General features: G+C 35.3%; 7 protein-coding genes across 12 annotated transcripts; 4 read left to right on the top strand and 3 right to left on the bottom strand.

Moving 5' to 3' along the window:
* The first annotated feature begins 6,252 nt into the window (after positions 1-6,252).
* LOC126966382 (uncharacterized) lies at positions 6,253-14,147 on the top strand. Its single transcript, XM_050810375.1, has 3 exons — positions 6,253-6,406; positions 9,766-12,579; positions 13,997-14,147. Exons 1-3 carry the CDS (start codon positions 6,319-6,321, stop codon positions 14,002-14,004), a joined length of 2,910 nt encoding a protein of 969 aa, XP_050666332.1. The 5' UTR covers positions 6,253-6,318; the 3' UTR covers positions 14,005-14,147.
* A 19,245-nt stretch (positions 14,148-33,392) lies between these two features.
* On the top strand, positions 33,393-34,571 carry LOC126966399 (uncharacterized). Its single transcript, XM_050810402.1, has 2 exons — positions 33,393-33,533; positions 33,959-34,571. Exons 1-2 carry the CDS (start codon positions 33,494-33,496, stop codon positions 34,420-34,422), a joined length of 504 nt encoding a protein of 167 aa, XP_050666359.1. The 5' UTR covers positions 33,393-33,493; the 3' UTR covers positions 34,423-34,571.
* Positions 34,572-34,624: 53 nt separating this feature from the next.
* LOC126966400 (uncharacterized) lies at positions 34,625-48,579 on the bottom strand. The gene is made up of 4 exons (XM_050810404.1): positions 48,419-48,579; positions 45,899-46,057; positions 39,457-39,565; positions 34,625-34,898 (listed from the first exon to the last, which is right to left on the bottom strand). Exons 1-4 carry the CDS (start codon positions 48,471-48,473, stop codon positions 34,772-34,774), a joined length of 450 nt encoding a protein of 149 aa, XP_050666361.1. The 5' UTR covers positions 48,474-48,579; the 3' UTR covers positions 34,625-34,771.
* Positions 48,580-55,641: 7,062 nt separating this feature from the next.
* LOC126966397 (translocating chain-associated membrane protein 1) lies at positions 55,642-61,868 on the bottom strand. Of its 2 annotated transcripts, none has more exons than XM_050810399.1 (9): positions 61,715-61,868; positions 61,441-61,593; positions 61,024-61,212; positions 60,652-60,805; positions 60,315-60,492; positions 59,144-59,259; positions 58,614-58,759; positions 57,367-57,481; positions 55,642-56,861 (listed from the first exon to the last, which is right to left on the bottom strand). In XM_050810399.1, the coding sequence occupies exons 2-9, from the start codon at positions 61,570-61,572 to the stop codon at positions 56,764-56,766; spliced, it is 1,128 nt and encodes a 375-aa protein (XP_050666356.1). In that variant the 5' UTR covers positions 61,573-61,593; positions 61,715-61,868; the 3' UTR covers positions 55,642-56,763. The 2 variants fall into 2 exon arrangements, with proteins under 2 accessions (XP_050666356.1, XP_050666357.1); XM_050810400.1 differs by having other exon boundaries at positions 61,708-61,852.
* Positions 61,869-69,758: 7,890 nt separating this feature from the next.
* LOC126966386 (ATP-dependent 6-phosphofructokinase) lies at positions 69,759-104,158 on the bottom strand. Of its 3 annotated transcripts, none has more exons than XM_050810379.1 (15): positions 103,998-104,158; positions 103,605-103,909; positions 102,879-103,083; positions 102,620-102,774; positions 101,859-101,967; positions 99,332-99,520; positions 98,632-98,775; positions 97,167-97,301; positions 95,269-95,432; positions 92,979-93,120; positions 91,182-91,364; positions 88,657-88,726; positions 74,178-74,402; positions 72,117-72,318; positions 69,759-71,160 (listed from the first exon to the last, which is right to left on the bottom strand). In XM_050810379.1, the coding sequence occupies exons 2-15, from the start codon at positions 103,886-103,888 to the stop codon at positions 71,019-71,021; spliced, it is 2,349 nt and encodes a 782-aa protein (XP_050666336.1). In that variant the 5' UTR covers positions 103,889-103,909; positions 103,998-104,158; the 3' UTR covers positions 69,759-71,018. The 3 variants fall into 3 exon arrangements, with proteins under 3 accessions (XP_050666336.1, XP_050666338.1, XP_050666337.1); XM_050810381.1 differs by lacking the exon at positions 101,859-101,967 and adding an exon at positions 101,660-101,768; XM_050810380.1 differs by lacking the exon at positions 101,859-101,967 and adding an exon at positions 101,336-101,444.
* On the top strand, positions 76,169-81,120 carry LOC126966381 (uncharacterized). Of its 2 annotated transcripts, XM_050810373.1 has the most exons (3): positions 76,169-76,212; positions 76,319-76,773; positions 77,013-81,120. In XM_050810373.1, exons 1-3 carry the CDS (start codon positions 76,207-76,209, stop codon positions 80,701-80,703), a joined length of 4,152 nt encoding a protein of 1,383 aa, XP_050666330.1. In that variant the 5' UTR covers positions 76,169-76,206; the 3' UTR covers positions 80,704-81,120. The 2 variants fall into 2 exon arrangements, with proteins under 2 accessions (XP_050666330.1, XP_050666331.1); XM_050810374.1 differs by lacking the exons at positions 76,169-76,212; positions 76,319-76,773 and adding an exon at positions 76,793-76,934.
* An 893-nt stretch (positions 104,159-105,051) lies between the features above and the next one.
* On the top strand, positions 105,052-127,874 carry LOC126966389 (centrosomin). 2 transcript variants are annotated; one of them, XM_050810389.1, is made up of 12 exons: positions 105,052-105,211; positions 106,736-106,779; positions 116,781-116,833; positions 117,727-117,866; positions 118,817-118,936; positions 120,248-120,306; positions 121,295-121,331; positions 121,764-121,871; positions 123,603-123,754; positions 124,408-124,479; positions 124,707-125,776; positions 127,162-127,874. In XM_050810389.1, the coding sequence occupies exons 2-12, from the start codon at positions 106,748-106,750 to the stop codon at positions 127,356-127,358; spliced, it is 2,040 nt and encodes a 679-aa protein (XP_050666346.1). In that variant the 5' UTR covers positions 105,052-105,211; positions 106,736-106,747; the 3' UTR covers positions 127,359-127,874. The 2 variants fall into 2 exon arrangements, with proteins under 2 accessions (XP_050666346.1, XP_050666345.1); XM_050810388.1 differs by lacking the exons at positions 105,052-105,211; positions 106,736-106,779 and adding an exon at positions 109,432-109,766.
* The last annotated feature ends 5,871 nt before the right edge of the window (positions 127,875-133,745 follow it).

Here is a 133,745-nt window from a genome sequence, read left to right as displayed (position 1 = left end):
TCCTTTCAGCGGGAATCAAACTTAAACAATTCGTTATGTTTTTAAAGTGATAACCCTCACTTCTGGGATTAATTACACAAATAAAACTGAAAACAAAATTTTATGAATGATGTTTGAATTATAGGAAATTTGGAAGAGCGTCAATTTCCTAATATGCAAATATTGGGGTTGATCAGGTTATCAACTGTGAAGTGATCCTGTAGATGAAGCCACAACCTGAGAGTTGAACGAAGCATACAAGATTTTATCAACGATACGTCACGGACGGTTGCCTCAGTTGGAAAGAGCGCTCGCACCGTTCGAGTCTCGCGACGTTTATAAAATTTTGTTTTCAGTTTTATTTGTGTTCTTAGTTCTTACAAAAGTTGTTTCGCCAACGCTGACTGATATCTTTTCCTACTAATACAAATATGTTGTTTTGTGTCTGTGGCCGTTACGTTTCATAAATTTTAAAGCCAGAAACAGACTATCCCAGTGCATTACACAGATTGACAACTTTTTACTTGCTTACGATTTTCTTAATAGTAGCATTGGTTGCCCTTTACTTAGGTACTAGGTGGTATTTAAAGCTCTTTTCAAACTGAGGCAACTATCGCGCGGGACGCAGGACAGAAGTTGCTCGCGCTGATTGTGTCAGCTAACTGGACGTGTTCAAATTGACGCGAGTAGTCGCTCAAGTTGAAGCGAAACAAGAACGGGATGCCCGGCGGGATTGTTTAATCTCACAATGCATGATGTTACTCCACTGAAGAACCAAAACTTATACGCCGGAAGTCGCGTCAGCTTGAGAGGCTAAGCGAGCGAACGAATCGCTCTAAAATGCATCCCGCGTGTTATTCGCCTCAGTTTGAACAGAGCTTATGTCCTAGAAAAAGTAATAGTAGAAATGGGAAGCTTTAAGAAAAGTAAAAGATCCAAAATGGTTACGTATGCCTTTTTTGAAAGACAAGGTCTGATGGGAGATCAACCAATTGCGAGAATATGATTTAGTCTTGATTAATGGTTATTTATCAGTTAAAAACTATTAGCAATGAAAGTATATTTATTATTTAAGTAACAAGGTGTATGGTTATTTATTTAATTACGAGAGACCTGCATATATATTAGTAAATGTATAAGTAACAATATTTCTTATGAACTATATTAGTATTATTTCTTTATTAGTCAAATATATTTATAAACCTAGAGCTAACTGTATCCAGTGTTTCTGGAAGGAACAGTCAGCTCTGGCAGCAATCATCTTTAGGATGCTGTTACTGCTTACACGAAGACGCTGCAACATGGAGACCGCGTTTTCGCGCATTATGGCATGAAAACCATCCACAGACGCATCAGCAAACACTCCAGAAGCAGTACAACGCCACCATTGAGTCATCATTGCTTTGCCATGTAATTAGCAATATTCTTCACCTTTCGCCCTGCCGTACGCGCATGAGGGTAGGAGGGTAGGAGGCGATTGTGCCCCAAACAGATAGTACATTTTTTTTATGAAAATAAGGGACGAGACGAGCGGGACGTTCAGCTGATGGTAATTGATACGCCCTGCCCATGACAATGCAGTGCCGCTCAGGATTCTTGAAAAACCCAAAAATTCTACATTGCGCTCGTCACCTTGAGACGTTATGTTAAGTCTCATTTGCCCAGTAATTTCACTAGCTACGGCGCCCTTTAGACCGTAATGTCTACACATTACTGCTTCACGGCAGAAATAGGCGTAAAGAACATCTCAAACAGAAAAACAGGATAATAGCTATATTGTGAGGCGCGTCTATTTATATCAGACGGTCACAACCGCGGTCTCACGACTAGGAAGAAGTATTACTGTTGTAATGATATTATGTGAAATATCTTTAATATAATTTAGCTTCCTACCTAACCAGCCCGTTGTTGTTTAAAACCTTGATCTGTCTTTAATATAAAGATTCCTATAATAGTTGTTATTATAGATGATTTAGATGATAATTGTAAGTGTTGCCATAGACTATTTTCCAATTATAGCAACACTAAGTATTGTAAATGCATCGTTAAATTTAATTGGGTTTGAATAACGTTTGATATACCTACGTATAAGTGGCCGTAGTGAACATAAGTCGTGCAGATCTAACATTTCATCTTTTGTTTTCCTGGATGGTGGAAACTTAAACTGAAATCCAAAATTTAGCGCTTCCACACTGCTTAGCGCAAGACGAAAACGACGCCGCTTTGATGTATATCTAGCCAGCTTGGCTTTTGGGTTTGCCTCCCACAGGTGTGTCAGAATTGGAAGAACCACGTCCTCCTTTTGGGTACCGAAACTACGCGACTTATCTTCGAGCTTTCAGGATTTTTTTAATGACAATTAGGGACGAGACGAACAGTACGTTCAGGTGCTGGTAATTGATACAATGCAGTGCCGCTCAGGATTCTTGAAAAACCCAAAAATTTTGAGCGGCGCTACAATTGCGCTCGTCTCCTTGAGACATAAGATGTTAAGTCTCATTTGCCCAGTTATGTCACTAGCTATAGCGCCCTTCAGACCGAAACACAATAATGCTTACACATTACTGCTTCACGGCAGAAACTGGCGCCGTTGTGGTACCCATAATCTAGCCTACATCCTGTGCAAAGGAGCGTCCCACTGGTATTATGGCTTTCAGGGTACACAGATGCTCTAAGAACACGAGTTACAAATATGGCACAGTGACTCCTTAACACCAGCCAACAATTTATTTAAGGAACCTGCACATTGATTCGACTTAGGTGGAGTTAGCACACTCCGCACGTCTCTAAGCGATAAATTACTACCTGACATGAATATATTAAATGTTGTGGAGATAATTATTTTTTTTAGCAAATATTTTGGTTTTTTTGTCGTTATCATACAATAATTAGAAAAACAAACTTACCTACTCCAAACATTAGGTAAGTACTCAACGGGCAGGCCAACCGACTGTCAGAATCAATAAGGTAACATCATTTGTCCCTAAATAATGTAATATTAGTACCGGGTTAGCATTTGTTTAATGACAGATATAAATCAGCATCAGTCGCGGTTATTACACGGATTTATATTTATCTACCTCAAGGGCATCCTCATTTAAAGGAATATGAAACAATCTTTGCTTTTTAAACCAGTTTCATTCTAAGCAGTGAGCTACTAGTCTTTTGATCAAGAACAAATAAACAAAACCTACGGTTACGTGTGTACTTAAACATCCACTTGAAATTTACTATCTACAAACTAAACAATTTGTCATGATTTTAAAGTGATTGACACTTGAAAACAAAATTTTATGAACGATGCGGGACTTGAACCCATGAGTTTAGAGAATCGAGAGAGCAACCAATTGTTAGATTAGCAAGAGCGACATCTCAATTCAATTTCCTAATATGCCAATATTGGTCAGGTTATCAACTGTAAAGTAGACGGTTGGCTCAGTTGGGATAGCACTCGCACGGAACGCGAGAGGTCGTGGGTGTGAGTCCCGCATTGTTCATAAAATTTTGTTTTCAAATTTAATTTGTGTATCTACTAACTAGGTAGGCATACCTACTTACAAGTAGTTATGTAAACCTACCTAAGGCGAGATTCAAATATGTGTCTACATGCGTTAATAATGTAAACTCTTCATTCGTTTCCAATCAAACAAACAGGTCAGAAACAATTATTAAATTCCCACCTTGAATGATGTCATGGGTTTTAGCGATTACCAACTTGAATATCAAGTTGCCCTCGGCCTGTAGGTAGTTAGGTACCTTATAGAAACATAATATCTTAAAAGCTTTCAGATCCAAGGCAAAAATATTAAAAATAAAATCTCATATGCTTCAAATTTAAATATTTTTATTCAAAATAGAATTTAAAATCATTAATTGAACGTCAAAAATTACCACACATTCGAAAATATATGCTTCAGACCTTAGAACAGCGCGCATCCTCTCTTTTTTTGTAAAATTTCATCACAATATAATTTCGTTCAATAAAATTTATTTGCTAAATAGCCTTAGGGCAGTCCCTTCATTCCCAATCTGGGATATCATTTACGTTATGGTGAATACGTAAGTATCCATCCCTGTTCTGTGATTATAGTATCACCTTTACCACATTAACAAACGTTTCCAAAAATTACTGAGAATAACTGTGTTTTTACTTTTTTTCTATTCTTAAAAATTGACTGTAAAATTTAAGATCAAAGAACGCATTTGACATTAACGTAAAAAAACATCAAAACATACTCGGCAATCGAAAGCGTGATGATTTCATGATTTCCTCCCTCCCTCCAGGACAGGTTATCTTTTTGCTATATTTTCTTCATAATATAGCCAAAAGATAACCTAACTTTACCGCGAAGCAAATACTGCGAAGACTTCATACCGAACACCAGTTGCTAGTCAGTGATCAAACTGTTAGCATAAGATTGCATGAAGCAGGTCTTCATTCTCGCCGGCCACTAAGATTTCCGGCTATATGGCGTGGCAATCGTAGACGAAGATTTTTATGGGCTGTAGAACATTGAGAATAGACGAACATTCAATGGTCCAAATTCAAGATCTTCCATTTATTTTTGATGTTATGTTATGTAGCAAAAAATAAGTCTTATAATGAAGCCTTTCAATCTGTAGGATAAAGCTATATGATATTTTTATTCTCGTGTACCCATTCCCCGTTCCCAGATCAATCAGGCAATTATAAATCTATGAACGCACTTTAAATTATTTCTTAAATTAGAATAAAGACTTTCAGAAAAATGTTACATCTACAATATTTAAGCTACTTCCCCTCCATGTGGCCATGGAACGCCCTGTACATTTGTTTTTTTTTTGATTTTCAATTTGTATGCTGATCTTAATATTATGTTATTTTGTGAAAAAATAGTTTCACTTGGATTGTTTGTGGTTTCGTAAAACTACACAATGGCTGTTTTGATTAATTTATTGTTTTCTTTTTTTTTATATTAAGAGATGACGAGACCAGACTCGCCTAATGGCCTGTCCATTACAATGTTAGGCCGCAGAGGATTCTAAAAAAATCTTTAGACGTAGGTTGCTAAGCCCAGTAATTTCACAAGCTACGACGCCTTTCAAAGAGAAACAAATAATTCTTGCTTGTTGCTGCTGGAGAGCGGATAAAGGCGCCGATGTGGTACCCAACTAGTCGGGATACTGTTATAATAGCCTGAACACATGATCGGATTTGGTACGGCCCGACCATCGGACGCAGTCTGGTAGCGGACCATATTCGATGATATGTCGCATTGTCCATCGCACGAAATATTTATTACTTATTATTATAGTAATAAATATTTTATGTATATATACCGTCCGGACCTACCAAGTACGACGCCGGACCAATTAGTGCGACGCGCACACCGGACCGTCCGATGGTGTGACCAGGTGTTTAAGCTATATGAAGTGCACTCTTAAGTATGAAGGATGAAGGTTTCAATTGAATTGAGTTCTCGTTTTTTAACCTTAATATTAGATACGGATATATACAATAATCACAGGAAACAACTTGATTCAAATTCAAATCTATTTATTCAAAATAGGATGTAATTTCAGTTATTGAAAGTCAAAAACTACCACCACATTCCAAAAGGTATACCTCAGACCTGTGAAGAACGGGCGCAACAAACTCAGCGGGCTTGTTTTTTATAAAAATATGTTGACAATGTAAAATCGTACAATAAAATTTATTACCTTTAACACACAAACGTCTTTTAACAATTCTTTGGAATTTGGCAAAACATTTGTTTTGAATATTTTCTCGGATCTTGTTGTAGAAACATACATCGCCCCACAAAAGACTAACTAACTTGACTTAGCCGAGTACTAGGCATTATAATTTTATGTTTTGTTTCTGGTGTTAACATTGTGGTTATGACAGTTTCTAGCATATTCACTTATGTGCCTATGAACATACATAACATTATCAAGAATATATTATTGAGAAGCATCAGTCAACATGTTCATTTCTTTGAAATTTGCTCTCAATGATTCTTTAGGACCTATGTTATAAATAGCGTGAAAGCCCTCTTCTGCAGCACAAATTATATAGTAACATATTATAAAAAAATATATAATTCCAACATTGGATAACTGCGTGACTCATAAGTTTTGGAGTGTTCGGTAAAACACAATTAACATGCCTCCTATATGCAAACCGTTCTCTAAACAGCTCTATGCACGCCAAACAATGCCGTCACCGATACAATATAAGTTCAGATTCGCCGTAAACACTAACAGGTTTTGTTATATACGTGAATGATTATTTGTGTATCGCTTTATAAAGCCGGCCGCCATTATAACAACACACATAGGTGTTAAAGTTTCACGAGTATGGAGCTCTCGAGTGTTCTTGTGTTGTCCCTTGTGAGCTTAGTGACAGCATCTCCGCATGGCTATGGCGCTTCTAATGTAGCTAGAGGTACCTTTTATATTTTCTGATTGATACACCAAATATACATATTAGTTTATTATCTATATATATAATGTAAATGGTCTTTGTTTGAGGCTCAATCACGCCTAAAACACTTATCGTATCGACATGAAACTACCACCATTCGATGCGAAAATTATCCTAGATGGTTTATGGCTACTTATTTTTTCTTTCATTAATTTATTTCCTTTTAAAATTCGCCCAACGAAGCGGGCGGGAACGGCTAGCAGAATATACAGATTTAACAAAATCTCTAGTTTTTGTATATGTCACAAAATAATTTGTTTTTGATAATCATAATTAGATTTTTTGTTGAAATACGGACATAATAAGTAGAAATATCCTATCTTGAGGTATATTGTATGTTTTTGTTTAAGTTAAAGTATAAGTTAAAGTAAGTTATAACTAAAATAAAGTAATATATGCTTACATACCCTTACAAAAAATAGTTGATAACAGAGTTAGTTTATGAGTAGGTTACAGCTTTATGCGATATTCTGCCTAATCATGACATAATATCTGTAGATAATACGCCAAGACTAGCAGCCGTGTACCGGTGTGAAGGACAAAATTAAATGGTTTAGTTATATGATATACATTTTATAAAAACTATTATTTTTGTGGTCTTTCCTGTTCTGTATTATGTTTTTACGACTATGTTATAAGTAAAACAATTTTAATACTTAAAATATCATAGAATATTATATTCGTTCGCACCGACTTTATTGGATCGGGCTGGATTAGATTCCTAGTTAACGGGGTAAAATATAAAACGGCCTGCTCTTCTAACAGACGTGTGCATACAGTTTAAACTGGGGTATTTAAAAGTTGTAAAATGAAAAAAAAGCACATCTTGAATTTCTTGCCTTGCACATCCACTTTGTGGAATCAATTACCAGCTGCGGTTTTCCCGTACCGATACGACTGAATGAAGGTCCCTAACCTTCAAGAAAACACCCACCTTATTTTTTTTTAAATGAAAATAAGGGATGAGACGAGCAGTACGTTCAGCTGATGGTTCAGTGATTGATACGCCCTACCCATTACAATGCAGTGCCGCTCAGGATTCTTGAAAAACCCAAAACCCAGCGGCACTACAACTGCGCTCGTCACCTTGAGATATTTAAGATGTTAAGTCTCATTTGCCCAGTATTTTAACTAGCTACGGCGCCCTTCAGACTAAAACACAGTAATGTTTACACATTACTGCCTCACGGCAGAAATAGGCGCCGTTGTGGTACCCATAATCTAGCCGGCTTCCTGTGCAAAGGAGCCCCCAACTGGTGAACCTTAAAGGCCGGCAACGCATCTTTTGACACCAGTTGTTGCGGATGTCCATGGGCGTTTGCCTCACCTCTCTCCATACCGTGAGCCTCTTGCCCGTTTGCCCCCTTTTAAAAATCGAATTCAGGCTTATGGTGCCTTTCCACTGGTGGAACAAATGTTAAAAAAGATTAACGATCATACAAATATTTTCTCATTATATAGTTACCGTTATATAATGGACCCGTCATAAGTATCTATAAAAAAACAGTGTTACGGCATTTAATTGCGGGTTTCTGATTTTGGATTTAAATGAATTTATAATCCTAGAACTTTAGTACCTACTCGATGTTTGTTATGAATATGATAGAAACTTATTATTGTGTTGAGGTTATCACCGGTGTATCGGTAGTCGGTGTATTTATAGCTTTATCGGGACAATATTAACAAAAAACAATAACAGACGTCTAGATGATAATAGCCTTTAGTAGGTATTAAATAACTTAGGTTTAATAATTGACGAAAAAATGCGCTTCGAAAAGTATGTAAGCCGAGTTGTCCAATTGTTTTTATAGACTTACGGCCGTTCCCAATATACTATCTACAGATAGAGATAAATTACTACATTCTTATGTCAGTAATTAGCTGTCAATAATCTGAAGCTGTCCCAATATACCCGATAATTCATTCTTATCGTCTTATATTAGACGCGTGTATTGCAATTTCCATACAAATTTCTATCGCTGGTAAGCTATACGTCGTCCCATTGACAGACATCATGTACGGATAAGGTGAGTTACCGTAAATAAGTCAACGATAGTTACGATTTTTATTCCAAGTAAGAGATAGACTGAATATTGGGAACGGCCGTTAAAGCTTAGATATTTATTCTAGATAGAGCCTCTTGCTGTTAGACAACCAATGAAAACAGGCCAGGTTTATTACTTAGTGTGCATGACAAGCTACGTCTTACTCTCCCGATTTGTATGTCACTTTTTGTGAGTGTGCGTGAATTGCTCAAAATAGGGGCTAACTGTCAACCTCAATTTTTTCGACGTTTTCACAGCTGTCACATATGTCTATCTAGACCTTTATATGGTATTATAATACTTAAAGTATTAGTTCTACAAGTTTCGAAAATATCTAAGTACAGAACTACGGGTTAGATTATGTGAAGCACTTGTCCTATCAAAGCTTAATTACTCTGACGTAGTGTATGGTGTTACTGCACAAAACAAAATTTTCCATCCAACGAATGTAAAATGCGTGCACTCGATTCTGCTGGAATATTCTGTCCAGGCAAACCATTATACTCCATACTTCAAAGACGCCAATATTCTATAGAAGGTCGGAGGAGTCTGCATTTAGCAAAATTACTTTTTGGTATCGTACATAATAAAACACCTCTTTACTTGCATAATAAGTTGAGTGGCTAGGGCAAACCAATGCAAATATTACAAAAACTAGATCTGCCCCATAGATATTACCAGTGCCCCGGCATCAATCAACAGCGTTCAGGGGTAGTTTTGGATATAGTGCTACAAAGTGCTAGAATAAATTCACCAATTAGACAATTGCAATATATTCAAAATTTAAGATTAAATTATAGAAAAAAATATATTTATTTTAGATTAATTATATAATAACTATCCTGAAGACAATTTTGTATTTTTTACTAGATATGTAAAATACAAATTATATTATGATTTAATATTTATTAATTTTTTTGGTTTATAATTATATTTTATACATTTAGAAAATACAACAAAATCAACATACCTAATATTATATTCATTTATTTTCTTTGATACTATTTGATACACAATTTAATTACAATGTAAAAACTACAGTTACAAAAACAGTTAAACAACTGTCAACTCCAAGTGTCACGAGGGGCTCTGAAAGGCAGTGTTGTGTTGATGTCTTCTGCACTAACACAACAATGTACTGAGTCAGCTCCTTTTAGCATGGAATGACGCGCCGAACAGTTCACTTTTCATGAAATGCTAAATACACATTTAAGACATAATAAGGACACGGCTAACATTAGTAGTTTTTAAAATTATTTTGTATGTCATTTGCAGCTGAAGCAAGTGCGAGTGCATTTGGAAATGGGTTCTCCAAGTCTTCTTCATCGAGCTTTGCTTCATCCAGTGCGAGTGCAAGTTCAAGTTCGAGCACATACAGCTTCAGCGGGGCAGGAACGAATGGAATAACTCATTATGGACAAACTGGAGGTTGCCCTTCCGGACACTGTCAACCACATAGTCCGTCCTTGCCCTCTGATAATGCAAATAACAAAGGCTTTAGTCAAGCCAATGCTGCAGCTATTGCTGGGGCCGGAGCACATGCAGAATTTCTTGGTCCTGATGGATTATATAATCCAACACAGCCATGTTCTTCTGGGAAATGTGATACTGGACTTAATCCAAATTATTCTACTGGATGCAAATCAGGTTTGTGTGGACCTTCCGGCTCTGGGTCTTTAATTAATACGAACCAGGATCACCAAGTTGCTCCAGTAGTTCCGGAGGATTCGAAAAATTTTTTGAAAAAATCGGGGCAAGGAAACTCAAATCCAACAACGTTTCAACACAAAGATTCTGTGGTCTCTAATCAAGAAACGCAGCAGCCAACCACTACTAATAAGCAATTACCACCAGAAAATAAATTAAACCAAGCTGAATGTGACTCGCCGGACTGTGAGAAACCATCAGTACCTAATTCAGCTCCTGGGAAACCAGCCCTTCATTTGACGCCACCTTACGAGGAAACAATTTGTACAAGTCATAATTGTAATTTTGGGTATGATAAAAACGGCAAATTACCATCTAGCTACAATGTACCGATTTTGGCAAATCCAAACACTGACTCAGATTTGACAAAATCTCCATTATGCGAAGACGGAAAATGTAAAGATGCAAATAACTACAACAAAGGGAACTATGATTACAGTTCTTCCCAAGAATGTACTGATGGAAATTGTGACATTTATGTTATGCCCAAACCAACATCTCAAGAGACCTTAAGAACTCAATGTAAATATGGTAATTGTGAAAAACTGCCTGAGGGATCCATCGGGTCTGTCATCCCAGACCTACCTTCCGGATGTAGTTCAGGAAAGTGTGATATTATACAAATTTTGTCCACAAGTCAAAAACCTATTTCACCAACAACTGAAAAACCACGTTATACGGAAAATGAAAATTCACCTCCGAATTTTAATAATTTGCCTAAGGGACCAACAACACCTGAAAAACCATTTTATACGGAAAAGGAAAACTCATGCAATTCTCCTAACTGTGGCCAAAACTCAGGTCCCAATAATTATGAATCTATGCCCCACTACACCACATCTACTAATTACAATATACGTCCATTGGATTCTAAACACGAGCCCAATCCTCAAACTGGAAATAATGGAATACAAACAACATTAAATCCAAGTATTGAACAAGGTGTTTCTACAAACGAACCTTACAAGGGTAAATTCGACGGTGCGACACGTATTCTTAGTTACAGTAGTGGACCACCGGAACAATATTCTCATCAACCTGATTACAAAAACATGCCACATAATCCATCTTATAATACAGGTTCACAGCATGGCCTATTGAACTCACAAATAGGAGGAAACATATTTTCAGATTTATCGGAGGCAAACCCTAGTTCTCATACCTCAAATAATTATAAACCAGACTACCCAGGAGCCAATAACAAAAAACAAGAATCAGGATTTATATTTGGTTCTAGCGGAACATCTGCATATGCCAATAAACCATTTTTAGATCATAACCCTTCTTATGCCAATCCTGCTCTTGGCTCCATATCGCCAATTCCTTATACACCATCATACATAAAAGATACCGATGCAAAAAAACCTTTATATACTGGTGGATTTGGTGGCCCTACAGGCTTGTTACAGCCAAATGACGTTTCAATTCCATCGACAACAAGTCCTCATCATCAACTTCCGTGCGTTGGTGAGTCTTGTATCCCAAGCTCACATATTCCTTCAGTGAATGTTGCTTATAAACCTAATTGCGTCAGTGGAGGCTGTGTTTCAAGCTCTCAACCCCCTTCAACAGCTCACCAATCTGTACCTCATCAATCAAATTGCGTTGGTGGAACCTGTGGTTCGAAACCTGACATTCATTCAGTGAATCTTCCACATAATCCTGATTGCGTCGGTGGAAGTTGTGTTCCAAACCATCATATTCCTTCAACAAACGCTCCTCATCAACCTAACTGCTTAGGTGGAGCTTGTGCTCCAAACCCTCACAACCCAACCTCAACTTCGCTCCAACCAAATTGTGTCGGCGCAGGCTGTGCTACCTATTCTTATAATCCTTCAACGACTATACCCCAGCAAAGTAATTGTATTAGTGGAACTTGTGCCCCAACACCAACAGCAAACAGTGTTGCGAATGCTGCAGCTGACGCAAAAGCAGTACCTTACACCGGGGGCTTCGGTGGTCCGCCCGGCCTTTTAAAGCCTTATGATAGTGGCAAACTTGACGCCATCAACAATTTCGATGTTAAAAGCACCTATGCCAAAAACAATAATATAGCACCATTCGGGACAGGTGGATCAAATCTAGGACCTAAGAACGCTATCAATGGAATATACAATAGCGCACAGGCTGGCGCAGTAGCGTCGTCATCTGCTGTTGTTAACGGTGGTAACTACGGCCGCGATTCTAAAGGATGTAACAGTGGATGCTCGTCACATCCGTCAGACGACACCAAAAGTAAAACAGATCAAGGCAAGGAAGGAGAAAACATTGCGAATATCTCAGCTAAAAGCATTGCCGTAGCGAACTCAAATGCACAAGGCCATGGAGGAGCGGTAGCAACAGCGAGTGCCCACGCCTCTGCTGGAGTGTACGTAAATGGAGGTAACTGAATTTTATATAATAATTGAATTATAAATGAGATATAAGTAATACTAACCCATTCAATGCCACTTCTTTTTATAAGTTGACCACCAGGTGCCACCAGTTTTGATTATTATTTATGATTATAAATATATTCATGGTGTATAATTAACAAAAAAATGTGAAAAAGTGCGTGAGTTTTTCGGGAGATCCTGCAACGCACTGTTGAAAGTTTAAAGTGGATGGTGCTATGCATGATGCAGGTTAGGTATATAAATAAAACTCAAATAAATTGAAATTGGTTTTTCATAAAAAACAAATGAGAAATATTTATTCAGCATTCATAGAAAATATCTGTGTATGTAGTAGAAGATGGAAGGATTCTTTTTTTTATAGGTATGTACCATGTTGGTAAATACCATGTAGGTATGTAATACGTACACAAAAAATACTATACTAAATTATCTCAAGTAATCAAATTGAAGTAGGTAAGATTGTTGTATAACACCACCCACGAACGAAGTTGGTAAGTGGCATTGAACACATCATTACCGTTGTTGTTGTTATAAACTAAATTTAATATAATTATCATAGATTTACTTACCTACTTACTCGTTACTACTTACTACATATTCCCAACAAAAATCAAAAGTATAAAAACTGACAACTATTCAAATGTGACATTTATTTTAACTCCTCAATCCTAGGCACAATTCCGCCGCCAGACATTTATTTAAACTGTAACAGTGTTGCAATATGAGAAATATAATCTAAAGTGAGGTAAATTAAAAAACACGTAGAGTGGATCAATATTTTTTTTATTGATTTTGTTGAGAAAGACATACTGTTATTCAGGACTTATTTTCAAATGTACGAAGGTTCAAGTTAAGTTAAGGTTAGGTGAGATTTTTTGTAGCACATAGTAGTAAGTATTTACGAAGCACAAATAAAGCGGTTCGGGAGCGCTTTTTATTCAATCAATATTTAAGGGAAGCGGTAATGTGTAGACTAAATGCTTGACATCATAATATATACATAAATAATTTGTCTTAGCAGCATTATTAAGTATGTAATTTTCAAAAGATGAAACTTTAAAAGTTTCTTAATTACCATTACCTTTTAAAGATGTACTCATAATTTTATTTTTAATATCGTCCATATAATATGTAATACTTACTACCTATGGCTTAGAAAGGACTTAAGCTGATAGTATTTCGTAATTCTTTTGTCGTTTTAATTGAATACGAAAGATTGTTTCCATTTATTAATAGAAAATTTCTTTACACGTCTGTTCTAAAGAGAGGGTGGAGCTTAAAAGCCATATGTGATTAGAAAGCATATAATCACTATTTTGAATTAATATCCATGTATTTTGCATTATAGTGTTTTAAGTATTTTCAAATGTAACAAACAATAAATGTTTACTTCCTTTTTCTAGGTCGGTGATACTGACTGAACGTCTTGTCAATTGTGCTACGACTCTGAAGGACCGAATATTATTTAAGAGGAGTTTAGACGACAGATATTGTGATAATAATTATAGATAAACTTAAATATTTTGTATCGAATACATTACATATTTTATTAAACATCTAGTTTTATTTACAGTCCCTAAAGATTTTCCTTGAACCATTTGAAATATTACACGAAACAACAAATTAATAGACTGATAACAAGGAACAAGACTTTCCAAATGACTGTTCACGCAAAATACAATCTGTGTTCGTCTCGAGTGTAATTTATGCGCACTGTAAATAATATATTTAATACGTCTTTCATAATATAATTGTTAATATAAGTTACATAAAATTAAAATAAAGAACATATTAAAAAACCTTTTCATTGAATTTCTAAACTTCTGGCTTGCTAGTTGTTGTCTATTTCTTATTGAGTCAAGTTGATCTAGTTATATTTTATTATTCTATGCATTGTAGTTGGAATTGGAGTAAGTGTCCAGATTTTAACGTTATATATTAACCTCCTTATTCATAATTGCTAACTTAAAACAGCCGCTATGGAGTGTTTTTTCTCATTCTGACTTAGGTCAATAGAAGAAGACAGAGTAAGAATTAGCAATGCTTAAAGTTAGCAGACTATTATGAATAAGGGGGTAAGACTGCATTAGCCTAATATAGCCTTTCCCATTTGCCGGGTCGGGACCCAGTACTGGGCCATCAAAATAATAATACCAGGTCGCAACATTCACGCCTTGTTGTACAAATATTACCACTGTCGATAGGCGCAACGTATATATTCGTAAAGCGGTCACTTTAAACTTTACCTACTTACTGGTGGTTGGTGAACACACCGCTTTTTACTATTTTTTACCTTTTTACTATTAATAAATGTGTGTTATTATACCAAATGGAACAAGCTTGGGTTTAAAAAAAAAGTGGTCACCAAGGGGTAGTGTGAATCATTGCCCGCCCTACAGGATTATAGGCAGATGGGCTGCCTCAGGGTTCAATCGTAAGGCCATTTTTTTTTCCTCGAAAGAAAGAATATGAGATTGTTCTCTTCGCTGACGAAACTTCATTAGTTTATAATATTGACAGACAGATTAAAATCGTCTCATTCAAAAGGCCTACTTATATATCCTATATACTAATAATATTGTTAATTTTTACACAAATCCAAAATTCATGCCAGATATTTTAACTATCTTAGGCAATATTACGTTTCAGATTCAAAATTATTCAAAAAGGACTGTGGCACTTAGGTTGGCCATCGGTGGCTGGTACACTCGGACCGGGCATTGCTGACAATGTCCGAGAAGAAGGATTGTCATTATATATATCGGTCTCAATATACACCCAATTTCAGGCTAATATTCATCCAGAAATTCTGAATGACCCCACTTTTGAAGCTGAATGTATCTCAAGTTTTTGATTTAAAAAATATCTGTATTCGGTGTAGAATAAAACTTTTCAAAGTTCGAAGTTTTTCAAGTTTCAAAGTACTTCCTGTCCAGATTTGGTTCCCTTTAATACGAAAAATAATTATGAGTCAATATGATTTGGCCTCTTATTTAAAAATTAATTACATAACATAAGGGTTCACTTGCTCGGTTTACGTTCGCTAACTTTGGGATAATTATTTCCGTCATATGTTGCATATGAAACAACTTTCCTAGGAAAAATCTTAAAATTTAACCATTGAAACAAATGGAACCACGATGACACTCAGGCTTGGACGGCACTAAATTCTTGGTTTCAATAATCCTTCCTGTTCGTGGCGGAGGGTTAGGTATCCGTATTTTTTAAACATTCCAATCGTCTGTTAACCACACTCTAAACACCGATAGTTAATAAATTACTGACTAACATCGAGAAACATGACAACACTTCACTCCTACTTGAGTTTACTTATTAACTGTTCATTACAGTAAACAACACTAGAAACAGTTATTCTTCCAAACTATCTCTACATTATAACATTTGATTGACATGCCATTTCCATCTACACCCAACGGCATCAATTATTTAATATGTTATGCACATGAAAGCTATTTTCATTTATTCAAACAAAACAAATCTTATAACTGTATTTACAATACTATGATTACATAAAATTAAAACTATCATTACGGGGAAGGGTACCAAAAATACCGGCAACATTTCCGCGTTGGATAGCTAGGCTGATCCATTGACCGAAATAGCTGCCAGCGCTTGGGTTTCCAGTAGCCTTATTGAGGTAGGAAGACAGTACTTTGTACAGTCTCCGCGCCTCTGAGCTCCACGGGCTAAGTGTGGCGACACCAAATGGCACAATGATGTATGACTCACTGAGACCAACATATTTGGGAAGCTTGCTGTCTTCAAATTCAAATATTTTTATTCAAAATAGGATTCAAAATCACTTTTTGAACGTCGAAAACTACCACCCATTCAAAAGAGACTGCCTCAGACCTGAGAAGAATGGGCGCAACAAACTCATCGAGCTTTTTTTTTAAATATAAAAATATGGATTACATTGTGATATCGTACAATAAACATTTTTAATTAAAGAGCCTGAGGGTGTCCGCTTTATTCCTAGTCCGTGGTGTCACTAAGAAAATCGTTTATGCTATTGCATTATATGAAGCTGCAGCCGCAGCACCAACTGACGTAACTTGGACATGAGAAGGAGCCAGAGTGTCAACGCAAGTCGCGTCCCACACCAACGTCCTTCCCCGTGCCCGTGCTTGGAACGAACCTACTACCTTTCCGATAGTCTAAGCCATAATACCTTTTCACCCACCTTAAACTCTGTCCTTGTATTCCTCACGTCAAGTTTTATCTGTCTCTCTAACATATCTTTAGATTTTTCAATTACTGGTGAAGGTCTCAACAGCGAAAATCTAATATTTAGTATTTAGTACCTAGTATGAGTTTAGCTGTTGACATACCGGTTACACTATGTAATAAACTTCTATAGTCATAAAGAAACAAGTCTTTAGCTGACTAAAATGTACTACCACCTTCCCTTATTTTACTTACATGAGATTTAAATGTTTCAACAAACCGTTCAGTAACCCCATTGGTTGCTGCATAGTATAAAAAGGTATGCTTGGTATTTATATTTTTACAAAATATTCAAATTCTTTTCTTGTAAATGTTGATCTATTATCAGTAACCAAGGGTGCCGAATAACCAAAATGACAGAACAAAGCCTTAAAATTTTCAATTGTTTTTATTGCAACAATAATTCACATTTCAAAAACTTCTGGCTATTTGGAGTAATTGTCAAAGATCACCAGATACGTTTTATTGTAAAATGGACCTAGAAAATCAGTGTGTTGCCTGTACCATACTGCAGGTGGTGCAGGCCATGGTTTTATCTGACATTTTCGTGGGCTTTTATGAATTTTCAGACAAATTATACAATTATTAGTAACACTCTCATTATTTGTGTCACTTTGACCACCAGACAAATGAACGAGCTTACTGCCTCATGCGTGCTCTTGCAAAATGACTTCTGTGATGTTCTGATAAACTTGACTCTCATAATTCAGTGGGTATTGTTATTCTGAATTTTATTATACATATTTCTTCAATTGTTTAAATATCGTATTAAATTATAAATTAAAATTATTCCATTTCTTCAGTAAATTCCTTATAACTATTGAAATTTTTTTTCAAATCATGCTATTCCTTAACCAATAATACTAGTAATGGTTCTAGTTTGAACTTCAGCACTTGTTCGACTCGACTTAGCGCTCATTCTACTCTAAGAGTGCACTCACAGAGACAGGTTTGGTTTAGTAGTAGGATTACCGGTGGTTACCCTTGGGTACCCTAAAATGTAATGCAGTGTTTGACTTTCCCTATTTATATATCCATTTAAAAATAAATTAAATAGATCTGTTCTAAAATCACTTTCACTGCTATCAGTGGGCCTATGCCCAGGAGTCTGAAAAATAGCTTTGAAATTCGGCACGGTGAATTGGATTGTGTGTAAGAACACTTATGTTCTGTTTTTGCAGCCAAACATGTATGTCTCCAATCAGAATAATAATATTCATTATTCACAGAATAAACAGAATAAGAACCCTCACCAACCTCACCTAGAAGCTGTAAATCTGCGGCGATAGAGCATTCGTACCATGGAATGCGGATGTTTGAGTCTCTCGGCCTTTCGAAGTCTGGATGTATCAAACTGACAACTATACAGTCACTCGTCCTCGATCCATACACTTCCTCAAATAGCTTTATATCATTATTTATATTAAATACACTAATTGAATTGAAATATCAATCAATCAAAATCAGTTTATTCACGTAGGTCACGGAAATGACACTTATGAATGTCAAAAAAAAATCTTATTGAATCTACCGCTACTTCGTAAAGGGTTGAGCTAATGAGGAGAAGTAGCAAGAAACTCATTGCCACTCTTTTATATCAAGATTTACATTTAAGTCCATCGATTTATAAATAATTTCAAATTACAATATAATATGTAAAATGTAAAATGATGCAACAGACACACTCAAACGTCAAATAGTCAATGTCTTACACGAGTAAGTCAAAAAATTAAATGTAAATTAATACAAAAGTTATTGAGTACAGTAGCTGCATCATCCACATACACCATAAATAAATAAAGGTATTCTGTGAGCATTTTATAAGCGATTATAAATAAATAAATATGTACATATCCATACATATAGGTATATATACACACAATAACTTTTAAGAATCTGAAACCAAGTCTCCGGCAACAGGATCATCCAGCCACCACAAGCAGCGCCCGTTCACGAGCATGACGCATGAGCCAGCCATGGCCTCCCTCAACCATATTTTAGGGAAGACCCGTCCCATGTCACCGCCACAAGCAGTGACATTTAAGCGAGCAAAAATACAACGCCATCTTTAAAGATTTGTAGAAATCAGTTGCGGATCATTAGTTGTCTAAAATAAAGTTATCATTACGTTTTTGTAATATTATGTTACTTGTTACAATAGCTTCTTCCTAATAGTATTCTATTCCTACTATTTTTCGAGAACTAAAAAGATATATTCAAGGACGCTGATGGCTAAACAATAAGTATGATTAGTTCTATATGCAGCTAAATTTGATTTTGCTCAGACTTTACTTACGATAGCTAGGTAAGTTGTGCTGAGCAAGCCTAACGCAAAAGTCAATTCCTTGTTTCATTACACACAGTACATTTTCAATAATTTCTTTAACAAACTTTAATATTACACAATAACTTTAATCATAATAGTATGCAAGTTTTTGAATTGACATGCGACATTCTCATGAGTAGTTTATTTGATATGAATAACGGATTTTGGCGATATCGTACATATTTTATTAGTTACATGCACAGAAATTGTTGCAAATACATTATATATTCTAATATATTCAATATTACAGTTGATTAAAGGAACTCTTACATTTCTTTAAATCTAAACTCTGTTATTAGTGATAGAAAATATAAACCCATACGGAATTGAACTTATCTTCCAATCGTATTATCGGCCTTGTACTCTGATAAAAAAGGTGCGAAAAAACATATTGTATTACTTTTTCATTTTCATGGGATATTTATTTTTCTTGGAGTGTTAGGAACACTTCAAAAATTCAAGATGTCATCATCCCAGCTAAGACTGAGCAACTGCCCAACTGGAAACAAATGTTTTTATTGCCACTGTGATAAGTATGTTCTTTTTCTTCTTCGTCGGATTACTCTTGACAGAGCAGTCGTGGTCACATCGAACGACGAACGATACTACGCCAGTTAATCCTAGCTGTTGCTTCTCTGGCACATGTGTTGAGGGGAGTATAGGTTAGGCCTTTGATCTGGTCTGTCTCTTGACCTACTGCCGTTGACCCTTCCCTGAACAACAAGTCTCTCTATGGCATGCTCTCCACGTCGCGTGATATGTCCGAAGTATCTGAGGATACGGGTTCTGACTATAGATGAAATCCTTTCTTTCACCTTGAGCTCTTCAAGTATCGAGACTTTTGTGCAGCGTTGTTATGTATGTATTTACACTTAAAATAACCATTATTGCCATTATTTTGTGTAATTTAACGTAATTGTTTGCTTGTAGAATCGTGTAAAGACAACAAGAAATCAAGTAATGAACTAATAGGTCTTGTAAATCACTCAGGTCATAACATGTGCTGATACAATCACCGGTCCCAGGCATTGTTCACGATCGTCATGTTACGGATACTGTACATAGTATGAATAATTCATTACCGAGTGATGTAACCATCCACCCACGTAAGTTCTCATCACCTCTTCCTTAACCTTAAAGGTTTGTCATATCATTTTATATTTATATTGTACATAGATATACCTTGAAGAATGATTTGCAATTTACGTTTTCAGCTTCCGTACACGTAACCAAGTTAAGCTTACACAAACTATATTTGAAAGCAAATTTTTTCGTTCCGTTCGACTGTCGTATCATTGATAAATCTTGTATGTCTTGTACTTTACAGTTCATAACCTGCTCAGCCCTAATATTTGCATATTAGGAAATTGACATAAGATGTCGCTCTGATGAAAAGGAAGCTAGAAGTAGATAAGATGATGACAAGATTGATCAAGTCAAGGGTTGGAGTCCCGCATCGTTCATAAGTTTTGTTTTCAAATTTAATTTGTGTAATTAATCCCAGAAGTAAGGCTTATCACTTTAAAAAAATTACAAATTGTCAAATTAAGTATTTATTTTAAATTTATAATAAGTGGTATGGAAATACTTTTGATCTTGTGGTAAATGACGTCAGAAAACGTCAGTGAAACGCAAGTCATAAGGCACGGTGGCTTGTTACAAGCGAACTTTATTATTTATCATACTATTTTTTTCTCACACCACATCATCATCATCATTAATGACATCAACTATATTTTTAATAATGAATAACAATTATCAATCATTAAGATTATACAAAGTACGAAATGCTAAAAAATTAAATTAGATTGAACTTTATAAGTTGAAGTACCTGAAAAGAATTTGCTGAATCATTCCAAACAGTAAGTATGTGGTACGGGACCGTATAAATAACCTTCTTTCCTTCTTCCGGTCTAATCCAATATCACAGATTTGAGAATATACCTACAACATTTAGACGTGTTATTTAATTTGAGAGCTAATTTCTAAAACCCGGTTGGCAATCGTAGTATGGAATGGCCATGTTTTTACTTTACTCAATATATTCTTGATAATGTTATGTATGTTCATAGGCATATAAGTGAATTTTCTAGAAAGTGTCATAACCATAATGTTAGCACCAGGAACAAACATAAACTTATTATGCCTACTTACTCGGCTAAGTTGAGTTAGTAAGTCTTTTGTGGGGCGATTTATTAGTATTATATATATTATGATTATACAACATGATCCCAAATTCAAATAATCACTTATTGAAAGACAAAACTACCACCCGTTCCAAAAAGGTATACCTCAGACCTGAGAAGAACGGGCGCAACAAACTCAGCCGGCATTTTTTTTTAAATATGGTTACAATGTTTTTACATTTTGCGTACAATAAAATTTATTATTTTATTGCCTGTGGGCGGTCGCTCTATTCCCAATCAGTGGTATCATTAAGAAAGTCATTTATGTTAATTTATTATATTATTACAATTAATCAATAATAATGAAAAAAAAGGATATATATTTAATATAACACTAAATCATTATCCTTTTTACATTTATAAATATAACTATTTGATTAATTGTAATCCATATTTCTACGAAATATCAGGTTAATTCTCTATGAAATGCCCTTTGAAGGGCTAAAATTTTCCGAACATTTACAATTGTAATGTTTATTCTTTACACCATCGGAAAGTAGAGATCAACGAACAGAAATAACACCAACTTTTTAAAAAAGGCTGATATTTCGACGGGTGAATTTTCGATTGAAAATAAGGGTTCTTTTTCGATATTTGAGTAAAAATAAGATAAAAAAAAAATATTTCAATTCAAATAAACTATTTACATTATTAATTATTATCATAATTATTTATTTAGTGTATTTGGGACATAAAAGTGTAAGTTTTCAACAAATTTACTGAATTTTTTTTTGTAAAAAAACTAAAAACTTGGTTTTTTGATATTTTCTTCACATATATTTTGAGGTTATGTGAAAAAAGTGTGAAAACAAAAGTTGTAGATCTTTGTATTACCTGCAACTTGCAGCTTTGCCGAAAATCGAGATAAATCGTTTTTTACCCTAAAACACCCCCCCTTTTCCACTTCCCTACCTCAGATCGCCTCTAATTCGCTGGATTAATGGATCGCATCTTACTATTACTTTTTTTCACTTTTTATCACTTTCAAAGACTTCAGCACTGGTCTATTTGGGATAACATCGACAAACGAACCTGAGTACCTCATCATTTCAGTGGCACATCACCGTCACCTTCCTCACATTGAATAGGACATCGGTTTTTATAATATGTGATACGAGAACAAAGGAACTAATCGTAGGTCAGTAAACTAGCGTTTGTCAGTGCCTCGGTCATCAGGAATAAAATACAAATTAGACTCGAAGTAGTTATGATAAATAATGTCATGCACAATTTTTTGAGGAACGAAAAGAAAGTGTGTATAAAACAAAATATTCTACAAATTCGCGACAAGTTGGTTTGTTTCTGAAAAAACTATTGATCAGTTACAAATCAATCAAGATAAGTAAAAAATAAAATTAACAGGCTAAAAACATTTTTGTATGCATAACACATTATTCTATTTTTACACGCTTTTTATTAGCTTCACCTGTATGTATGTTTGTTTGTAACCGACTCATTTGGGCGCGATTTTGACCCAATTTAAACGGCCAGATTTCGTTCAAATTTAAAAGATTTATCGAGGACCGATGTACATTAATGTGATAAAATTATAAAATTTGCAAAATAAGATTTTTTGTTAATTTATATAATCGTTTCATTTATTGTCGATAAGGAAGGAATTGATGTCTATTTTAAATATCAACCAGTATCTATTCAACCAAAGCGTGTTTTATAGTTTTTTTCTTACTATTTTTTTTACTTTATTTCCATAACGCTTAGGAAAGGTTCTAACGTGGGCTTTAAGTAATCAATACTCAGTATCGCCCCCTCTAGCTCATCGAAGTGCTTATCTCCTTGGCACACTCCTAATCAAATTATCAATAAAACTTTGGCGGATTGCATTCCATTCTTCTTGTAACGCGTTTTTAAATTCTCTTTTACTAACGCGAGTGGAGTCAGGATTTCTTTTTTAATTTGTCTCCCAGCCATGCTCTATGGTGTTTAAGTCGCGCGAGCGTGCTGTTCACCTCATAACATTGATATCCACATCTCGAAGGTATTCAACAACTACGGCCGAAGTAAGGCGCGCATTATCATGCATAAAAACAAAACCATCTCCTATTAAAAAGGCTAATGGTACTACAATTTTTTTCTTAAATGTCAGTTACTTATCAATGGCGCAGAGTTCCGTACGTCTCTCCAAACAAATACCACAACTGACTGTTGTGTTGTGCAAAATATTGCACTGCTGGTACCTCTCTTCAGGGCGTCTCCATACCTACTTTATTCGTTCTATCACCTGGCTTTAAGCAAAACCTCGAATCAAATTCTACATCTCGGAGTCAAATTCTATCCAAAGACTCATCTGTGAATAGAACTTTACTCCAAGATATGTCGTTCCAATTTTTATGATTGCGAGCAAAATCAATTCGGCGAGAAGGAAGCCTCTGGCCGGAAAGTGTTAGTTTATTCCAGCTGATTTCAGTCCTCTTCTCACAGTTTTCGCGGTTATTAAAACGCTTCGAATTTCTTGGAGTTTCGTTCTTACCTTCAAGCCATGGTTCTGTTATTATTAATATGATAAAACGGTCATCTCTGACAGATTTCTGTTTACGTCCCTATTCTTCTTGTCACGTAAAATGACAAACCTCTTGACAACTTGTTGTATTTTGGTGGATTTAGATAGGTGTGCCCAGTTTCAATTATAGTAACAGCAACACAACCTAGTAACTGTGGCATTCAGATCTGTCATTCTCTGTGTATTTTGCCGTAATGATTCGCACTTAATACGATAAACAAGACAATCAAAGCAAAACCTAAATTTTTCTTTAACTCAAATTCATAAGTTGAGAAAATTTTCGCAGTAGATTTAGAAAAACACTACATACGAAATAATTACGTAAATAACAAATTAAAGTCGAAAAAAGATGTAGATCAATAAAATACTCAGGAGTATTTAAATCAAATTATTATTAGAGTATTTAATTAGTATTTAAACCAAATCAAATCAATCGTAGGTCAAGAAAATGACACCTATAAATGTCAAAAGTTTTATTTTTTTACATTTCCCACCACTTCGGAAAATTTTGAGCTTAATTGAGAAGAAGTGGCAAGAAAATCATCACCGCTTCCCATTGTTTCTAATAACACCAATCTCAATTGCAAACACGTTACCAGAAAATGCCCGTATGACCGTATCGAGTCTTATCTTGGTTTCAAATGATAACTTTAAACAAATAATTAGTCAAATTTGAGTAAACTCAAATGACATAATATTCCACACCTCTTATGAATCATTCATTTATTTATAGACATTTATTTTTTTCATTACAAAATATGACGGGTCCAGCAATTATTATAGGGCTATTCGCTATATTATTATATTATAACCTAGGTCCTAGAGAATCATTAAGAGCAAAATTTAATGAAATAAACATCTTGACTGTTGCTTCTCAATATATTCTTGATAATGTTATGTATGTACATAAGTGAATTTGATAGAAACTGTCATAACCATAATGTTAACACCATGAACAGACATAAACTTATAATGCCTACTACTCGGCTAAGTCGAGTTAGTAAGTCTTTTGTGGGGCGATGTATATGCTTTTACAACAAGATCCCAGAAAATGTTCAAAACAAAAGCCGAAATTCAAAAGAATTGCTAGAAAACGTTTGTGTGGTAAAAGTTACTGGAGCGACCGCCTTCAGGCTGTTAATTAATAAGCTTAATTGTACGATATTCCTTTGTAACAATACTTTTTATGAAAAAACAAAAAAAAAGCCACCCGAGTTTGTTGCGGCCGTTCTTCTTCGGTCTGAAGCATACTTTTTGGAATGTATGGTAGTTTTTGACTTTCAATAAGCTATTAAATATCTATCACATCCTATTTTGAATAAAAATATTTGAATTGGAATTTGATGGTCGAATCGGTAACCAAATCTCTAAAGTAGTGGGCAGCCGCGACTGGTAGCGGCCACTTGTCTTGGCCCACATCACATCCTAAAACCACATCAGAGACAGTCAGTACATGTGTCAGCGACGGAAGCTGCTGAAAATTTAAAACAGAAGAACCATGTGCCACATGGTGTGCGATACATTGGGGTTGGTATATTGAAAGAGCTCTCCAAGCCGCTAATAGATTTAGTAGGATATTAAACAACTATTAGTTGCCCGTTCTTTTACTTCCGATTACGCTTCTTTCTATGATGTTTTGACAAACAGCGTAATCGGAGGTAAAAGAAGAGATATAGTAAAATTGAAAGATATAAAAAGTATGACTAAATTCAAAGACGCAAAATGCAGAACACTGAAATGGCGATGGATAGGACATATGTTAAAAGAAAAACAAGAAAAATTGACTAAAATAATAACTGATATCCAAGAGATGGTAGTAGAAGAAAAGAGCGACAAACTAAACGCTGGGAAGATGAAGTAAAAAGAGTAGCTGGGCCTAAATGGATCCAAATAGCGAAAGACAGAGAGGCGTGGGAATCTTGAGGAGGCCTTTGTCGAAAGACAAGCTGTTTAACATAGCATAATTTAGATTTAAGTTTATATTTTGTTAAGTATCATTTATAATATTTGTGAACAGCAATGAAGGCTTATTTTATTCATAGTTGCCCGTTGCATTCGCAACTATTAAAGGTTTTATCCCAACAAAATGTTTAATATGAGAATAATCATTAACAAAGAGATTTGTCATACTGAAACATGCAGGGCAAGCCTGTCAGCCATTAAGTTGGCATAGCGACATCCCATTCTGCACGGACGCCCGCCAAGAAAGGGAATATATTAACAGGATTAGTAGGACTAAATGAGACAGAAACTATAAGTACGATGAAGTTTTTATCTAAAAGTACAGTGCCTGTGTATATTATACAAGCACGTTAGATACAAGCAATATTTGACCGCTCATACATAGGATAAATATATCTTAATATATATAAATCCAGTGTCCTGATGTTTGTTTCCAGTGAACTCCTAAACTAATGAACGGATTTTGATAGGGATTACTTCATGGAGTGCAGTTTAGTCCAACTTGAGAGATAGGATAGCTTTTTTTCGATTAATAATTCTGGATATTATGTAATATAATGGACAAATTAAAAAGAAACAGTTTGTTATTTATGTATACAGAACAACGTCTATCGGGTGAGTTAGTATAAGTATATAATCCGCATTCATTTGTGATTCTAGAACAGTAAACTAAAGTCAAAGAAGATCCAGTTTTATGTATTAGTCCAGGAACAAAACCGTCTTATACAATGCTGAAGGTACTAATATATACTTATTTGAATGGATAGATAAATGTAAGTGATTTTACAAAGGGCAAATAAATATGAAAAAGTCTAAATATATAAAAAAGCTAAACATAATGCATGATATTTAGGTATCACGACTTGAATAAATCTTAGTAATTCCAATTGTTCAATGAGAATAAGTTACTAACACAGTTCATACTAAAGCTTAAGAATTTTTTACTCAAACACATATTTTGTGTATTTTATTGTCACATCGTTAGCTGTGTCAAGGAGAACGAAACGCATAAATTCACATGTTTAATGTTACACTTACACGTATATGTATGATATTTATAAAATAGATACCTATTTGCTGACACATAAATATGCTTTTCTTCAGCTTTTATTTGTTTACCTTCGAGATCCTAGGTTGCCCGGATTGATTGTATTTAGATTAGGAAGAAAAATATTTTCATAACAATGCAATATAAATATTGCAAAAATATTAGTATTTTTAAGCTTTGATTTTTGTTTACACCGTAATACAAACACATATATATTATATATTTATCATCAACATCAGCCGGAAGACGTCCACTGCTAGACGTAAGTCTCACCCATAGATCTCCACTTCGATCAGTCCTGCGCTGCCCTCATTCAACGTATTCCGGCGACCTTGGCCAGGTCGGCGGTCCATCTTGTGGGGGCCTACCAACACTACGTCTTCCGTGGTCGCCATTCGAGGATCGCCCTAGTATAACATTCTTTTCTGTCCCATCGGCCATCTGTCCGTTGAACTATGTGCTGCCACTGCCACTTCAGTTTCGTAATCATTTGGGCTGTGTCGGTAACTTTAGTTCTCCAACGGATCTTCTCATTTCTGATTCGATCTCACAGGGAAACTCCGAGCATAGCCCCGTCTATTGCCCTCTGAGCGACCACGAGCTTTCTCACAGGTCCAAAGTTAGCGACCACTTGTGCGTACCATAAGTCACGTAAGTATTATTATATATTTATGTGTTAAGTGATCACCACCGCATACAATCTCCTGCTATACCAGGGGATCATTGCGGTCCTTATGAATTAAAATGATTCCACCCAGATATGAAAAGCCTGCAAGGTTTCTTGTTGTCATTTTCCACTAAATTAAACATAAGGCACTTCAACAGAATACATTAATAAAGTTAACGTCATTTATAATTCTAATATTGTACATATTATAATATATATATATTATAATATTCTAATATTGTAGATACTATATACGAGAAATGCACAGCATCGACCAATTATAATTTAAGGATAGTGTTTTAAGTACAAAGTACAAATTCAAGTTAATGTGAAAAATAATTAAAGACACTAACTAGGTTTATAGTTAATAGTTTGACTTGAAATTATGTGAGTATTTTATTTCGAAGCGACCCATTAGAACTGTTGAATATATCGATATTTGAGTGTTTTCTAACTGTTCACCAGCTCTAATAATTGTAGGGTTCAGTCCTAAATTTGTTATTAATTTATTAATTATTGTGAATACTTTTACGCGGATATCTAGAAGATACGTAAAGGTAGGTAAACTTATTATTAAACTGAATGTATGTTTAAGTTTAATTACGTCAAAATACGAAAATCCACCCGTATCATGTTGACGTCTGGCAATTTACAACAACTAAGAATAAGTATTACAGAAACCTCTACGTAGATTTTGCCTCATTAAATGAATAAATATTTATATAACACCAAACTACAAGAAATTTAGTATTTGTAGGCATTACGTATTCAACTACTTAGAATGTTAATGAAACGTTAAAAATATTACTACACATATGGTAATTAATGTGGTGATGAAATATTCATTTATTTACCTACTGCTTGTTAACAAAATATTAAAACATACCTAGGAACTTGCGACACCTAACTAAAACCAAAATATACACAACTTCTAATAATTTTACAGAAACCGGAAGACCGGATTCCCTACAGGTCGAGGTAGCCTAAACTTCAGCTGATTTGTTTCTGATCTCATCTTCATCATGATATAACAATTAGGAACTGGAGGTCTATTACCAAAATCGAATGCCGAAGTTTCGGTTTGAAACGAAAGAACGACGAAATTCAAATTAAATTATATTACCAAAGTACTTCGAATTCGAATAATGCTGACAGATTTCGTTTAGGAAACATAACCATAAAAAGTGAAGTTGTAGTTACAATCATAATAATGACAGACAACGAAAAAGTAAATGTGAAGTGAATTTAGGAATAAGGTAAATGAATTAGAAAATGTCTAATCGCGAACTTCGTATCGATCTTCGGATCCGAAATACTTTCGTAATAGGAAAATGTACGATCCGTCAACACAAACTTCGTATTTAGATTTTCGTAATAGGGTTCTCCTGTACTCGAAATTGTTGACGAGTACGTCTACCTTGGACAAGCAATTCAGGTAGGCAGGTCCAAATTCGTGAAAGAGGTCACTCGTCGAATCCAACTCGGATGGGCAGCGTTCCAGAAGTACCGTAAAATATTGTCATCCCAAGTACCACAGTGTCTGAAGACGAAGGTTTTCAACCAGTGTGTGTTGCACGTGATGACTTACGGGACGCAGACGTAGTCGCTAACTATCGGCCTGATGAGAAAAGTCATGGTCGCTCAGTTTCTCAGCGAGGCCTTTGTCCAGCAGTGGACGTCTTCCGGCTGATGATGAATGATGATGATGATGAAGTTCATACCTATATTTTAAAATGGTTTGGTAAATCCAAATGTGCATTCCTTAAGCGCTCACATTATATGTACGTATTTTTTAAAGTACTTTAAATACAGACAAGTTTTCACTAATATTTTATAACCTTATTACTTTACTTAAAATTTTCTGAAATAAAACAAAAGAAATAATTAACAAGCCAATGAGTTTGTTAAAAAATATAATTTATTTTTATACCAATTCAACGCCTTCATTGAACACAATCATCAAAAGAAACAATAGGGGACTGTATAACCAGTGGTCACCAGGGACGATTTAGTATATTTTGTATCAGCTCTCCTCCAGCTCTATTTACAAATAAAACCTTACATACGCCTGTTTAAAGACCGAATAGGCCCTAGTATAACATTCTTCTGATTCGCACTTTAATGAAGGCATGCAAAATGGCACAAGTCGAATACATAATAAAGAACATCATTGAAAAATTGATTGTAGAGATGCGTATGTAGAATGACTCTTATTGCACTATTTTCAAATATTGTTCACAAGAAGAGAACTTTTGAAAAGACCGCCACGTCTCTACAGAAACTCTACAATAATTTTGTAAGACCTTATTTATAATTAATGAACGAAACGGAAACTAATTGGTTCCCGTTATTCCCGAACCCGCTATTTCATTCTCAGACGATTCTTTCGCAGTCTTTTCCAGATTCCTCTCGAATCCGGATTTCTGTCAATTATTCAAAGATTAACATAATTTATGGCAAGTTTTGCAATTAAATAAAAACAATACGAACTGGTGGTCCAATGAAGTTTGTATTACATATTAAACGAAAAGCGTGAGCTTCCAACAAAAAGTCATCAATAAGTACGCCTGCGAAATACCTTAAACTTATTTGGAATTGTTGCCCAAACACAATTTATGGATTTTGGATGATTCCTTACGTAGACGTATGTATGTCGGGCTTAAGGGTCACATTAACAACGCTTACGAAATATTTAAGTACCTTCTTATTGTTCCATCATTTAACATTTCGATAATTCATATAATTAATGGAAGTACACATTGACACTTCTTTACACCAAGGCATTACATAATTACAACTTTAAACTTCAATTAATATGTTCCATGTGCCTGACTTTTAGTAACAATGAAATCATATTTCACACAACAAAACATAAAATAAATAGGCAGACAGTTTGATATTTCATACTTTATAAAGCGATTGTGATCAGCGAGCTGGAATAAATCAATGTCAATAAAGCACGCACTTTCAATATTAATATTAATGTTTGACCCAATGACCAAATTTACTTATGCTAATAACTGGATGAACTTTATGCTAGATCAACAGATAACGCACTTTGAAAGAAACTATACTTAGATACTATTTGCTATTAAATATAGACTTACTTTGGACCAACATTTATAATATTTCGTACTTTGGTAGATCTATTTAATATACGTACCCGAAGACGTAGTCTTGTTGGTAGCCCCCCACAAGATGGACCGACGATATGGTCAAGATCGCCGGAATACGTTGGATGAAAGCAGCACAGGACAGATCGTCGTGATCTTTGGGGGTGGCCTATGTCCATCAGTGGACGTCTTCCGGCTGATGATGATATAGATAGGTACGTTCCAGAGGTTGTCCCAATAGTAAATGAGCTCATAGAGAAAAGATAGGATAACGAACTAACTAGCACGATGACCTAAATTATTATCTAAAATAAACTTTGTTAAAAATTCTTAGAAAATCAGTGATACATATTACCAGGACTCACTCTGTCAATGTTTATCCAACACACATAGAAATGTGAAATACATAATTATGTGATATAACGTGATCGTGGGTAAATTAATATTGAGCAACACTACAGACGCTTCTGCGGTGTGGACGACAATACCGTGAAAACAATCGAAAACAAATACATGTTATCTTATGAATAATGCCGGCTATGTTAGTTGAACACACACGAACACCTTCAAGTGCATTTTTCACAAATCGTTATCAAACTATAGGGTGCTCTATTTCCTATCATTATTTCTAATGGGCGCTTAATAAACTGACTTTTCAATAGCATTATTTTATACTCAAAATCAACATTGTCCTCTGAATTACTAAAAAAAATAAAACATTGAGAGCAAAATTCAAAGAAATTAACATCTTGACTGTTGCTTCTCTATATATTCTTGATGATGTAATGTATGTTCATAGGCACATAAGTTAATTTGCTAGAAACTGTCATAACCATAATGGTAACATTAACCTGGTGGTAACACCAGGAACAGACATAAACTTATAATGTCTACTACTCGGCTAAGTCGAGTTAGTAAGTCTTTTGTGGGGCGACGTATATGCTTTTACAACAATAACCCAAAAAATGTACAAAACAAAAGTATTACGTAATTCAAAAGGATTGTTCAAAAACGTTTGTGTGGTAAAGGTTACTATAACATAAATGGATTTCTTAATGATACCACAGATTGGGAATGGAGCGACCGCCCTCAGGCTATTAAATAATAAGTTTAATTGTACAATATTATTTTGTAAACATAGTTTTTTGATAAAAAAAAGCCCGCTCAGGTCTGAGGCATTCGTTTTGGAATGGGTTGGACTTTTTGACTTTCAATAAGTGATATCACATCCTATTTTAAAAATAATTGAATTTGAATACTATCTTAGCCCTTATATATCTTCGGTGTACAGCATGCCAATTATTTTCATGCGTTTGGAAATTTGTTTTTAGAAATGCTGGTGCGTTGGCATCAACAGTCTCCAGTTCGGTACTGAAATAATTTATTATTATTACTTATAACTCCCCATTTCCAATTAAAAAGGAAAATTCAATTTTGTTAGAGAACATTAAAATGATTTTTAAGAGACTAATATTTCTTAAATATTTTTTAAATAATATTCAAAATTTCTTTAATATTTTTATAGTTTTTTATTGAATTACTTAAGTATAAGCTATTGAGGTTACGGTAGCCAATCTATAAGAGGAAGTCATATTATTACACCATAAGATGAACCTGTTAGCATATAAATATTTATAATTATCGGCAATATCAGTAATAACAATGTACTATACGCAACATTATAATGAATAACCTTATACGTGAAAAATGTATGCACTTAAATACATTACTTGAAGATTTATTCGCAACATGATGACACGCGGTCAAAAGTGAGAGCTTTACTTAAAATACCAAGCTTACGTACATTAATAAGGTTTATCTTTAAGTATTAACAATAAAGTGTGTAATGAACGAAATGGGTGTGTTGAATCCAGAAAGCTTTTGATCATCCTAAGGTGTCAATCATCATTGACACCTACACAAAAATACTTTTTTGATTATTATTATGAGTAAGATATACTGCACTGCTTACTAAATATATAATCACAGAATTAAAATCATTGGCCACTAATAAATCTTCACAATTAAGTATTATTAAGTATAATGATACCAGAGATTGGGAATGGAGGGACCGCCCTCAGGCTATTAAATAATAAGTTTAATTGTACAATATTACTTTGTAAACATGTTTTCAAAAAAATGACACTCACTAATGAAAATATAAAATATCTAAGAGGAACATTTTAAGGATGTTTTTTTAATACGATTGAGACTATTCAAAGTGATATTGTGCCAGAGCTCTCTTGCTGCCGTTAATCTATATTTATTTTTTTAACTTCATGTAGTTTTGAGAGAAAATATATGAAAAAAGAATCGTCTACTCCACCTAAATGAGATGTTTAGGAGTTGTTTGATTCCTGTCACCAAAATTCCAGCATTGCTGTAGTCGTATTATCTGCTGTTTTCTGTCACTTACCTCAATAAAAACAACAGATGGTCCGGAGCTCGTTGTATTTTCTACTCTATTAAAAAACCGCTTAAAATGTTAGGTTCTCGTGTATTTTATCACAGTTTTTTAACAATCTAAGTTGTTGGTATTAAAATAATATTTAAATCTCCAGTAGGTGGTAGTAAAATATAAATATTTAATAAAGCACCCTGTATACGGGCGCGCGGCGCGAGTCACCCAGTTGTCGTGCCTATTGTCCGCACACGGACCACGCCGTCCACCGCCGTGGCCGAGCCCCTACTTGCCATACATTACCTCATACTCACAATATTGGGTTACGAGAATTTTTCTTCAAGGCCTTCTTTTCGGAGTAAATAGTGCTGCTATAAAGGTAAAGACATGCAACAACAATACGCAGTTGTGTTCTGATTGTTCGAACGAAAATGAATTCGTCGATTGTATTTCTACTGTGTTTTTTTGCAGGTTTGTCATTCACATAATAGTTAAAATTATTTATTTTAAAATATCAATTAACATTTTAAAATCATTATAAGATTTCTTAATATCTCTATTTTTGGACAGGACTGTATTTTTTGTTATATTTATAGCATATATTGTAACTCACCAGTGGAAGGCTCCATTGCACAGGCAGCCAGCTAGATTATGGGTACCACAACGCAATTTCTGCGGTAAAGCAGTAATGTGTGAACAATATTGTGTTCCTGTCTGAAGGGCGCCGTAGCTAGTGAAATTACTAGGCAAATGAGACTTAACATCTTATGTCTCTAGGTGACGAGCGCAATTGTAGTGCCGATTGTAGTATAGTCAATTACCATCAGCTGAACGACCTGCTCGTCTCGTCCCTTATTTTCTTAAAAAAAACTCATAAGACAATATTTATTTTTCAGGTAGTGTTTACGGCTACTATGTACAACACCAAGCACCCTACAATATCGGGCCTAACGATCCCTATGCTTTACAAATTAACCCGTATCTGACTCACGAAACTTCACAAAGGATTTTATGGGGTGGTTCGGGAAGCAATCAAGTAGGTGGAAACGATTTGTGGGCAATGTTGACAAATAAATTTCCCTTCTTACGTAACATGTTTGGGAAAATGCAACTGCCGACACAATACGGCACTCCTTCCGCTGTCTATGGTCCACCGGACAGATTTGCGCCGCAGTTTTACTCGCAAAATGTTCAACAGTTCGTACCGTTTGGAAGAGATGTTGGATTCACAGATGACGCAGTAATTATAACACCACCGAACGTTCCAGTTCTCCAGCAACCAGTTCCTCAACCATCCCCGGAGCCAGCGGGATACCAGTACAACAAACCTGTAAACCGCTTAGAACTACCTCGCCTCTAAACAGTTTCATTTATTTATTATCTTTATAACTAGCTTTAATTTGAATACTTATGTTAAGGATTACGGGTAGAAGGTTCGCATAACAACTTTCTTGACAGTATTATGCCTGTAGGCTTATTAAAATAAAACATAAAGTTTTTTGTTTATTATTTATTGTATTACCATTGCCCTTACATTTACTATAGTTTCATTCATCCACTAAATCTTACTACAATATCACTTATAAGTATGTTAATGTTTTTATAATTATTAGCGTCGTTAAAATACAATGGAGCTTTAAGGGTGAAAATAGAGAATTGGCCAATGTATAAATTTTAGTAGGTACCGCATTGCATAAAACCTTTATTCTTTAATCAGTAACCGATGTGTATTGGTCGTAATATCCCTGACCAGTAGAGTCGATACCCACGGAGGAACCTGCGCTAATACCTCTGGCTCCGTAAATTGGTCCCGTTTGTCTTCGAGTTTGACCTGAGCTGGAAAATGAATTACAATATGGCTACTTCATGCTTTAAATTTTAATCGTAATTATTTTATACAACTGTTTAGAATTGCCTAAAATAAATTAGAAAAACTTATAAAAATATACATTTAAACAAAAATCTCTATTTTTTCGGAGCTCTCCAGCAACTAATTGAGTGGCAGTGGGGTGGTGCGTCTAGACTCCGTGGTCAATGAACGTTTGTAATCAAAACTTTTTATTCCTCTTCAGGGAATCAGGCGTAACTGAATACTGACGTATTTATTGTCTGGCGTTATTATTTAGATCGTTGCATCGTAACAACGTGTGGGTTACAGGTGAGAGTTTGACTAATGATTGGACAACTCTTATTAACTCTATAAAGTACAATATTGCTTTACATATTTTTTATCGTTACAAATTACGGATGTCTCCTCTTCCATAAAAATACTGATGCCAAACGAGCACCAGCTGATAGTCAACTATGATCATATATTGCACCATAATGTATTTCCCATTCTAAATTTTATATATACGCCTACATTTGGCACCATGAATAAATTTCTATTAAGATGACATGTAGGTATTATGTATAAATAGGAATTCTATATTTATCACAGCTGCTGAACATCTGCAGCACCAGGGGTGTTACTTTACGTTGTTTGAACAAATAATATTACTATAAACGTTTTACAGAATCTTTGCTATTATACTTATGCGTAACTCACATATACATAATTCATATTAAAATTTCAGTCAGTCAAACGCCTGATAAAATATTAAAAGCAAATACTATAAAACGAACTTATTATGATTGAATATGTTACTCCAACAGCCACAATTCTCTTATTTTGTCAAAAACAAAATCAAAAACTATTGCAAATGTGCAAGGAAAACGAATAATTAAAACCAAAAGAATAGTATATTTCTGAATGTTAAATATTAACGTTTTTATAGTGATTTAGAATTTCTAAATACGTAAAATTTTATAGCGCCTTTCGGTGGATGTAGCCAAGCTGCTGTTAAGAATTTCACTGGTATTATGTTACTAGCCTGGCCATTAATATTGCTACAGCTTAAAAACTACAAATTTTTTTTATTCAACTTTCGAATACGTTTATTATGTTAGAGCAGCGTTTCCCATTTGCCGGATAGCGATCCGGTACCGGGCCTTCAAAATAAAATGCGGAGTCATGGCATGGCAGGCATCATTCTCGCTTCGTTTTAAAAATATTACCTTCTATCGATCGAAATATTCATAAGGTATAAATAGATAAATAAACCACCCTTTATTACTATATATAACTTTCTTACTATTAATAGTCGTGTAGGTATTACTTAATGGAACCAGCTTGGGTTTAAAAGTATTAAGTGGGTCGCACATTGTCAGGGTGAATTACCGGGCAATGGCAGAACAATATTTGGGAAGCAATGTGTTAGAGACTTTGATAATATCCCGCCACATATATTTTTGGAGGTTAATATTCAATCACAATAATGGAAGGAGGTTGCACAAAGTGGATACGGAGCCGTCGATCATGTTCAGGACACTTTAAAAGCTAAGTATCAGTCGTATACATATAATATCGACTATCTATAGTTACCCCAACACATCCCAAATGTATGTAAATATGCCAAACGCTAGGAGTTTTTCACATAAAGAAGACCTGAAACTTAATGCTTATCGTTGATATACAGGATATGTCCTAAATCAATTCCTATAGTCAAAGAGAGTGACTCCATCAATCGACATGCTGTTTCGATAGTTGCGTGGAAAGTTCAGAAATATCCTTTTAAAGATCTTTCACAGTTGAAGAGCACTACTATAAGCAAAAATATTTGGAGCTACCAAAGAAGCTACAAGCTTGCGCCAGTGATGGTTTGGTGGGAGACTGTCTTAGATCGTGCTGTGAAACCTCTTTGCAATACGTTTGTTTTAATTTATCTTGTACTTTCCAGCAAAACTCAGCACGGTCTGCCCAATCTTGGCTGAATTTCAACGATCAGGACTTTATAAGAGCTGAAGACTAGACTTATCTAGCACAGATCTAAACCCCTTGGACTACAAATTTTGGTCAGTTTTAGAAGATGCCGATATAGAGTCGCTTAAGAAATCTCTAGAATCAACCAAGGTTTAAATTTCCCATGGATTCCGTGTTGAAAACCATTCATTCGTGATTCAGACAGATTAATTTCGAATAGAGTTATCTACTGCTGAGACTTCATTAATTAATACAAAAGGAACTGTAGGTTGTGATGTCCTGAATATACAACTTATGGACAGTTAGGACAAAGTGAATATCATAATAATAATAATAATAATAATAATATTGACACACATTTTACACAAATTATCTTGCCCCAAGTTAAGCATATATAGCCTGTGTTATGGGTTTGTAACCCGACAACGATATATTTAATACAATATACTTACTTAAACATACATAAATTCATATAAACATACATATTAACATACATAAATAAATATAAACATCCATGACTCGGAAACAAACATCCATATTCATCATATAAATGCTTGCACCTACCGGGATTCGAACCCGGGACCTCTAGCTTAGTAGGTAGGATCGCTAACCACTCGGCTATACAGGTCGTCATATATATATATCGTTTATCATAGATAAACCTACTTCATTAAAAATCTCTTTCATTTGCAAGCTTACATTACAATCTGATAAATTACTTAGAAATTCTTAAAGGATAAAACAAACAAACATTGATTTTATTTATATGAAATTAATAATAGGATTTAAACATCTATTAGCATATCTATATCATAAGTCTTGTTATTAAAAAATTACTTGGTTAGAGTGGCTTTTACTTTTAAGATAGTAATTTTGACTAAGTATTTAACAAAAGGCATAAAAATGCTTTTATTTTCTCAAAATTTATTCCTTCTCAGAATTCTTTTTGATGTCATTTCTAATATACTAGACACTACTACCGCTTCGGAAACAAATGGCATTCTGAGAGAGAAGAAGCGGCGCAAGAAACTCTCCCAGCATTTTTTTTTTGCGCTTTTTTTAATCAAATATACAATATTGTACTGTCATTGCTATTTCTAAAAAAATAATCATAATCTAATAAGGCTTGGAGACACCCAAGATGTTTAATCGACCTAGAAAAATTATGTAGATAACATGTATTTATTAAAAATAATATGTAAAATGTTATGTGCATAGTTTTCTTAATTATGTATAATACCTACGTACGCAATATGTAATGGGGTACGGCTTGTAAAACACAAGTTAATTCAGAGTTATTTATTAAGAACATATATTAAAATAATGGTAAAGATAATAAAAATAGATGTAATATCTTCCGGCAGTTACACGACAGTTTGATTAGTCTTGATCTGAAGACAGGCGACCACATGCAACTGGTGGAAAATTCTCGAAGCTACTTGATGAATGAGCCCACACCACCGGTTAGTTTGTACAATGTCGCGGGTTGGCAGTTAGTGCCTAAAACACACATAAAGATTCATTAGTATCAGTCAATTCAAAATGGCTTACCTAAGAAAGCGCTTTTCTTGTAAAAAAAAGATAGCCAGGAAATCGTCTTGTTATCAAATAACGGATGTTATAGATAACACTTACAATCAAATCAAAAATGGCTTACCCAAGAATAGCGCTTTTCTTGTGGAATTTTGATACTAAATTATCACAAACATGGATAGGATTTCACGCCCATTCAAATTAGGTTGTAGGTGTGTTACAGGGACGCACCAATTATTAAAGGAAAAATATTTAAGACTAAGAAGTGATGTAATTCTCGTAGCGATATTCTACTAGAAGAGAATAGCTTATACAAAAAGAAGAATTTCTTTGCTCTCTATGAATTATTATATTATTTTAAATCGTAATTTTTTAAACTTTTCTTATATAAGTACTGCGTGAATTAGATAGGGTATAACATCCCTTCAATGCTACGTTATTTAACTCATATGCAATAGTATGGATATGTTTAAGTTTTAATAAATAAATATAAAAAAAACCAAACCCCTACAAAATAAAAATATTATTTTTCAATTTTTTTTCTTAGACAAGCCTAACTTTTAAAAGAGACTGATTGACCTTTAACAGGAGCTATTGGAACTATAACTTTAGTTACAGAACTCGTAAAATGATTTCATAATTTTAATCTAATTTTATTAGGATATTTTATTAGTATTATACTATATTATGTATGCACCTCAATAGGGCTACTGGAAACCCAAGCGCTGGCATCTACTTCGGTCAACAGATAAGCCTAGCTATCTAACGTAGAAATGCTGCCAGTATTCTTGGTACACTGCCCGAAATTATTGTTTTAATTCAATATAATCCTAGTATTATATATATGTGTATATAAATGTATCTTCTGTTAGACCCCTGATGCTGCTTGTTCCAAAGATATTATATTATTTTGTGCCGGTATAGCTCACACCATTCTCTGTGTCTATTTTTTATGAAGGCATGGCATATGATTACAGAATATAGGACATGGTCCGCAAAGATGAGGAGAAGCAGGCGTAAAACGTTTATGGATTGTTTTAATAAGTCATTAGTACATACCTGAGGACTGTGGGGTGTACAGCTCCGTATGGCCCGCCAGGTCGTGACCAGCTACCGCCACCTCCGGCATTTGCGTTTGCATTGGCGTTAGCCCGAGCGTTGCCACCCCCTGCACAAATATAGTTTATATTAAATAAAACTCTATTCATGAATTTTCATACATCTTTGTGCCGTTTGGTGTCAAAACACTTGGCCCGTGGGGCCCAGAAGGCGCGGAGAATGTTCAAAATACCATCTTCGCGCTTCAATAAGGCTACTGGAAACCCAAGCGCGCGCTGGCAGCTATTTCGGTCAACGGATCAGCCTTGCTATCCAACGCGCAGTAATGCAGTATTCTTGGTAGGCATCCACGTAATGATAGTTTTAATTTTTTGTAGTGATAGTATTGTAAATATAGTTATAGGATTTGTTTTGTTTGAATAATAAATATGTTTTATTCATCAATACTTTTTAGTTTTACATTGGTCACCAACGAACGATAATTTGACAGAACACTCTCTTGTTATGTTTTTACATAATATAATCGTATATATAATTGAAATGAAAACTCCATTCATCAGTAGTTATTTATTATAATGATCATCAACGAGTGGACTGTATACTTAATACCTGCAGGTTGTTATCTAGAAAAGTGTACGCCCTTTTCTTGAAGGTTAAATACCCTTATCGTATCATTCTGGAAAAATGCACTAGGAAGCTCGTTCCATAATTGGGACGTAGGTGGTACGAAGTTTCTGGAAAAAAGAAGAGGAACGCCATGCATGGTGAGTGGTGGAACCAGGTGGTGAGTATAATATGCAAGATTGTGACGTATTGGGAGAAGGTGGAATCAGCTGGCATGAATCAGGTGATACACTACTCACTTGATAGATTAAAACTTACACTATTTTTATTGCATATAATATATGAATATTATTTATTTATTGAAGTATTAATTTAATAAAGATTGACAAAATTCTATTTTAAAATCAGCTGATTTGTTTTTAATAATGATGGTGTACTAAGTTAATATTCTATCAGCTGTTTAAACAAAGTTAATCAGTAACAGACACGTTGTGATTTTATTGAAGTATTGCTGCACTACTTCTCATCTACTGACCGCACATTACAAGCATTTAAACACGTGGCTCTGCTGGTCCGACCCGAGACCGATTGATTGAACGTGCTCAGCACGTTACATTCTACTCTACTGTTACATTGTTACACATTCTCCATAGCATGTTCCCATGCACTCAGATATTGACTGCATTCCAATGAACTGCACAAACATAACGTTCAGCATAAGTTATAATAATGATTACAAAGGGTCAGCTAGTTATGTATAAATTGTAATTATGCTGTAGTATATACTTGTTGTTGATATTTTCAGATGACATTAATAAATTTGATATTATTATTAATAGGGTAAAACTAATGTACAAAAAATCCGAATATCATTAACTTCTTAAATATATCTAATTATTTTAGCTAGGTGCCCGCGTTATATTTTCTCAATAATTCATTGTATCTCTATGAAATAGTCATGGTACACATTAGAGGTACAATTTATTTTAGGACAATTTTTAGAATAAAAAAAAATATGAAATGTTATTAACGTTATAAGAATGAATACGTTTCTACTTTGATAAAGCCAAATAATTAGGTGAATAAAGTTAATATATCATCAAATATTATCAAAAACAAAACGAATATCTTAAATATAAGCATTATTTACATACATTTATTTATGCAAATACTGGGGGGGAGGGGTTGAAATACAAATGAAATAACCATTTAATATTATAACAATACCACAGCTTGGACAAGGGGAAACTATTCTATATTCATTATACGCCATTTCTTTAATTACCAAAAAAGACGTGTATCACTTACCATCACACATATTGTATGAGAAAAAAAAATATGCCACGAAAATACTAACCCCCTTATTCATAATGGTCCGATAACTTAAAACAGCCGCTAAGGAGTGTTTTTTCTCATTCTGACTTAGGTCAATAGAAGAAGACAGAGTGAGTGAGCAATGCTTTAAGTTAGCAGACTATTATGAATAAGGGGGTATTAACGAATGCCGTTCAATTCACAATTCTATTCATAAATCGCACCCGCGCTTAATACACCAATAACCTTAATACCACCGCGACCGGTAGAACTCCTATAACTATTATCAGTATTAATTGTGTTCATGAATCATTTTTTTAATGCCAGTAAGGGACGAGACGAGCAGGAGGTTCAGCTGATGGTGATTGATACGGCCTACCCATTGCAATGCAGTGCCGCTCAGGATTCTTGGGAAACCCGAAAAAAAAAATTTGACTAGCACTACAATTGTGCTCGCAACCTTGAATCATAAGATGTTGAGTCTAATTTGCCCAGTAATTTCACTAGCTACGGTGCCCTTTAGTCCGAAACACAATAATGCTTACATTACTACTTCTCGGCAGAAATAGGCGCTGTTGTGGTACCCAAAATATAGCCGGCATCCTGTGCAAAGGAGCCTCCCACTTGTAAAAAAGGTGAAAAATTGTAAGCAGATAATGTAATATTAATAGATAGAGACAATCATGGCCGGACCATTTTTCGGTAATTTAAAAGTGGTACATTTTAATAATATATATTTTTTGTTGCACACAAAAAATATGTAAGTATTTTAAATGTCAATATTTTAAATTTAAAAAGACCGTTGAGTTTAACCCGTCCTTCATAGGTCTGTGGCATATATTGTAGAATGGTTGGTACATCTCTATTATACCCTCTTATTTTTGAATAAAAACATTATTTAAATTTGAAAGTCGTGAGCAATGAATTATTCATTAAAACTACTACAGCCTAGTAGAAAGGTCCAACTAATAAAATGAATTGAGTGAAATATATTTTAGTAGTAACAGCCAGCCTAGCGAAACTCTAAGAAAAAAGTGATTCAGTCGATTGTATGAAACGTGCAGTCATTGATAGATTGACAGATGACGGCTTTACGGCCGTTTTCAATTACGTATCACTAGTTACGGATACATTGCTGTCCCCGTTTAATTACAATATCTTATATATCCATAGTTATGTCCAATATAGTTGTAGTTCAATGCTATCTGTCAATGTAAGGCTGTTTTCAATAACAGATCTACCCTTAGTTTAACTTACGGATACATTGCTGTCACCGATTAATGACAAGATCTTATCTATCCATAGTTATGTCCAATATAGTTGTAGTCCAATGCTATGATAGGTTATTGAAATGTTAGTAAGCGTAAAAGGATAGATTTGTCTACCTCTAGTAAGTTAAACTAAGGATAGATAGGTTATTGAAAACGGCTGATCGTCCAATGATTTATGTCGATAGATTATTGAAATGTAAGTAAGCGTAAAAGGATAGCTTTGTCTACCTCTAGTAAGTTAAACTAAGGATAGATAGGTTATTGAAAACGGCCGTTACTCTTGTAAGCCTGATTGTACTTCGTCGCCTTAGTATTGTAATTACTATTCCAAACTTATTTCAAATCAGAGCACGATTCATTATAAACTAAATTTCAATTTTTACTTAGGCAGTACCGTCTCTTATTACGTAGTATTTACATCTTCTTTGGTATTAAATCAAATCAAAATAACTTTATTCATATAGGTTACGGAAATGACACATAATAAACGTCAGAAAAATATTTTTTCTAATTGAATCTACCGCTACTTCGTAAAGGGTTGAGCTAATGAGAAGAAGTAGCAAGAAACTCATTGCCACTCTTTAAAATCAATATTTACATTTTCATCGTTTTTTTTTTCTTATGGAATAGGAGGACAAACGAGCGTACGGGTCACCTGGTGTTAAGTGATCACCGCCGCCCACATTCTCTTGCAACACCATAGGAATCACAAGAGCGTTGCCGGCCTTTAAGGAAGATGTACGCGCTTTTTTTGAAGGTACCCATGTCGTATCGTCCCGGAAATACCGCACAAGGAAGCTCATTCCACAGCTTCGTAGTACGAGGAAGAAAGCTCCTTGAAAACCGCACTGTGGAGGACCGCCACACATCCAGACTGTGGGGATGATATACTAACTTGTGGCGTGTCGTGCAAAGGTGGAATTTTAGAATTGATTTCAATTATAATATAATATATAAAGTGGTGCAACAAAAATACTCAAACGTCAAATAGTCAATGCCTCAAAAAAGTAAATGTAAATTAATAGAAAACAATGCATCAGATGTAATGAGTCTCTCCGTATACTGCAGTATAATATAAGTAAAGGAGGAAAAGAGTTAAACGCGCACGACGTACGTTTACCATGTAATTGCAATTATACCTGTAAATAATTAATTTGGTGAGCGTGACGAAAACGGCATTCAATTTGAGAGAAACATGTGATTCATGTTGCAGGAAATTGAATCATTGAAGTGTAACTCACAATGAGAGAACAATGAAATCAATATTCTCAAAACCGCCGCGTCATCCTGGAGCATTCTGAGGTCATGTTGGGGATACTGTCAACATCAAACAGATGTTCCAAATGTTGCGAGTTTTCTTGAGTCTCAATTCCGCCAATATTTGTCTTTAAACAATTCGATGTCTCATGCCAGAGTTTGGCGAGTCATCATCTCCTGAGGATGACTCGTGTAGAGGTGAAACACGTGTCGAATTGTTTAACGACAAATACTGGCGGAATTAATACCTTAAAAAAACTCTTAACATGTGGATAATTATGGAAATTAAAATAAAGCCTACCTCAATATTTTTTTTTCAACAGATGCATTTTTGGTGGAAACCTCCCAGGCCACCGACTTAATGATATAATTTAGTGACCATTTTTTACTTCTCGATTCTTTTATTTGTTGCACAGTTCGTTGCACCTTTGGAGTGATTATAAGAAAAACGGCTCGCGAGTTTACCCGCGTATATTTTTTATGTCGGAATCTGACCACTTAAGATTCTTCAGAATATTCTTTAGTTTTTAAGTTTAACTTATAATAACTCTTTGTTATTACGCGTTAGCTTCCAGTAAAATAATTATTCCGGCCTATTCGTAGATTAGGAGGAACAAATACTAATCTAGTAGATATAAATATGTATTTAATACGTTTGCATTTCGTAAAAAGCCGCCATTTTGATATTAAAAACAGACTTTCAAATTTTTGTTCTAGAAAAACAAAACCGTTACACTTGGTATTCATAAGAAGCTCTGAATAGCTTTTACGATGTTATAATTAGATGATGTTATGACTCATACAAGCTGACTACACGGAGATTAATATGACGACATATAGAATACATTTAAAATTGTACAGTTATTGAAAGAACGGAATTGAGTCTACATTTTCTAAATATACGTCAAATATTTACCCATCGACTGTCCCAATAGATATATTGGGCAATAAGAAATAGCTTTTCCTATCGCATTTTAAGCTATTTCGTATTGCTTCAAATATTTTTTAAAGATAGTTTATGATGTGGTAAAATCCTATTCATTCAATACACCTTCGTATTTTGTGCACTGGAAGCCAGAAAATAACAAATTCAGACACACGAACAAATTATTTGATTACTACTTGGGTATAAGAAATACATAAAACTATATTTATATTTGAATATATTTTTTTTTATTCAGTTGTAGTATTTAAAAATAAAGTCTATAATTAAATCAATTGCTTTTAATTTATTTGTTTTTGAAAAATCATTGAATTTGAACGCTTGTATCTCAAAAATATAGGGATACATACTTTACTAGAAGTATTAAGTCAGTTGTTAACAGACTCAATACTTATAACTGCTAAATATTACGTTACTGCTCTTTGAGTTACAGTCACACCTGCTCTGCTGGTAGGCTTCCTAGCTTAACGACCGGCTTGTGATGGAATTCCGTCATCAGTCAGTTTTTGTTTTATATAATTTGTAGACCATTTAATAAAGCGATAGATAAATAGTAGTATAAATAGTTGGATATGAATCCATTACAATCTCAAACTGTCATCAACACACTTCTGTCACTGGCGATTAACGTAATCTCATTATTTTTACCGTCAAAGTGTAAGGGTAAGAGACAGTTCTTGATAACTAACTAGTCTAGCGAAATTCTCTAAGAAAAGATTCCCTTGATTGTATGAAACTCGCAGTCATTGATAGATTGACAGATGATGGCTATAATCTCGTAAAAAACGGAGATAGCCTAAATCCACTACGTTCTAAGCAACTGTTCGCTTTCAAACTTAGCCAGATTATACTGAGTCGCCTATCGCCATATCGTAATTACTTCTATTTCAGACTTATGACAAATAAGTGCACGTTTCATGCTCAACTAAATTTCAATTTTTACTTAGGCAGCCCCGCCGATTATTACGTAGTATTTACACCTTCTTTGACTAGCACTAGTGTAAGCTCGGACTAGAGCAGGAATGGAACATTTTTATTATTATTATTTTATTATCATTATTTTTATTAATACAGATAAAGACGTAGTACTCACATGAATTAGCTTCAGCATTTGCATTTGCGTTGGCCTCAGATTGGTAAGGGTACGGGTGAGGGTTGAAGGAGCGCCGCAGTCTGCGCAGAGGAATCGGAGCTGATTGGTGTCCGTCGGCGTCGATCGTGTAATACGAGCGCGGCACGTAGTACTGACCCCCTGGAAATAATAAAATACACTGCACATCGATCTACCACTAACATTATTAGTTTTATCTACACCCATGCCTTAAATCCTCTATTAAAGATTCTAAAACAGTTAGCTTATTGCCAACATTAAAACACCCAATGTCCTAATAATCATTACATGATCCAAACGAGTGTTGAAATTCAGTACAAGATCATCCGTGATCCATGATATTATGATTATATTATGGTTGGACTGGCGTTTTTTATGTTAGCAGTGAGCTGACTGTTTCAGAATCTTTTACAGAGGATTCATATTATGGGTGTAGATAAAGTCTTGTATGCAACTGTTGATAATTTGGTATTAAAACATTACTACTATTTTCGCTACAACAAAAACTAATAAATTAAATTGAATTTCGAATGTTAATATTTGAAAAGTATTTGAAAACTATAAATTATTAACTATACCATAATAAGTTCGGAACTGATAATTTGCGAGTACAACTAGCACTTGGCCAGTCATTGCGTGTATAACGGAGCGTGTTCCACTGAGCTGTTAGACATTAGGTATTCCCGAATTCAACCACCATAAATATCATCCTTCTACAACATCCATCAAGCAGGAAGAGCTTTACAACCTGATTCCTGACACGAAAGTCCAGCGTCGTACTGAATGCCAACGCATGGTGTTTTGACGTTTATTAATAGCGCGGTTCTATAGAAACTTTCCAAGTACACGCAAATTGTGGCAAAAATGCCATGTCATCAATTCCATTCAACATAGCTGTTATGTTATTTTTTAAAAACACGAACTTGACCCGTAATGCTCCTGTGTTTCTTTGAGTGAGCTCGTCTGGAGGTGATTATGAACAGGTAATTGTTTGTTCTCCAAATCCCATAGTCGCCAACTATATTAAGACTAAATGACTGTATACTAGTGTTTTTGTATCATGACGCATCACACACAACAAACTAAGACGTAGTGTACTGCACCACTGCGCTCGCTCGTCACCTTGACACTAAAGAGTGAACTAATCTCAGTGTGTGTTGTTATAATATTATTTACATATAAATACTCGTAGATAGGTTTTTATGTATTGTTTTTTATGAGAATCAGTTTTGTATATTTCCTGCATATTCTGTAGTAGTTTTAGCTTCCTACTCTAATAAGAAAACTCTGTTATATGGCGCTGTTGTCTAACCTTACTAAAATATAAATTTCAAACTTTCACGATATTAAATCCCTACTAATATTATAAATGTGAATGTAAGTTTGTTTGTAACGCTTTTACCCCGGAGCTACTCAAAATATTTTGATGAAATTTGGTACAGCGATAGACTAGAGCTGGGGAAAGGATATTTATATATACTGGCTACATTTTATCCCGGAAAAATCCATTGTTCCCATTGCGGGATTTGTGAAAAACTGAAATTCACGTCGATGAGCTATAACTATACCAAAAGTAGATTTAGTTTGCCATAGCCATCTTCCTCGAAATAAGATTCATATAATATGTTGGGAACGGGAGCGAAAACGGAAACCCGAACTGGAATAGGACATGAGATAATCTTCAATTCCAAACTTGGTCATAATTTTTAAAAACCCTTAATCTACGCGGACGAAGTCGAGGGCATCAGTTAGTACTTAATAAGTATTGAATACTTTAAAGCCATGAGGGATCACGGTTTACTCTTTAATTATATATTGTATGACATCATGAAGATGATTTCGTGATGACCGTTGATTGCGACCTTCCCCGTCGTGATGTTTTTTACACATACAATATTTTACTGAATCAATTAATAATATATAAATAGGAATGGTTTGATCATGAATTGTACAGAATGTATCGTATATTTTCTATCTCATCGTCAATGATAAATAGCTTTTGTTGGAATAATACAGATATTCAAGGTTTTAGATATTGAGGTATTATCCATCTGAACATTATTCTGTGCTTAAACCAAGTTTAAGATACACAGACGTTCCAAACATTATTGAAATATTTCGTGATACTGCTAAGGGCTGAAGTATGAGTTGAAAGTAGGGATTCAACCTTAATAAATCTTAGTTCTGATCAATAAAAAAGTGGGAGCAGAAAACCTAGTGATTTTTATAATTAAAGTAAACCAACATATTCTTTGATAATATTGAATTTAAGACATTCGTCTAACCGCCAATTGCAGAAAGCATTCAAAAAGTAAATGTTTTTTTAAATATAATACAGTCACTTTCTTGTTCATTTTGACAGTCAAAGATAGCGTGTGATATACCGAAACATCAACTTTAAATATGCTTTCTGCAACTGGCGAATTAGACGGCTGAGAAAAACACAAAAGCCAGGTTGGGACAACAATTCATCGCGTCCGGTAAAACATCGGGGGCACTAACCTGCCAGAGCCACGGTCACCAAGACCGCGAATAGAAATAATGTGACGCGCTGCATGATGCTGGGTCAGTCCGCTAGACCACGTCTACTCTCCACCAAAGTCGTGATAGAACTGGCCCACACAACCAGTCTCTACGATTTTATATGTATTTAGTGTCTTCTTATATTCAGGCGATCGTGCTTCGCGCATCTCCTGCACGTTCCGTAACGGTGCGGCGAGGCAAAAAGCTATCGACAACTTCAACTTGTAAAACTAATTTAAACGAAAAAACTGGGCCATCACTTCGACCGCTTGCTATCTATTTGCTGTTCAATAGAAGGCGAAATAATTAAGATTATAACGAGGTAGGTAAGTAATAGTCCACGTAAATACAGTTACTTACTTATAATTAACTCATTTATACTACTGATGTATTTATAGGAAATGAAAACATTATTTTAGTTGATTCACCGAATCCTTGCGACCGAAAAATCAGCCGGCAATAAGAAACTTGTTTATTACTGTAGTCATTATGTTAAAGAACTTTATTAAAATATAAAAAAATCTGATTAACTGATAACCGTTTAATAACACACTTAACAGAATCTTCGCTCGGCTAATCTGAAGGTTGCCTGAAATGTCATCAATATAACCCATGGATATTGTTTAGGTTCTATGATTCCATAATAAGAATGGAGGTCGACTTTTTATCCTCAATTATATTTATGCCTAGATACAAAGATGATAAGTGGTTATATGTTTAAATACATAATAATGCAAAAGATACATAATAGCTTTAAGGGTAAATGAACAGTGGCTGGAACTTTTGTAATAAAGTTCCAGCCACTGTTTTAGGATTATCTATAGATAAATTATAAATAAATTTAAATGTTTTAGTAAAAAATGGCTGTGTCGTAAATCCTAGTACTCCACAATTGAATATCTAAGTGATCGGACAGCCTGGGACTAGCTTATGATTTTATAGCAATGACAATGATAGTACAATATAATATATTTCATTAAAAAGAGCGCAAAAAATGAGTGCTGGGAGAGTTTCTTGCGCCGCTTCTTCTCTCTCAGAGCGCCATTAATTGTTTCCGAAGGGGTGGTACTGTTAGAAATGACATCAAAATTCTTAAGGAATCAATTTTGAGAAGGTAAAGGCCTTTATATTCCTTTATCAACATTTTATTTTAAATTAAGATTTGATAAAATAATATACGTGCACATAGGTAGTAAAATTTGAAAGTGACAAAAGAGATGACACAGATATGGTGATATTAGTAGTAAGGCTGATATCTATAGAGCTTACTTAGCCTTTGCTCTGACTTTACTTACGTAAAACTGCGAGTGTTGATTGATTGATTGATTGTTTGAGACTTGATGGATAGTGGGCATCATCATAGCTTAAGTTCAGTACATTTTAACTGACAAATGACTATAAAAGCGAATTCAAAGAATATGCTAAGCTTACACTCGGCTAAGTTTTACGTCAGTAAAGTCTGAGTGAAGTCTAAGTATGCTCTATAGGTCTCAGCCTTAGAGTTAAATATAAATTTCTACACAAAATATTTTTCAAAACCACGGAATAGAGATATTTAAAAAAAATAAGGACAAGTAAAGAATATAATATTATGGACTACATTTCACACGTCTAGGCTCTTCCGTTCAGCGTCCAGCAGTTCAGAAATACAGCAGTTCAGAAATACAGCAAAATATTAAAATTACAGGTTTATGGGTAATCTTGAATTTCGGCAATCATTGGCATAGAGAGATTGGATATTTTCCAAATGTTGGACCAACTTTTATGATACATCATGGGTTTCAACTATCAGAGTGCTCTAGTCCTCCTCCTGGATCCTGTTTGTAACGATGATTTAGCACATGCATCTGCACTCAAATTCATGGATCCCAGGTCATCCACGTATCCTAAAATTATATAAATATTGAGATAAAAGCACTCTTGTATTGTCTAGTTTATTTACTAGGTACCTACCTACTAATGAAGGAGTGATAGTGGAGATTTATTACGCTCAACTTGTATAGCTATCAGCGCCTAAGATTATGCGTCGCAAGCATTTTGCTTGTATTTTGTCTAAATGATATAAATACATGCACGTGCTACTGTCACCCTTTGTTGAATTAATCGTTATAAATTTATTTTACTCTGTCTGTCTGTCTGTCTTCTCCTTAGCACAAATTATTTATCTAATAATAAATATTGAGTCAGATTCCTGCAAGGGTGGCAGCAGGAGCTGAAATTATCTATATATTATATAAAACTTCTATTAAAACTCACTACACTTTCTAGCTCTTGTCACCTTGTTTGTCCGGGATGTACTCCCAAGATTTCTGAACCGATTTTAATCAAATTTTACACACAGTGTGAAATTTGATCCAACTTGGAACATATTATGATAGTTTTTATTTCGATTCGTCTAGATCCCTAATATTTTCAATTTCAAATTTGTATTATTTAGGTGCACCGTGTACATCCGATCATGTCTTCTTTTCACGTTTTCCGCATCTTCTACGATTCCAAACACCTTGCTGCTTGTTATACGTGTAATAAAATTGGAATTATATAAAATTGATTTCGCAAAATTATCTGTTTCGCAAAGGCGAACAATGCCGGCAAGTTGGTTTGCATAGGGTTGTCAAACCTTTTTGTTATATTTTCAAACTGAAGATACACTCGTTGCCCGCCTTCAAGGTGCACATTAAGATGGTTTATTGGTGGATGTCGTTCGTGTATTGGGAAACTTAAAATACGCCAAACTGCTTCCATAGAGCTATAGAGATATATCTTCCAGATACCTAGTGACTTCATCATATTCATTACGATTTCTCAGCGCCATCACAGCTTGGGCACTGCTCTTCGTGACAAATATAATATTTTATACACTCTACGCTATTGCACATTTCGACATTTATGTGTATGTACCCGTAATGCTTTTGATTAAACTGGCAAATACGGTACCACTCATCTATTGTCCAATACTATTTTCAACCCATCTATTCGAAAAGGACGACTTGGTTCGCCTTTAAGTGCACCCAAAGGTGGTGTTTTCTATAAGAAACTTTAAGCGGGCAGTAAGGAGTTTTTAATCCACTGAGTGCTGCGCAATTATCTTTGCCGCGCCCTTTTTGAATTTGGAACATCTTAGTGTTCAGCGCCAAATAATAATTAGAAATTATCAAAAAAATATTAATTCTAAATTTATTCAGAATTGTCAAGTTGTAGTTAGAGGTATTTGGTGAGTATTGCATATGTAGATCCTTTGTTTTGTTTGGTTGAGTTCTTGTAACAGGGAAGCATAACGCTTAAATGTCACTGCTTGTAACGGGGACATGGGACGTGTCGTCCACATTCCTAAAATATATATAGATAATAATGTTCGTGAACGGGCGCTACTTGTGGTGGCAGATTGATTCAGCTTCTTAAAAGTCTTTATATTTTTTATACTTAATTATAAAATACTCTACATATATTGTAATTGAAATTATTTGTAAAACGATGAAAATGTTTATGTTGATTTAAAAGAGTGATAATGAGTTTCTTGCTACTTCCACTCATTAGCTCAACCCTTTAGCGGTATAATAAAAAAGAATCAATTTCCATGACCTACATGAAGTTAAAGTGGTTTGATATCGAACGCAAATATTGTTTCAAAAAAGACTGGCTGGTACGATATATTTTCACGAATTGTTAGAAATTCTTGGTTTTGTCCACGGACGAGTAAAAAAAAAAGGACTCCGCGCCGTGATAGTAGCAAGTGAAGCACCGTTATGATAGTGTGTGTGCGGTTACGGGGGATACTAGTTACACGATTTTTTCTCTCTTAAATAATCATATATGGCCACAAATACTTATAAAGTATCGTTTTTACACTTTTATCTACACCCATGCCTTAAATCCTCTATTAAAGATTCTGAAACAGTTAGCTTATTGCCAACATTAAAACACCCAATGTTCTAATAACCATTACATCATCCAAACGAGTGTTGTAATGTTGTATTGAATTTCATAACAACACTCCTATTTTTTTTTCAATCCCTTCATGCTCAAAGAGTTTTAACAGACAGCCACATTCTTATTGCTCGATGCGTGGTATCTGTATGAATTTCAAAAAAAGAATATTTTCGTTTACGCGCGTTTCACACTACCAGAAAAAAAAGTAGACTACCGTAAAAAAAGTAGGTAATTCGAATGCCCGCCATTTTTCATCGATATTTTTATTGTTTTGTTTTCAAAGAATGGGCGATTCAATTTAAACGCTGCAAAAGAACATAATATTCAAGTGAATTTTAAATATTGCACTAAACAAAATGATAATTACTACTGAAATAAATAATTCTTATTTTATTTGTATATAATCAGGTAATGGATTATATAAGGCTACTAATAGGACTGGTTGTTTTAATGTTAGCAGTAAGCTAACTATTTCAGAATCTTTTAGAGGATTCATATTCTGGGTGTAGATAAAGTCTTGTATGCAACTGTTGATGATTAGGTATTAAAACACTCGTGTGATACTATTATCACACTCGGCTTCGCCTCGTGAGATAAATCCACATTTGTGTTTTAATACCCCTTATTACACAACAGTTGCATAAATAACTATTTTACAACGCACGACGGCATTTTAAAAATATTTTTTTGATACGCAAACTGATCTGTCACAGACGATGACAATTCTCATAATAGCCGCCTATCGGCCTGTAGTAGTGTAAGTGTGTGCGTGGGGCTATGTATTTATACGTTAATAATATACTGTTATGTAAGGTGACGCGGAGTCCTCATTATTTTACTAGTCCGTGGTTCAGTCTTGAAAAATGAATTCTTCAAGTGTCAATGAAAATATAGAATCAACTCTATGATGAACATATATGAATTAACTCTATATTTTCATTGTCACTAAGTATTAAAAGTGAGGCAAGTTTATAACGCAATCTTGATAAAAAAAAATATGAAAATTTCTGTGAAAAAATGACATAAGTATTATGTTTGTAATAAATAAAACATGCCTCTAATTCTGAATTAAAACTATATTTTGTACAGGAGAGGTAACCCAGCCCCGCTCGATTCCTCGAGGCCGTTGGCTCTATCCTCAGCCTTAACGGTCTTTTTTAATGTACCTACTTTTTTACAAGTAGACCGTAGTCATGACTCATTATAAACCGGTAAATATTGTCCAATAACCAAAATAGGATAATAACATCCAGTTATTCCTGTGACTACCTTTATCGGTTTTTCTGCCAACAAACAGCATCGAAGAACTAAACTAGTCAAGTTACATGTGGAACAAGTTATATTAAATCGTGTTAAAATAGTAATAAATAATGTCACTTCAAGGTTAGAGTGGACGTAACCATCAAAGTAAGTGATTAAATTGAACAATAATCACTCGGTTTAATAAGAATTTACTTAGCTGAATAAGTAAATTATTTTTTATAGATCTTTGTGTTCATTGCTTAACAACTGCAATGCTTAACAAAAACAATAAAAATAATTAGTTACCTATATCATCTCTATACATAATAGGTGATAAAATAAATTGTGACACCGAGTGTCTAGTACGAGTACATAATACGTTATTTAGTCAAATAACATTTTTTTAGTGCCAACATATGGAATGCACTTTTTAATTAAAGTCACGTCGAAATGATTTGGGCAGATCGAACCATATAAAAAGCCAGAACCATAAAAATAATTAAAAAAAAATTCAGTCCGTATTCTACGCGGCGTCTCAATACGAGCTAAAGTGTTGTCAATTTGATATACAGGTATGAAGACAGAGACAAAACATACTTCACACCTGAATACGAAGCTTACATAGTCTTTGATTTTATGTTTAATTATTACGCACCAAAACAAGTGATGAAACGTCATGTCACAGAAAGCAAAGCAGTAAATCGCGACTAAAGTGCTTATTATTTCTGAGCGCTGGAGAGCTGTCCCGTGGGGGTTCAAGGATTATCCATTCTTTCTGGGACATCCTGTATACCACTGGACTGGCGGCTGTCAAAGTGCTTTTATGCCTGTTTGATATTCGCCATTTTGACGCTGTTGGCCATAGGTAGCGACAGTCTGCCGACTAAAACTAGTGACGACAACCTAGTGGACAACATTGATGCAGGGAAACTATTTAAAAAAAAATTACGAAGTATAAATAACACGGAAAACGAACGAAATTAATTAAAAATGCAAAAATACTTCAGAGTATTGTACGTTCCTTCGTAGCCATTTGTATTATACGTCAAAATTAGTTCTCTGGGCGCTCGCGAGTGGCGCTTCAGATAGGCAAAAAAATTGCTGTCAAACGGAACAGCCTGTCCAGTGGTATACAGGTCAGTGTTTCTGACTGACTGAGTGAATCATTTAGAAGCCTAATTTAGAAACGCATTTAGGAAGGTGTAATCGCATTAAATTACTGATTTCTGTCACTCGTGGCTATTCATTCGTTGAGGACGTATCTAATTTTGTTTTGTGTTGCCGAATAGTATAGTAGCCCAACAAGTTTCAGGGATAAATTTCATTTGATCGCATACAACGAAGAGCGGCTCGAATCATCGATGATCAAGTCATCTCCGATCGGCTTGATTCCTTGGCGTTGCGTAGAGATGTGGGTTCCCTCTGCATCTTCTACCGCATTTATCACAGGGAGTGCTTAGAGCTGTTGGGGTTGATTCCACCAATGGACATTACGTGTAAAGAACCAGCCGCATCACGTAGACTTCTGGCATTCCACAACAGTGCGTTGTGCAAGAAATTTCTTGCCTTGCACAGCCACTGTATGGGATCAATTACCGGCTGCGGTTTTCCCGATCCCATACGACTTGGGGACCTTCAGGAAAAGAGCATACTCCCACCCTAAAGGCCGGCAACGCATCTGGTGACACCTGTTGTCCGGATGTTCATGGCACACGCGATGGGTGAGGCTTCTTGTCCCTCTTATATAAAAAAAGTTGCTTCTGAATTTAGATACTAAATTCAGTGAAGTGTAATAAGCGCTTAAGCCAGTTGCGGATCTCCGCATAAGTTACACTCGCGCGATAGCTGCGTGCCCTTCCCCTTGTATTGTTTATTATATGGGTAGGTGGTTGGGTAGCTATCAAATATTATGCTCAGGCCAGAGTGGTTTGAAATATTTTGTAGTTTTAATTACCAAAAATTATTTTTAACAGTCTGTAGGCATGTATGTCCCTTTGTCATGATGGCTAATGATTGCAATAAAATAGGTATATATTTCAAAAGTTTATTCAGAAATAAAATAACATCAAGCTTTAAAATTGACAATTCTTAATTAAATATTATTTTCATGAGCACGTTTCATTTTAGGAAGAACTGTTAATTAACAAAAATAATCATAACATAGGCTGAACACAAATAACAAAACTAACTATAGTTTTGCTTTATTTGATGATTTTATAAATCCAGCAAGTTTTCTTACAAGAGCACCCAAACAACCTTAAATACAACATCAAAGAGGTATTGTGTGTAGTTAGAAAAATATAGATAAAAACATCATTATAAAAATAAAATACTTATAAAAGTGTAGTAATTAAATATTGGAATAATAATAGTACTGCAAAATTATTATGGAATAGTTTTCCTGTGTTCAAACACAGATTAATAGGTACACTTACTTATATAATATTAAATACAACTGTTGATGCTAATCTAACATTTAGTTTTACTTTTAGGAGATATTTTACAACCCTGTATCCTCTATCCATTAACAGTAATGTTTAGTCAATAGATTGTAAGGTATAAAATATCAAAACATTCACACCTAAGAATGATTACTTTTACAATTGTCATGACTTATATATTATACAACAATTTAGGAATCTCATTCGCTAACACCTTTACAAACATAAGTTATCGTCTAAGTAATGCAAATTTGTGCTTTTTCCATACTGAATATTGTAAAAGAAACATGTTTGGAAGAGAAAGTCATAATGTAAAACAAAATCAGGCCTCATTCAAATGAAAATTAAAAGTATGTGGCATTGCACGAAACTCCACAAGAAACACATTCAACCCGATAGTTAGATGACAATGCTTAAATATATTACACAGCTATGAGTCATGTTTTAAGAGCAGTTCAATGAACATAAAATGAATGTAGACGCTAAGTAATACAATTACGTATTTAATATAATTGATGGTTTGGATGTAGAAACACAGAGCTCTCGTACAAATGAGGCCTAATGTTTGTTCGGTGACAAACAAAAAAGTTAATGATAAAATGTTTGAAAAGGTTTTCTTTGTACAATAAGAACAAATAATTATCAATGTAAGTTATAACTAGTGTGTTGATCAAGTGAACATCTCTTGTCACTCATTAATCTGATTGTCATTTACTTCTTAGCTGCAGCAGTCTGTCGTTGTCTCAGGGTCTTGTTTGTGTTTTGGTCAACTTCGGGCAGATCTGATTCCTCGTGATGTACTTTTTTCACTGTAATTTTTTTTTATTAAAATTAGAAAATACACAGTATATAAAATTTATTATTAGGTATGTCATGTAATGATTTTAAATGCTCAAGGTTAGTTCTAACCAATTTTTTTTCGACTTTCACAACTGTCTTGTTGTTTCTTCTTTGTTGTTTGTCTATCAAGACATATAAATGATCTTAGGTTTTCGTATAGGGAGGCTCCTTTGCACAGGGTACTGGCTATATGAGGGGTACCACAACGGTACCCATTTCTGCCGTGAAGCAGTAACGTGTAAAGATTACTGTGTGTCAGTTCGAAGGGCGCCGTAGCTAGTGAAATTACGGGGCACATGAGACTTAACATCTTATGCCTCTATGTTACGAGCGCAATTGTAGTGCCACTCAGAAATTTTGACTTTTCAAGAATCCTGAGCGGCACTGCATTGTTAATGAGCAGGGCGTATCAATTATCATCATATTAATGTCATAAGAAAAAACTTCTGTTTATCTTCAATAAATTTTACTTACCCTTTTCTTTCTTTGGCTTTTCTTTCTTCTCTTTCTTCGGTTTGGACTGGGCAAGCTGTAAGGCTTCCTGCCTTTGCTTCATTGTTTCAGATATAAAGTTGAACATGAGGTATACCTAGAATATTAATCAATATTATTTAACCATCTATGATATCAGGGTCTTATTTGAATGTGCATCAGCACTGTTAGTATTCGCAGTACCTACCTAAGTAACATAACATAACTATAAGCAACACTCAAATCTAATGTAATTTTACAGGCTGTGTCTATCCCACTTGATAAACTGTGTGAATGTGGGCTCATATTTATTATTTAATGTTTCTAATTATCATAATTATAGGTTATCAGATAGAAAACTATTAACCAAAAATTAGTAAAAAGATTTGGTTGTCCATAGAAATGAATGAAATTTTTTTTACGCATATCCCTACTAATCTTATAAATGTGAATGTAAACTTGTTTGTTAAGCTTTCACGCGTAAACCACCCAACCAATTTTGATAAAATTTAGTACAAAGATAGACTAGAGAAAACGGACATATACTACCTTTTATTGCAAGTATTATTTATAGTAATAAATGGAGGGGTTGAAATAGGGGATGGTAGTTTGTATGGAAATCGTCATGATAGAAGATAAAACTATGAAACTTTGCATTTAGGCACTTGATAAGAAATAATTTATTAACATTGCTTGAGCATTTTTGACACTTTGACCTACATGGGGATGAAATAGGAGATTAGAGTTCTCAGGGAAATACTAATAAAAAGACTGTCCTCACTAATAAGGAATGCGGAAAGAGTTGTTTGTATATTGTGTAGTATTTAAAGAAAATAATCCTTAAAAATAAAATAAATTGTCCAAATTAAGTATTCAACACAGACATAGACGCTGGTAAAAGCTAGTGAACTTATAAAAGCATTTATAAATTATTAAAACTAAGTATTTGCAATTAGTCATTAGGTTTAAAGATTATATATATATATATATATATATATATTATTTTTCATACATACATACACAGGTTACTGTCTTTTTACAAAATATATAATTGCCTTAAATCCATTAACACTGCTCAGTTTCATACATAATTCATAAAAACTTTGAAAGAATGTAATCTAATAACATTATATAACCTAAGTTTCCTTTTAAACATAAACTGTAATGTTTGCACTACAGAAACATTTTACTTATAAATCTATTGGTGTGTAAAAAGTCCACTGTAAATTGAAAAAATAAAACAAACATACTTGGAATGAGACAAGTAAGGATAATGCGGCAACCCTTATGGCCAAAGGAGCAGCACCGGCCAGGCCAAAGTAGAATGTGAGCACACCCAGAACCAGAGAGCATAAACGAACTGTTACAAATACTGTGCCATTCAACAGGGTCAAAACTGTAAAAATAATAAAGAAATATAGTCTACACTAGTATTATAAATATGAAAGTAACATGTTTGTGACTCAATTATAATTACTCAATACATGAATAGTGTTGCCAATGAAATTTAGCACAAAGATAAATAATAATGAGAAATATAGACAGAGAAAGAGTCAATATTTTTTTGTCAACACATCAAAAATATTACAAAATTTGCCTCAAATACTTTTTTCACTACTATCCTTTAAAAAGAGCATGTAATTTATCAGGTAAGGGATGAATAATCAAAGTACAAGTCTCCTATTTTTTATTACTTCAATATATGACCAGTTGTCTAATGCTTTGTTGGTATTATTCTTGACTTAATTAAATTATGTTATTGAATTAAGAAATAACTTACACTTGTCTAACATATCATCTTTTTCACCCCTGAGAATAGAATTGAGTCGGTAACTGTGAGCAACAAACTCGGCAAGAGAATGTAGAACAATCAATGCTACACCAACCCTTTGGAACCTATAACAAAGAAGGATAATATGAACATCAATTTAATCTATACATATAAAAAAAATTGGAGTGTCTGTTGTAATATTAAAAAAACCGTTTTTTACTGCATATATATAAATATATATACGGAACATACACCAAAACAAAAGTCTGTCTGTCTGTTTGTTCCGGCTAATCTCTGAAATGGCTGGATTGAACTTGACGGGACTTTTATTGGCAGGTAGCTGATGTAATAAGGAGTACCTTAGGCTAAGTTTATTTTGGAAAAAATCTTTTATTTTAGGAACATATAGTAATGTTGCAATGTCCAAGAAACGATCCGACTCTAAAAATAATTTATATGGCAAAACAATGTTTGCCAGGTTAGTTAGTCAATCAATACCTATGTCAATATTACTTGATAGCAAGGTATGACCACTACCTATTCTAAATTATAAACCTGAGGAATCAGCTCTGCTTTTATAAATACTAATAGTATGGTGGTGAAATCTTCAATTCAAATACAGACACAGCTAGCTCTATGGTTACTGTGACTGTGTCACTTTACGAAAAATATGTGTGTATGAACTAACTTGTCCCGAACTTCTTGAGCTTTTGCCATTCAATGTTCCTGCCAGGTCTTTACGCACACACAGAACTTAACACAGAAGATATTCGGTTTTGAGCACCTCTTCTCAGAATGTGTTATTTATTGGATTCTCATATTAATGTCGACCTGTTTTCACACTCCTCTACTGTGTCATTTAAGAACGAGTTAAAACAACAATTACTGTTCATAAAACTTAGCCCTTGTATCTTTATTCATTATTATATCCACTAGTATGTCTGTCGGTGTCTTGATTTATATAATATTGTGTAGTAGCCTAAATATTCTATTGTTTACTTACCTTAACATTCTTTTGCCTTGTCTGTATAATTTTATTCTTTTGTGTTCTCAGTTAAACTATTCTAGGATATATCCAATATTGTAATTTTTATATTTTTTTTAACTTCATTTTTTACTATAGTGATGTATCTGTTTGTCTCCTTAATAAATAAATAAATAATTTACAATATGAACTTACTTAAAGAAGTATGCCAATACAACAAATGTGAAAGCAACAGTTGCTTGACGGATGCGAGCAGCCCATTCATCTTTCTTAATACGTTGGAAATACAGCTCTGGAATAGTATGGACCCAGTAAGCAGCTTGAACAATCCACCAAAGTTTCAATAAGAAACTCATAGGATGGTTTGGATAGCCTAAAAAGGAAAAACAAATTAAGAAATAATTACACAATGTAATTGGTTGGACATAACACATGCTTCTTAGTCAAAATAATTAAATGAAAGAGGAAAATTTGAAGTAGAGAATTGCTTTGCTTTCTGTAATTATAATTTATTAATAATCAAAAAACTCACCATCCCACAACTGTGGAATATTGAAGAGGAAGCCTTCACGGAAAATGGCATCGCCACCCCAAGCAAATGTCATAAGTTGGAATACAATCAATTGGCCGGAGTCATTCAGTGCACTCAGTCTTGACTTTGACAAGTGGAATTTTTTGGATATTTTCTACAAGATGAACATAATATTACTACCTACTGTTAATTCAATTGGATTTTCTAATTTTGTTTTTATGAAGCCTAGTGAAATGGATATTCAAAACAAACACAATTTTAACAACATTCACAAATCCTATTTATGTTACTGTAAAATGTTTTAAAAAAATATACATGTTTAAAAAAATAACATTTTAGAATAATTAACTATTATAAGTACAACATACTCACATCTAAGAAGTACTCCTGTATTATAGCATGTATGACTATACAAACTAAAGAGTAAAAGAAGACTGCACATCCATCCTTCCATCCTGCTTCATAGAAGAAAGGTTCTCCTTTTGGTGTGTCTCTTGTTGCTTCCACTCCACTAACATTATGATGTAAACTTATAAATATACTTGCGATTGGACTTGTGGACTGAAAAAAATAACAACATAATAAAATTGATTTTATGTAAGTGAAACTCGACAATACTAAGATCACAGCTGTTTAGCTTTAGAATTTATAAAATCTAGGAACATTTAATACTACCATATTTTTATATATTTTTTTAAGTAAAATTTGATTTATTTAATTTAAATAAAAGCATACAAAGCGAAATATTATGTACCGCAAAGCCTACGTGGCAAATATATCAATACGTACCTGAACCATAAGTCCAACAAGGAATACCATAACAGCGCATGAAACAATATCTGCATGATTCTGAATAACGAATTCGTGACTGAAAAACGGTGGGTTTTTGTTAGTTTTCCTACCAATTACAGGTTTAACCATCTTCCCAGTTGTAACCTGATTCTGAAAGAAAAGTTTATTAATTCACACTTAAACAAATGAAACAGATTATTATAACATTGTTCCAAACATATTCCAATGCATTATTATTGATAAAAAATATTTTAAAACTTCTACCTAGTACCAAGAATTTCAGAAAAAACAGGACACCAAGAACACAAAATGTTTCTGTATTTTCTGACAGAAATAGGAAATTTGTCTGACGTGAAACTTTCACTTGGCTACGCGTCTACCGTCAACAAAACGTTGTTGTCTTCACAGAATATGTATAATTAGTACAAACCAATGATTAATTAAATCATGGATATGGTGAATGCAACAGAATGAATAATAATGACGTAGTAGTAATTTGCCAGTGACCAACGATTAAAATAGACTATCGAATTGTATCACACTACCGATTTTATACATCGAGGACTTGATTCCACGCGTTGTAATTTTATGAATACAATTTCATTGGTAAAGACAAAACAGCAAATTATGAAACGGCTAAACAAACCGATTTATATGAAATTTTGTGTGCATATCGGGTAGGCCTGAGGATGGAACAACATCTATTTATCATACCCCTAAATATTTTTTTCAACTTCAAATTTTTACCCTTCTACGATCAACAACTATTTTCGTATCGCGATTTTAATATTATTCTGTTCCATCCACAGATACGCAGCAGCAAGGCAATCGAATATAATGATTATTGTAGTACGATATATTTGGTGGTCTAGGTCTGAGAATTAGTCGTCATTTATTTTTTATACCCCATAAAAATTAAATATTGTTTTTTTTTATTACTTTATATGCCAATACAACGTTTGCTGAGTCAGAGAGTAATCTAATAATAAACAATACAGAAATTCAATCTGAGCAGGAAGTTGCTTCTACATTTGAGATTTTTTTTTGACATTCCAATTTCTATCACGATCACACTTGTCTCCTCCACCAGCGTTGCTACGTCACTTCTTCCGGAAAATGTTAGAGAATATAAATAATTCCTCCTTCTGTAAGTAAGTACCTAACTAATAGTACACCAATATTTAAGCCAAGACGCACTTCTGACATCGTTGGCGACCTTAAGTAAATTTATTGAAAAAAATATTTTAATCCAAAGGCTTACATACTTAAACTCTCAATAGTTACTTAATGTGTTTCATATGGTGTCCCCTAGGGACGTTCAACTACGGACGCTGGTGTTGAGCTAATCAAGAATATTTTTGAAGCCTGGGAGAAATGACAATATACACTTGGTATCTTCTATATTTTATCTCAGGCTTTTGATTGTGTTCAACATTCAGCGTTGTTCAGGAAGCTATGTCACTTTGCCATAAAATAAGGAACTGGGCTTGATTTTCTAATTTCATATATAAACAATGGAATTCAGAAGGTCGAAGTGGATAGCTGTAGGTTTCCTGGGACTCCTCTGAGTATGGGAGTACCACAAGGGTCTATTCTTCGACCCGTCCTTTTCCTTATTTACATAAATGATCTACCAAATCTTATAATTTATATTACATCTCTTATATCTCAAATATGTAGATGCGAGTGTTTTGTTAACAAATACAATACATACAGACAGACAAACAAACAAAAAAATCTTAACTACTTTTTGGCTTCAGTAAGTATTGTTGTTGTTGTAGAACACATAGCAAATATTTTGCCCTGTACTTTCCCCGGGGCGTAAAAAGAATAGGGGACTCCCAGGCCCATGGCTTTTTAGAAGTGGGAGAGTCACGCTGCCGTCTTTTGACGTCAGCACGATCTGGCCAGACTCGTCTACCACACTCGCACAGAATACCGGCTGAAGTAACGGCCTAGTGCCGCTATGTTTTGCATAGGTTAGTGTCGAGGATCGGAGGCCATTCCCCCTCTCCCCTCCATCGGAGGATCTTAAAAAGATTTTACCCCAGGACGGAACCGGCTCCACCAGAGTCGGAGAATCCCTCCCCGAGCACTCTCGCTCGGGCTGCCCGTCGTATTCTGGGGAGGGCACAGAACCGCGCATTTCCGAGGACAAACGAGGCAGTAACACCATCCCGCATCCCGCTACCGGCTCAACGTGGACTTTTGCAATATCAGGGGAATTTACTCCAATTTAAAAGCCGTCCACCACCACCTTGAGACGGCGCAGCCGGCCTTGTGTTTCCTTACGGAGACGCAGATATCTCGACCTAACGATACGTCATATTTAACGTACCCCGGGTACAAAATTGAGCATAATTTTTTGCCTCATGCCGGGGTATGTGTGTACGTTAGGGAGGATATCTGCTGTCGCCGTCTCGGCAATTTTGAGGGTAGGGACTTGTCTACTCTCTGGCTCCGTGTAGATTTTGAGGACCGTGTCCGTATCTACGCGTCTGTCTACAGGTCCCATAGTGGTAACGCAGAAACGGATCACCTCATGGGCTGCGTTCAAGCGGCAATTGACGACGTGCTTGCACAGATCTCCTCCGCTGAAATCGTAGTCTTGGGTGATTTTAACGGGCACAATACCGAATGGCTTGGATCACGTACCACAGACTACGCAGGGCGATCTGTGCATAATTTTGCATTGGCGTATGGTCTGTCCCATTTGGTTGACTCGCCAATGCGGCTTCCGGATGTGGATAGCCACATGCCGTCCTTATTATATCTTCTGTTGACTACACATCCCGATGGTTACCAGGTCTCTGTCGACGCCCCTCTCGGAACGTCCGACCATTACCTGGTCAGGAATGTAGTGCCTATCCGACGCCGACGTCGCAGGCCACCAGCTACCCGCCGCGTTTGGCACTACAAGTCAGCAGATTGGGATAGGATGCGTTACTTTTTTGCATCCTACCCTTGGGGCAAGGTTTGTTTGCCTTCGGGTGATCCTAGTGCCTGCGCCGTTGCATAGCCGATGTGATACTCTGTAGTATCACATCGGCTATGCAACGGCGCTATGCCCTGTGGCATGGATATTTTTATACCACGTTCTGTAGTACTGATTGGTGGCAGATCACAGCCCTGGTTCGATGCGTCAGTTAAAGCAGCATCTAACTGCAAAACAGGCGTATCGAACTTGGGTTGCGGCACTGGGCTCAAAGGATCCGAACTGCAAAGTTCTGAAGAGGAAAAATAACCGTGGCCCGTGCAAAATCGAAGCACGTCGTCAAAATCGGCGAGCAGCTTTCCAGTTATCCGAACGGAATACGCAAGTTCTGGTCGTTGTCGAAAGCTGCTCTTAAACTTCAACCAGCCGTCCCTTCCGCCGTTGCACATGAGGAATGATACCCTGGCACTTACGGCGAATGAGAAAGCCGATCTCCTGTGTGCTCTTTTTGCCTCCCACTCGACTCTTGACGACAACGAAAAAACACCGCCGACACATCTCCCGCGGTGTCAGAGCTCTATGGCTAAAGTACAGTTCAGACAGAAAAAAGGTTAGGCGAGCTTTGTTTTCGTTGGACTTCAGGAAGTCGAGCGGGCTGGATGGCATTTTGTTGTCGCCGGTGCTAACGCGTTTATTCCGGCACTCATAAAAAAAGGCGTAGTCCTTGACTCATGGAAGTCAGCCCTCATCCAACCGATCCAAAAAAAAGGTGACAGTTCGGATCCGGTAAACTACAGGCCTATAGCTATTACCTCCCTGCTCTCCAAAATCATAATTAACCGCCAGTTCTTGGTATACCTAGAGGGTCACCAATTGATCAACGAGCGACAGTACGGCTTTCGCCATGGTCGATCGGCAGGTGATCTTCTGGTATACCTAACACATAGATGAGCGGTGGCTATCGAAAGCATCGGGGAAGGCCTGGCAGTTAGCCTGGATATAGCGAAGGCCTTTGATCGTGTATGGCACAAGGCGCTTCTCGAAAAACTTCCATCATTTGGGCTTCCCGAGAGCTTATGCAAGTGGACCTCCAGCTTCCTCACTGGGCGCAGCATTCAGGTCGTTATCGATGGTCGCTCTAATCCCAAGCCCGGGAACGCTGGAGTGCCCCAAGGCTGTGTGCTATCTCCCACACTGTTTCTTCTGCATATCAATGATATGTTGGAAACCTCCAACATGCATTGCTATGCAGACGACAGCACGGGCGATGCCATATACACTGACCATACAGGTCTCTTTCGGGAAATCGTTGACCAGTGCAGGGAGAACCTTGTGTCTTCTATCGAGTCCTTTCTTGAGAAGGTCGCGGAATGGGGTAAATTGGTCCTTGTCCAATTTAACCCCCAGAAGACTCAAGTTTGTGCGTTTACCACAAAAAAACCCCATTTGTTTTTATCATGGGTGTTGTTTTCTTAAGGCTTAAAGGCTTAGCTTCCATACTGGTACATACGTCCGCTGTGACGGGATACATTGAGATTTTGCAATGGACAGGTATCTTTTTTTTATCGCATACGTGCAATGTTATACCACTAGTATCGCATAAATATAACATTGAATGTTATTAAAATTCTTATTATATTTCACTATGCTAGAATTATAGCAGCGATTATAAGCTCATTAACTTTATTTTTATTTTATTTCTTTAGAGTTACTGGGGTACATCAGCATAAACCTAGTTGCATATTATTTATTTTCTATTTTTTATTTTTACATTGGTAGTGAGGCCATCAATTCAAACTAAAAAATATATATTCAGACAGGAATATGTGGAAACAACATTAAATCACAACATCCGCGATTACTAGAATTAATCCCCTTTAAGTTGTTTCAGAAATGTTACTTGTAGCAGTTTTATTGCAGTGCATTAAACACTACTTCAACTAGATTTTTGAATCTCATCACATTCCTATTTTATCAACATTTCACACCAAAAGCTAAGTACACATGGCCTGGCTTATCAAATTACCCCTACTAATACATGTTATAAAATTATTGCGAAAATATTTGTCTATATCTTAGTTTTTCATGTAAAAACTGACTATAATGAAACTTGATTTAGCTGGAGATCCTGACTACCTTCACATTTTACCCCGAAATTAACTAGGGATGGATGAAACGATGTGGCACAGCATTAGGGTAGTATTTAAAGGTTTCAGGCGCCAATGCGATGCTTGCCTAGGGCGCTCTGGATATTAGATGTAGATGACAGGAGGGTACCGGCTCTACCAGAGCCGGAGAATCCCTCCCCGAGCATTCTCGCTCGGGCTGCCCCTCGTATTCTGGGGAGGGCACAGTACCGCGCATAACCGCACAAACAGGGCAGCAACACCACGGCACCCCGCTCCACGCTTAATGTGGACTTTTGTAACATCAGGGGAATTCACTCCAATTTAAACGCCTTCCACCACCACCTAGAGACGGCGCAGCCGGCCTTGTGTTTCCTTACGGAGACGCAAATATCTCGACCTAGCGATACGTCATATTTAACGTACCCCGGGTACAAAATTGAGCATAATATTTTGCCTCATGCCGGGGTATGTACGTTAGGGATGATATCTGCTGTCGCCGTCTCGGCAATTTTGAGGGTAGGGACCTGTCTACTCTTTGGCTCCGCGTAGAATTAGAAGACCGCGTCCGCATCTATGCGTACTACAGGTACCATAGCGGTAACGCAGAAACCGATCATCTCATGGGCTGCGTTCAAGCGGCAATTGACGACGTGCTTGCACAGATCCCCTCCGCTGAAATCGTAGTCTTGGGTGATTTCAACGGGCACAATGCCGAATGGCTTGGATCACGTACGCAGGGCGATCTGTGCATAGTTTCGCATTGGCGTATGGTCTGTCGCAATTGGTCGAATCGCCAACGCGGCTCCCGGATGTGGATAGCCACATGCCGTCCTTATCGGATCTTCTGCTGACTACACATCCCGATACCTACCAGGTCTCTGTCGACGCCCCTCTCGGAACGTCCGACCATTGCCTAGTCAGGAGTGTAGTGCCTATCCGACGCCAACGTCGCACACCACCAGCGACCAGCCGCGTTTGGCACTACAAGTCAGCAGATTGGGATAGGATACGTCCTACCATTGGGGCAAGGTTTGTTTCCCTTCGGATGATCCTAGTGCCTGCGCCGTTGAAGTAGCCGATGTGATACTGTAGGGTATGGATATTTGTATACCAAGCTCTATAGTACCGATTGGTGGCAAATCACAGCCCTGGTTCGATGCGTCAGTTAAAGCAGCATCTGACTTCAAAAAACAGGCGTATCGAACTTGGGTTGCGGCGTTGGGCTCAAAGGATCCGAACTGCAAAGTTCTGAAGAGGAAATATAACCGTGGCCCGTGCGACATCGAAGTACGTCGTTAAAATCGGCGAGCAGCTTTCCAGTTACCCGACCGGAATACGCAAGTTCTGGTCGTTGTCGAAAGCTGCTCTTGGTAACTTCAACCAGCCGTCCCTGCCGCCGTTGCACATGAGGAATGATACCCTGGCACATACAGCAAAAGAGAAAGCCGATCTCCTGTGTGCTCTTTTTACCTCCCACTCGACTCTTGACGACAACGGAAAAACACCGCCGACCATCCCGCGGTGTCAGAGCTCTATGCCTGAAGAACAGTTCAGACAGGAAACTGTTAGGCGAGCTCTGTTTTCGTTGGACGTCAGGAAGTCGAGCGGGCCGGATGGCATTTCTCCAATCGTGCTTAGAACGTGTGCCCCTGAGTTGACGCCGGTGCTAACGCGTTTATTCCGGCACTCTTATTCCAAAGGCGTAGTTCCTGAATAATGGAAGTCAGCCCTTGTCCATCCGATGCAAAACAAAGGAGACAGTTCGGATCCGGCAAACTACAGGCCTATTGCTATTACCTCCCTGCTCTCCAAAATCATGGAGAGCATAATTAGCCGCCAGCTCTTGGTATACCTAGAGGGTCACCATCTGATCAACGACCGACAGTACGGCTTTCGCCATGTGCGGTCGGCAGGTGATCCTCTGGTATACCTAACACATAGATGGGCGGCGGCTATTGAAAGCAAGAGGGAAGGCCTGGCAGGTAGCCTAGATATAGCGAAAGCCTTTGTCGTGTATGGCACAAGGTTGGCTCCTCTCAAAACTTCCATCGTTTGGGCTTCCCGAGAGCTTATGCAAGCGGACCTCCAGCTTTCTCACTGGGCGCAGCATACAGATCGTTGTCGACGGTTATTGCTCGAACCCGAAGCCCGTGAACGCTGGAGTGCCCCAAGGCTGTGTGCTATCTCCCACGCTGTTTCTTCTGCATATCAATGATATGTTGGACACCTCCAACATACATTGCTATGCAGACGACAGCACTGGTGATGCCGTATACACGGGCCATGCAGGTCTCTCTCGGGAAATCGTTAACCAGTGCCGGGAGAAAGTTATGTCTTCTATCGAGTCCTCTCTTGAGAAGGTTGCGGAATGGGGTAAATTGAACCTTATCCAATTTAATCCCCAGAAGACTCAAGTTTGCGCGTTTACCACTAAAAAACCCCATTTGTCGTATCACCGCTATTCGACAACACTTCCCTTAAAGCCTCGCCTTGCATCGGAATACTGGGTCTCGAAATCTCGATCGATTGCCAATTCCGTGGCCATCTGGAGGGCAAAGCCATATTGGCTTCGAAGAAGTTGGGCGTCATTAATAAAGCACGGTAATACTTCAAGCCGGCCCACATTCTAGCGCTCTACAGAGGCGCAGGTCCAGCCACACATGGAGTATTGCTGTCATCTCTGGTCTGGCGCACCCCAGTATAAGCTCGACCCATTTGACCGCGTGCAACGTAGAGCAGCCCGTATTGTTGGGACCCAGTGCTCTGTGAACGGCTGGATTACTTGGCGTTGCTTAGAGATGTCGCTTCATTGTGTGTCTTCTACCGCATTTATCACGGGGAGTGTTCCGAAGAGCTGTTTAACCTGATTCCTGCCGCCGAATTCTACCTTCGCACGACACGCCACAAGTTAGGATATCATCCCCCCCATCTGGATGTGTGGCGGTCCTCCACAGTGCGGTTTTCAAGGACCTTTCTTCCACGTACTACAAAGCTGTGGAATGAAGTTCCTTGTGCGGTGTTTCCGGGACGATACGACATGGGTACCTTCAAAAAAGCGCATACTCCTTCCTTAAAGACCGGCAACGCTTCTGTGATTCCTCTGGTGTTGCACGAGAATGTGGGCGGCGGTGATCACTTAACACCAGGTGACCCGTACGCTCGTTTGTCCTCCTATTCCATAAAAAAAAATAGATAAACCTCTGGACCTTTCTTTTAACATGACTATCGAGAAGGGATAATGAAAAACAAAGTTAACTTTAAATATTATATTTTTAAAACAAAGTTTAACAAATGATATAATATGTTAACAAAAAATTATTCAAAAGTGTGCTAAGGTCAGTAATAAGTCCAACTGGACCTATTAATAAATGGTATAAAAATCATTCAATATAATTCCTACTTGATTTTAACGATAATATTTAAGGAAGCATACAATATTCGGCAATAGTGTACATTTAAATAATCAAAACTCACAAATTAGGCCTCAAGAAAAATCCCTAAATATTTATTTTACCAGAACTGATGTTTGCATTTATTTATTACTTAGTGTGTCAATATTATTATTATTATTACGCACATTTAATTTGGATATTAAACATTACTATTCGATTTTAATTGTATTGGTAATAATAATTGGTAGCAGCATATCTTAATGTATATAGATCCAAAGTCCTGATGTTTGTTTCCAGTGAATTCCGAAATGAATGTTCAGATTTTAATGGGGATTACTTCATGGAGTGCAGTTTAGTTCAACTAAGAGATCGGATAATGTTTATTGCGACTTGGGACCCATAATTATTTTTAATTCCAATATTTATTTTGTATGGACATATTTTCTATGAGAGATTTATTGTACAGAACTACATCTGTCGGGTCAGCTAGTAGGTACATAAGTTATAGGACCCGGTAGTGATTAAAGCACTCAGCGAGGCTAATGCACAGGTAATTGACCTAATACTGACATATTCGCAATGCAAACAATTCTGTCAACCTACCATGGTGAGCGGGCGTACGGGGTACTGAACGGTCATTGGTCAGGTAATAACATGTCGTATATAATTGCTACTGACTACCTACTATAGATTTATATTGAGATCTATTTCCTTAATGTCGTGTGTGAATGTCGTTCGTCTTTGCATTGGCGTCTATGGGATATTATGTCTTGCATTAATATTGCACAGTGTGATGATTGATATTATATTAACGCAACACTGTTTTTACATTAAAAAAATATCTAAATATATCTTAAAGAAATACTATTAGAGTATTTAATAATTTCACATAAATATCTACCTTTACATAGCTAACAAGAATAATTTCTAAGCTACATAACACTGTGAGATGATTATGGCTGCAGTGAGTACTAAAAACTCACATTATACTACTAAAGCTACTGTTATATTATACTAAAAAATACATGGATTATGTCTTTTACTATAATAAATATCTAAATAAATTAGTAATACGAATACAGTGTAATACTACACTAATAGAGAACTGACTAGAACATTTTATATAACGTTCTCCGAATCTATTTCTCCTTGCTCCACGGTCATGTACATTCCCTCTTCTTCGTATGTCGAATCGTGTTTGGCTAAGATACGGAGTAACGGTCGCAGCTTCATCCACCATTGTTGTTTTGGAATACGTTGTCTGAAGAACAGTGAAATTATTACATTATTAGATTTTACGCTAAGTTTTCGCCTGCAAAAATTGTAATGTTTTTAAAATAATGTTTTTTTTTAATGAAAAAAAAAATCAAATTGTCATTTTCGAATTCAGTTAACCGCAACGTTCTTTTATTCTTGGCTAATATAAAAACACACGACCGTTAACTGAATTTGTATCCAAAGCATGTGAAAAATGCAAAACTTGCTGTATGGAATATTCTAGTATTTATTTTGCGGTATTTTTTACTGTTGCTGAAAGCTCTACCCAGAAACAGCTGACAATTAATGTTGCTAGTATAAAAAAGTAATTTGAAAGACTCGAATGGCAAAACAATAAGTCCTTTATTTGCTCCAGTAAATGGCCAAGTGAGCTCTAAAGGAATAAATTTTATGAAAATAATTGCCATTTGCAAATGGAAGGCTTTCAGTTCGAATCCAAAGATCAGGCATGATTATTATTGTTCTAGTAATGTAAGGGAGCAGCAGAGTTTACAATTTACAATGCTGTTCCATCGGTGGACTGATGAGTAATAAGCTGAAATTTAAGGGACTGCAGGTAACGGCCAACATCTGAGATATGAAACCATTAGTGGTGTGTACTAACTGTATTCCGCTGCATCATTTTGACCAGCCAATACTACAACTTGGTGACCTTAGCGTGTATCCTGTTATTTACATCAATTCTATTTTAGGATTCTTCAAAAACCCAAAAATTCTGAGTGGCACTACAATTGCGCTCGTCACCTTAAGACATATAAGATGTTAAGACTCATATGCCCAGTCATTTCACTAGCTACGGCACCCTTTAGACCGAAACTCAATAATGTTTACACATTACTGCTTCACGGCAGAAAAAGGCAATATTGTAGTACCCATCATCTAGCCCGCATCTTGTGCAAAGGAGGTGGGAGGCCAAATGAAAGTGAACTTCATCCTTACGCGAAATTAGTCTGGGTCTTGAGTTCCTCCAGTGGTGTAAATTTATACTGTCGCTTGACGATACCGAGGAGGCACGCGGAGTCCGGAGCGGCTCCCTTTCCCTGCTGTATCATCTCTACCAGCCAATGAAGACACTTGGCGGCCATCTTGGTGCCCATGTTGCGGTCGAACGGAGTGGGGGAGCCTCCTTGTTGCATGTGACCTGTTCAGTAAAACCCAAATGTGTTTGAAAAATATCATCACCTAGTCCGTGAAATCACTTGAAACTTTATGAGTGTGTATTGAAAAACACTAGTTTAAAAGGCATAAAAGACATTTATTTTCTCAAAATTGATTCATTTAGAATTATTTTTGATGTCATTTCTAATATTCTAGACACTACTACCGCTTCGGAAACAAATGGCGCTCTGAGAGAGAAGAAGCGGCGCAAGAAACTCTCCCAGCACTCTTAATTTTGGGCTCATTTCAATAAAAATATACAATATTGTACAGTCATATCTATCGCTATAAAATAATCATAATCTTGTTTGAGCTCGTCACTCAGTGTGAAGTACGACAAACCTAGCTCAATTTATATTATAGTAAATTCTTAGATCATTAATACGTCTAGATAGACTATGACATCTGTGCAAAACGTCGAGAAAAATTAAGTTTAAAATTAACCTCTATTTTGAGCAATGCACGCATACTAACACAAAGTGTCATACAAATTGCGAGTGTAAGACGTAGCGTGTGTTTATAATTAAAACAAAACTTAAACTTCTAGATTTATATTAACAAGATTATTAGGTACAGATTAAATATAATGTTAAAGAAGGACGTCTCTCATTACGGCCGGGCGATGGCGGTCTCTCGTATGTGTCGGCGCAGGCTATAAAACTGGTCGCTTCCCCTCTCCCCAGCCGTCTCCTCCTCTCAGCTGTTATAGGCGTTAACAGCGTGTGCGCACACTAAAGTATTACACTTGGCCTGTTTTTTTCGGTTGTATTGTTATACAACATATATTGCTGTTGCAAGAGACTAGACTAGACTAGTAGTCATCTAGACGTATACATTATCTTAGCGTAAATAACTGATATCCTGCTTACTAATTGAAGCTGATTTTGATATCTTAAGAAGTAAAAAATGGAAGAGCTCTTTTTAACAGCAAATCATCGCAAACCAACATTACATGTTTAATAGTTATTTATGCAACTGTTGTATAATAAAGGGTATTAAAACATGAATGTGGGTTTATCACATGATTGTTTTAATACCTAATTATCAATAGTTGCACACAAGACTTTATCTACACTCATAATATGAATCCTCTATAAAAGATTCTGAAACAGTTAGCACTTTTTTTACTTCCTGCTAACATTTAAAAAGGCAGTCCTAGTAACCATTACATCATCCAAACGAGTGTTGTAATGTTGTACTGAATTTCATTACAACACTCGTTTGGATGATGTAATGGTTATTGGGTGTTTTAATGTTGACAATAAGCTAACTGTTTTAGAATCTTAAATATAGGATTTAAAGCATGAGTGTAGATAAATGTTTTTATATTACTGAATGCAGTAATGTAAACACATTTATCAAAAAACGATACCGAACCACCATTAATGATGGAGGAATCTCATTTCCATATTACAGAAGGTATTCCGATATCAAGTATCAATTACATCACGTCGCGGCTTTTCAATAAGTAATCAACAGATTATATTACTCTAAATTTAAAAAAAAATACAGTCCATTCTCATTGGGTACATGTCACCCAATGAGAATATGATACTGGTAAACAATTTTAAAATAGCACAAGTAGTTTAGAGTTTATTCATTACAAACAAAAATAAAATTAGTCCTACAATCTATACTATAATTGTTTGATGCTCTTTCACGCCTAAACCACTGATCCTATCGACATGAAACTACCACCATTCGATGCGAAATTTATCCTAGATGGTGTATGTATTTGTAATAAGACCAATAATTAGATTTAATTTATTTCTATTTAAATTCGCCCAGCAAAGCGGGCGGGAACAGCTTATTATCATAACTGAATCTGATATAAACACTCACCCAAAACATTCATGCGCGCTGTGAACAGCCCCTTCCCTTCTTCAGAGTAGAGTCGGTAGATGAAGTCCGTGTTGTAGTTCTCGTTCGCTTTCTCGTTACGCAGGATGAGACCACGTTGGATGCCGCCCGTCATCTTGGACGCCATGTGGTACACGTCTTGCTGGAGATCCTTTATGGAGAACTTCTCCTCGTAGATATACGCTGCATCAGCACCGCCCGCCAAACCTGTTAATTAAAGTACGCATTCAGGTCAAATAAACTTTATTCAAATAGGCTTCCACTAAGCGCTTTTGAATCGTCACTACAAATATTTCTTTTAAATTACTGAATTTACCATATGTTCGTAAAAAGAACATACAAGAAACTCGATGGCCACTCTTTTCAATCACATATGGTATTCTGCAATGGCTGTAATATACATAATAAATTATTTTGTAAGGTACTACAGCCAATATATGAGTCGTGTTTAAATAATATAAATTATTTAATGAAAAATAATTATCAAAATCCGTTCATTCAGTCGAATGTTTGTAGGGATACCTAGGTAATAAAAAAAACATACCGACGAATTGAGAACCTCCTCCTTTTTTGAAGTCGGTTAAAAAGTAATAAAGAATTAAATGTATGAGCTCGAACTCATTGTTTGTGTAAGGATGCATCGTGAACATGATGGTCGTGATCACTGTCACAATTAGTAATTGCATCCAACAAATACAATGATTTAAGTAGTAGGGATTCGCCGGTTCTGGCTCACAGTAGTAGGGATTCGCCGGTTCTGGCTCCTCGATTCTGGCTCACTTGCTCGTGATGCCTACTAAAAAAAAAAAAAAGAAGTTTGGTGTCAAACTGGGGGTTTTGATGTATTTCCGAGTGATTGCGCTGATCCGTTTTTCGATATCTCTTATAGTTTCAAAGTTAGCTTTTTAAATTAAACAGATCCATAATCATTAATAATCACTGGTCATTTAGCTAATGATTGGTGAGCGACTCAATGTCTAAATTTCCATGAACGTGATACAGGTAATTTACTAATTACCTCTACCACATTCGTTACTACGATTAAAAAGACAGTTTCTGTATTTATTATTTATTTTTAAAACATGATTTAAATAAAGTATATAATAAAACATCATTGCAGATTGTATCATTTTCAAAATATTTGATGAAATCATTCAAACTCTTCTTATTAAACTTAAAGTATAGATACATTATGCAGTACTCGCCACACACTGCGGTATATTCATTCTGTACTCTTGCAGTATTGTAGTTATACATTCTGCAATTCCTTTGTAAAAACATCAGCTGGAATCCCTGAGGTGGACGACCATATGAATCGAAGTATTGTCCAATACCCTGCTCATCAATGTGTATTGCAACCCAGTGAGTGCCTGGCTTATTATCACTATCTAAATTGCTGACAATATAACAGGGCGTTACAACATATATCGGCAATCGGTTTGCCGCGTAAACATTATTTTTAATACTGGGATCGATTTTGTTCAAATAATTCTGTATCTCGATTGTATTCATATTAGTTGAGAACAGGGTCTTGTCAGTTGCGATGATTGAATAGTTATGTGGATCATAATAACATAAGCACTCAATAAATAAGGCTTTAATGTATCTTATTCATGTATTTAAAACTTATATGGTTACAATAAAACAAAATATCATTACAAGCGATTCAAATATAAATCTATGAACATTTGATGAAATTATATTTTCATCAATTTTATTATAATATAAAAGCTGATTGAAAACGAACTTTGTATCTACATACTTACGTAGTCATTAGTACAATCTGGAAATGTTGACTCCATTAAACTATCAATAATTGAACTTATCATTTAAGTGCCATTATGTTTCATCACAATATTTAAAAACCAGTACTAATCATAAACAAATTTACTTTTACGATATTTTAGTATAAAATGCTAGAACTGTTCAGAAAAATAATCATTGAAGTGGCGTATTCAGTCAAATTATTATATATTTTGTGTCTTGTGTAATTGTTGAGTGATTTGCTGCAATGGAGGTAAGTTTTATCTATTATTCACTTTGAAATTAAAAAGTTATATCATTTGTTATATTAAGATATGTATGTATAATACTATTCTAAAGCAGTCTTATTGTTGTTGTAGAATGCATTCAACCCAACAATGGAAGAAAATACATATAAAACATTTTACTATCCCTTGTCTGAAGATAGTCAGGATTCATTAAAAGTTCCTCAACTTAAATCCTTGAAGAGGGCCAGCTCAAATGAAAATATAGATGCATTATTCGAAGTGAAAAAAACAAAACAAAAGAAAATATCATCATCAATATCCAGAGCACAGGATAATGGAAGTATTTACATTACAACTAATGCAGATGACGGAAGAAATGCATCACATTTGGTTAAAATAGAAATCTATGATCTCAATAAAATAAAAAACACGCCTGCACAAGAACAATGGAAATACGCTGATTATAGATTAAAATATTATACAATCGACAATAATGAAAGTTATAAGGACATTAAAAAGATTTTATACAATGTTACGAAGAAAATTTTAGAAACAGAAAATTATAAGAAATATAATTTTAACAATAAGTAGGTAGCTATGAAGAAATACATAAATATTAGTTCAGTTTAGTTATTAGTTTATTTATTCTCTTATACAAATAATATTATTATATTCTCATCATTTGGAAAATTAAACATAACGATATGGAACTCTGCTTTGTATGTAATGAGGTTGAAAAAATGATCAAGTGAGTTATTTTCTTTGTAAATTATTTAGTATTATATTATTGATGAAATGTGGCTAATATCATTCACTTATGTTGTAGTCAACCTGTTCTACAAAGTGGAGGAGGTTTTAAGAGAAGAAGTGCAGTATTACAAGACAGTGAAGACAATGATACAAGTACAAAGAGAGGAAGACAAGGGGAACCATCCACATCATCGGGGCTCACCAGTGTGAACGATGAAATGGTGAACTGTTCTTTATGTCAAATCTTAATACGGAAAAGATATTATGCAAATCATCTTAGAAGTAACCTCCATAAGAATAACGTAATGCAATTACATAGTACTTTAAAAAATGTCACAGTACACGAATCGGCTTTTGGTAATAGAATAATCTCATATAAAATAAAGAGTAAATCCAACCAATTACAAACATTCGAAACACCAGAAATGTTTTTGAATTCTATTAAAAATGAAATTATTTCACTATTTGAGGAATCTGTTCGATTGCTTACAATTTTTAAAGTTAATTTTATTCTGCACGCTAATTTTGTTCAAGAAACAAAAAATATTTCTAATGAATTTGAATTTCAAACATGTAGTTATACTATAATGCAGGGTGAGGATTTAAATTTTTTCTTTTCGTCCTTATGTGATATGTTGATGACTAAAATTAGCACATTTGAGAAAAAAGATAGTGGTTGGAGTCTTAAGAAAATAAATGCATTAGACATGAATATAAACAAATTCAATCCATTACGTGGAAAATCATACATTGAATTACCTAAAGAAATCAAATTAAAAAAAAGTGTTATAAATGTACAAAACTCGGATGATTTATGCTTTAAATGGGCTTTGCTTTCTGCATTATATCCAGTTACTAAGAACTCTCAGAGAGTTTCATCTTACAGTAAATATTCAAATAAATTAAATTTTGACGGAGTTACGTTTCCTGTTAAAATGACAGATATACAAAAAGTAGAAAGGTTAAATAATTTAAGTGTAAATGTTTTTGGTCTTGAATACAATTGTAAAAAGAAAGTACATGAATTAGTTGGTCCATTGTATTTAACAAAATCACGGAAAATTGTTCATATCAATTTATTATTTATTTCGCACGGAACAATTAATCATTTTTGCTACATTAAAAACCTATCGCGTTTAGTAAGTGGTCAAATTTCAAACCATGAACATGCAATCTACATCTGTGACGGTTGTCTTTTACACTTCTCAACAAATGATAAGTTATCAGCCCATCAATTGAATGATTGTTGTCATATTAAAGTGGAATTGCCTAGTACAGAAAAAACTTTAAAAGATTGGTTTGGACAACCAATTTCAAACAATGTCTTAAAATTTGATAAATTTAATAAGATGTTACAAATACCATTTGTTATATACGCGGATTTTGAAGCTTTCCTTAATCCAATTCAGACATGCTTTAACGATCCATCAAAACCTTATACAACTAATGTTCACAAACACGAAGTTTATAGTTTTGGGTACTATATCAAATGTTCATATGATGATAGTTTATCAAAATATGAAACATATAGTGGTCCTCATTGTACTCATGTCTTTATGAATCAGTTGTATAAAGATTTAGAAGTGATTTGCACAAAGAATTCTTTTGTCATAAGTCCAAAGCCTTTGACTTCCAATGATAATGAAATTATTTCGCAATGTAAAGACTGCTTTATATGTCAATTTAATTTAAATGGTGAATGTGCATTATACTTTGACTCGCATACAGGACATTTTAGAGGAGTTGCACACGAAGTATGTAAGACAAAGTTTAGAATCCCCTATCACATCCCAGTTTTTTTACACAATCTTAGTCAATATGACTCTCATTTTATTGTTCATGCATTAAATTCTATTGAAGGGGAAATTGATATTATTCCACAAACGAAAGAAAAGTACATTTCTTTCACAAAAACGATAAAATTTAATAATCATAAAATTCAATTGAGATTCGTTGATTCGTTTAAATTTTTGCCTTGTAGTTTAGACAAACTTGTTCAAAATTTGATGGAGGAACAATTTCAAACATTAAAATATAATTTTCCAAATAATAATGATTTTTTACGTCTTAGAAAAAAAGGAATTTATCCATATGAATTTATGTCATCACATGATTCCTTAAAACTTTCAGCACTCCCTAGTCGCGATAAATTTTACAATACATTAACCGACACACATATTTCCGATGAAGATTATGAACATGCCAAGGATGTTTGGCAACACTTTCATTGTCAAAATATGTCAGATTATTCTGATTTATATCTTAAAACCGATGTTTTACTTTTAACAGATGTGTTTGAAAATTTCCGAGCCTTATGTTTGCAAACATATGGTCTAGATCCAGCTCATTATTATACAGCACCTGGGTTAAGTTGGGATGCTATGTTAAAATGCACAAAAATTAAATTAGAATTACTTCAAGACTTTGAACAAATAGCTTTTATTAGATCGGGCATTCGAGGAGGTGTATCTCAATGTAGCAATCGTTATGCCAAAGCAAATAACAAATATATGCGAGAATATGATAAAGACACACCAAACTCATTTTTAACTTATCTTGATGCTAATAACCTTTACGGATGGGCCATGTCTCAATTCCTTCCTACAGGAGGTTTTGAGTGGGTAGATGTCACAACTAATTTTGATGTCCCTGATGATTATGAATATGGTTTTATTTTGGAAGTAGATCTAGAATATCCTATTGAACTGCATGATTTACATTCTGACCTACCCTTATGTCCTGAGAATATATGTATTGGTAATACAAAAGACATAAAATTAGTTCCAAACCTTCGTAATAAAATTAAATATGTGATTCACTACAGAAATTTAAAGCAATGTCTGACAATGGGTTTAAAATTACAAAAAATTCATAGAATTTTAAAATTCAAACAATGCGCATGGTTACAATATTATATAGATTTAAATACAAACATGCGTAAACTAGCCACATCTGATTTCGAAAAAGATTTTTATAAATTAATGAATAACTCAGTGTTTGGAAAAACAATGGAAAATATCGAAAAAAGAGTAAATGTAAAATTATTGAGTCATTGGGAAAATCAGGGTAAAATTCTAGGCGCACAAGATTTAATTGCTAAGCCAGAATTCCATAGTTTATCTATTTTTAATGAAAATTTGGTTGCAGTTCAATTACGAAAGACGAAATTGTTCCATAATAAACCTATTTATTTGGGATTTTGTATATTGGATATTTCTAAAACTCTAATGTACGACTTTCACTATAACTATATGTTTAAAAAGTTTCAAAACAAATTAAAATTATTGTACACAGATACTGATAGTTTAATATATCAAATTTTTACAGATGATTTTTACAGAGATATAAAACCTGATTTACATTTGCGTTTCGATACCTCTGACTATACAGAAAAAAATATATTTGGCTATCCAAAACTCAATAAAAAGAAGTTAGGCTACTTTAAAGATGAAAACAATGGTAATATATTTAATGAATTTGTAGGACTTAGATCTAAAATGTATGCATTAGATGTTGAGGGAAAATTCACAGCTAAAGCTAAGGGGGTTAATAAAAGTGTTACTAAGAATATGAAAATGGAAAATTATAAGACTTGCTTATTTGAAAATAAGAACGAATATTGTTCAATGCTTAGATTTAAGTCAATAAAGCATAATATTTTTACTCAAAGAATAAATAAATCTAGTCTGTCATTTAATGATACCAAACGGTACATTTTACCGAATAATATTGATACATTAGCTTGGGGTCATCATAAAATAGAATAAATATTATATTAAATTTTAAGAATAAATTATTATAGTTTTAAAAAACCAAATGAGAGATTATTGTATTTAGATGTATAAGTTGCGGAGTAAAACATGATGTACTGTATATTGTTTCAATTATCGATTTTTCTGTTTAAATAAATGGTGGTTTAATAACAGATTGTTTCATTACTATACTAAACCTTAACACACATAGACGTAGTAGATAATGCATCATTTCAATCATCCATTCACTGCAATAGTTGCTGGTCCAAGTGGATGTGGAAAATCAGTTTTCGTAAATAATTTTATAAAATTTTTGAATGATATCTGTGATACAAATTTTACCCAAATCACCTGGTGCTTTGATGAAATGCAGCCTTTATATAATCTCAACCACATTAATTATCTTCAAGGTTTACCTGATTTATCTATGTTTGACGGAAAAAATCCTCAACTTGTAATAATTGATGACCTGATGAGGGAATCAGATGGTCGTATTGTTGATATATTCACGAAAGGAAGTCATCATAGAAACTTAAGTGTGTTTTATTTATCTCAAAATTTGTTTCATCAAGGTAAAGGACAAAGAGATATATCACTCAACTCAAGTTATATAATATATTTCAAAAATCCTCGAGATAAAACCCAAATTCGATACTTATCTCGTCAAGTATTCCCTGAAAATCCGAAATATTTGGAAGATTCTTACAGAGATGCTACCAATGAAGCTCATGGTTATTTAATGATTGATTTGAAACAAGAAACAAATGAATTGTGTCGCGTTAAGACAAAGATATTTCCATCCGATGGATATTGCACTGTTTATGTACCCACAAAAGGGTTTAAATATGGTAAGAATCAAGAAATTTCGATCATTTATAAATGATGCATAGACGTTTAAAGACGCATAAAGATTTGTTAATTGCTCTACATAAACTGAAGCCAAAATATCAAAAAGCTTTATTAAAATCATGTAACAAAACAGAAATAAATTACATTTGTGAATGTATTCATAACGTACTGCGGGGTAACGTTGAATTGGCCGAGAAAGAAAAATCTAAATTAAAGAAATATAAAAATATTCTTCGAAAATTGGTAAGAAAAGGTACGAATAAAATTAGAAAAAATATAATTGTACAAAAAGGAGGTTCATTTCTACCGATAATATTGGGTTCTATTCTAAGTGGGTTGATTAATTCATTTATTTAAGAAAATGGATAATGCTAAAAAAATGTTACTTATTGAACCATCATTATTGGAGAAGTTAAAACAACCCAAAGAAAATGATACGCCAAGATCTCGATTAGATACTGATATGCAAAATATCTTAAGCAGTGACATAGAAGATCGAAAGAAATGTATTTTATATTTGCAAACCCTTCAAAGATATCTAAACTTCGTCAAAGAGGATCGACAACCATACCACATACCACTTATAAATGATAATGATTCATATATTGGTTTTAATCAAAGTCATAATGAAATCGATACTGATTATATAAATCATGATGTGAATAAAATAAATGTAGTTCCTTCTCAAACATCAGTGGAGGTTAACAAAAATATTGGAGAAATATACACGAGCTCTGAAATACTGAAACTAATACCGAAAACATATGCTAAAAAAGGTGAACTTTTACTAAATTTGATTTCCTTGAATAAAAATAAAATAAGCTGGGATGAATCTGGTACCGTGATTATAGATAATGAAAAAATACCTGGGAGTAATATTGTGGACTTGGTGAGTGATTCCTTGAGAGCTCTTCAGAAAAGTGAACCTATAGGTTGGGAAAAATTCGCAACAACTTTAAAGGAAATAAAAGTACCACTCACTTATATCGGGAACCCAAAGCGATTGGATTTTATAAACCATTTGCAATTAAAAGAGGTTGAAGCTAAATCAGTACCTGACGAAGAATTTTCTACACCAACAAGTAATAAGTACACAGGGAAACTAAAAAAAAGATCGGACTGGGAAAAATGGACCCCATATTAGAAATAAATAAAATTTATTATGATGCATCACATCCTGCTGGCTACAGCACTATTGATAAATTGTCAAAAGCAATGAAGGGTAAAATGGACAGAAATAGTGTCTTAAAGTGGTTACAATCACAAGAAACATATACATTACATAAACCTGTTCAAAGAAAATTTCCTCGTAACAGATATATTTTGTCTAATATTAATGAGTTATGGCAGGCCGATTTAAGTGATATGAGATCTTATTCTGAATATAATGATGGTTTCAAATACATACTTTGTGTTATTGATGTCTTTAGTAAATATGCGTATGTTCGAGCAATGAAAAAGAAAAACTCTGAAACAGTTAAGGAATGCTTTGAAAGTATTTTTGCTGAAGCTAATACTACACCTACACATATACAGTCTGACAAAGGAACTGAATTTGTTTCCAAATATGTACAAAAATATTTTAAATTAAAAAACATAAATTATTATACAACCAATAATCCAGATATTAAAGCAAGTATTGTCGAAAGATTTCAGAGAACTCTTAAAATGAAAATGTGGCGCTATTTTACACACAAAAATACTCATAAATACATTGATGTTTTACAAGATCTAGTGCATTCATATAATCATAGTTTTCATTCTAGTATAAAAATGTGTCCATGTGATGTTAATAATACAAATATAATGAGTGTATGGCGAAATTTATATGATAGAGAAAGTAAGATAAAAACATCAATTAGTATGGTGAATCCAAGAATTCACGTTGGAGATTATGTTAGAATAACAAAACATAAACATATTTTCCAAAAAGGATATGAATCAAATTGGAGTGACGAAATATTCATCGTATCTACTATAATACACCGATCTCCGTTTGTAGTATTTACTTTAAAGGATTTAGAAGGCGAAGAGATAGTTGGTACTTTTTATGAAAAAGAGTTACAAAAAATCATATTCGACCCCACTACTAAATACAAAATAGATAAAATAATACGCTCTCGATATACCGGTAACAGAAAAGAATTGTTGGTGAAGTGGAGAGGTTATCCAAATAAATTTAATAGCTGGATATTAGCTTCTACTTTGAAAAAAATATGAATAAAGATAGTTTTTATTTAACTTTACTAAGCAATAGTTCTATGGATTATTTTCCTGATAATACAACAACATTATTTTCTACGAAACTGCCAAAACCAACAATACTAGAAGGTGAATGGAGGGTTGGAGTAGTAGAATTTCAGTACCCATGCACTATGTTCACCGTTCAAGAACATGAAAACATTATTTATATAACAAAGTTGATGCAAGTACCCAATGAAAGTAAACCGTCATATGTTTATTACAAGACACATATTCCAGCCACAAATTACGATAACATAAATCATATTTTGATGGCACTGAATAACACTCGAGAAAAAATTAAATTTAAGTGCGATGAGGTTTCAAGGATTGTAGTTGCTACAATAACGGATGAATCCATAAAATCTGTAACTCTATCACCTAAATTATGTCTTCAACTAGGGTTCGAACCAAACAGGAACCTCGTTGAAAAAAATTTTGGAAAGTGTCCAGCTAATTTGCATTTGGGTTTACCGTCTCAATTATTTGTTTATTGTGACATAGTGGAGCCTCAAATCGTTGGAGATGTTATGACACCCCTTTTACGAATAATACCATTGGATCCCTCAAAATACATATATGGAGCGTACAAAATGCACGTTTTCTCTCCTCCCCATTACCTACCTGTGATGCGTAGAGAATTTGATACAATCGAAATAGATATAAGAACAAGCACCGGTCAAAAGATACCATTCCAATTTGGAACAGTGTGCATTAAACTCCACTTTCAAAAATTATAATGTACGGCAAACGTGATAATATTTCATGTCCATATGAACACTATTATACTCACCAGGCCGGATCGGGTATCGGAGTTATTTATAAAGGAGCACCGTATCAAAGAGGTCATGGAATCGGAAGTTTTCTTGGGGGGCTGTTTAGATCTATTTTACCACTACTGTCTAGTGGTGTTCGAACTATTGGTAAAGAAGCATTAAGTACCGGTGTAGGTATATTATCAGATATGGTTAATGCACGCCCCATGGAAGATTCAATAAAAACTCGTCTAAAAGAAGTCAGCTCAAATTTGAAACGAAAAGCCGATGCTAAAATAGATAATATCAACATGTTTGGATCTGGGTATATAACAAAACGAAAACGTCGTTCTGCGATCATTCCATCATTGACTGCGAAAGCGAAAGCTATTAAGAAATTAAAATTGAATCAAAAACAAATCAAAGATATATTTACTGATTAAATATGTCATTTTTACATAGTCAGTCTTGTGAATGCATTAAGTCCGAATTGGATTTATTTGCATTACCATCAACTCAAACTAGCATCGAAAGTGGACTATGGATTCATTATAAGCCCATTTCATCACTTGCTGATGATGGACCAATAGAATTTCAAGTACCTGGGGCAGGTGATGACTATGTGGATTTATCCCATACTTTACTCCATATAAAAGCTAAAGTTTTGAATCAAGATTATACAAAACTGACAGTACCGACAGTTGTGGCCCCAGTTAATAATTGGTTACATACACTTTTCAGTCAACTTGATGTATATTTAAATCAAAAACTTGTATCGCCACCGAATAATACATATGCATATCGAGCTTATATTGAAACTCTATTGAATTATGCACCTGCTGCAAAAGAATCTCATCTCACTTGTGGTCTATGGTATGAAGATTCAGCTGGAAAAATGGATGCAACTGATGAACAAAATAAAGGATTTATTAAAAGACAAGAATTGGCTAGTGAAAGCAAAGAAATAGAAATGATAGGACATTTACATGGAGATTTATTCAATCAAGAAAAATTTTTGATTAATGGCGTTGACATGTGCGTAAAGTTAGTTCGTTCTAGAGAAAATTTCAATCTCATGGCTTCATCAACTGACCATAAATTTAAAGTGTCTATTACAGATGCAACTCTTATTATTCGAAGAGCACGAATCAACCCAACTGTGCTACTTGCACATCAAAAAGTTTTATCATCTACTACAGCAAAATATCCAATCACGCGAGCAGAAGTCAAAGTTTTAACTATACCATCAGGCATTCAGGGGAAAACCCTTGATAACATATTCCTTGGTCAAATACCCAAAAGGTGTATAGTCGGTTTTGTGAATAATGCATCCTTTAATGGTAGTCTCACAAAAAACCCATTCAATTTCGAAAATTATGATATTAATACATTTTGTTTATACATAGATGGACAACAGATACCTTCAAAAGCCTTACAGCCATCGTTTGACAATAATATTTTTACTACGGTCTATCATACGTTATTCTCAGGAACAGGTATACATTTCCTAAATGAAGGCAATGGAGTATCAAGAGAGCAATATGCCAAAGGGTTTTGCTTGCTAGCCTTCGACTTAACACCCGATTTATCAGCAAATTCTTCAAGTCATTGGAATCTTATAAAACATGGTAGTGTAAGATTAGAAGTTCGTTTTGAATCAGCTCTTACACAAACAATTAACTGTATTGTTTATGCGGAATTCGATAATGTTATTGAAATTGATAAAAATCGTAATATTTCTGTAGATTACAGCAGTTAGAATATAATAATTAATGTTTGAATCGTTTGTATCCTTGTGTATTTTTTATGTTGATTAAATACTAGATTACCTTATAAATTTATATAATAAAAATATGTATATAAAATGATATTTTGTTTTATTATGGTGAAACATAATGGCACTTAAATGATAAGTTCAATTATTGATAGTTTAATGGAGTCAACATTTCCAGATTGTACTAATGACTACGTAAGTATGTAGGTACAAAGTTCGTTTTCAATCAGCTTTTATATTATAATAAAATTGATGAAAATATAATTTCATCAAATGTTCATAGATTTATATTTGAATCGCTTGTAATGATATTTTGTTTTATTGTAACCATATAAGTTTTAAATACATGAATAAGATACATTAAAGCCTTATTTATTGAGTGCTTATGTTATTATGATCCACATAACTATTCAATCATCGCAACTGACAAGACCCTGTTCTCAACTAATATGAATACAATCGAGATACAGAATTATTTGAACAAAATCGATCCCAGTATTAAAAATAATGTTTACGCGGCAAACCGATTGCCGATATATGTTGTAACGCCCTGTTATATTGTCAGCAATTTAGATAGTGATAATAAGCCAGGCACTCACTGGGTTGCAATACACATTGATGAGCAGGGTATTGGACAATACTTCGATTCATATGGTCGTCCACCTCAGGGATTCCAGCTGATGTTTTTACAAAGGAATTGCAGAATGTATAACTACAATACTGCAAGAGTACAGAATGAATATACCGCAGTGTGTGGCGAGTACTGCATAATGTATCTATACTTTAAGTTTAATAAGAAGAGTTTGAATGATTTCATCAAATATTTTGAAAATGATACAATCTGCAATGATGTTTTATTATATACTTTATTTAAATCATGTTTTAAAAATAAATAATAAATACAGAAACTGTCTTTTTAATCGTAGTAACGAATGTGGTAGAGGTAATTAGTAAATTACCTGTATCACGTTCATGGAAATTTAGACATTGAGTCGCTCACCAATCATTAGCTAAATGACCAGTGATTATTAATGATTATGGATCTGTTTAATTTAAAAAGCTAACTTTGAAACTATAAGAGATATCGAAAAACGGATCAGCGCAATCACTCGGAAATACATCAAAACCCCCAGTTTGACACCAAACTTCTTTTTTTTTTTTTTAGTAGGCATCACGAGCAAGTGAGCCAGAATCGAGGAGCCAGAACCGGCGAATCCCTACTACTGTGAGCCAGAACCGGCGAATCCCTACTACTGATTTATTAACTATACACCAACAACAGAACCCGTTCACGAGTTGACGCATGGACCAGCAATCATTCCCTTCGCACATATTTGAGGGAAGCAGACGACCCGGCACACGATACCGCATTACAAAATTAAAGGCATTTTCTCAAAATTGATTTTATTGGAATTCTTTTTGATGTCTCTTCAAACTACCACCGCTTCGGAAATATGGCGGTCTGAGACAGAAGAAGCGGCGCAAGAAACTGTCCCAGCAATCTTTTTTTGCTGTCGTTTTATTAAAACATACAATATTTATTATTTTTAGTTTGTTGGACCCCACAAGATGGACCGACGATCTGGTCAAGATCGCCAGAATACGGATTGGATGAGGGCAGCGCAGGACCGATCGTCGTGGAAATCTTTGTGGGAGGCCTTTGTCCAGCAGTTACCGTCTTCCGGCTGATGATGAGATTATTTTGAGTACTGAAAATATACCTACCGTAGGTATACATAAATATATCGCGCGGGGACCTTGAGTTAGATATGCAGTGGGTTGTCGATCGATCGAATCGATTACAATTATAATCGACGTGCGTTCTGCTTTTACTCCAGTCATGCTCATGGGTACATATTTCGGTTAATGAAACCGAAATATGTACCATATTTCGGTTTCATTGTTTCGGAGAATCATAAAAGATTTGGAATAATTCAAAAACCAAGTACAGGTCATGGCTACTAGAAATACGGTAAAAGTTAGACATAACACTTAAATTTTGAAAATAAGATAAAAAAGAAACAAAGAACTTAAATATTAAGATTAAAATATGTACAAAAATTAACTGTCGAATAACTTCATTTCAGATTAATTTTATGAATCCGACGCACATATGAACTGAGAACGATTTTAAGTTGAATCTCATTAGAGAGTATAGGAGGAGGTGAGAAAATTTCTGTACTCTTCCTCTTTATTCTGTGAAATAAGCCTTTATTCTCTATAACTAACTATATGTAACAACATCACACGTTCCTGAGGAGACAGATATAGACATAGTCTTTTAAAAGGTACGGAACCCTTAAAGGAGTATTTAATATTATATTGCTTATATATTATATACTGTCTTACCTGCTAAGGTAGCGAGATACCCGCAATATCCACCCATAGTCTCCACAACAAATACGCGACGCTTCGTTCCCTATAAAATTAAAAAAAATATTACAGGACTTAACCAAAGAGGGTGTAAATACTACGTAAAAATTGAAATTTATTTTAGTAAGAAACATGCAGTGACATGACATAAGTTTGAAATAGTAGTAATTACAGTATGGTGATTGGCGACGAAGTAAAATCCGGCTAAGTTTGAAAGCAGACGGATGCTTAAAACGTATTGCATTTCTGCTATCACCGTTTTTTACAAAATTATAGCCGTCATCTGTCAATTTATCAATCACTGCACGTTTCATACAATCGAGTGAATTGCTTTTAGTATTTGTTTCGCTGGGCTGGCCTCAACCTTCCGACCTCAACACTCCCCGCTGTATGTACTTATCTGCATACTGCATACTACTTACCTTGTTCTTACACAAATCTAAATTGGCAAACAAAAAAAGTAATTAATGAAGACTTAAGTGTACCATAATTTTCCAATGAAAGTCTATTCAGAAGAGAGTTTCTTGAAGCCGCCTTTGAGTGAAGTGGAAGTTCATTTACCAATTAAATATCTTAGTTAATTTATCTTATATCTTTAAACGAGCAATTCTTGTATCTCGGAAACGGCTCCAACGATTTTCATAATATTTATTATACAGGGGATCTAGCTAGGTTTCAATTAAAAAAAAATAGTTTTCTCCGTGTTTTATTAAGAAACAGCTACAATAACATTAGAATACAAAGGTAAATTTACTATATACAAGACTGTAATAGCTCAGATGGGACATTGGGTGATCGGGAAAGCAGAAGACCCCGGTTCGAATCCAGATGTCCTATTAGTTTTTTTGTTTGTTCAAGTTTTGTACATTCAAATCCGAGCAAGGTTCGGTCGTCCGGATATTACGTGTATATAGAGCCTATAGCGGTTAGACAGCCGATGAAAACAGGCCAGGTTTATTATTTTAGTCAAAGAATAAGTCATACTAGTACAAGTACCTACAGAAGACACACTACGCAAAATCAGTTATAGAAACTATTGCGACCATACAATAAGGCGTTATTCAGATTACACAGCGCTACTAACCTACATGTTTATTAACCTAGAAGTCGCCTCTCTTTCATATAGCCTGACTGTTACTTCTTCTGACGAAACTAGGGTTGTGTACTTTACCTAAAACTGTACCTACCATATAAGGTCATCTTATAAAAATAGCTAAGTTTTAAGTAAGTCGTAATTTTAAATCAATATTCTTTCGTTGTCAAACTTATATTAGCGTCTTGGACTGTTCACAATGACCTTAAATATGCTTTGCTTTTTTATGTTTCTCCATTTTTAAAATATCGATCGGATCTGTGAATTAGGAGACACAAGGCTCACGCGTACGTCCCTACTGGCTGGCCTACTGTGTAGAGGCCGCCGTACATACGATTTCGTTACCTGCACGGGGAGTGAGACAGCTTTTTAGTGTGCGTGACAAGCTACGTCTTACACTTGCGATTTGTATGTCGGTTTTGTGTAATTGTGCGTGCACTCGAAATATAGGTGAACCGTCAACTTAAATTTTTATTTTAGTTTTTTAAAACTTCTTCTTCTTAGTCGGACACTCTTGTCAGAGTGGTCGTGGTTGCGCGTGACGAGATACATGATGAGATGTTCGGTGGGTCAATATCCTTTCTGAGGGTAGGTCTCCTAGCAATGTGCTTCCATTTCTGACGGTTAGAGGCGTTGCGAGTACACTGGACTATGGTGGATTCAGTAGCCTTTGTGATGGCGTCTATCCAGCGGGTTGGCGATCGACCGCGTGCTCTCTTGCCTTCCACCTGGCCCTGAACTACCAGTCTCTCCATCGAGCTCTCATTTCTAGAGACGTGACCAGTATTCTTAGTTACAAAATTGACGATAGTCTGTCTTTAATACGAAGCTCTTTGAGGATGGATACATTGGTGCGAAATGCAGTCCACGGGATCTGTAAGAGGCGTCTTTTTTATATAAGAAGGGGCAAATAGCCAAGAGGCTCACGGGATGGGGAAAGGTCAGGCAACCGCCCATGGACATCCGCAACATCAGGTGTCAAGAGATGCGTTGCCGGCCTTTAATGTGGGAGTATGCTCTTATCTTGAAGGTCCCTAAGTCGTATCGGTTCAGGGAAACCACAGCCGGTAATAGATTCCACAAAGTGGCTGGGCGAGGCAAGAAATTTCTTGCAAAACGCGCGGTTGTGGAATGCCAGACGTCATCGTGATGCGGGAGGTACTTTGCACGTAATGTCCGGTGCTGGAATCAACCCGAACAGCTCCTCTGAGCACTCCCCGTGATAAATGCGGTAGAAGATACAGAGAGAACCCACATCTCTACCCAACGCCAAAGAAACAAGCCGATCGGAGTTGACTTGAGCGATTCGAGCCGCTCTTTTCTCGACGTTTTAAGCTGTCACAGTCGATGTAGACGTATTTATGATCTAAGTTAAATGTAATAATATGTGAAGTAAGGTAATGGTAACCTGAGCAGACTGCCGGATACGGTCGCAGATCTCGGAGATCTCGTTGAGCGCGGTGTCGGCGCCCAGCGAGAAGTCAGTGCCGGGCACATTGTTGCTGATGGTGGAGGGAATCACCACCAGGGGGATTTTGAACTCAGGGAACTGGCCACGGGACTCGTACAGCTCAAGACCGGCCTGATAAGCCTGTAGGTACATGTTCCAAAGGTAACATTAATCTAAAACCAAAAAAATATAAAATGCATGGCATCGGATTTCACCAGTGGAAGGCACCGGTGCACCGGATGCCGGCTAGATTAAGGGCACCACTACGGCGCCTATTTCTACCGTCAAACAGTAATGTGTAAGCGTTACTGTGTTTCGGTCTGAAGGGCGCAGTAGCTAGTGAAATTACTGAGCAAATGAGACTTGACAACTTATTGGCGCAGTTGTAGTGCCGCTCAGAATTTTTGGGTCATTCAATAATCCTGAGCAGCACTGCATTGTAATAATGGGCAGGGCGTTTCAATTACCAACAGCTGAACGTCCTGCTCGTCTCGTCCCTTATTTTCATTAAAAAAATTGAACTTATCATAACACCTTGCTGGACTGACTCAACAACTACACCATTTTGACAAAAGAGCATCTAATGGTAAACACTGATAATTTGTTATGTTTTTAAAGTGATAACCCTCACTTCTAGGATTAATACACAAATAAAATTTGAAAAACAAATAACTCTGGCGTTCCGTGCCAGTGCTCTAACCAACTGAGCTAACCGTTCGAGTCACGCATCGTCATAAAATCTTGAATGCTTCGTTCACTCTCTTCATCTACAGGATCTACTTTTCATTTGAGAATGGAACGCAATTTTTGTCAGCTATCATCTATCTTAAATTTTTTTAAACGATGAGGGACTCGAACACGCGACCTCGCGTTCCGCTCGATTACATACAAGATTTTATCAACGATACGTTACTCGAATGGATGGCTCAGTTGGGAAACCACTCACACGGAACGCGAGAGGTCGAGTCCATTATTGTTCATAAAATTTAATTTTTAATTTTTATTTGTGTCATTAATCCCAGAAGTGAGGGTTTACTTTAAAACATAACAAATTATCATCTATCTGTCATGACATAATCTAAATCTTCCTTGAATATAATCTATCCGTTAGACACATCTTAGACAAGCTTCGACTCGTATTTAAATATAAGCAATGTTTAGCGCTAAACAACAGAAAGACACAGATATTTTGTAATACAACTTTTTTAAGACAAGTTGACACTAATAGTGTTTAGTTCTAAGTTTTTTTTTTATGGAATAGGAGGACAAACGAGCGTACGGGTCACCTGTTGTTAAGTGATGACCGCCGCCCACAATCTCTTGCATCACCAGAGGAATCACAGGAGCGTTGCCGGGCTTTAAGGAAGGTGTACGCGCTTTTTTTGAAGGTACCCATGTCGTATCGTCCCGGAAACACCGCACAAGGAAGTTCATTCCACAGCTTTGTAGTACGTGGAAGAAAGCTCCTTGAAAACCGCACTGTGGAGGACCGCCACACATCCAGGTGGTGGGGATGATATCCTAACTTGTGGCGTGTCGTGCGAAGGTGGAACTCGGCGGCAGGAATCAGGTTAAACAGCTCTTCGGAACACTCCCCGTGATAAATGCGGTAGAAGACACACAATGAAGCGACGTCTCTGCGCATCGCCAAGTGATCCAGCCGTTCACAGAGCACTGGGTCCCCGAGTAAAGTGTCCTTTTTATGGGTAAGTACGCTGAACTATTATTCCAAATGCGAAAAAATATGATACTCACTTCAAAACCACCGATGATGAGCAAACCCTGGATGTTGAACTGTTTAATACGCGCAGCTATCTCACTCTTCTTGTCGCCAGGCAACGTCCGCTTGGTGCCGAGGAAGGCGCCTCCTTGTCCGACCCAACCAGTCACGTCTGACCTGCGATTAAAAATAAAAAAGTGTGTGTGTACTTAATGTATGCACGCAAGAAGTTATACTTCTTTGGCCTAACGAAGCAAAAATCATTAAAATTATTTATTCCTCGTGCTATTCTACGTTTTTAGAAAGAACTATGTTGTAAAAATCTTGCAAAGATGGCTTTGACAATTAAATAATAAATAATGAATACGGCTGTATGAGCTTAAACCCTTTGCCTGTCCTAATAATGGACGAAAAACAAAAAAAAAATAACGAATGACGCAAACGTCAGAAAATTTTAAGAACCAACTTCAACCTATTACTTTTGTGTTCCATTGATGCGCGCGCATCTATAGAGAAGTATAACTTTAAAAACTCACGTCACTGACGTATAGACAGATAAAGTATTACCTGTCCTAATTTTAAATTCTTCCCTCATCACTTTAATGCCTGACATCAAAGAGTATAATAATATATAGGGAAAAGAGAGCCCTCTCTACGCATTATGAGCTGTCTATTAGAAAACTAGCGCCATCTGGAGATTGGCCCCGAAAATAACTATACATAAGCTCGAAATTATAAAATTCATTTTTAATGTTGTGACGCAATTAAATAACGAACTCTACTTTTTAATGTAGGTTTTGCAATTTTTATTATACTAAATGTTGAAATTGCGCGTAGAGTTAGTTATTTAATTTTATCACAACATAGAACATAAAGGATAGATTTAGTAGGTAGTGTAAATATGCAAAATGGAACACGAGAGCTACATACATGCGCACACGCTAGAAGTAGCCGCCATTTTATGACCAGTGGGCTGTGACACAAATAAAGAAAAGTTGAAAGGTTTCAAAGCGAGTGACAGCTGACAAAGCTTTAATTTTCGGGCCAACTAACAGATGGCACTACAGTCTTCTGAAAACGTCACTTGAAGGCGTCTGTCCCACCCCTGCCTGACATTCCACAGCCGCGAGTTTTGCAAGCAACCTATTGCCTCCCACAGCCACTGTGTCTGCTGTAATCCCAAACCGATATGACTGACTAACCTTGAAGTCAGAGCACAACTTTTGGTACCTATTGTAACGAGGGGCGGCTGGTAAGCCACTTGCCATTTCCCTATAATAAAAAATCTTTATTTAAATAAGTAGATATGTAGATAGGTGGTGTAACTAGGCTGGACCAGGTCAGAAACATACACATAAGAGGCACCTTTAAAGTAAGACTTATCCCAGATAAACTGCAGGAGAGCCGTCTGCGGTGGTACGGACATGCGACCATACAACCACATGAGCAGAAAACTGTTAGTTATAGTAACTAAACCTCGAGGACAAGGAAGACCCCGAATCACATGGATGTCTTTAGTAAATAAGAACCTGAAAGAAGCCCACATAAACAAAGAGACGACCCAGGACCGAGCCACCTGGCGACACATGATACGTAGGGCCGACTCCAAATAAAATGGGAAAAGGCCAGACCAAGAAGATTTAAATAAGTAGATACTTGAGTTGAACCGCAAATCAAGTAGATCAATCAGTCAGACAAGTGAGAATCGGTCAAGCCGTTTCGAAGGAGTTTAACTACAAACACCGCGACATGAGAATTTTATATATTAGATAATTGTCGTGGAATCAATTTATTTACAATGATATATTATTTGACAATGAAACAGGTATCATACCTCTACAAGTAAACTAAAACCATAGACCCTATCCACACGGCCGTGTGATTTACGTTAATACATAAACCTATATTTTGCAACCAGCATTACACAAAACACAAACAAAATAATAAGTGACTTATTATTTTTTAACCGACTTCAAAAAAGGAGGAGGTTCTCAATTCGTCGGTATTTTTGTTTGTTATCTCAGAACTTTCGACAGGTGAACCAAATTTGATAGTTCTTTTTTATTTGTAAGCTGGTGCTTTCATATTAAAATGGCAATTAATAACAATGGCATCCATGAGAATACCATAAAAGTCTTCTATAAGTATATGTGCTACATATCTATTGTTTTGGAATAGTCTTTTTGAAGTCGGTTGTTTCTTTGTTAAAATATTTTTTGTGTCTTTCAATCAGGTGGCCGTTTGCCCGCTATAATATAAAAAACTGAGTTTTGTTAATTGATTTGTAAGAATTTTTTTTTCCAGAAAGATATCAGATGAACAAACCATTCCATCTTCACGATGTTGCCGCTGATGAAGCCCTCGACGCCGTCGTGGATTCCCAGCACGGTGTCTCCGCGGTAGATACAGTTGCGGACGAACGAGCGTACGGCTGCGTTCATACCGCAGGCGGGAGCACCCACGTGCATTATGGCGAGCGTCAAACCCTCCTTCACAATATACACTTTATATCAAAGACAACGTATTTTTTTTATGAAAATAAGGGACGAGACGAGCAGGACGTTCAGCTGATGGTTATTATAATAATAATATTGACACACTTTTTACACAAATTATCTTGCTCCAAATTAGGCATATAAAGCCTGTGTTATGGGTTGCAAGACAACGATATATTTAATACAATATACTAACTTAAACATACATACATACATAAATACATATAAACATCCATGACTCGGAAACAAACATCCATATTCATCATATAAATGCTTGCACCTAGCGGGATTCGAACCCGGGACCTCTAGCTTAGTAGGTAGGATCGCTAACCACTCGGCTATTCAGGTCGTCAAAACCATCTGGTTATTGATACGCCCTGCCCATTACAATGTGTGTGTGTGAGTAAATATACTGTAATAACTGTAGGTAAATATACTTTGGTGTGTTTGTATTGTATTGTACCAACGTTTTACAAAACTAGATTTTCACTTTACTAATCTATATTATCAAAAACAAAAATAATATACGGCGCTCAAGAAGGATTTCTTGACGCTTTTGCGCACTGAACTTACGTTTTACCTGATATTAAGGTAAAAAGGATAAATCGCGAATTGTGCCACGCCTATACTGAATCTATACATCTATTTAAATAAAACACTTTAAAAGGATTAAAACGCGTGTAATTGTAACTGACAGTGTCCTCTTCTGTAAATTTTGCCAAAAACCATCTGTCTACAGCAAATACCACCTCCGAGGCAATAAATGGCGCTAAACTTCATAATGACAACTATGACAAATACTATCTTTGACTCATTTCATTTGAATTCCCCCTGAAAACGAGATGTGGAAAGGTCTTGAAATGTCGGCTTACTTTTACGCAAAAATCTAATGTAAAACCAGTTACAATTACATGCGTTTTTAGTTATTTATGCAACTGTTGCGTAAAAAGGGGTATTAAAACACGAATGTGGATTTATCTCACGAGGCGAAGCCGAGTGTGATAATAGTATCACATGAGTGTTTTAATACCTAATTATCAACAGTTGCATACAAGACTTTATCTACACCCAGAATATGAATCCTCTAAAAGATTCTGAAATAGTTAGCTTACTGCTAACATTAAAACAACCAGTCCTAGTAGTAACCTTATATCATCCATTACCTGATTATATACAAATAAAATAAGAATTATTTATTTCAGTAGTAATTATCATTTTGTTTAGTGCAATAATTAAAATTCAGTTGAATATAATGTTCTTATGCAGCGCTTAAAATGAATCGCTAATTTTTTGTAAACAATACAATAAAAATATCAAAGAAAAATGGCGGGGATTCGAATAACTTATTTTTTTTACGGCGCGCGACGTTCTGGTAGTGTGGAACGCGCGTAAACGAAAATGTTCTTTTTTTGAAATTCATACAGATACCACGCATCGAGCAATAAGAATGTGGCTGTCTGTTAAAACTCTGACCATAAAGGAATTGAAAAAAAAATTAGGGGTGTTGTTATGAAATTCAGTACAACATTACAACACTCGTTTGGATGATGTAATGGTTATTAGAACATTGGGTGTTTTAATGTTGGCAATAAGCTAACTATTTCAGAATCTTTAATAGAGTATTTAAAGCATGGGTGTAGATAAAATCCTTTATATGCATTTATTTTGAAGGTATGCATGCCCATAAAGCACACACTTTATTTCTGTGTGAGTGCTTCATATACTCACAGAAGGTTGTCCGGATTCATCGAAAGCACCCTTTGGAGGCTTGAGCCGCGTCAGCATCTTGTAAGTTTCCAAGTTGCGCGCGAAACTACGACCGCGTAGTTGCACAGCTAACTCCCAGTTTTTGTCAGCCATGGCCTAAATATAATACAACTGTTAGTAATTTTTATGTATTATAATTCATTATTAGTTCCTATTTATCTGGCCAGTGGGAGGCTCCTTTGCACAGGATACCGGCTAGATTGTGGGTACCACAACGGTGCCTTTTTCTGTCGTGAAGCAGTAATGCGTAAGCATTACTGTGTTTCGGTCTGAAGGGCGCCGTAGCTAGTCAAATTACTGGGCAAATGAGACTAAACATCTCATGTCTCAAGGTGACGAGCGCAGTTGTAGTGCCGCTCAAAAGGTTAGGGGTTTTTTCAAGAATCCTGAGCAGCACTACATTGTAATGGGCAGGGCGTATCAATTACCATCAGCTGAACGTAGTGTTTGTCGTGTCCGTTATTTACATGAAAAAAATTATCCTTCCTTCACTTTGTAAACACATTATAAATGCCGAAGGGAGGCCTTGTTAGCTAGCTCATTGCCGCAGCTAACAAGCCTCCAAATTGCTCATATATTGCTGAGAATATTGCATTGAATTGTGCGCGGCACTACGTTGTAATGAGCGGACGTATCACTTACTATCAGATGAACGTTTTGCACTTAATCTCATAAAAAAGTACAGACAAAGGTAAAGTTTTTGACTTAGTATTGCGGATACTGTGATTGAGCAAAAAATTAAGAGAGTACCTGATGGAGAAAAACAAGTGACCAAGTGCAAGTCGGACTCGCCCATGAAGGGTTCCGTAGCAGCAAGTAACATAATATAAAAGTTCTTGTAGTTAGTTGTAACTTTGATCGATGTTTTAATAATAGTGTATTTAACTACTACTCGTATTTACCAGATCTCGTTCAAACCAACTTTCGGTGGCAGTTTACATGATATACATATTTTTTTAGCTTTATCATTCTCTTATTTTAGAAGTTACAGGGGGGGGGATACACATTTTACCACTTTGGAAGTGTCTCTCGCGCAAACTATTCATTTTAGAACAAAATGATGTTAGAAACCGCAATACGAGGGAGACCTATCCATAGAGGACACGTATGGATTTGATGAAATAAAATTTCGACTTTCAGTTCGAAGTTGGAACCCTGAATTTTTTTTGTTTTTTTTTTTTTTCTATTTTTGTGTGAAAATCTTAATGCGGTTCACAGAATACATCTACTTACCAAGCTTCAAAAGTATAGTTCTTATAGTTTCGGTTTCAACATGACGAATCTATAAGGGTTCCGTTTTTGCCATTTGGCTACGGAACCCTAACAAAAGGGTTAAAATGTAACACCAAAATATACTTTACATCATAATATAGACCACATCGTTGACTATACAATAATTCAGTTGTTTTAGAGCCTGCAGAAATACCTGTGCAACAGCTTTAGTACGTCTGACACACTCCATGAGAGGGAGTCGCACGGCTTGGTTTCCGTCCAACGTGACCACGCACGACTCTGTAGTGGGCGTGGCCTCCATCAGAGCCATCACAGCTTCCGCGCCCATACGGCACCCCTATATCAAATCAAAAGTCATCCATTCATTTACGTCAAAAATGTATATACATAAATGATATGTTATTAACTTCAAGATTTACCACCACTTCTTCTCAGTAACCGTAAATAAAATTAAATTTGTAACTAAAATTTATGAACGATACGTCACTCGTACGGTTGGCTCAGTGGAACAGCGCTAGGAGTGTTGGCTGTTTTGTGGTCTTTGACTCAGTATCAGTATCGTAATGGCTGGCACCCATCCTAGTCTAATAGACTTCGAAGCGAGTGCCAGTATGGGTACATTTCTTAACAAGTTTTAGGTCGATCCAGTAAAACGTCGTCACTTAATGTACGAACATGCTCTTAGAAGGCAACCATACCAGGCGACTGTTGAAGCTCGACTGGCTTGCTGATCGTTTGTGTTAAAAACGTTAGTAACCGATTGACAGCTTACTGAACAAAGAGGAGGTTGGCAGATTAGTGAGAACCAACACTGTCTATGGAATTAGAGAAGAGTCGAGTTATGGTAACACAAGTTGGTAGCACTAATATAATTGTTCATAAACGATACTTACAAGTATTCTATCGAAGGCCGAGGGTGATCCTCCTCGCTGGACGTGACCTAACACGGTGATACGGGTGTCTTGTTGGAGGTTATCCACGACCACTTTCTTCACCAACTCGGCGGTGATGGGCTGACCTTGACGGTCAATCGCACCTTCCGCGACGATGATGATGTTCAGGCGCTGGCCAGACTTACGTTCCTGTTAGATTGTAAACTTTTAGGAGACTTCCAAATATCTTGTTGCAGAATATAACTACTCGTTTTTAAAACTGAGAATTTGATTAAGAGCTAATACCTAATAATGATAAAAGAAAATTAAAGTCCTATAATATGAAATTGTATGCTACTCTTACTAGCTTTGTACTCTAAACATTACTGTATACGAAACATTTTTAATTTAAGTTTAACGATAACATAAGAAATTTAAATGGTAACATAGAATTTCATACAATTCTGAACACATGCTTTTAGTATGATATTCTAAAGTTATAAAACTACTCTATGTGCATGCATTGCTTATGTAATCAAATTCTATTAATTTTGTCAGAAAACATATTAATAATTATTGCTACTTTTCCAAACAAAACCTCCTGATAAATTTTAATTATAGTTATATACAGTAAAAGCTCTTTATTCGCGGGGTATATGTTCCGTAAATATGCCGCGAATACAGAAACCGTGAATACGGAATGGTAATTTATATGGGATTATAAGGGATACCTTCCTAGGTGACAAAATAAAAAACAAACATATAAAAAAACAATTTAATTGAAGCTTCTGACCATACTTATTAATTATTATATTCAGGCTTAGGCAATGGTTTAAAGAATTTTGTAATTTTTTCTTGCTTGGCAGTTTTTAAAAGGTTCTTCAGTTCAAACTGATATTCAGCGCTGGCATTAGCAACTTGCCTCTTAAAAATAAGACTTTGTTCCATATACATATCAATTTTCATAAAGAAATCACAAAGCTCATTTGCCATGTTTAAGTCTTCACTTAGATTTTTCAGAATTAAGTGTCACATTTCCAGTGCTTCTTGAAGCCTCTTCTTCAACGGGCTGTGAATTTAACTTTCCTCCAAGTCCATTTTAGTCAAATATTCATCTTGCGGTCCAAGCCTGAATGTCACTTGATTCTATTTTTTTTTATGGAATAGGAGGACAGACGAGCGTACGGGTCACCTGTTGTTAAGTGATCACCGCCGCCCACAATCTCTTGCAACATCACAGGAGCGTTGCCGGCCTTTAAGGAAGGTGTACGCGCTTTTTTTGAAGGTACCCATGTCGTATCGTCCCCGAAACACCGCACAAGGAAGTTCATTCCACAGCTTTGTAGTACGTGGAAGAACGCTCCTTGAAAACCGCACTGTGGAGGACCGCCACACATCCAGATGGTGGGGATGATAACCTAACTTGTGGCGTGTCGTGCGAAGCTGGAATCTATCTGTTCGTACCCATCTCGTCCTATTTCATTCGCAATTTCGGCTATGTTGGAATTCTTTATATTAATATGCATGTACTATGTACCGATTACATCCGCGAATTAAGAAATCTTTAGCGAGAATATAGCAATTGGGTCACATTTTTTTAATCCGCGAATAAGAAGCTTTTATTGTATAGCAATTATAAGTGGTGTATATTGAAAAATTTAACTATTAAGTATTTTTTACTCTACAATCTCGCTTTGGCCATATTTTAAGAAAATATTTAAAAATTATAAATATTCATAATGCAATAGAAAGCAATAGGCATAAATAAAAAGTGCATATTATGTAATAGACCAAAAAAAAATGACAAAGATCAAGCAAAAACAGTAACACACAATTAAAATCACAACATTAATATCTATTGAAAATACAAAGGGACTTATTTGAATCATTTATATTATTTGCATTTAAGCAACTTATACTATTTTAATTTAAATGTTACTCGCCAATTCCCTTTCACTTTCTTTAAGCATTTTCTAATTAACTGTGTGTTAAGTATTGCATCGCCACTCAATTAAGCATTCATACCTGTTGTAACCTTTTGCAAAGTTTTTCAACCCAATTATTGGGAACAGGGTCTTCTGGAATAAACACCTGATCTGCCTCGCTCGCCAGAGCGGCCACAAGAGCCAGATAACTGCAACAAGCAGCACCCGACCATAATGACCCATGCAAGTGACAGCCAATGTTAAATATTAAGTGAATAATTTTGATCCATTAAATGAAAAACCATGGAACCCAGGGGTCGACAAACAAAGTTCAACATAAATTAAGAGCCAATTGAAGGTATGGTGTAATAGTTAAGTGATCCTGCTCCCAAGTGCCCACATTACATGTAAATTTAATTCTTGCCTCAGTTATTTTTGCACACAACTTTTTTTCCCAATTGAGAGGCGCTGGATCTTCACAAATAAAACTATAAGTAGCATCCGTACAAAGTGCTGTGTACACTGCAAGAAAACTACAAAAACATCAATCAAAGTGAAATAGATAAGTAAGAAGTCTTGTTATAATTAGGGTGTGGTGTAGAAAACACAACTGTGACTCTTGCCTGTTCTAGTTTATAGCAAAGTTTATCTCTCCAGTCGACTGATGGTGGTGCTTCTGGGATAAAGACATAATCAGCTTCTGAGGATAAGGCTGTCACCAGTGCAAGATATCTATATCAACAAATTATTGTTATATTACAAATAATAGAAGGTTATAAATGATAAATTCACTTGAATTGACCTCTTAATAATTTATTGTGTAAAATGATAATATGTTAACTACTTTGAACTTATTACTGTAGAATGAAGACAAATCCTTAAAGTAAAAAAAAATATTAGAATAAAAAACAAGGTGTAGGTATTTTTAGTGCATATGATTGGGTTTCCATTACAGCATAATTTTTATAAGTTCAACTTAAGTGAACATGGCAAAGGCCTGCAATTCATCTCTTGATCTTTTATATTGCCAATGTCCCTGACAGTTGGTTTTTTTAACATTCCATCCAGTGAATGACTTGCCTATTTGCAACTATCTACCTTTTTGCTAATGCAAGTATGATAATTGACCACCTTCACTGATTCATTGATTCACCTTCGGAAAAATAATTATATTTTTTCAAAGTTGTATTTTACCTTTTTTTAGTACTGACCCAACCAATTTGCAATAAAAAAAAACCCAAATTATGTGGTGTTCATCAACTTATCCACATTCTGGTGCCTGTTGCATTTTATGACACATTAACATATTTTTTAGTTAAAGCTTGAAATTCAAATTAAACTTCATAAAATGTTCACAGAAAGCTGCATTCAATTAACAACTTACCCGCAATGTCTTCCCATGACCTCCATGATGAATGTTCGCTGGTGGGAATATGCTGTACTCACAATGGCATCAATTGCTTCAATAATGCGATGCAGGGCAGAATCTGTACCAATTGTCATATCTGTACCACAGAAATCATTGTCAATGGAACCAACCTAAAACATTTTACTTGTTAATTTTTACTAATTGACTTAAATTCAAATGCTAAAAAAGTTTGACCCATAAGATTAAAAAATCAATAAGAATAAATAGTAAATACCATGCCAGCAATATGCAAATATTTATATTTTTCTCTTTGATCTTTAGTTATTTTGTTATTCTCCAAGAGTTCATCTAACAAGCTAGACCATTCCTGCCGGAACAAATTCGCACCAGTGAGAGAACCATCACCACCAATTACAACAAGATTGGTAATGCCTCTAGCCACCAAATTGAATGCAGCCTTGAGCCTGCCTTCTCTTTGCCTAAAATAAGAAAATCATTTAAACATCACAAAAATATAAATCCCAATAGAAAGCCAAAACTCCTCCTAAACTTATGAACATAAAGCTTAGTAATGTAATATTAATTCAACTGGTAAATGTGGGACAAAAAATAGAGATTTATTTAAAAAATTGAATAGATATATTGTCAGTGATAATGATAAATAAATATAATTATTGTGCTAATTTTAAAATAAAGGTACAAGTAAATAAATAAAAAAAACAATAAATAATAATTGAATCATTATTGATCAGATCAGAAATGATAAAGATTGAAGGTTTGACTGGTTTTGACCAGTGATTGAAGCAAATCTTGCTGGTGGTTAAAACCATTATAAGTACTATTACACAAGTAAACTTTATAATATAAAGTTTGTATGTTTAACATTTTATTCTATACTGTAAAGATTTGGGTAATGTTGATTTCAGTGTGCAGTATGCCAGTTTATTTTCATCTGATGCAATGTTATGAAAAAATACCTTTGTTATGGATTTTAACTTACACAAAGTCCATACAACGAGCTGATCCTATGATGGTACCACCTTTATGAATTATGGAACTCACAGATGACCAGTTCGCCTCTTCTATATTGTCTCCACCATCAACCATTCCCTGGTAACCTTCTCGTATAAAATATACTTTACACCCTAAATATATACCCATGCGAACCACTGATCGTACAGCAGCGTTCATCCCTTGGGAATCCCCACCGCTGGTAAAAACAGCAAGACCCTTGCCTTTATGAGATCCTCGCTCTATAAATTTTTGAGTAGTAATCACATCCATTTTTTGTTTTTATATAAACACCTACAAAAACAATAAAATACAGTAACCATAATTTTATTTTGGTGTAACTTTGAATAAGTTTTCATTTACCATTAAACTAAATACGCACCATATATAAATAAATAGCAACAAACACAAACACCGGCTTCGAACTCAAGTAAGAAGGTGAACTTCACCAAGGTGACCTTTAGTTGACACTTTGAAATTTAAATTGATTGACAGCTTGACAATTAACAACATTTTTCTTCACAAATGATCTCGGAGTTTAGGGCTCGCACGATCCGTGCATCCACTCGCTTCATGACTGGTAAGAAAAAAATATAAATACAATGAATATTAAATTATTACGTATATATAAATTATATCTTTATATACTGTCTACTGCTACGTTGCATAGAGTGTACTGTAATTCACTATTAAAAACACATTTGTAAAAATGTAAACACAACTCATCTATTACTAAAACGATCAATTAACATTCCACGTTAGGTTTGAATTTACATTAAAGAATATATTAAAACTTGCTCACGGCCCAATTTGCCGAATAAACTCATATTGACTCGATTCAGTATCAAATCGAATAGTAAAAAGGGGGGTTTAGCTTTAAAATCTGAGTTTGAAACACTAGAAACGCGTCATCAAATAGCATCATAAACGCGTCTTTTTTTGGAAGATTATCAGATTGCGCTTTAACAAATCCACTTTCAGTCATTATAAATAATAATTATATAGATAATTGGATTATAAAAAAACAACATAAGATTTAATATATCGCTAACCATCGAAATATGCATTGTGTAGGTTTACCTAGCCTTTGACTTCACACTGTACTTCAACCAACAGCATTGCGTTTAGATGTATTATATTTCGCGCGTAAATATTGCACTTTTATGTATTTAATATTTATTATTCAGCAAAAATTGAACATCAAAAATTCTATTTAAGATAAAGGCAATAATAATAAAGATTTAAAAATAAACCTAAACTTTAACTTAAAATGCATGTATTACAAGGTTGGCAACTCGTTTCGAACTAAACTCCTGTCAAAGAGTAATCTACTCTCTAACGAAAGCTCCTGGCTATAGCCTAGTAAAGCGCAAGAACGAATTTAAAAAAAAACAAATTGACATTGTCAACGGCTCAATAAAAATTCAAATTTCCTAATTATTTCAAAAAGATTTTACCTAAACACTTACATTAAACCTGATTATTTAGATTATAGTGGCCATCGAAGGTGCAAAAGTTTAATTTTATACAAAATTTAAGGTCGTCGTAAGGTTAGCAGATTTATCGGTCTACACTAACCAGTTATTGGTAATCTGGGTAAGTTTCCTGTGTTATCATAAACATAATGTTATATCATGTATCTGTAATATGAACAATATATAATACATTAATATGTTTTCAGCGAATAATTTTAAGCACAAGTTCTTGATCCATATACATATTATGTCCCGGGGCACCTGTACTAAATAGCGCATCTGCCACCTGCACATTATTTAATACACCCATGACCCACCTAAAACCCGTCAACGCTCCTGTTGTTAATCATAGAATACTTTTAGTTATACTTGAAATTGTTAATCTAGTGACTCTAGAGTCTACACCACGGCCTCTATACTCTATCAGCAATGACCACTTATTATCAGTGACCAGGAAAGGAAGCTTAATAAGCCTTTAAAAGTTTTTTTAACTTAACTTCAGGCAACAACTAACAAATGTATTTAGCACAAATTTCGGTTCCCTTATGCTGTACTGAGGTCCACCTATATATATTTCATATAACTCACTTCACAAAGAAGTATTTTTTTTTCAAGTAATTTCAGGCATGTCTCACTCCCTGTGTAGGTAGAGTACATTCAAATGGTAAGTATGTGCGGACTCTACAGAATAAGTCAGCCAGTCAGGACGAACGAGCGAGCAGTAACTCACTCTCTGTTGTTACCTTCTTCACAGTTCCAACAGATATTTTAAACATGAAGAAACATAAATAAAGCAATGCATATTAAAGGTCAAAATTTAAATTTTTTAAGCTTCCTAAAGACTCTGAAACAATCTAACTTAAAGTGATTATTTTTATAATGAAATTACCATTCATTATAGCTACCTAATTATTACCTGCGGCTAGCATGATGCTAATATAACCTGATCCACATTGAAATTAATGACTTATTTCGTGTCAGATCGCCCGGGCCGACTAGATAACTGGTTTTATTTGTTTATAATCCAATTCACTAGAGACAAACACTTCCTTACTTTTAGTTTTTAATATTGTTTTGTATAACTTGCAATGAGCGATTCTCTCCTAACACAGATTATCTAAATCTACCAGGAGAGTTTCATATGTGATTGTAAATGATGAATAAAAAAATTTTGAATTTGAATTTATTGCCCATATACTAAGTCGGTTTGACTATGTTGTGGTCTTCCAATGCATACATTACTATCTGCAGTGAATGTAGGCTTGACAAAGACAGAATATTGATTTTAAATTACGATTATATACCAATTTATTTTATAGAAAAAACTGAGCTATTCTTAATGCAACTTCTTGGTGCTTAAAAATATATCTGACTAAATATATGATTAAAAACCAAATTTCACAATTATCACACAATTAAAACAAATAAGTAAACTGTGTGTGTGTGTGAATGTGGGTTTGAGTTTAGTCCTTTAATTGGGTTCCATCTTTAGACTGTGCATGTGCTGCATCAGAAGATTTTTCACTTTATCATTAGTAATTTATTTAATAATAACTAAGGTATAAATACATCTTTTAGGTAATCGGCTAATGCCTACATTAATCAAGATCTCAATATTTTTAACATTTGAATTGTTTTATTACAGATTGAAGTCACCATGGCTGATGCTGCAGATTCTACAGTTATAATGTGAGTGTAATGATTTCTTTTTACATTTTATTGTGTTTTATAAACCACGTCTGTTATGTCTAGTAAATTTATAGCATAAATCATCAAAATGGAAGAGGAGCCCAATTGAGCATAATATGTATCACCCCACCCACTGTTATGTGATCACCATCACCCGCTGGAACCTTAACCACCAAGTCAGAATACCTGGTCTCGAAATATCAAACCTTAATTTTTTTTAATCTTCGTCACAAATCGAAAACATAAATTATCATAATAATTAATATTTAATAATTAAAATCTGTTTAAGCTTGAGCCAATGAATCTCTCATATGATAACCCACACGATACGGTTAACTTAATTAAATATTTGGACCGTCGTTCGTTCATAGAGACCCTGTTTTTAGGGTTCCGTAGCCAAATGGCAAAAAACGGAACCCTTATGGATTCGTCATGTCTGTCTGTCTGTCCGTCCGTACGTCACAGCCACTTTTTTTCGAAACTATAAGAACTGTTTAAACTTGGTAAGTAGATGTATTCTGTGAACCGCATTAAGATTTTCACACAAAAATAGAAAAAAAAAAACTAAGTTTTGGGGGTTGGTATATTAGAACTGAAACTCAAAATTTTTTTATGTCAATGATAAAACTATAAAAAATATATGATGTACATAATCATGCAAACTTCCACCGAAAAAAAGTGGTTTGAACGAGATCTAGTAAATAGGTTTTTTAGGACGTCATAAATCGTAATATGAATAACTTAATTGAAAAAAATACACTATTATTAAAACATCGATCAAAGTTACAACGAACTACAAGAGCTTTATATTCTGTTACTTGCTGCTACGGAACCCTTGGCCGCTTTGTTTTTATGTTTCTTCAACTCTTTGTCTACTGTGCGACGATTTCCGTGGTGGGTTGGGCGGCTGCTCTTGCAATCCCGACACGGCAAGGTCTTCAAACTTCTTATGTTACCAATGACATCGAGAAGAGTTCCCCAGGTTTCACCCCGCTAGGTATGGGTATAGGTATCCACGGGCTACTTTCCGCAACTCGACGTTTGCTGTGCGCCTATTTTGCGTCATAGGGTTGGGTTGCTAATCTTGCCATCCCAACTCCTCAAGGAAGTTACTCAAATCTGTGATGTCACCCATGACTTCGGGGTGAGTCCTCGGTGACCCCAGGTGTTTGGCCCGGTATGTGGCACTACGGCACTCCAGAATGAGGTGTGTGGCCGTTTCTTCTGTCTCCATGCAAGCCCTGCACAGGGGACTGTCAGTGACACCTATATAAAACAGATGCTTGTTAAAGGGGCCGTGACCCGTTATTACATGAGTTATCTTACGTAATCTTGATTGTGTGAGTTTCACCAGCTTGCGAGAGAACCTCTGACCTATGCATGGTAGAGCCTCTTTTGTCTGGCTGCATCCACTCATCTCCGTCCAGTATTTATTATTTAGGCTTTACCCCGATGTGTGGCCTTCTCCGTCAATGTACGGCCTGTCGGTGACTCCTATATTAATCAGTGATGTTTGTTATAAGCACCATGACTGTGTTATCACATGAGTTATTCTGTATAAATTTGGGCGTGTGAGTTTCACCACCTTACCAGATAGATCTATTCCTATAAAACAGTACATTTTTCACCAAATGGATTCCTACGAGGGTGTAATTTGTAGTCACGAGACGTTGTCTAGGGCCTCAGTACACCCGATTAGTGGATACACAGCGCTTTATATTTCAAAACCTTAATATTGAAATAAAACACAATTATTATAATTTGGGCGATGAATTGAAATTACTTCTACCGATTGACCTCGGAGAGCTGTCTGATAAAAGTTTGCTTACTACAATTTTCATTTAAGTATTTAACAAAACTTCAATAATTTATACGTCTAGAGTCTCTTACTGTTAGACAACCGATAAAAACAGGCTAGGTCTAATTGTTTAGTGTGTGTGACAAGCTACCTCTTACACTCGCGATTTGTATGACACTTTGTGTTAGTGTGCGTGAATTGCTCAAAATAGAGGTTAGTTCTAAAGTCTATTTTTTTAACGTTTTCAAAGCTGTCATACGGCCGTTTTCAATAACGTATCTCTAGTTACGGATACATTGCTGTCACCGTTTAATGACAAAATCTTATCTATCCATAGTTATGTCCAATATAGTTACAGTCCAATGCTTTATGTCGATAGGTTATTGAAATGCAAGTAAGCGTTAAAGGATAGATTTGTCTACCTCTAGTAAGTTAAGCTTAGGATAGATAGGTTATTGAAAACGGCCGTAAGTCTATATAGATTCTAAACGTAAAAATGATCTAAGAAACAAAATATAATATTCATGCGAGTATTAAGCACTTTATGCAACATATCGCCTATGAACTTCTTATCTGTCGAACGAAGTACTCATTAACTGTTATCTATTTATATTACCCACACCAGGTTTAAGCGCATTTAATTTATTGAGAGCACATTTTACGTCACGCTTGCATCTATTTCTGTCCCTTTTAATTGTAATGAACAGCATCCGTCGCCACGCGCCGCCCCTTGTATTCTCACTTCAATCTTGCATCTCCTTTTAGCGCACTCACACTGCATTCATATTGCGGGAATGTTTCATCTCGACACCCGAGAAGTCCCGATTATCCCCGAATCTTGTCATTATTCCCTCGCCTGTCCTAAATACGAACCTGGTGAGATCAAAACACGCAATAATTTGCTGTTATGTATTTACTTAATTTGCTTGTATTTTGTAAACAATATTAGTGATTGTTTCTCCGTCTTGTATTCTTGGGTGTTAATTGTAAACTATTTATTTGTCGGCTACAGTCATAATCGCTGCGATTGTGCGTTGTGTAAGAGATAATATTTTTTGTGAAGTGTTTACATTCCTATAATAATAATATTTTAAATGAATACCTGGTGAATAGTGATGGCAACTTTACCGCGTGTTAATAATTCGAAACATGGAAGTACAACAATTAATAACATTTCCTCTCCGTTTAGGTAAGTGTAATACAGTTTAAGAAGATATTTATTGTAAACTTAAAAATAGCCTGTACCTAGCTCTGGAAATAAAATTAAGCTAATTATAAACTCGGCATTCTATTGGTCAATAATTTATTTAAAATTAAAAGGTTCATAACAAAAACTCGGGCGAATCAACATGATACCTAGCTCGATGACGTTTTTACAATGTACAGTGTGCAAAAAAGTCTTTGTTTCCATTTCACTTGTACCACAACGAATAATATTTTTATTTTTTAAACGTCTTATGCATGTATATTATTAAATTGCCTAGACGTACCTATTTTATGTAGTTAGTAACTTTGATTTATATAGCAATAAATTAAAAATAGTTATTTACTTAAATTAAAAAGTAATATTTTTACTACCAAACTGAATCGTCACTGTCATAAATTTCTTCTTTTCCAGATATTATATCGCTATCATTGTCATCTATTAAAAATAGCTACTTCAAGAAAAAACTTCCAAACCTAACAATGACAACAAAAACTTTATAAAGTACAATTACACGCGTAATCTTAAAAAGGATGTTATGTAAACAATGACTTATCAAATATCTTTAACAATAACATATACCGGCAAGAAGTAACTGCTACTCTATCTATAGCCTAGAGTGTTAAAAGTTATAACAGTTAATATAAATTGTCACCCAGAAAAAAACATAAACCATGTTAATATTAAATGCTCTAAAGAAATATATTTTTCCTAGTTATTTATAATAATTGAAGTTAAGTATGTCCTAGTAATATTACTGTATCGAGTATATACTCGATAGAATAAGTGTTCGATTCGGAAATACTAAATAGTTTGTGAAATTGACTTCTACATGGGGCACACTAAAAGTTTTGCACTTCTAGCTAATCGGAACTATTTGAATTTCGAATGTTATATTTTTTGAAACGTTGCAATTTTCTTGGTAATAAAAAAATCAATTGGCGGGAAATCATTTGTCAATTGTTTTTTATCACACATCAAAGTTCTAAGTACGCAACGAAAATGGAATTAAGTCGAAAAGATTTAAGAGAAATGATTTTTTATGATTTTAAAAGTTCTCTCTCTCCGCAAGACTGTGCCGCTCGGCTTCAAAATGCTTTTGGGAGAGAAGCACAGGTCCGGCCACACATGGAGTATTGCTGTCATCTCTGGTCTGGCGCACCCCAGTATCAGCTCGATCCATTTGACCGCGTGCAACGTAGAGCAGCTCGAATTGTAGGGGACCCAGTGCTCTGTGAACGACTGGATCACTTGGCGTTGCGTATAGAAGTCGCTTCATTGCGTGTCTTCTACCGCATTTATCACGGGGAGTGTTCCGAAGAGCTGATATCATCGTCACCATCTGGATGTGTGGTGGTCCTCCACAGTGCGGTTTTCAAGGAGCTTTCTTCCACGTACTACAAAGCTGTGGAATGAGCTTCCTTGTGCGGTGTTTCCGGGACGATACGACATGGGTACCTTCAAAAAAAGCGCGTACACCTTCCTTAAAGGCCGGCAACGCTCCTGTGATTCCTCTGGTGTTGCAAGAGAATGTGGGCGGCGGTGATCACTTAACAACAGGTGACCCGTACGCTCGTTTGTCCTCCTATTCCATAAAAAAAAGCACCTTCCTTGAGCACCGTGAGGCGATGGCTTGCTAAATTTGAGAGAGGTCGGGTTTCTATACATGACGAATTTGAAGGGGGGCCTTCAACTGCCGTCAACGAAAATAATGTGGCTACTGTTAAGCGGCTAACTGAAGAACACCCGCGGATTACCTATGAGACAATTCGAGGACTATCGGGGATTGGTATGAGCCAAACTCAGAAAATTTTACACGAGGAATTGAAAGTTCGGAAACTCGTTGGATCCCTCATGAACTGACAGCGGAGAAGAAGCGGGCTCTTGTGGAATTGTGCTCACAGATGCCTATGAAGTACGACCAAGGAACTTTCTAATGCTGTTTATGCCATTGTCACAGTCGTTAGTAAAAAAATTCGCTTTTTTTTTCTCAGCTACGGGTCCCATCTGTACATTTCCACTTGAAGATCGAAACAGTGTTAATGGCTAGTGGTATTCTATCATTTATTTACCCAGGGTGGTACAAAAGTTCGCGAAAGACGACCAAAAATCCGCGTACTCCTACATCATGACAACGCTTCTTCACACAAGGCCAATAAAACTAAGTCATTTTTAGTTTTCAAAAAATACAACTCTTCTCCCATCCTGCACATAGCCCCGACCTAGCACCCGGTGATTTCTGCATTTTCCCCATTGTCAAAGATTTGATGAGAGGTTTCACTTCTACCAATTCCGATGGGGCAGTGATAGCGTTCAATCAGCACGTAGAAAACATGCCTTCAGATCTGTGGTCCTCATGTTTTAAAAAATGGTTCGATCACATGAAAAAATGTTTGAAATGTTAAGGAGAGTATTTTGAAAAGCAATAAACATAATACTTTGGTTATAACATGTTGTTTTTTTAGGTTACGCAAAACTTTTAGTGTGATCTACGTATCATTGTGCACTACCTACATGATGTTTAATCGACGGGAAGATCTATGGTTCAACGCCATCTACTAAGAATAGTTTAGTACACTAATGTTCCCACTAAGTAATTCCAAATAATTATCAAAACTAACGCTAGGTGGCTGACAGGAGAATACAGTGCAAATTGTTGTCTTATTTGTCAGTAGATGAAGGCTATGTTTATTTAAATGAAAAAAGAAATTGGAAACCTGAGGAAATAGATCTTTGTAATTTTTGAATATAAGTATAACATTTTATAGGTACATTGCAAAAGTAAACGAGTGTTTTTCTCTCTGTTCAGAGTTACTCAATTACTTAGCGCGGTGCCGTGCAGCGGTGGATTTACATTATAGTCCAGTCATTTAAGCTTAAATTAGGTAAGAATTTCGGAATTCGAGATACCCAGCAATATACAAGTTTTTACAGACTTACAGTCTGTAAAAACTTGTATATTGACTCCCTAAAAGTTGTCTCAAAACCTACATAATGTAGGGTGTAAGCAACTATTAAATTTCAAGGTCAAAGGTCACAAAAATCGGTTCTTTGCGCTTTTTTTGGAAATATCTCATTTTCTATGGGTTTTTTGCTGTTTGTATTTAGTATCAATATTGTATAATACAAAATTCTCTACAAATTTTGTTTAAAAAATTTTTTTATACGGTGAACCGTTTTCGAGATAGAGGGCGGAGAGCGCGCGGTCTCAGCATCACTTCAGGTCAACCGGTGCCTCCGGTCGAAAACGCGCCATATATAGTTTATGAACTATCGATAAATCAATGATTATAAATATTTGTCAATTTTTATTAACTATTATATTATACTAGCTGACCCGGCAAACGTTGTTTTGCCATATAAAGTATAATTCACGCGATAGTTTTATAAGTAATAAAATATTGCCTATATTATAGCCTGTACATCATTTTGTTCTATTGTCAATAGTTTTTGAAGCGCACGCAAAAATAGGTTTTCGATTTTACACCTTGTGTTACAAAATAGCAATTTTATTACGGATCCCTAATTTTTATAAAAGAAACATAGCCTATAGCCTTCCTCGATAAATGGACTACCCAACACTGAAAGAATCATTCAAATCGGACCAGTAGTACCAGAGATTCGCGCGTTCAAACAAACAAACACTGCAGCTTTATAATATTAGTATAGATTTTATAATTTTTTTCCTAACCTATTCACTTTTTACTCAGTATTAATTTATTTAACAAAACTTACCTGTCCGTAATTGCAGAATTGTTAATGAAAATATAGGAATAATACTTGAATTTTAACCTAATTAATATTAATAACTTCTTACATTATGAAAAGAAAAAACAAATAAATTATGAATTAGTCTTTTTATTAAAAAATATCATTCAATACATTTATTTTTATTGGAAGTAAAAAAAATGGAATAAAGGGTACAAAAACTACAATTTATAATTTTAATCATCTTCTTCCTCTTCATCGTCGTCTGCTGGCTGCTGATAAATTTCAAACTGGTCTTCATTATCGTCTTCAACGATATTTGTCTCAAGTTCTTCCATGAACTATCGATAAATCAATGATTATAAATATTTTTCAATTTTTATTAACTATTATATTATATTTTATCATTTTCTTTCGCATTTGAGGAAGAAAATTGTTCAGCCCAGCGATTATTAGAGAGTGGAACTCAAACCTTATTTAATGCTCCGGAATCTGTGAAAAGTCTCGATCATCTTCGTTTATGCATTACGTCAAGTCTACAAAACTAAGTCTAATAAACCTGTGTAAAATATAACCTGTGAAAAAATATTCCACCAACAAGTGCAGCTGCTCATCAACATTTCAACCGTGTATAAATCAAAAAACCCATAGGAAATGAGATATTTCCAAAAAAAGCGCAAAAAAACGCAAGCGCAAACCTTTGACCTTGAAATTTAATAGTTGCTTATATGCCATATGTAGGTTTTGAGACAACTTTTAGGGTGTCAAAATACAAGTTTTTACAGACTTACAGCTGGGTATCTCCAATTCCGAGGTGAACTTACTATAATGACTGGACTATAGGGGCACTTGGGGCAAGTGCCCAGGGGGGCAAATGTTTTAGGGCGGCAAAAGTTTGAAAGTGAAAAAAAATTTTTTTAGTCTTATTGCTCAATATAATTAATTGATAATTCAAGAAATTCAATTTATCTATTATTTGTAAATTATAATTTTGGCACGTTTAGTAAAATTTAATAATAAAAAAACCTGGATTCTGAATTGCGCAAAAGATGTGCAGCTTATGAAAAAAATCAGGAAAAGTTCTCAGTTATCACTCAATTTGGCCACTTGGATAATAGAGAAATTTGTAAAAGAGCTGAACGTTTAAGAAATGTTTATTCTTCACATCTCGATGACGAATTTGTGCACTTCCATGCTTATTGCACTGAAAAAATGATAGAAAAGAATTCGCCTTCTGATCTTTTGAAATTGTTGCATGCAAATGACTTGTATACTAAGTTTGAAAACGTGAAAATCGCCTATCGAATATTTATGACATTAGCTGTAACAAACTGTAGCGCAGAACGATCGTTTTCATGTTTGAAGAGAGTTAAAAACTTTGTACGTTCTACAATGACTGCTAATAGACTCAATAGCTTAGCTATTCTATGCATCGAATCCGACGTACTTCAACGTTTAGATTGCGAAGATTTAATCGACCAATTCGCAATTCAAAAAGTCAGACGTGTTGGCCTGTGAAAAAATTTATGTAATATAATTGGACATAATTTCAGAAAAACATTCCAAATCACAATCATGTCGAAATTGAGTTAAGATTTAAGAACACAAAACTGGTCACGTGATTCATATTAAGGGACTGACAAAAAATGGCAGGTGGCAGTCCTAATGTCACTCTTTAAATGACACCATGACTTAGTAGCTCAACCCACTTGTATGGAATACACTAATATTTATAAAAATAAAATTAAAAATATGATGTTTGTGGCTTGGAATGTTTTTCAGGATCTACATCCAATTATGAGTCACCTTTTTTTTATATACTCATGTTTTTAGAATATATAACATATAATAAAGTTTCTGCAATAGATTAGTTATTTTACTTTTAAAAATAAAATATATAATATAATATAAATATATAATGTTTAAACTATAAGTTTAAGTAAAATTCCAGTATTGGGGCGGATTCTTTTCCGGTGCCCAGGGGCGTCATTAAGTTTAAATCCGGCCCTGAAGCCTAGACACGTTGATTCGATGCTTTCGTTTTCGAAATATTTTTTTAAATTGCGTTTTGTTTTGGTGTTTATTTATATTATTTTTTATATTCTTATAATTCATTAGTGTAAATAATAAGTACAGTGTACTAAATAATTAAAATTACTTTAAATATAACATTTAGGTCTTAGGATATATTATGTGGTTTATTGTTGTACACATTGTAGCTAGGTTTAAAGATATATTTATAGAACCCACCTCCCAGTAATAGAACCATAAACACGAAAAAAACCTATGGATATCGTAGTTTGTAGTTGCTTACATAAATAAATTAATGTTAAATTAACAAATTGTGATATATAACTACGCAATAAAATATAACGCTGTAGTTACCTTTAAATTTTAATAGTGACTTGACTAACTAACTTAATTGGGTATATGCATGATTTAAAAAAATACTTAATTTGTTTTTTTATAGCCTAAAAGTTATATCAAATACGTAAAATTATTGATCAAAACATTCTTATTAAATTAAAAAATAAATATTCTTTTCCGGCAATTTATTTCGGCTATTCAAACGCGCCATTTTGCGCGGGGTTTCTGTGACGTCTCAGTATATATCAAGAATCTTATAATAATTTTAAGTTAAAATATCAGCTCCAGCAACTAGAGTTGCATTTAGATCTTGCATTCTCAGTTTATTTGCCGTATTGATTCGCACATACTAATAATAAAGGAAATAATTTGAAAAAACAAAACAAAGTCAAAAGTTGCGAAATTTTTCGCAGCACAGAAATGCAGTGGGTACATAAAATATCATAGGATTCATTTAACTTTGTAGCCAGTAACGATATATTATATAGTATATTATAACAAAAATATAAATAAATATTATAATATAAAGAGAGATTATTGGATTACGCTCTATACTTGAAAGTCGTATTGGTTTTGGAAAACAGCGCCGGATGACTACACAAAGTGCTTGTGCGAGGCAAAAAGTTTCTAGTGAGACATGAAGTTGTGAAATGCCACGTAACACCAGACATTACGTCCAAATGTGAAATTCATTCTCCATAAAAAAGCAATAAAAACAGCAATGTTAACATATTTTGAAAGATACCTATAAATTATATTAAAATATGTATTAGATTTTAATTTTTTTTTCTATTCCTCTACTCATAAAAGATAGGCAGGTAGAAATATATCTGTAAACAGTATAATGTATAAAACAATAAAATGGTTGAACTCATTAGTAAGCTATCTCTATAAATTGTTTAATTTTGTCTTCACTTGTTTCAGTTCTAGTCCTCGAAAATTGCAACAGATGGCGCTGCCTACTCAAGAAGCGCACGGTACGCAAATTTTTTTATTGAATGTACATAAATGACAACAATAAGCTTATTGCCAAAAAATAATAATTTTAGGATAGTAAAAAATAACGCATTTAAAATAATTTATCATCTTAATACCATAAAAGTCATTTTTTAATATAACTCCAGTAAGAGGCTTCTTTGCACAGGATGCCGGCTAGCAAGCACTACGGGTACCACAACGGCGCTTTTTCTGCCGTGGAGCAGTAATGTGTAAGCATTATTGTGTTTCGAAGGGTACCGTAGCTAGTGAAATAACTGGGAAAATGAGACCTAACATCTGATGTCTCAAGGTGTAGAGCTCAATTGTAGTACCGCTCAGAGTTTTTCAAGAATCTTGAGGGGCACTGCTTTGTAATGGGCAGGGCGTATCAATTAACATCAGCTGAACGTCCTGCTCGTGTCGTCTCTTATTGTCATAAAAAATCTTTGAATGGTAACCAACATGTAGCTTTTAGACGTGTCTTGGATATGACAATTCCTTGTTGTATTGCGAAAGGTAACCAAAGTCCAGCAGAATACATTTTTCTTCTAGAGTTCATCTAAGATATTACATTCCTGTTTGTAATACATAATAACAATAATAAGCATATTTATTCAAGAGTACAGATTACATATTTTATATGTTAGTAACATAAAAAATTATACCTTAAAGTAATGTTATTACTAAAATTATTATCTTGATCCCATCCGGGTAAGTGACTCCTCAATCTTCTTCCACAACTCGTCTATTTTTTGCTTTCTCCAGCCAGTTTTTACCTGCCACTGTAAGAAGGTCATCACTGCACCTCATTTTGGGTCTACCTCGGGGGGTACCATCTGCTACCGGAGGCACCACTCGTAATACATATTAACAGTAAATTTTATTATTACAGATGTTACTTCCGTGAGTGGGATCAGTATGAAACAGTACGAAGAGCAACTCAGTAGTCTTAAAAAAGATAATTTTAATCTTAAACTTCGAATCTATTTCTTGGAAGAGAAATTGGGCAATGGATCTCCACCTGCAGAACAGGTTAGTGTTTTGTGTACAGGGCTAGGTTCCAAAGAATAAATAAAAGAGTAGGTAACATAATGTAAAAAGTAATCCTTGGATCAAATATTATGTACTTCGCGTCGGTCGATTAGTTAAAGCTGCCACGTTCAACAATTTTACATGTTGCGCTTGTGTAGTGTCTGTGAATAATTCGCTACATGTCGGTCGTACTTGCTTGTGCATTATTATCGGTCTCTCTTGCGCTTCGTAGTAGAGCTTTGAGTATGAAGGAGACAGATATTGTTTTGCTTTTGCTACTGTGGATTAATACAAAGTGGTTATATTTTGCATTCACACCGTTAGAATCCTACGTTATTCACGTTATTACCAACATGTGTAACGTTGTCGTTTTCAAAGTCACATTCAGATATGAAACGTTTAAATATAATAAGTGAGTTTTTTTATCTATTAGCCTAATATTGTATTGCAGTTTAATTACTCAGTTCGTAGGTGCGTTGGGTTCATAGTACATTGATAGGGCAAAAATATTCATTTTTAATTGTACTCAGTTCGTAGCTGCATAGGGTTTATTATACATTGATAGGCCAATGAGATTCATTGTAAATCTTACAGAAAAAAAAAACGAAATATAAATAAAGATCGAAAATAATATTAAAAATAGAATACGTTTTTATTGAAACAAAAAGTTTATGTAAACATATTGTGAACAAAAACAGAATTTTGTTAAATTTATTTCCACAAACTGTATATATGTCATTATTAGAAATAATCTAAAATCCAACGCAAACGACAAATTTGCCAAATCCGTTAAATTCAATATTATGTATGACGTATTGTTATCGCTGGCTGGCACAATTCTATTCCTTTTATTAGTTCAATTGATGGCGCGCTTCAAGTTTTTTGCTTGGGGAACCTCATAATGTAGCTGGATGTAAACAGATAGATTATAGATGCTGACTATATTGCAGGGATTGCTAGAACATAATGTAAGGCTTCAGGTAGAAGTTGAAGAGCTTAAAAGGCAGCTCAATGATAAACAAGAATTGTTGGCGGCTGCAGCAGAAGCTATCGATGTCTTGGAGAATCAGGTAGTGTTTTTAGCTTCCATACCTATTGTAAGTATCCATAAAGCTTGTAGTAGATATAATCTCATTTCAAACTCCAGCAGCATAACTAACTATAAGGCTGGGACCAGTCACGACAGGAGAGTGCTATGAGAAAGTTTTCACAGGCAAAGTGAGGCGAGTGAATGCGATAATTTTTCAAGGCTGTTTACTATTTTCACTAGAGTTCTCACTGTCAAAAAAAAGTATCGTCCTAAAGTAAACAATAAGGTGTTTTGAAAAATTTATCGCACCTACGCTAAACTTTTAATGTGAAAATCCGAAACCATATGAAGTGATCATACATCTTTTTGTAGCTCCTGAAGTAACATATTAAATAAAATTCAGCTGTTATACTATAACGGTAGTATGCCATTTTTAATTGTTTTTATCGGAGTCTGGCAGGGGCTAAGAACATACTCAATGTCTGAAAATGGATAACGTAGCTTCTAATATTATTCCAAGTAAAAAATATATAGAATCGAGCATTACAATACAACGACTTTGAGCCATTTAAAGACCTTTGCTTTTACTTTTCAAAGCAACAGCGATCCAAATTTTATAGACGTGGAACTTTTTTACCTGTATTGGAACATACACAGATAAAATTTAAGGTGTTACAAAATAACGAAGGTAGATCGTTGCGGGCTCTTAAAGCCGCTTGGTGTCGTGAAATGATCATCTTTTATGTCCTTATATGCTCTGCAATGACTTTGCTGGGAGATTAAAAAAATATATATGTTAGGGCCTGAAATGTAATCTCCAATCCGAACGTTAAAAATTTTATGAAACGTAAAATACCATGCAATAAAAATTATTGAAATGAAGCTGTCTTCAACTTTAAATTTTGCTACTGCTTCTAAAATACTGATGATATTTATATCGCTCTAACAAAAGAAAATTGCTATTTTGTTTCTCTAAAAATCGAACGTTAAAAAAAAAAAACATATAACTTTGACATGTCCGCTGTCAACACTGTCCGCGGGTGGTGGGAGGCAATGTGCCGCTGACTTTCACACGAATTATATTTGTGCGGGGTCAGTGTGCGCGCGTGAATCGAGATAGCTGTCACCGCCCCAAAACGCTAAAGGTCGTTGGCGTGATCCTGAGCGTTAAGTTACTTAATAGGTATTAGTTGTGCGAACTTAGAAATGAACTCATTGGATACCTAAAATGCTTAATTTTTTAATGCTAACGTCTAACGTCTGCTTAATAAAGATAAAAAATATAACAATAGCTAATTAGTACTTATGATTGATAGTATACTGTCTAATTAATATACATTGGTTATTATAGGATTCAGTTCAACATCGTGAACAAGAAAACGTCGAGACACAAGAATCTGAATCGGCAGGGTAAGCTGTAATTATTTTTTACTATGGTTACTTGTACTATTATGTAGTCTGTTCTATGATATCATATCTTTAATGATAAATTGATTATATGCCCTATTTAAATGTGCAGCTGGCTTAGATGAAGGATTGGCAGAGGAGACTAACTAAGAACAATAGCTTTTTCATTACGGCAACTAATAGATGCTTATGTTCGTGTAATCTTGACACTGAATGGCATTTTTAAAATTTTGTAACATACGCCTTTGAGTTATTTTACATTGAAATTAATAAAATACAAAATACTTGATATGTGATCCCAGTGACTTTTTCTTATTTCATATTCATATTTAAAATAATTGTAATGCAATTCTTAAGTAATTGTAATTTTTGACGAGCTTTTGGTCTATTGCTCTGAAGTATGAATAAGTCACATTTTAGATTATTACCGTTTAAACTGGAATGCTCTTCAACACCGTACCATCTCTCATTATTTGGCAGCCTTCCTCAACTTGACATCAGCTCAATTGTGGTGACCTTTCCGCTAAAGCCACTATATAAATAAAATAAATAAAAATCATTTATTTCGAACAACTCATAATTTGTTAGTAAAATACAAACTTACCTAATGTTAGTGAACTTATCCTATAGCAAAGTAATACCTTTTTTTTTCTATTTAAAAGAGTTATAAAGTCCAAATGTTTCCGCCAATATTTGTCTTCAAACACTTCCACACGTGTTTCGCCTCTACACTAGGCATCCTCAGAAGATGTTGACTCGCCTAACTCTGGCACGAGACTGCTAGTGAAAGTTTTAATTTTTCAATTAACACTAACACTAATTATGGATTTCCGTAAAATAAAGCCTACTTCAATAAAGAGTTATAAATAATAGAATTTTACTTTTTTGTAATTAACACATATTTTATAAATGAGGAGAGAAAATGCCAACATACTATGCTCGGCTATATTTATGGGTACCTATTAAGTAATAAATCAATTATGAATTTCAGGGAATACTTGGCTGAAACTGTGAACTATAATGACATGGTAAGTTTGAGATTTTGGTTGTGAAATGTATTCATTCAACAAATTTTGATCCGTTTTTATATTTTAATGCTATTTTATATAAAATATAGTAACTGAACACGCGATGTAAGCAAATTAGTTAATTCGTAGAAAAACACCCCTATCTCTATAAGTAATTTTACTTTAATAACACAATTTTGTTAATGTTACTTTATCTAGTTTTAATATTTTGTTAAATTGAATAAACTGACAATATACAATATTATGTCCTCTTTAGTTTCTATTCCACTCTCAATTTTCTGTAAAAAACTTACGTCTGACACTGTAATATTGTAGTTATTTCCACAATTAATTCCAATATTAACTTATACTTAGTAATTTGCTCCTCTTGTCGGGGTGTAACCGATCGCTATTAATTTGTAATTTTTAATTTTAACTTGTCGTATATTTTAGGATCAAGTAACAAGACTGCAAAAAGAAAACCGTAAAGCATTGCAAATGATAAAAGAGTGCATGAAAAAGATACAGCAACAAGATAAACAGATCAAGAAGTTAAAACTGGTGAGACATTCAATTATTAAATAATATTTATTACTATATTATATTATAGAATAGAGGCCCATATTTTAACTGCTGAAAAAGACTTTCTAAGAACGTGACTAAAAGAACACAATCCACAAAGTGAGTGAAGCTGTTTTGTATAATATGTATTATAAAGGGGATTGACCAAACATGGTTTCGTTTTGTTCGATTGAAACTGGTGCCAAAAAATTGATACTAGTTTGAATCTGATATTAAAGTATAATTCTTAACTAAATTCCCTAAAATACAAAGCCATAACTTCTCCGGACAAAAATGTTATGATAAAAACTACAGTCCATTATTTTTTTATTTATCTATATATATAAAAATGAATTGCTGTTCGTTAGTCTCGCTATTATTTGTGGAAGTCCAGAGAAGGTTTAAAACGAATTGAATAAATATAAAAATGCTCGGAATTAAATAAAAACAACAATTTTGTTTTCCCTTTGATGAACCCCGACGTTCAGAAATCAAATTGAAAGAATAGTTTAAAATACAATGTTGCAACCGATAGCAATAGAGTATAATAATTATTGTAGTACGATATATTTTATGTTCGATTTAACATTTGGTAGGTCTGAGAATCGGTCGTCATTTTCATCATTTTTTACACCCCAAAAAATTTAATTATTTATTTTATTCTTATTACTTTACTAATATTATAAAGCTGCAGTGTTTGTTTGTTTGTTTTAACGCGCTAATCTCTGGTACTACTGGTCCGATTTGAATGATTCTTTCAGTGTTGGGTAGTCCATTTATGGAGGAAGGCTATAGGCTATGTTTTTTTTTCAAAATTAGGGATCCGTAATAAAATTGCTATTTTGTAACACAAGGTGTAAAATCGAAAACCTATTTTTGCGTGCGCTTCAAAAACTATTGACAATAGAACAAAATGATGTACAGGCTATAATATAGGCAATATTTTATTACTTATAAAACTATCGCGTGAATTATACTTTATATGGCAATACGACGTTTGCCGGGTCAGCTAGTTACTTTATATGGCAATACAACGTTTGCTGGGTCAACTAGTATTTAGCAAATACGGCGGACTACAGATTTAATTATTTTGAGTATGTATTGTTATTAATATTATATTCGACCAATTAGATGAGTTTCATGAAGGCACATCATGATACAATGTGAAACCAAAGTCCATACTTCAAATGATACGGCTTGTTCCAATCTTCCCTCTGCAACGCTCAGCTTGAACATCTTGAGTGACACCGCATGTTGTGTTCGTCACTGATGACGTAATATGTAAAGTCACATAAGCTCGGTAATGTCACTAGCTACTTTTATTATTTATCATAATATATTAGCTGACCCAGCAAACGTTGTATTGCCATGTAAAGTAATAAAAAAATTCAATAATTAAATATTTAATAATTTTAATTAATTTTGGGGTATAAAAAATAGATGGCGACCGATTCTCAGACTGTGAATTTGTATGTATTTTTTTAATGCAGAATTAGAATAATAATTTAAAAATAAAAAAAATTGACATAAAAAATATGTTGGGTTTGGTCACCTTTAACCCAAATGTATGAAAAATGGATGTTGGCCGATTCTCAGACCTACTCGATATGCATACAAATCGGTTCAGCCGTTTCGGAGGAGTTTAGTACCAAACACCGCGTCACGAGAATTTTATATATTACATAATTTTTAAGCGTCCATAATAATTACTAATAAAATTACATTCCCCAGGACAAAGAAGTATCATACGCCCAAGTCAGTGATTCACAAATAGAAAAATACGAAGAAATATTGAAGTGCAAAGACGAACACATACGGGATTTGGAAAGTAAAGTGAGGGTCTTGCAAAATAATGCGGAAGATGGACCGAACGGGGACTCAGGGTATATATTGTTTTATTATAAAAAATGTAATTTGAATTAAAAATAGCGTTTTGTTATTGGTGTGTGTAAATATTTGTTGTAGGTAATCTGTTCTAAAAACTTAAATTTTTTTTCAATAAGGGACGAGATGAGTAGGACGTTCAGCTGATGGTAATTGACACGCCCTGCTCATTGAAATGCTGTGCCGCTCAGGATTCTTGAAAATCCCAATTATTCTGATCGGCACCACAATTGCGCTCGTCTCCTTGAGACATAAGATGTTAAGTCTCGTTTCCGCAGTAACTTTAGCTACGGCGCCCTTTAGGCCGAAACACAGTAATGCTTACACATTACTGCCATTGCGGTAGGAATTTTCATTGAGTAGCAAAGGAGCCTCCCACTGGTGATTTATGACTAGTTTCATAATGTACTAATTAATATATACCAACATTAGGTTTTGGTAGCGACATATTTTTGTACGCAGAAAACAATTGCCTACTGTTTAATTTTGTTACGTTGTTAAACATAATTTTAATATACATAAGGTATATGTTGCAATATTGTATATTTTTAAACATTTTTAGTCGAAAGCCACGCGGATCTTGTATTATAGTTATTTATATCTGTATGATGTAGTAACAATAATGAAATATCTAATATGTGATAATTTTCAGAAATTTGCAGCAACTCTTGACACGACGCCTGCAAGGAATGGCGTATTTTTTGGATAAACTATTATATCATAAGTAAGTTTCAAAAATTTAATTAAATTAATTAATTAATTTTTAATTGATTAGTTCAATTCAATTTTCACAAAATTCAAAGCAGATACTACGATTTTCTGTTGCGGTCCTACACTTTCCTTAAAACTTATCAATATCTAAAGTCAGAGGATACCATAGAGTGCCATATTTATTATAAGTAATATAGTACTTACTGGTTTTTATTATGGTAAAATGTTATATCGTTTTAGGTGTGTCCTCGGTGAAGATAAGAAAAAATTAGCAGAAAGTATACTGGAACAGAGTCTCGCGCTACCTGTTGGCTTAAAACTGGACGAGTCTATAGCTCCTGATGAATTTACATTAGATGAAAGCAATCTGGACATATCACAATCTATGAGAATAGAAGAATTAACTATGATGTTTGGTCACCATATGACTTGCAGCGATGATCACAAATACTCGATTAGTAGAACGCGGCCATACCCTAAAGCTGATATTATGTCTGAATCAGAGTGCTGGTCGGAGCCGGATCGAGATGTCTCTCTAGCTAGAGTCGGGCTCGATGTGTCAGGAGTTGTAGAAAGAGAATCGGCATCAGATAATATAAAAAGGTCAAGACGCTCAAGGCTTTCCACGGGTCCTAGGACTGAAGAAAATAAAACAAACAACCAAGCGGTAATGAGCCAATTAAATGATATGACCGAATATTGCAAGATATTAAAGAAAGAAAACAGTGAGCTTAAAAACGAAATAGATGTGAAAACACAACAAATTGATGAATTGACCAATGAAAGGGACAGTTTAAGAAATTCACTTGAAAATGAGCGGGTAGGACTGAGTGATGCCAATAAGAGTATAGAATTGTTGAAGAAAACTGTTGCAGTACTAGAGTCAAGAATAAGTGATAATGAACAGCGCCTTGCAGATAATGTTCAAGTTATCGAGAAAATGCGTTCAGAGAGACAGGAGATTGAAATGACATTTTTGGAAACTGAGAGAACGTTACGCCGTGCTGCGGACGAGGCCACCATTCAGGCTTCTCAAACCGCTTTGGAGAGAGCAAGAGTGCACCACGATAAGATGCGATTAGAAAAAGAACTAGAAGAAACTAGGGACAAGCTATCAGCTGCATTGGACGTTAAATCTCAGTTGCAAATTGAATTGACTCGTAAGATAGCGATGCAGGCTGATAACAAAATTATTGAAGTGCATGAACCCTTACTGTCTGATGAAGATAGGCCCACCTCTCCGGACCAGGGTATAGACAGTGATAGGTTATCGAGCTTGGAACATAATGATGGCATAAACCTATCACCACGTACGTATTTACGCATTTTTCATTCTTTATTTAACGTAATATAATACCATGACACCTAGCTCGAATATCGTTTGTACAAAGTACAGTGTGCAAAAATGGTTTTGTTTCCATTTCACTTTGTACGAACACATAATATTTTTATGTTTTAAACAAGTTATCTTTATTATTAAATTACATAGTGACACGGGGGTGGGTCAGGGATTGGAAATAATACTCCGCTTATAGGAACGAGTCTTTTATTTGCGTTCACTTTTTAATGATTTTCACTTCGCCGGTCTGCCGCTGTTCCTCTTGTGGGCGGCAGTACCATCAACGCGTCACACCGCACCGAACACTAAGTCTCTTCTATCTTCTTCTTGGAACACTTCCACTTTTCACTACTTCTTCTTTTCTTCTTCTTCTTCTTTACACTTTCGAGTCAGAACTAGAACTGCCGTAGGCCACGCATAGTACGGCTTATATACCCCCGGATCTGTTCTATTTTTAAAATGATTCTCCCATTCCATCTTTAAATTTAAATTGTACTAGAAAATTCTTTTAACTATTTTTATCCTGCTTACACATTTTCCATCCCTTTTTTTCTGATCGATTTGAACCTGAACTTACTAGAAATTTCCATTAACTTAACAAAACCCAAAAAATTCCATACACTGGTAGGTGTATCGAACCCGGGTCTACAGCGTCTAAAGTAAACACTTTTCCGCTGAGCTACGAGTATTGCTGACGGAGCCGTTGAAATTAACAATGTCTTGAAGTTTGACACTCTCGTTATTTACGTTGCAGCGTTGCTACGCTACAATAGTTATATCAGTTTTAGGTAGTAACTTGTAGTTGTCATTCGATTTACATGGAAATTAAACAAAAATAAATAGTTATTCGTATTTCTGGACTTACATACAACAGTACAGGCCTTGCCTTCTTTGGGACAAGATTATTATGTGTGAAAGCTTGTAGATTATAATAATTAATAGTGAAATTAATTTTTAAATACTTTTAGCTTCGTTTTATTGAATTAGTCTTTTTAAGAACTGTTTAATATATAATGGGAAACAATGACGGCTCAAGCAAAGGCCCACATGCTAAGTGGCATCATCTGACCTTTAAGTGACAAAATGAGACAACTCACAAAAAGATCTACTACGATACAACACGTCACACCGCGCTTGTCACCCTGACACATAAAATATTTCTATTACGGGCTATTAGCCGCATGAAAACGCCCTGGTTTCAGCCACTACTTTGCAGATGTGTGTAGGTTTCCTTTGCTACAAGAGCTTCAATCAGGGTCATCGACCTGTCCGGTGAGAAACAGCGGCTCTAGCCTTGTTGATCACTGATGCTTATTCCTTCTCCCAGGAAAATATTTTAATCTTTAAAATTTGCAGGTGCACTGTATGAGGAGAATGCGATATTGAAACAAAAACTGGCCCGAACCAAAGCCACCTTAGCAGATACCTTGACACAGTTGAATATTGCTAATATGAAGAAAAGGGGTGTGCAACGCGCTATTTGCAGAGAAATACACAAAACGCAGGGAGTACTTCGTAAAGCACGGGACCACTTTGAACATCAGAATCAATGAATACTTGCCGATTGATTTTTACTGACGATAACTTGCATGTCAAGTGTTATTACACGATAGGACCAGACTACATGTTGTTATATTTACTCTTTTATCTTACATCTAATCAGACTCTAGTTATTCCCAAAATAACTAATGTTATTATTAAAAATAAATGAGTTTGCTCTGTTATTTTAACACTATCACTCAACTATTGACATTAAAATACTATGTACCTGTGTTCCTAATATTCCTAAACATATTATTATGATTAATGTAGTTTTATGACATGATTGTGTTAGGAATCTCAAGTAATGCTAGTTCCATTAACTTTGAATGTCTTTTAAGAGTATATTTTGTTTGCTCTGATTTGGTCGCAAACGGATTTATTAAGAAAACATAAAAAGTAACAAGAACAACTACTAGTGTAAATACTGTATTATGTTATGAGTAAAGAATTAAGTTGTGTCTGTGTTAGTATTAATTTATCTTGCGTTTGTTTTAATTTTTATAATAAATCAGTTACTGTGCTGTGAAGACTATAGTTTTATTAAGTGTCGTGTGATATTAATATTAAAGTAACAACAAGAACTTATAAACGAATGGATGATATTAAGTATACAAAAAGAAGCAGATATTATTTGAGCGACGAGTACGAGCGCCTCGCGTCACATAAAGCATCCTAATTGGGTCATAAACTCGATAGTGATAGTTCTCCTTGTGTGCAACTAACAAACACTGCCTTATTGTATATTTTCGTAATAACCGACGAAAAAAGGGAGGAGTTTCTCAATTCGACCGTTTTTATTTCTTGGATGACTTCGTCGTTTATGACCCGATTATGATGATTTTCTACCCTTAGGGATTGGAATAAATTCCAATTCCTAAGGGTAGAAAACAGGGGTGAATGAAAATGATTGATTTTTTACTCACTGATTTTAATATATGACTACGCATAACTTTTCACATAACAGTCCTATTTTAATATATATTTTTTTATTGGATAGGAATTTTTAATGAGTTGTCTATAACAAAAAAACATATCGAATGATCTTTAGACCTGTCAATCACTTGTTTGTCTCAAGCTGAAATATATAGAGCATACTTAGACTTCGATCAGATTTTACTTACGTAAAACTTAGCCGAGTGTAAGCTTAGCATAATCTGTGATTTCGTTGTTATAGTCATTAGATAGCTGAAATTATGCTGAGCTTAAGCTAAGACACCCCAATGCAAAAGTGAAGTTCTCGTTTTACTACACTCAGCTTAGTTTTACGTGAGTAAAGTCTTAAGTAAGCTCCATATATCTCAAACTCAGCAATTCTGCTAAAGCTCGTTCATCGACAGGTTTATGTTATACTTTATTTGACTAGATCAGATAGCAATATCTTTAAAACGTCAACAGTCCGATGTGCCATATGTAGTACAGCGGGAGCGGATCTGCCGAGTTCGTGTGTCTTATGAGGTACACGAGCCCTGTGTTACTCTATAGGCTCTGGAGCGGACTGTTGTAATTAAAATAGGTAGTATCTATAGTCAGTCATAATAAATCATCGCTCTAGAATTTTCTCGAGTCAATTCCAATTTCTCAACGACTAAACAAGTTTGACAAGACCGAGAATCTTTTATTAAATAAATGAATGGTATTCGATTTTTAAAACCAAGGAGTTTTCAATTAAAAAGATTTTAATATGACAGGAACAGTGGAAATATTCCATTCCCGATACTTTTAGTGCAGCTTATGTAGTGCGGATTTTATGTACGGAATATTACACCGTCAAGATGTCTTCCATCACGGCGAATGCACTCTTCAAATCGGACACGCGAATTTGCTGAGACGCGCCGAAGGATGTCCGCTGATATGGCTCTCACTTCTGTCGTTATTTTAGTCTTCAGCTGCTCCAAATTTGTAATAGAGGTATCAAAAACTCTTGCTTTCAGATAACCCCATAAAAAAAAAGTCAGCCGGGGTTAAATCGGGAGATCTGGGTGGCCACAATATGTCTCCAAAGCGGCTTATGATTTTTCCCGGAAATAACGCATTTAGTGTGTCCATGGAAACCCTAGCAGTGTGGGCTGTGGCCCCATCTTGCTGAAACCATACATCAGACTTGTCAATATCCTCTTCTTGCAGCTGAGGTACAAAAAAGTTATTAATCATGTCAATATACCGCTCACTCGTCACTGTAACCGTCGCACCTCGGTCATTCTCGAAGAAAAACGGCCCGATGATTTTCTTTGCCGATATTGCACACCATACAGTGACTTTGGGGCTGTGCAATGCTTTTTGATGTTTTTGTTTTGGATTGCTGGGTGACCAGTTACGGCAATTTTGACGATTGACGTACCCTTCGAGGTGAAAATGTGACTCATGACTAAAATAAACGTTGCCCATCCCTTTTTCCTCCGAAAAAATCTCTAACATCTTCTGACAGTAAATTTTTCACTTGTTGTAGTCTTCTTCTTTAATTTTTTGCACAATTTGGATTTTATACAGATGTAATTTTAAATCTAAAGCCAAAATTCTTTGAATGCTTGACCTATGGAGGCTTAAAGAGGCAGCATGTTTTCTAAGTGAGCGTCTTAGATGCTCCGCGACCGCAGCGGCGACGCGGTCGATGTTTTCAATCGATCGCACAGGTCTATTTCGTGGTCCAATTGAATGATTTAGTAAACATCCTGTCGCTCTAAACTTTTCTTCTCGGGGCATCACTCAAACGGCGTATTTCATAGCGACTACAAAATTTACGCCGTGCTTCACTCAACGAAAACCCATTGCATAAGTACGCTTCTACTGCGTACGCGCGGTGCGCACCAGACCACTGCGCCATGGCGACTAAAAAATCCGCACTCGTCACCTATCGAACGCTACCACTCGCCTCCAGCTAACCCCGCAGGTTGCCGAGAAATTCGTGTTTAAAGTTTAAAATCGGCGCTGAGACACCCTTTATGTTTCCAGCAAGAAAGTATACCCCGAGTTCCTCCGGTGGGATAGTTTTTTGTGTTTATTGGTAGATATTGAAAGGAGGCTATAATGTACGACACCACATGATGTTTGAAGTATTCAAAGTCAAAGTCAAAATAAATATTTCTTTTAAATTACTGAATTTACCTTATGTTTGGAAAAAGTTGATATCGTGAGAACATTAACGGCCACTCTTTTTAACCGACTTCAAAAAAGCTCAGTTCTCAATACGTCGCTATGATTTTGAAGTGAAACTTCTTTATAGACGTATGAGAGAAATTATATAGAAAATCGTCACGATTTTCGGTAACGCGCCATTTTGTTTTTTTTTAATGCCAGATGGTCGCCGCGCGAATTTATGATTTCAACAATATTGATATCGAATCCGACGTTCTCGAGGGTACAGAGAACGAATTTGGCATCATTTTATAAATTTGAAGAAAAGATGGCCGCCGTCCAAAAAATCCAATCAAAAATGATCCCAAATTCGTTTTCTGCACCCCCACAAACCTCGGATACGATATCCATATTGTTGAAATCATAATTTGCACGGCAGCCATCTTGGATTACAAAAATGATCCCAAATTCAGAATGGGCTAACAGTAAGTGCTAGGTCAGAAGTATATATATTATATAGGATAGGACTTAACACCGAACCCTGTGGGAGGCCCTTCCAGACAGTTCGAGGTGGGAGGAGGGGAGGAGCAATGGGACGATAGGAGGAAGCAACCAATGGGTCCTTGCCAGGTTTAAGGATGGGTACAATAATTTGTGTTCTCCAAGAATTCGGGATTACACAGGAGGAGTAGAACGAATTGAGAATATTAAGAAGGACTTTTTTGCTAGTGGTAGAGGATTTTCACATGAAGGAATAAGGTATACCATCCGCGCCAGGAGAGAAATCACGAAGGAGATCAAGAACAGATGTTAGTTCGGAGAAGGAAAAAGGATCGTTCATTTTGTCTGAGTCGGAAAGGGTAGAAATCGGATCGGGGGTAAAAAGGCAATCAGATTCAGGGACGTAGGGAGGATGGGACCTAGATGGTAAAAGAAGTCATTAATAAAAGAGTTTGGGTCATTCTTTGAAATGTCCGGCATGTCAAAACCTCTACGATACGTTTTTATATTTTTCCAAACGAGGGAAAGGGGGGAACGAGGAGATAAGGATTCACAGAATTGACGGCATCCAAGGGATTTCTTTTTGGAAAGAAGTCTTGATGTGCGAGCAGAAATCTGTTTAAAGGAAATAAAATCTACCATGCTACAAGATGTGGAGAATATTTTCTCAGCTTCTTTTCGCGAGCGGACCATGGCGGAGCATTCAGCATCCCACCAAGGAGGGGAAGAAGTTAATTTTCGGTCAGAATTTTTTATGGGAACTGAAGCATTAGCAGCTTGTAAAATTGACGATATGAACTTCTCATACATCTGGAGACAATTAGATGTTGTTATCTCTGTAAAAGAGTCACTTTCTGAGTCCATAAGCAATGAAAATTGATGCCAATTGGCATTGGCGACTCGGTATTTGAGGAGAGGTTGGGAGGAAGAAAAGGGGGGAGATGGATGGGAATAAGAAATAATAATGGGATAATGGTCAATACCCAATGAACTTGGTAGCACTAGCCAAGATAAGAGGGAGACTAGAGAAGGAGATGCAAGAGAAAGGTCTGGCACACTGATATTTTGTGCTGGGGAAACTCTACGAGTGGCAGATCCATCATTGAGGATACATAAATTTATGTCATCAAGAAGATCTAAGAGGAATGAGGAAGATGGGTCAATAAAATGAGAACCCCAGATGGTGTGTCGGCAATTAAAATCACCTAATACCACCATGGGGCTAGGTATTGAGGAGAGAATAGTATTTAGTTCGAGAATGATGTTAGAATTGGGGTGAGGAATATAAACAGAAAGAAAAGATATATTAACTCTGGCAGCTACTACATGTAAACCTAGATTATGTATAGGCACAATAATTTGGGAGAATGTCATACATCTATTAATCAGCAGTGCACAACCTGCCCAACCATCATCCCTGTCATCCCGGAGGCAAGAAAAGCCTGAAATCCTAAAATGGGACCCAGGCATGAGCCACGTCTCCGAAATGGCAAGGATAGACAATTTGTGTCGATTAATCAAATATGACAAATCATGTTTATGACGGCGAATGCTTCTACAATTCCATTGGAGAATTTGGAGACCTATAGGAGCCATTATTGCGGGAAAGGATTTCAAGTAACTGTTCAACCAGGGCAGAGACATTGTTCGGTAAGGCGTCCGAGAATTTGGACAGCATATTAATAAGAGAGCAAAGAAGTAGTTCAGCAAGATTATCATTTGGAGTGGGGAGAGGGGTTGATTCTATGGATGGCAATAGCTGCAAGGCACAGCCGTTTGGCTGGGAAGAGGAGGGAGAGGAGATAATATTTTGGTGAGCCTGACGGTCATAGGATTTCCCTAAAACTGGTTTAGGTTTAGCTGTGAGTAAGAATGTCTTCTTGTAAGATGTTGAAGAAGTGCGGGGAGTGGAGGTCGCCGGTGGGAATTGAGAAGTTTGAAGAGTATCAGGGGGGGGAAGAGGTCTGGAGACCTCAGAATAAAGTCGTCTTGGTTTATTAAACCTGGTTGAGGCTTCCGAATAACTTATATTTTCCTGTGACATAACAAGTTTAATCGATTTTTGGCGAGCATGTTCGGGGCATTTACTATCGATGGCCATATGACTTCCACCACGACAAAGGAAGCAGGAAGCCTCCAAGTCATTAGTTGTGCATGAATCTCCGGAATGAGGTTGAGCGCATTTATAACATCGTGGCTGAGATCTGCATTGTTCGGCTTTATGTCCAAATCTGCAGCAGTTACGGCATTGAATCGTGGGAAGCTGGTAAAGGGAAACTGGGAGAGAAGCATAGTAGCAATAAACTTTATCGGGTAGGGATTGGCCCAAAAAAGTTAGTACCACTGAGTTGGAAGGTACCCATGTGGTAATGCCATCATTCCTAACCTTAACATTTAGCCTTCTCGCTCGAATTACCTCTCCACAATTTACTGGTAACACTATACCTTGAATAACTTCTTCGAGGGACCAATCTGTAGGTATATTGCGGACCACCCCCATACGAAATATTTGAAATTTCGGAATATACCCAGAATATTTGTTACATTCTAGAATATCCAAGTCTAAGAATTTGTTAGCTTTTTCAGCTGAAATAAAATCAACTGAGATCTTATTGCGGCCAAGTTTCTTAATGCCTCCCTCTTTAATACCGGTTATATTATTCTGGTGGAGGAATTGTGCAAATTTAAGGATTTTCAATGCGTATCCCGACGCGGGATCTGGCTCAATTTTAGAGACATATACAGAGACTGGGCCTTTGTCTTCATCAGAGTATTTAAGGTTAGAGTCAGAGTCAAAACCAGGTTTCGAATAAATTGATTGGATC

This window comes from Leptidea sinapis, chromosome 10, assembly GCF_905404315.1.
Source record: "Leptidea sinapis chromosome 10, ilLepSina1.1, whole genome shotgun sequence".
In the NCBI taxonomy this organism is placed as follows: Eukaryota; Metazoa; Arthropoda; class Insecta; order Lepidoptera; family Pieridae; genus Leptidea; species Leptidea sinapis.
Note: the sequence above shows the minus strand (reverse complement) of the source record. Positions and strands in the feature narration are given on the sequence as shown.

Excerpts from the sequence above, each read along its gene's own strand:
- LOC126966381 (XM_050810373.1), top strand. Across the intron at positions 76,774-77,012 it reads AAATATAATTTTAACAATAA|TCAACCTGTTCTACAAAGTG; the intron begins GTAGGTAGCTAT and ends CTTATGTTGTAG.
- LOC126966400 (XM_050810404.1), bottom strand. The coding sequence starts at position 48,473 with ATGCAGCGCGTCACATTATTTCTATTCGCGGTCTTGGTGACCGTGGCT. Across the intron at positions 46,058-48,418 it reads GGTGACCGTGGCTCTGGCAG|GGGGTCAGTACTACGTGCCG; the intron begins GTTAGTGCCCCC and ends TATTATTTCCAG. Across the intron at positions 39,566-45,898 it reads AAATGCTGAAGCTAATTCAT|GGGGTGGCAACGCTCGGGCT; the intron begins GTGAGTACTACG and ends ATATTTGTGCAG.
- LOC126966397 (XM_050810399.1), bottom strand. The coding sequence starts at position 61,572 with ATGGTTAAACCTGTAATTGGTAGGAAAACTAACAAAAACCCACCGTTT. Across the intron at positions 61,213-61,440 it reads TTGTTGGACTTATGGTTCAG|TCCACAAGTCCAATCGCAAG; the intron begins GTACGTATTGAT and ends TATTTTTTTCAG. Across the intron at positions 59,260-60,314 it reads GTATTGGCATACTTCTTTAA|GTTCCAAAGGGTTGGTGTAG; the intron begins GTAAGTTCATAT and ends TCTTTGTTATAG.
- LOC126966399 (XM_050810402.1), top strand. The coding sequence starts at position 33,494 with ATGAATTCGTCGATTGTATTTCTACTGTGTTTTTTTGCAG. Across the intron at positions 33,534-33,958 it reads TCTACTGTGTTTTTTTGCAG|GTAGTGTTTACGGCTACTAT; the intron begins GTTTGTCATTCA and ends TTTATTTTTCAG.
- LOC126966382 (XM_050810375.1), top strand. The coding sequence starts at position 6,319 with ATGGAGCTCTCGAGTGTTCTTGTGTTGTCCCTTGTGAGCTTAGTGACA. Across the intron at positions 6,407-9,765 it reads CGCTTCTAATGTAGCTAGAG|CTGAAGCAAGTGCGAGTGCA; the intron begins GTACCTTTTATA and ends TGTCATTTGCAG.
- LOC126966389 (XM_050810388.1), top strand. The coding sequence starts at position 109,693 with ATGGCAACTTTACCGCGTGTTAATAATTCGAAACATGGAAGTACAACA. Across the intron at positions 123,755-124,407 it reads GGACCGAACGGGGACTCAGG|AAATTTGCAGCAACTCTTGA; the intron begins GTATATATTGTT and ends GATAATTTTCAG. Across the intron at positions 124,480-124,706 it reads GATAAACTATTATATCATAA|GTGTGTCCTCGGTGAAGATA; the intron begins GTAAGTTTCAAA and ends ATATCGTTTTAG.
- LOC126966386 (XM_050810379.1), bottom strand. The coding sequence starts at position 103,888 with ATGGATGTGATTACTACTCAAAAATTTATAGAGCGAGGATCTCATAAA. Across the intron at positions 99,521-101,858 it reads TTTGCTATAAACTAGAACAG|GAACGTAAGTCTGGCCAGCG; the intron begins GCAAGAGTCACA and ends ACAATCTAACAG. Across the intron at positions 98,776-99,331 it reads CGGCCTTCGATAGAATACTT|GGGTGCCGTATGGGCGCGGA; the intron begins GTAAGTATCGTT and ends GATTTGATATAG.